The sequence below is a fragment of the Calypte anna genome, chromosome 7 (assembly GCF_003957555.1).
Source record: "Calypte anna isolate BGI_N300 chromosome 7, bCalAnn1_v1.p, whole genome shotgun sequence".
Lineage (NCBI taxonomy): Eukaryota > Metazoa > Chordata > Aves > Apodiformes > Trochilidae > Calypte > Calypte anna.
Window position 1 is genome coordinate 24,530,880 of NC_044253.1, and position 144,179 is coordinate 24,675,058.

The following is a 144,179-nucleotide window of genomic DNA, read 5'->3' on the forward strand; positions in this document are numbered from 1 at the left end:
GAATGTCCATATAAAATAGAGAGGAAATAACAAAGAAACATACACTTTTGAGATGTGTGTCCAGATGAATACTTGCATCTCCTGAAATTTGTCAAATTTTAATGAAATTGTAGAAATGGTGCAAATGTAAGGACTGGACAAAGAAGTGAAAGTGCATACACTACAGTGTTCATTGATTAATCAATAATTAAGGACTAGGGGGTTTTAGCTCCAACCCTAAGAATTTCACAGAAAAATAATGTAGAAGTATTAAAATTTCCCAGTAGAAAGCTAAAAAATAGCATTGCACATAATGAGTAATCTTTGGTTAAAAATTAACTGAAATATTACTTAATTCCATGGAGAAAACAACATAAAAATGATTCATGAAAAAAAAAAATTAAAATACACAAGGCAGCAGAGAACAACTCTGAAAAACTTAGATAAAATGAGAGAAAATTAATTTCACTGCATGCTAAAATAATTTAGGCTCCATAGCCTAAATGATGCCCTTCATAGCAATGAAGATATAACCAGCTTCTGTTACAAAAAAGGCCAGAGATCTAAGTAAGAGATTGCTGAAAAACAACAGAAGAATGACCTAAGAAAATGTAAAAGTGGTTCCCTGAGCACAGGGAACTTTATCTGTACCAAAATCTACTGATAAGCTGAATATATTTGATTTGGAGAAAGCTTATAAGGTTAATCTAAAGAACAAGTGCCAAAACCACCATAAAATATGTTTACTTTTTGCCAGACAGAAATCCTTCCTTCTTTCACCTATCAGACCTCAGTCACAAAGGTTCATCACCTTAATGATCTTAATCATCAACCAACCTTAGTCATCACCTATGAAAAACATAAAAATAAAAGTAAAAAAAATATTCCACATACCAGCACTGCTGAGGCTTTTTTTGTAATGTGTTCATCAGCTTCAGAAACCATGTTCTGGTCAGGAGGGAGAAAAAACAAGCTGAATGAAAAATATATAAATGAAAACATTGAGGAAAGTAGTGGAATGATTTTACTAAAAAATTAAAAGAATGGCAATATTTAAGAGGTCTGATCAGTCAGAGGGACATTCCTGAAAAGGTTTTCATGTTCTAGAGAAGAGATTTAAATATCTTCTGGCTACTGTATAACATCTTGCAAGACAAAATTAAAGACGTTTATCTTATTCACTACCTGTTAACTTTCTTAACTCAATGTGCCTAGTATCAACACTATATTCTGACTGCCTGTGTACATTGCAGAAAGAGAAAAATCTCTGTTTTTAACAGAGAGCTTTATGAACTTGGATAAATCAGTGAGTCATGACATCAACAGTTCTTGCCACTTTTTCCTACTTTTTGTTTTTTGCTTTACTCTGTTACAGATGAAACACCAAGTATGAAACAGTAGAAGTAGTGAAAATCTTGAAAAAGTAGCCTAAATCACAAAATGTTACATTCTAATGTCTGCAACAGCAAAAGTCAAGATTGCAATAGCTCCTATGAATAAAAGCCTTGTGGATGACAGCAGTAACTGTTAAGGGCTCAAGACAACCTGTTTTTCAGGTCACAGTGGCCTTTCTCCTTCCTAAAGGACATGACCTCAAAGCAATGGTAGACAATCAAAAGGTTGTTGTGAAGAGCATAAAAAATGTATTAGGTTCTCATGAAACGTGACATCTTACCTGCTATTCATTACTGCATTCAGCAACAGGAACAGGAAATGCTATGAAAAACAAAACAAACAAAAAACAAGCAACCAAACAAACGAAAAACAGACCAAAACCAACCAAACAACAAACCAAAAGCAAATAGATCCTTCCACTGAGGTTAGTGGAATTCTGTTGTTTTCATGGTTTGGTTCAGTTCAGTTCCAGGGGTTTATATAGCTGCTAACACACTGGAAGGGATAAGAATTAAAAGAAGAATAAAATGACACAAAGCATAGAGGTCACAGATCATTTTGCAAATGACATTCTAACAGAGGGAGGCATAGCCAGGCATCATTGAAAGCAACAAAACTATTTAGGGAACACTGTGCATAGAAGGGGAGGCATGGAGCTGCAAATGTTGCTGGTGCATGTAAATAAGAACTAAAGACAGAACCAGACTTTGCTGTTACCCACAGAACTTAGATAACCATTTTGCTTTGACAAAGCAAAACAGATAACACCAGACTGCTCCATCTTGACTTAAAGCACCCAAAACCAAAGGCGCTGGTGTCTTCATGTTCTTTAGTTGATTACCAGCATTGACATAAAAAAAAATGTTGTTAGAATTTTATTAAAGGCATATTTAGGTAGTTTTCTGTTAATAAAGCACTACTATAACATTGCTATAGCAACCCTAGGGTCATGGTTGAGAAGATATTTTCTAACCATTTTACCCAAGTGCTACTAACTTTTAAACTTTTTGGAAATGCTTTAAAATGCTCACTGGTTCAACTTCAGTATTTCGAGTTCATTGTTCACTTAATAGCAAACACTTCAGAACAGTTTTTTTGAGAAAAAGTTACGCTTGGTGAATACTTACAGCATGTGTAAGTATTATAATATTTGCATTAAAAGCTATGTTGAGAAGATGAGGCAGTATTCAGTGAAAAGGAAAGACAGAAGATGTTGATATGATGAATAGGTCCAAGAGTTTATAGAAAACTAAGTCAGTAAATTAAAAATTCTGGTATCCTCAATACTGTAAGGCTGCCCTGAGCAGAGAGATTACCATACTAAACAGTGTGCACATTAAATAATTAAAGTAAGCAGCATACACAGCAGTGCAAAGCCCTATGTAAGCATAAAATGAGGTTATTCTGGGAAATAATTTATCCACTTGTGTGTGGCAGAAATGCAGTAGGAAAGAGAGGCCATAAGCCCATCACTGGATAGTTTTCCTATTAACAGAATGTTTCCTCACAAAAGTAACAACAGTTCATAGGGCCTAGGAATCAGCTCTGTAGCTCTTCTTAACCCCTATATGAAGCAGCTCTACTTTGACTCTCTGCCACTCAAGACCTAGACTGCTGTTGGGGGAAGCTGAACCTGTGTGGAGATCTATTCCTCTAACTAGGAAAAGGCCCTGCTAGGCAAGGTGGAGTACTCTAGAAAATCCACCATTATCTTTTCTCTAAGTGTAGCCTGAAGACTGTGAAACAACTTGGAGGTTCTTACAGATGCCATGTTTTCATTTCTGGCTCCAAAAGAGAAAAATCAAATTTTCTCAGAGAAGGTAAATGCTTCAGGTTTTTTTGTTTGAATCATGCTGAATGATGATGAGACAATCATGACTGGAATCTCAGGAATATATCTCCCTACCCCAGAACAGGATTAAGTGATTCCTGATGGATATATTCATCTGACAGCTTCTCAAAAATCCTCAATGATTCCACAATCTCAGATGACAACCTGTGCTATTGCTGTACCACACTTAGAGCTAGGAAGTTTTTATTGATGTGTAACACAAATCTGTCTTCCTGCAATTATGTTGAATTTATCTCTTGAAGATAAAGTACTGTGTTCAGCAGGAGATGATGTGTGAGTGATGATGTGGTGACTTGTGAAGCTACATCATCACTCCTCAATGTGCTATTCTCACAGGACAGGCAGTTGAAATTTTCACTAGAGATCATTTAGTTGAAAAAGATGCATTCAACTGGGGAAAATAATGAAGTCCAAATTTTAGTGAAATCTAACTTGCTGTTACTAGTTTTTTCCTGTTTTACACAGGACACAGTAGGCAATTTGGTATATAATACAATACAAATATTATCTTGAGAAGGTTATTTTCATCAAATGTTTTCTGCTTGCATATAATCCAAGCTAGATCTTGAAGAAAAAATGACAACAGTTTTCATTTTTGCGTTTAAAAACATGTTCCCATATATGCTAAACAGTCTACAGAAAAAGTCCTTTTTAAATAGTAGATACATACTGATTGATGTGAAAGACCAGAATATTTTCAAAAGCCTGAAAAATTCTCTTTGCACAAGTTCCTTGATTCCTGCAGAACACACCTGTCAAAGAAGCTGCTTTCATAGCATTTGTTGCCAGAAAATGAAGATTTCCTATTTTAGGTAAGTTAGAGATCTGAAATTTCCTAAGGTTAAAGGCTCCTAGGCACAGTTGTTTCTGGCATAATCAGAGAAGAAATACATATGGAAAAGACACAAACTGAAAGATTATCGCTGGTAAGTGAGTAGATCATCAAACTGACTTTCCTTCTTCAGGAAGAGATAAACTCATTTAATTGGATTATAACAGCATACAACACTGTTGATATAGGTAAGAAAAATATAGAATCTGGAGCATCCCAGAAACAGAGCTACAATTCTGCATCAGGGCAGTTTGGCAATTTAGTGACACCAAAAGCTGACAAAGCAGGGGAGAGAGCTGACACACACTGCTCCAGAAAACCCTTGGCACTACAACAGCTCCTGGTGGGAAACTTGTATCCAGATCCAGACCTGCTGCAGTGTAACTGCAGCTCCATGGAAATCAACCACTTAAGCTGTGTAGAATGTGTCTGAATTGAATCTTATGGGTTTTATACCAGTTTCAAATGACTCTTCTCATTTTTTCCCACAATAACAACAATTGGTCTAAGTGCTGTCAATGGCATGGAAAGATGGAATGGCATGGAAAGTAACTGCTGCTTCGGGATCCTTAACAGTTCTTTTGGGTTGCTCATAGAAGCCCTGAACTGGTGACTGCATTATCATTATTTCCTTTTCCTGGCTAAATGAGAAGTGCTGGGGATTAAGCTCTCACAGTAGTCTACTAGGAGCTCCAGAAAAAAATAACATGCTGTGAGTTCATTTTCCACATGGAATATTTCACATCGCTCTTTCCATTGCAAAGCAATCTATTGACAGAAGATGGGGGCTGACAATATGATGGGTGTGTATAAACTAACTACTTATATTTGTAGACACTTATATTTACCACTCAGAATCAGAATACATTGTGTTTTCCCCTTCCTAGGATCTACTCAGGCCTTTTTTCCAAGAAAACCTGTTCATGAAATCCTCTGATGTTCAAGAACTTTTGCAAAGTCAGACAATAATTACCAATGAAATTTGATAGCTAATCACCTTTTGTAAAGGTCATATAGAATTATATTTGGTGCCAAAAGTGATCATTTATCACTTATCTGACACCAAAGGGATATAAGTATGCTGAAGCAAGAAAACTGGGCCAGAGTTATAACATTTTTGTTTCTTCCTTTTCTTCACATCTTCAAGTAAGATACAAGATGTTGCTACTGAAATCCTCTTCATACTTTAAACCAAGTGAGGTCTGAAGCATGTTTAACATATTCTAGGCATGGGAAAAGGTACTAAGTAAATAAGGAAAACCATTTATTTATCAAATCCCTGCAGCTATTGCATTATTTATCCCAGTGCAAATTAAGAATTGTGACATTCCACACAGGTGTAAATTATTAATTACACACAGGACACAGAGTGGACAGCAGCCTACACAGAACACAAAAATTTTGCCATTTATTACTCAGATTCGTTTGTAACTGTCACTAAATCTATTGAAGTGCAATTTCCAATTTTTTTTCATACATTTGGTTTTGGTTTCTTCTCTTTCATGCATGTGCAGAAATATCTCTATGTACTCATTAGACTTATATAAGTTGGGATAAAACAGGGTGAGTTACACAGGTGCACCAAGATTCCTCTAGGGCTAATTGCATTAACTTATCTTTACAAAAAACAGATTTTTTTTTCATGTTTTCTGATGTCTGATTACATACTTCTGTCTAGGAGTGATTCCCTGCCATTTTTGTAGGATTTGGGCTTGCTTGCTGCTAGATGATTACATTCTACTGTAGACCACAGACAACATTATACATTGCACAGCTACTTTATTGTAATTCATCTCTTTTCAAATGATTTAGCTATTTTCTGATTTGATTTTAACAAGGATGCTATTACTTATCTTCACTCATTATTTCTTACAACATGTTTCACACTTGTAATTTCTCTATTTCTGAGAAATGTCTATATTAAGAATTCCACAGCAGCAGGTGAAAATTGAAATATTACAAACATGTGTTAAGGAAGCTTCAACTTACCTCTGTCAAATGGCAGTGCAACTGAGACTGTGTGTTTTCTTTAATCTTCCTAAAACATACTTAACATAAAAAAATATTTTAAAACTATGGGAGACATTTTTATAACTATAACAATTGCTTGCTGTTCCAGTACCATAGAGTGGTGAAAAAAGCAGAGATGATCTCTTTCCCAAATATTGCTGATCTAAAAAAGACACAGAGAATAGATTAAGAAGCAACTGTCAGAAAATAATAGTTCTTTGAATTCCAGAATCCATGAATCTCCTTTCCATTGGACTTGATCATTGTGATTTATTGGTTTTGTCACTGAATAGTATTAATGATATACAGTGAGTTCATTTGTTGTTGGACAGCAAAAAATACTCTCAGAAAAGATTTACTTTGAAGGCTGCAACTGCTGGAAAAGCTAAAATGAGAGTTTGCATCTGGAAAGCCCACTGAGGTGAGAAACCCAGACTGAAGTTCTAACAATTTTATCTCTAATAATATAACACTTAGTAAAACAAGAGTCCCTCCCACAGTCCCCAGGGGATGGGGGTCAGGGGAAGAGGGGTTCTATTGTCTATTAAGAATGATTTCAAACTGTATTTTTTCTTCTTAGAAGAACACAAAATCATCTCCTTTTCTTCGTGTGGCCATCTTCTTTGATAAAAATTATAGTAAAAATATAAAATTGGTAAAAATATAAAATTATTTTAAATCTCTCTACTCCTCTTCCAAATTTTGCCAAAGGCTTAATACTTTCTTCACACTAAAGGATGAATTATATGCATTCCTATAGTATACTAAAAAAAAAAAAAAGTAATAAAAGAAAAAAAATGTTGTTTCCTCGAGAAATTAAGCCCAAAAGCAGATGAGGGAAGCACCAGGAAGGAGCAATTGTTTTATTATCATGAGAGGTGACAAGGCTGGACAATCAGGCAGTCAAATCAAAGAGGTTATACAGAATGAAAAGTCAAGGGAGGCAATGAGCTGGGTGGCCAACCTGCCAAATGAGAACCTAAGGGGGGGAAAACAGATGAAAACAAGCAGAGAGAAAGATGAGAAGGAAAATCAGAGGAGAGGGATGAATAAATGCATGAGAAAAGGAGAGTGGATGGGAATACACAGAGTAAATAAAAACTGGCTTGTTGAGAAGAAAAGATTGACACTGATTAACAACCAGTCCCTCTGGAGCACATAATCTCAAGTTATTAGCAAGGAAATTCATTTGTCTTTATGCAAATTATGCAGGGAAAAAGAGGAGGGCATCTCAGAGAAAATGTTAACCACTCATTCTTTCTGATTCTCTGAGGAAACAGCATCTGCTCAGTCCTCCCAAGGCAAGGAAGTGAAAACTATAAAACTGTTGCAGATGCAGTCTGCCAAAAAGTCAAAGTAGTTCATTCCTCCTCCAAGAGCCTAAAAACTGACCGCTCCTGCAACTCACTGGAGGCTTGTTGGAGGATGTAACACACAGCCTGAAAACTTCCCTCTGGAGAATATCAGTTGTGGGAGCACAGAGGAATTATGCAAACAATGGAACCTGCAAAAGTAAAAAAATCTATAAATTTCAGGTGACATAAGAAATTACAGTGATCAAAGGCTCTGAACATCATTGATACTCTCCAAGATGGAGCAAGGAGAGCAAAAAATGTGTTGCATACTGCAACTGCAAAAATGGGAAGCTTTTCAGCACAGATATTTGAAATATCTTTGAAAACAGATTTCAGTAAAAGAAGGCTCAAGCTCTAGAACTGACTTTGGAAAGAGATCATGGTAAGAAGAGTTACAGAGTTCTGTGATAGCTAATGGGTAACTGTGTGTCTGTATGTAGCCATTACCACTATAGCTGGTTTGGAAATGTCATAAAAATAGAAATAATTTTGGAAATTAAAATTAACCTGATCTGAGGATGGAAATCTTTTTTTGTTTTATTTATTAAGTTATTGTGAGTATAATGTTAATAGAAAACCTAGAAATTCAACTGGATGATTTTCATCCTTTCCTGCCATTGGCATAATGAGGGCCAGACAGACCACCTCATCACTTCTGATACTCTTCAAGGAGCAACGTGCTGGAGATTATATAGAAGACAATCCATAAGTACTCCTGCCTGGTAATGCTCTTCAGAACCATGACAAAGATGTAAATCACATCCTGTATAACTGTGGAAAGGCAGCAGACATCAAGAGAGGAGCACAAGGGCTACAGTTTTGTTGACATCACCTGCCTTACAGAGGAAAGACCTCTCCACTTTTCTACTGCACCTTCTCCAGAAGAAGAAATGCCACATTTCCTATGACAGCACCTGATGATCAATCAATCCTCTCTTTTGGTGGTAAAGTATGTGGTATGGAGGCAATGTTGGCATCTTTTTTTCAGATCATGTAATGAAATCATGTCTTGCCTTCAAAAGAAAATACCTAATTTATTTCCAGAGAATAGTCCTACAAGGAGCCCAAGCAATGTCTGAGACTTGAGTGTTCTTACTGGGAACAGACGTGTTTCATAACAATGCTTTCTTATTATTATTTTTTATATTTGATTATTTTCCAAGAAACTCTGAACTGACAGTACCTGGTTTTTAAATTAATTTGGCTAGAATAGATAGAGATAGAAAAGACAGCACAGAAGTCACAGGTTGTTCTGTCTTTCCAACAGGTGGTCTCAACAAGGCTTAAGAGCAAACACAAATTAATGTTTCCAAAGACCTTGAAATATAAGTAAGAACAATGGTCATTTTACAAATGAGGAAACTCAGAATAGTCCTGTCACTGCTGGGTCAGAGTGTAGCAACGCTATCTATCTCTCTGTCAATCTCTGCTGCCCTTTCCCACAGGATATGATCTTCTCTCACGAATTAATAACCAATATTAAAACAGGCCACAAGTTTAAATTTGTTCTTTCTTTTCCCCAGGCAGGGTTTATCTAACTTATTTCCTCTTCTCACTCTCCATCCTGACCTTTTCTTCTTTTCTCTTTCTTCATTGCTGCTTTAAGCTATGTACATTGTGGGGACAGAATGGCTAAAACATCTTATACTTTACCGTGAAGGCTGTGGAAGTTGTGATCATTCTTACCTTTTTCAGCAGGGGGTTTAAAAGTATTCCATGTCTTCTACTGTCATAAAACAAAGCTTTTAAAAAAACCTTTTAAAGTTGATAATGATATTCTAAAACTGACCCAAATCCTTTGGAGGGCCAGCATACAGAGGGAAGCATACCTCTTAGCTTCTAGGCAGCAGGGTAACAATTAGTGAATAGGTACCTCTGAAGGCAGAACAGATACCTCCTCTTTCTAGTGGTTGGCAGAAAAAGGGTATTTATTTGTCGACTGTAAGTTCTGTTATACATGGAAATGTCAGGAAAAGTGCTCTAACGAGCACAGTGCTGAGCAAAATACAAATTTGCTTCTTCAGATCCAATCTTGACAATCTCACAGTTCCTTTGCCAGGTGCTGGTGCATTCTGAAGCAATGGTGGACAGACATCACCCATCATCACAAGTAGGCACATTGTGATGCTCTGGGGAGTGCCTTTTCCCAGAGCCCTGCTGTCTTTGCATGACACTAAGTCCTGTGCTGGCTGCATGATTACTGCCCACCACAGAAAGCTGACCTGTTCTACTACACTCGTGTCTCCTTACAGTACAGTCCTTCCACAGCCCACTGCCTTCAGACCAGAAAAGCATTTCAGACTGTATAAACCTCAGTAAAAGCTTATCTCAAGTGTTACACAACCTGTAAATTATGTCACAAATTGGATTTGCTTTATTCCTGCTACATCTGACAACACGATTAAGAAAATGGAGGAAGATACGAAAAGAAAAATATTTTTACAAGTGGTGTTCACCTGCAGGAGGCCCCAGTTTCTCTGGAAAAAAAACTGATTATTTTTCCTTTAGTGGATACTTTCAGGTACCTGAGCCAAAAGACTTTCAGCTTAAGGGCAGACACACCAGGGTTGTGAGTAACTTTACACTTCAGGCCATTACTGTGTGTGTAATTGGGGGTGTGATGTGACCAACATGTGCCAAGGTGGTTACCTGAATGACAACCACATTGGAGACACAGTTTGGGAATGTCTGAGTGCAGTCTGTGTGAATGCCAAAGTACCTTAGAAAATGAACTTCACCAGCATGGAAAAACTACAATCACCAATCTTGGGAATCCTCTCAGTGATTATTTGTAACAGCTGGCTTGAAGGTAGATATTGGCAAATTAAACCACTACCATTTTGGTATTTTTGTCTGAATAGTACAGCATACCTTTTCTCCTTACTGTACAGAGCAGCCAGTGAACTAAATTTGGCTAGCTGGCACCATCTGATCTGGTTTTGTTAATGAAGATCAAGGTAGTTGGACATCAACTCTGAGGTCAAAATTCAACAGTTCTGGATCTTGCACTCAGCAGCATGAGTTCTCTGTCTTAATAAAGTACAAAAAGAAATAGACATAATCAACTCACCTAGAATTTTTCAATAGAATGATGCATTTATTCACCTCTGTATAGATTTTATTTTTGCACCAGGGTGTAAAAAAAGATAGTGCTAATGAAGATCTATACATCTAAATACCATAGAGTGAAAGAGAGATGTTTTCTCTCAATTGTTTCTAATTTTCCTCTTTTGTCTGGGAGCAGAACCACAGCTTGTCATCTATTAGCCTTGAGCCTCAGCACAAAAGCTTTTCCTATTCTGTTGGATGCTACTTGTACATCCTGTGCTTTTTGATAGTTCAGAATGACCACATTAATAGCATATTAACTGCTGGGAAACAATGCAAGGAAAAATAGCTGATTTGCCCTTTTAAATTTCTTTTTTCTTGTATATGTCTACTTAGAGCCATATAATTATTTAGGCTGGAAAACACCTTTAAGATCATTGAATCCAACCATACTTTTATTTGTTGGGTAGGATACTGTGAATGATCAATTTGAGAATGTAAAGAATTAGTTCATTGCTTCCTTGGTACAAGAAATCAAGAAAAAATAATATATCATTAAAAAAGTGGTTTTTTTCTTTACACAACTCAAGTCTTTCTCTATGAAACCAAAGTTTAATAGCCACTATTCTGATAAAATGAACTTAATGTCATTGGATTTCTTCACTGAAAAAGGTGTCACACAAACATTTCAGACAGAATTATATAACCACTTTACTATTTCAAAGTTGGGTTTGAGAAAGGTAATCAAATCAGAAAAATGTACTCTGGAGACTTAGAATCCACATTGCAAAATGTCCCTGATTAAACAGATTCACTTTTAACCAATCCTGACTAACAGAACTGCTTTGGTTCTAAATCTGCTTTATCCTTAGTTTGACATTGAGACAGGAGAATGTGCCACAACAATATGTCAGATATTTGTACTGATTATTATAAAATATGTAAAATATTGATAGGAGTTACTAGTTTTTTTCAAAACCATCTGTCCATCTGTTTAGGTGCTGGCATTTAAACACTTAGCTTTAAAGACCTGTGTCCCAGCTTAACACTAAATTAGATGAATTTGACTCCACGGACCAAGATCCTATCTTAAAAGTCCCTATCTTAAAATTTCCACCAGTAGGATTAATACAGTCTACTAGCAAGAACATTACTATTTAAAATCAAGATGAAGCCTGGCAGCAAAGGCCAAGAGTTCATTCTCAAACACAGTTTAAACAGGGACAAAAATAAGCAGACCTCAGGAATTATGATCTCCATTTAACAAATTAATTAAAATAACGTAAGGTAACTTAGGAATAATAATACCCCTGAGAGATTTTTCATGGCTTTCAAGATCACGGATACAGTACAAAGTAAAGTAATCTTTTGATGTAGAAGAGTGGAAGCAGCTTCACTGGCATATTTTTTCCACTGTTTTGAAGTTAGCACTGTGTTCATATTTGCTCTGGCATAGAACCGTCTCCTCAATTTTTATTTAACCAAAAAAGCACTGTTAAAAACACTGTACATTAATATTCACATTAAATATTAGTGGGAACACAGTGAAGTGTTAGTAAAAGATAACTGTTAGAAATTCAAGTATGAATAGACAATGCCATATCTAGATGGATCCAATAAGAGCTGGCATGAATGAAGCCTGCATTTCACAGTCTTTCTCACCAGTGGTGTGCAGAGCACTGGAGCATCATTTCAGCTTAATTCTTGTTGGAAACACTAAAGCATTTTAAACTTATGCTTTAACTGACACTTTCATTGAGCTAATTATATTTCAAACTTTCACCTCAAACTCCTGCTCCTCCAATACCGTGCCATCTTCATGAACAGCATATTCAGTGATGTACAACTGCAGTCATACAAATATCCTACCTGAAGAGATAGAGCAGGTTAATTTACATATTTATTAAACATTGTAAGTAGAAGCACACGCTGCAGTGCCACGTTGCATTGTGAAGATTGCTGGGATTGCTGCACTTGAAAGCACAACACTCAGTCTGTTGACATACATGTGAATAAAGGTAGGGCAATGACACAGGAGGTATTTTAAGGCAAAAGCAATTTGAGAAATAACAGCACGTGGCAGTGCAGTTGTGCTCTGCAGGGGCACAGAGAGCATCCTTGATCTCTCATTCTCTGCTGGGAGTGCAGTAGAGACAGCACATATGGCTGGCCAGGAAGGACACTCATCCATCAGCTGCCACCCAGCCAGCCCAGCAGTAATGAGGGACTCTAGAGGGAGCCTGATTCAGTTCTAACTTGGAAGGAAGATGTTGCTCAAAAGTGTAAAATGGAAATCTTCATTATAAATATAAGAAAAAAAAAAGGTAAGGTTTTTTTTAAAAAGATGTACAAAATTAAAATCAGACTGGCTTCACACTTGCAAATCATAACTTCTTTCCTGTGCAAAGATTTCTGACTGGTGATACTGAAAGAGTTACTTGAAGACTGTCACACCTTGACATCACACAGACATGGGTGACAAAAATGACTGCAACACTAGAAGCAGCCCATTTTCAAGTCTTCACCACTCAAAAACTTCAGAGAAACCTTTCAACATGCTCAATAACAAACATTAACCCTCCACCTACACTGCAGGATTCAATCCATTCTTGTGCTCAACTTTTTCCAATGGCCTGACAGTCCATTTCATATGGCTTTGGCTACAGTCATTTAAGATAGCACCGCCCAGGCTCCTCCCTTGAATGTGAGTGCTCCACCAAGGGAAGTACCAGAGCAAATATTTAGAAGCTCTTCAGCCAAAGCTGTCCTCTCCTCTGAGCCTACCACCACTGTGGAGGTTCACTCCTGACACACATTTGCTTCTGCTGTGACTGCTGTGGGAACAGCTCCCAGAACACTGACCAGAACACAAGAGAGACTGCTGGGAGTTTAGAGTGAGACCTATTCCCATTGCAGAGACTGCCCAGCAAACTCAGGAGTCCAGGCTGTGGAAGATCAGCCTGCCCAGTTATTTGCAGTGGTGAATTACCATGGTTGGGCCCTGACCTCTCTGTCCTGTCCCTCTGTGGGAGGTGAGGACTCCTACAGCAGGAAGGGAGTGGATAAATGCAGACAATAATATTGGTAGCCAAAAAGCCAGATGCCACAAAGATACTCCACAGGAGCCTTTGGTAATCCTGGTCTATGTATGCTTAAAAAAGGTATTACTGCTTCATTACAGAACCCTCAATAGGCCAAGCTGGCCTTTTATACAGTGCAGACATGATAATAGAATATATGTATGGGTCTTACTCTGTGCAGAGAGTGCATTCAGAAGTGTTACAGGCTCTCAGGGCAGGCAGATGGAAAGCACCGTGACTCATCACCTGAAGGGTGTGACTGCTCTCAGGATGCTGTAAGAATTTCTTTAAATGATGGTCAGTTCCTTCCTCTTCAGTGGGATGTTAGAAACCAGAATTTGAAAAGCCTGTTGTGGACCACTATGTACAACTGCTAATAAGTCAGCTAGGGCTGTTTCTGTCAGTTGTCACCATCCTGAAAGGCAATGAAGGAAAACTTTAACCCACCTAACCCCAGCAAAACAGGTTAGCCAGGCTGAACCAGTAGGGAGCTGCCCAGGATCCTTTCTTTTTAAGAACACCCTCAGGACAGACCAATGCAGTCATGTAAATTTTAAATTTTTTTTCTTTTTTTAAAAAAACATCAATCATATTATGAATAATGCCTGAGTGTTTCTTTCTGACCTCAACTCAGTCAAGTGAGTTTTATTCTGTAATTACCTTGCTTTCTTCTGGATGGCATGAATGAGGATACTACCTCTGGTTTCACTCAAACTTTGGTCTTTTGGGGCCAAAGGTTCTATGGAGCCAAAGGTTTCCTGTCTAAGCAGGCTATTTATAGCACTTAAGATATATGCTTGTGTATATACTCATAGATTATTTCATTTGAGATATTTTAGGGTTGGAGCAAGGAAACAATAAGCTTCCTAGGCCTTCAACATTATTCATAACAACAGCTACTAATTTCATAGCAGAATATCACAGAGAGTGACAGTGGTATTTTATTACACTCCATGTGCAGAAAAGGGTCAGATTCTCACACTGAAATATTTCTGAGAATGCTGAGCTGCCAGGTTTGTATTTATAGAGCCATAGATTTATGCACTATACTGTTAAAATACACAACAAAACATTATTTTAGGGAGTTTATGTAGTTGACTTTAGACCTATTGTTGTCACGCTTTGCAACAGGTAAAAGTCTGCCAGTGTCTGCATTTGCCAAAACTACCCATATATATACATCAAGGATATTTTTTTAATTATTATTTCAGGGAAAAAAAATTCTCTTACTGACAGTGCTTGCAGATGAATATATGAAATAATGTTTATTTATAGAGAGAAACACCCTTATGAAGTACAAATTACTCTTGCCCAGTAGACAGAACAATCCTACCTGAATTTTCTCTAATTAATTTTCCTCACTTTTTTTACAGCTTTCCAAGTAAAATTAAATTACAGAGGTTAAAAGCTAGTTAATACAAGCCGCTTTCAACAAATAAACTATGGATTCTTTTTAAAGCACTGTTACTAATTTGACATGCACAGACACTGGATTCATATGAATGACTACAGGAACTCCAAAGGGGCCATTATGATGTTTCTTGCATCAATAATGCACACACAAGGACAGAATTTACACTATAAAATACAAGGACTTCATGGAAACACTAAGATAAAAATACATACACATAACTTTGTGCTTCAAAAACATAGACTTACCTGCTATGTTTTTAAGTGCTTAACACTTCTCTGCCCATTAAATCTAGTACTCAACCGACCATTTAGTCTTTTAGTGTATAAAAAACAATTGTCACAGACAATGTATACCATAGTGTAGAACTTGCTGTCTACTTCATAGGATTATGATGATTCATACCTGTAGTGCTTTAATATATGTTAAGTAGTTTTCTATGGGCTTAGGTACAGCAGTGCTCGACACTCTAAATAACCCTGATAACTCCCGTGTTAAAATAAAACTGCTAAAACTCCCCTCTCAGATTTATTGAGGCCCATGAGGATCAAGAGAAAGTAAAGATATTCTGAAAACTCCCGTCAGCATCCTGAGTTCCAGGCCTTGTGACAGCCTGCATCAGAGGTGCCTCAGGACTATTGCTGAACTACGACGGCCTCCAAAAAGTCATTCTTCAAACAAGAACAACTGAAGCACAGCAGTGTTCTGGCTCTTGCCTTCATCTCTTCCCCAACCCCCTCCCCATCCTTCCTTCACCATATTCCTGTGCCAGGATTTGCAAAGTGGCAACACAAAACCAACAGATGGGCTAAACACCAGCTGACAAAGGGACTGGGAAGTAGTTTCCTAAGGGCTGGTTCCTACCCACCGCCACGCTTACTTCTTGAGGACAGCTCTGCTGTTCTTGTAAATTCTTCAGGATACGAAGTAATTGAAACACAGTAGGAACATTGTTCTTTAAGGGCTTATTTTTCATATATAAACTCAACTGAACGCATAGCATCACAGTGTAAACCCAATCCTATTTATGGTAGTGATTTTAAGTTTAAGGCACAACAGGATGAGCTGTAATTACTGAATCTGTAGCAGGCTCCCTGCACTCTCTTCTCTAAGTCACTACATCTCTTCCTAGCCCAGTTTTTGCCCAATCTACTTTCCTACCCCTCTCTGTTAGATTTTTAAAATTATATTTGGAAAAATGAAAAGCCAGGCTGGATATTCATACAGAATCTACCTTAACAGGAGCACTAGTTTCTACTATGCCACTAATTAGTAATAAAAACACAATCTGAACTTTACCCCATTTACTTTTTAAAAAACTAATTTGTTCCTTTCCTGACTGTGAATTTTTTCCCATCTGGCTGTGGCATTGTAGCAGAACTCCAACAGGTGTTTTAGCAACACAGCCTGGTATGGAAGCATACCTGGAAGATAAAGGCACATTTCTAGGTGGAGATATATTTACTGTCAGGAAACAATGATTTTGTGATGAAGAAGATGGAGTATATGACTGTAAGCATTAAGTAACATTTTCAATTGAGCTGCTCTTAATCATGAAAAATGTATGCTGACCTTATTTTACCATCTGTACACCCTTAAAATGGTAGGGGCAAGGAGATCAAGCAATGAATTTTTCACTTCTCATGGTTTTCTTGTGAGAAGCAGAAAGTGCCTTTCACCCTAGTTCTGGTGCCAGGCATTGAGTGGTTTGCTATCACAGCTTTTCATGTCAGATGGAGGAGACTGAACTGTGAGTTCCTAAACGTAGACAAATATTTTCAGATCCCTTAAACCTCCACATGCTGACAGTAACTTCATACCTGTGCTCTGACAGAACAGGGATGGAGAAATCCTCAAAAAGACATTGGCCTTCTGAAAAAAACATCAACTCCCTTCAGGAGCAGGGCTTGTAAAAAACCAACCAACCAAACAGACAAAAAACTCACAAACAACAAAGGCAACTGATTGGGAGAAAAAATGAAGGCCTCACCCACACCCCAGTGTACAGGACTGTTCAGGCAAGTCTGGACAGTCCTTAGGAAGGCTCTGCACGTCACAATCCCAGCTGCACTTCCACAGTTCAAAACCCAATGAACTGGCTAAGAAAAAACATCCATGATGGGTACCTCAATTAAAATTACACTGACATCAAGTCCCAAGGGATATGGAAAGACAGAGATTGTGGTGTATAGCTTTGTAACAATGGCTATTAAAATTAGCATTTCTCCCTCTCCTTAAAACTGTAGAGTAACTCTCAGTGCAGTACTTTTTCTACTATTGACAACATAACAAACATACTCAAGGAAAATACAGCCTGAAGAAAGTGTCATCCTTTGAGATCTGATGTCAAATAAATGAATATTCATTCAAATAAAAATATGTTATATCCACATGTTGCTGTTGTAAACTTGTTTTAATAAAGTACAAAAGGGGGGGAGAGGGGAGAAATCAAAAGTAGACTGGCTTTTCAATTACCTTTTGTGAAATGGACTTTCTTTATTTTCACTTTGGCTTGAAAGCCACAGAAGCTACACAACACAGCAGTAGCTGACATGGTGTGCAACCCTTGACCTACCTGCTTAGTTTTATTCTGTAGACGTAAGCTCTAGGTTTTGGGGGTTTTCGGTTTTGGTTTTTTGGTTGTTTTTTGTTTTTTTTTTTAACATCTGTGTTAAATTTTCACCTGAAACAAAGAACAAATTTGAACATCTAATCCTAACTTTCAAAGCCCCAGGAAGCCTCATCTGGAGCATCATCAACCGGATGGAACACAAAAAAAGGAGGAAAATAAAAGGCTCTCAGTGCTGACTGACAGATTTTTTTATATTGCCATGCTTTCCTTTTACTAATTATGCCCAGATTGCTCATCATGCCAGATACTGTTTATGCTAGGAATTTTCTTCAGCATACCTCAGGGGCAAACTGCCTGTAGTGGTGATCTGGGAATTCTCTATAGCCTACTTTAACAAACAAACTTCCAGTATTCCTCCACATCATATCACTCAACTCTCTCGCCCAGTCTTCAGCATAGTTTTCAATGAACTAACTTCAGCTACCCAGAGAAGGGGACTGCTCAACACACCAACAGTTTGTTCCCTCTAGAGCATAATAGATGTTCTCTGCCCCCTTGATCTTGCACAAACTAAGAAAAATACGGCAGTTTTAAGTCATTAGGCTGTTGATAGTGAAAGCCCTTGAGGTAAAAGCCACCAAGGTGAAAGCCCTTGTGATGGACAGCCTGAGATATCATGTAAATTGCAATAACACTTACAGTAATTGTTTATTCCTTCTGTCCTGAAGCCAGTTATCCACAGCCTCACTTACTCTTCACAGGCAGAACCTTCTTTTACAATCAGATTTCATTGGCTGGATGATCAGGTTCTAAGTTTGGAATATTTAGGTTATTTCAGTTGGTGGATTGCTTCTACCGCACAACACACTCCAGGCGCGTGGCATAAGAGCTGCTCAAGTACACATCTGAACAGCACATTTTTAATAGTCCGGAAAATAAATATCCATCCTGTACCATCTTCGTGTCACTACAGGAACTGCTGTTGATTATCCCCCTACCTCTTTAATAAAACCATTCAGGATTTGGCACACTGGCTGCTCGTGGACAACTCCCAACTGTTGTTAACTCCGAGCCACCCTGTTATCTCCCGCTCCCATGTGTGAAGATGTGCCAAGAGCGGGCAGTTTCGGCGGGGAATACATGAGAGAGATAATGGCAGGGTGAGAAATGACCGATGGTCCCGTTTGGAGTCAGCAGCCGGCACCTGTCCCCACCCTGACACTGGGTGCAAAGCATCAGGCAACCCATGAGCTGTGAGGCCGGGACGCCTGAGGGGGCCACACGACCCCCACCAGGGTGCAGCCCTTGTTGGCCACCGGCCTGCTGAAGCCCGCCGCGGGGCCCGGCAGGCGCCGGCGGGCTGGAGGCGGGAGCTTGCGGGGCCAGTGCTCGGACAGCAGAGGCGAAGCCGGGCCAGGCCGAACCGGGTCGGGCCGGGCCAACCCAAACGGCCGTCGAGGGCCACCTCCCCACCCCTGCTTTGGCCGCCGCTTTGTCCTTGCCCGGGCCGGAGCACGCGCGCCCTCGGCCGCGGCGGGAGAGCGCCTGCGCGCGCCCCGGCCCGGAGGGGGGCGCGCTCCGGCGGTCGGCAGGCGGGAGCGAGCGCCCCCTCTCCCCTCCCCTCCCCCCGCTCGCCGGGAGCTCCGCCGCCGCCGGCGGCCGCGGGAGCGGCGGCGGGGGAGTGGCGGGCGGGGGCGGGAGGCCGGAGGCGACCGGCACCCCCCTCCCCCCCAGCGCGCTCCCGCCCGTCGCCCGCCGCCCCCGCCCCGGCCCCCCGGCCCGCCGCGGGAGCCCGCGCCGCAGAGCGGGGCCCGCCAGCGCCACCCGCCGGCCGCGGGGCCGCACCGCGCCTCCCCCCGTCCCCCCCTGCTCCGGCTCTCAATGTTCCACACTGCCCGGCCACAGAGCCGCCGCCGCCGCCGTAGAGCCCCCCGGCCGCCTCCGTCCCCTCCTCGGGTGCCGCGGGCCCGGCCCGGCCCCCCGCCATCCCGCCCCCCCGACCCAGAAGCGGGACAGGACGCCGGCGAAGGTAAGGGAGAGGCGGGCGAGGCGGCTGCCGCGGCGGCTGGGCGAGCGCGGTGGGGGGAGGCGGGGAGGAGGCGGGGGGGCTGGTAGAGGAGCTTTGTTCTTGTTTTCGGCGCTCGCTGCCTGGCGGCGGCCGGGGGCGCGGAGCCGGCCCGAGTTCACGCCTCACTTGGTGCACACGCACGGTGCTGTGCTGTGCGGTGCGGTGCGGGGCCGGGCGAGCCGCCGCCGCCCGCCGCGCCGAGCTCAGCCGCACCGAGCCGCGCCGGGCTCTACCCACAAAGCGCGGCCGGGCGGGCGCCTCCAGCCCTGCCGCAGCTCCCCGCCGCGCTCCTCCTCGGACCCCCCCGGCTGCCGGGGCAGCCCCCTCCTTCCCTTCCCCCCCCCTCCCCTCTCCCCGATCGGCGGAAAAATGTCGGTCTGGCTGGTGGAGCTGCGCGGGGAGCGGCGGCTGGGAGAGCTGTGCAGAAGGTGCAGTTTGAATTATGCTTCTTCCCCCTCCAGCAGCTCTGTGGTGGCCGAATGCAGTTCTCGCTGCTGGGGCCATGTAAATAACTGGGGCTGCTGCCGCCCGAGTTGCTTTAAATGCATCTTGGATATTTTTTTGTTGTTGTTTTGATTTAAAAAAAAAAAAGGCCACCACAACAACAACAAAAAACCTCGCCCTCCCCCAACCCCCCCACCTTTCTAGCCCATCCCTTTAAATGCACAGAGCAAGTGTACATTTCCATCTGAAATCAACCCAAGTGTTATTGGCAATTCATTTTCTCGGAGAGAGGAAGAGAAGGGGAGATCTGGCATTTCGACCCAGTAAAATGCTCTGCTCCAGTGTAAATATTTACAGGGTATTAGAGACTTTGTAAATAACAGACTTCACTGAAAATGTTTTTTAAAATGTGTCATAAGTTATTAATGTTCATTGCCTAAGTACCCTGCTAAATCTGTCTCATGCCTTACAAAAAAGCTGACAATTGGCATATTGTTTAAAGTATGAAAAAAATGCAAGTGGGTTTAAAAATTGGAAATATCTGTATTTTCAGAAGTGTAAATGTTGCTTTGGGGCTGTCAAACTGCAGCCCTTAGGGACCAGACAAAGTAGTATTATTTTAGTTAATTTCTCAGTGAAACAAAATTGCCACCGATTCAGGAACTTCGGGAATGGCAGGACAGCGTCCTTCCTCTTGTATTAACTCTGCCTCCTTTTTTCTCCTTTCCCCCAAAAAGTTCCCCACGATGTCCAGTGATAGGCAGAGGTCAGATGATGAAAGTCCAAGTACCAGCAGTGGAAGTTCAGATGCTGATCAGAGGGATCCACCTGCACCTGAACCTGAAGAGCAAGAGGAAAGAAAACCTTCTGCCACTCAGCAGAAGAAGAACACCAAACTATCTAGCAAAACTACTGCTAAGCTATCTACTAGTGCTAAAAGGTAAAGGAGACACTAAAACATTCTGTAGTATGTTTGCACAGTATTTTGTGTCATGGTATTTGCATTCCACTTCTCAAGCCAGAGGGGTTTCTTATAAAGCTGTGTAGAAAAGAGTGAAGTACCAACTTGTTTAGTAGAGGAACCTGCCAGGAAAAATCTGCATTAATCCAGGTTTTACTAGGATAATAATTACACTGACTTGTTACACATCTTTTGAAAGATTGATCAGGAATTTGGTAACTTACAGGCTGGCTTGTGTGGTGTATCTTTTGTATTGACAAAAATACTGGAGAGGGTGTCAGCTTTGGTTATGTTTTCCAGAGTTATGTCTCTATGCCTCATTGGTATAGGGTGGAGTCCTCTTGGTGTATTTAGTGTGGTCTGTAGACTGATGACAAACTATTCTTTAATTAAACAAGTCGCAAATCCCCGGGGGCTTCTATAGACCTTATGAGCAGCTTTTCATGTCAGTGTATGGGAGAGCCTTATACACCTTGAAGTAATGAGTTCCTTCTGCAGTTTTTGAGGAGAAACTTTAGTTTTCTCCCCTAGGATCTATAGATTAAAACTATGAGGTTCTACAGGTAGCCTACACCTTTAAATATTAAAATCTTCAGAAGCCTTGTTTAGTTATAGCTGTTGCTTTTTTAGTTGCATATAACTGGCAGTCCAGGTCTCAAGAAATGCAGTCTTACAATTTGTGGTAAGTTCACCTGTGTGACATAAGCAATCTTTACATCCCTTTATCCAATTGTCTTCAGAGGGGGAGCATAACTTTCCAGTCCTTGTCCTGGAGTTACTTTTCAAACATTTACAAGTGTCCTGTAGCAACAAAAATTATTAGCTTCAAATTTTGCTTTATCAGCATGAATACTGCAGTTCCAACTTTTAGGAAGACTTTATTAATTTTGTATTGAACCTAAATTCAGTAAGAACTTTTTGAAATGTGTTAATATTGCTGCAGAGTAATACTTGGGTGGCTTTGATGACTTTTGAGCATGCTAAGGAAACCCTTTGAAATAGAACTGGCCAAAGAAAGTTATTCCAAAAAAACTTGGAACTGCTACATAGCAGTAATTTGTTATTATTTTGTAATTTACTATTACTTTGTAATTTGCTACTACTTTTTTGAAAAGCCTGAGGTGCAGGCTTTCCAGACTAAGATTTCCCCTATTGCTTTTATTTCACTTAATTGCTGCAAGTCTTAATTCCATACATGTCAAACAGTACCAGTGCAGAGGCATGCAGAGCAGGGTCTGTTAGCTCTTATTTTAACATTTAACATGTGCTGTTCACATGAAATTCATGGTCTTGCTCATGTAGGTCTTCTTCTCTTGAGAAGTCTTGTTTGATATTTTTAAGAAGAATTTGCCATGCACCTTTTGAAATTACACCTCTTACAAATCTGAGTAAACTATTAAATGGAGAAAAAGTTTTTTGTATTCCTTTTCAGGATCTTACCATCTTGGGCATGGTTGCAATAGAATAAAGCTAAGCACAAATTATTTCAAGTTACTATATTACTCTTTATAGAAATACAGCTACTATAAGGTTGGGGGAGGAAAGGCAGCAGGAGGTGTGGAGAAAAGCAAAGTTGATCCAAAGAGATTATTCCAGTAACAGAGACAGCCTGGAAGGTCTGCAAATCCACTTTTTAAACACACTGCAAAGCAGTAGATAAAATATTATGAAAAGAGGGTATCTGCTTCTAGCACAGTTCACTTCTTCAGCCTCAGTCACAGGTCTGTAGAGCGAGTTTAAAGTCATTGTCAAATTTGCCTGTGCTGCCCGCCCCCCCCCCCTCTTCCCCCCGCTAATTTGCATATTAGCTTGAAAAGAAAATATCTCTGGTAAAAAGTGCTCAGATGTGAAAAAGATTTACTTTTCTGAATACTTGTAGGAAATTTCTACCCAGCTCGGTTGTAAGTGTTCTGTTTACATACAGCATGGAGCAGGAAAAAAGCTGCGAAGTTTCTCAGCTGTGGGATTTGGGTTATGCCTCTGAGAACAAAGAGGAAGCAGCCATGTTAGCATTACTGAAGGCAAAGCCAATCTTGCATTTAACTGCATGGTGGTAGAGGGCAGTGTAATTCCCTGATTTATTCTATAGACTATCTCAAATGCTTTGTGTCTGTTCTCATTTCACCAACAGAATCCAGAAGGAGCTAGCTGAAATAACCCTTGATCCTCCTCCTAACTGCAGGTATGTAATGGCTTCTTAAATTGTGGACGGTGGTAGGAGATTAATGTGCTCAGGCTAACAAATGGGAAACAGTGTTTACCTCTGGTGACTGTTAGACAAATATTGTGTACAGCAGCTTGAAGAAGCACAGGGAAATTTTGATATTGAACTTTGCTGTTTTATCTGGATGTTGGAGGTGTAGTCATTTAGCAACTGATGTACATAGTAAAGTATATTCAGTTTGTTTTCTGTAGGTGGTCACTGTCTTTGAAACATTAATTATATGAACTTCAAAATTTGCTGAAGCTTTCAACTTAATGTCTGCTTGTAGTTTGAACTGGCTTTTTGAGTGTCAGGTTTACAATTAATGACTTCATTCTGAAGTAAAGAATCATATGTGATTTTTATATGCTTTTGCTTAGTATGCTGCTGAACAGTTAGATAAGCAGCCATTAAATTTATGTGTCAAAGTTGTATGTCAAAGTTGTAATCTCTTGGTAGAGGATATTTTTAAGCACATTTCCAACTTGGGAGGCACTTGTGTTAAGTTTTAGAAAATAAATTTGTAAGCTTGGAAGACTGAGTAATTTAGTCTTAGATAAAGTGACAGTAACTGGAGCACTCAATCTGCAGGAAAGTTAAATAGGTGCAGAACTATCTTATTTCTTTAAATCTTTTGCACGTTTTACTCTTGTTTAAAGGAGATACAAAAATGGTTGTTAGCTGTGATTATCCTGTGTTCTTATTTGCAGTAAAGCTCCATTTGAATAAGGTTACTTTGATTAAATGAATCTGAGTTAAATTTCTTACTGCAAGGTGTCTTTAGATTACTAGCTGATTGTGCAACAGTGAGCATGCTTAAAAATTTGCTGGAATTGCTTTCTGATTTTGTGTTGGAATTGTTTGGCTTTTTGAATAGTTGTAAAGGTTTGATGCCAGTTTTGTGATTCAGTAAAATGTGTTTTGTTCTCCATTCTGGGTGGTCCATGGGAGCAAGGACTAATTAGAGCTGTGTTTCATTGAATTTGTGGTAAAGGTGTCTTACTCTGTGGGCTGTGCTGTGATAGTCTGGTGTGTTTGCATGCAGGGTCAGGGGCTTTCCCTCTTCAGTCGAGTCAAGCTCTGCCAAGAGAGCAAATGTCTGCTGGGTTTGGGGTTATTTGTTTTGGGGGGAGAGGTGTTTTTGTTCTCTTTTGTTTTGGAATAACTGTTTTAAATAATGTGTTGTAAATCACTGGGGTCTAGTTCTGTTTTGTTCATGGAGTTTATACTTGGACCTCCACAGGGCCCGTGTAGGAGAGAAAATATTTAAATTAAATAGAACACCAACATTTTGCCTTATAATTGCTAGAAAGATAGTGGTAGCAGTTTTTAGGTGCAGCAAGTTACATCTTGTTTTTTAAAATAAAAACCTTACCCCTTACACTTCAATACTACCTGATATTTAGCTCCTTATTTAGCATGTACCTCTTGTATTAACACAAAAGTATTGCAGAGAGTTTTTCTTGTGAGCTGGTAATACGTGGTACCCAGCTATTCCTGGTGCCCAGGAATGTTGTTGAGAATGATGAAACCCCCCCCCCAGTGTGTTTAAAATTACTCACGTTTCTCTTCTGCAGAGCACAGGGGAAAGTATTTTTTTTGACAGTGCTGACATCAGTGATTAGTTCCCATAAGTGGTTTTGAAGAGGAATTTAACCCTTTTGCTCAAGAGAATCTGTGTGATGAGTGCATTTTTACCTTTTGCAAACAAAAAAATGTTTAAAAGAGACATTGGCTTCTGTAACAGAAACTCTGGGTTTTCTGGATGAACAGTTTGAACAGTGTTTCAGTGCCTGAAGGTTTACTGTTACACTGGAATTTACTGTTAGAAGTAGCCTTTCTGGTATCAGAAGGTAATTACTGTTGTGCTTTATGCCAGAGCAGCTGAAGCTTGTAACACACTTTCTTATAGGGTGGAGTACACAGGTTTGGCAGCAGACTGACACAGCAGCCATATGACACCTCTTCATACAACAAGCAGACAAACCCTACTGTACACATTACTTGTAAAATAAAATGACTTTGTAAAAAAGCCTGTATAGCTTGAGCATACTCGCAATATAAAAATACAAAACCTTGTGTCATAAGTTTTCCCAAAGAGATTTGTTTGCAAAGTTGTTTCTCCTCTAGTGTTGGAGCACACCTTTATCATTTGAAGTCTACCTGTTGTAGGCTTCACAAGAATGAATGAATGTGAATGAAACAAGAATTAAAACAACTGCTAACCCATGTTTTTCGAGGTTGATAGTCCTTTTGGTTGCAATTTAAAAAAAAATTATAATGACCCATGTAAAACACTGATACTTTAACGGGATGCAATATAAATACCAAAGAATGTGTTGAACTGTCCCGCATCGTGTTAAATGCTGATTCTGAGGCTGCTGCCACTTCTCACCTGCTGACATAAGTGTTCCTGGGGTCACTCCCTAGTCTGGTTCCGTCAGGGTGAGCTGAGGCTGGTTTAGCTGCCTGAAAGTGACAGTGACTGGTGGCACCGATTCTCATGCAAAGGAGTGTAGGTTTTCTCAGCAGTTAAAATTTCTCGCAGTCACATCTATTGTTATAACATCTGTTTTATAAAAATGCCACAGCCCCAGGAGAGCCCTGTTCCTGGGTGTGCTGAGCAGGCTTGGGCTGCACATTAACTTCTATTTTAGGCACTGGGATAGCAGAATGACAGGAACAGCAGAAATGTCTAAATAGCAGGTTTTTGCTTGCTTCTCTCAACCGTAGAGGATGATTTCTGATTCTGTTAATTGGACGGTGAACTGTTAGAAAAAATGTGTTGCCATGGATCATGTTGGCATGTTTGTGAGCAGTAAATATAAACAGCATCTTGGGGGCACCAAGTGTAAAGCTCAATGTTTTATGCTGATCATTATACAGATACTGTTTAATATACAGCAGTACTCTGAATTCCCATGATTTTGGTGTGATCTCCAAGGAAGATACAACACTGAAAACAATAAAATTAGACTTGGTCTTAAACCATAAAAGATGATTGGGGGGAAATCAACTACTGCTTTCTCCTCCTGTTTTCCCCTATCCAACAGAAGAGTCAGCTGTTGTCAGACATGTACTGTAATGCTAGGACACATAGGTAAACTGAGGACACAGGTGTCTGATCCTGTATTTTCTTGCTTTTGCTGGCTTAACTCAAAGCTGTGCTACTTGATGCAAGTGTGCAGTATTTAATTTCTTTTGTGCTTTTAATAGCATAAAGCAAAGCTAGAAAGGTCTTGGCCTTATTACTCCTAGTCAGCTCAATTTCAAACTGTGGCCACTGCTTATACATACTTCAAGGTATGGAAGTGTGCCAAACCCCACTTATACATTCTCAGGAAAATGCTGCAAAGATCTTGCACATAATGTGTGGTAAATCTGGGCTGCAGAGATACTCTTAAATAGGTTTGACATATCTAGAATAACTATTTTCAGTTCATAGCATAAAACTGTTTAGATCAGAGGTCACTGCTCTTTAGTTAAGGTTGTATCTGAGGCTGCTGTTCTGACCTGCCCAACTTGGAGGCTGCAGCTGGGGTGGAGCAGGGCACAGCTGGCTCTGATGCTCCTTTTGCTTCCTGGTTTTAGGACTGGCACAAGCAAAGCTGTTCCCAGGGCTACCTTGATTTATAGCAACTTCCCCTACCTATTCCTGGCTGCCCAGCTGATCCACAATAGCAAAATTATGTACTCCCTGTCCTCTTTCTTCATTCCTCCTCGTTTTCATTCCAAATTTAATCAACATTCTTCATGGGAAAATTTTTGTTTTTCAACCTAGTATTAAGTAAGTTTTGTAACACCTGTGCCAGTTTAGTTTATAGTTTACAACCCATTTTACAACAAATCCAGTTTGGTGTAAATTTTGTAGGGAATAAAAGCAAACACTGCAATCAGTGTATCCACTCAGAGCTCAATTCACGTGGTTTAAAAAGAGGTGAGTTAAAATAGTACATCTTCCCTCTGCAAGTGTGAGAATTTAAGCTTTTTATAGTCTGTTCTGTCAGTTGGTTTTACTCTCTTTGTTAAAGATTAGACATCTGAAAACAAGTGGTTTAAAAAAAAAAAAAAAAGAGACATACAAAAACCATACAGAACATTGTAGATCTGTAGCTGCTGGAAAATGAGAATTCTTACAATGGGAGAGGTTCCCTGCTCTCTCTTCCTCTAGCTAGTGGCTGCCTGACCTGCTAAGTCTGTTGAAAAGATTTTCCCGCGTAGGGATTGCTATCTTGATTACTATTTATTCTCAGGCCTTATATGCTAATACATACAATGTGATTTCCTGAGCAGTGCTACAAAAGGTACCAGTTGATGATTTTGCTGTTTGTAGCTTCTCCTAGCCTTGCAAGTATTTTGGTAATTTAGGAGTAGTTAATTTTAAATTTACTTTAAAATTACACTCCAAAGTGTGTGTACTGAGCACAATGGGAGCAAGACGTGTAGGGGTATTGTTTTAGTACAGGATTCTTCTGCTTCCTAAGGACTGCATTTGTCCCTTTCATTGCTGCCACATCTTGGGCTAATTCTACCCTGCAGAGTGTTGCCAACCCAACCCCATGATCGGGAGGCTGACACAAAGAAAAATGCCTGCAAAACCCTGGCAGATGAATACTATTACTGGTTTAGTTATGGACCCATGAATCCAGATGTTTGTAACTGTCTCGCTGTGGTTATTACCCCATCAGTGGGGAAGCATTACAGTATGTGTTTAAAGCAATATTGTGAAGGTATTTTTCAGACCAGCAATTTAAGCTCTTTCAATTGAGCTGTCTGAAACAATGAGAAGCAATGAGCAATTGTGCTGGTGGTGCAGGCACTTCCACGTGCGGAGATAGCGCTGGATTTGGGCTCCCGCAGTCCCGTGTTCGGGAGGAAGGTGCCGCAGCTAAGCCGGTAGAAACCTTTCTTCTATTAACATAAATCTCTCTGCAGTAAGGTTATAGGCAAATGTTTACTCTGCAAACAGTTGTGCCTGTGGAAGATGTTACTGCAGACCTGTGGTTTGCTTCAGTTCTGCCGCGGAGGTGACAACTTCAGTCGGCAAAGTGAAGATGATTGGTGTGATTGCTCCCGAGTGCTCCCCGGATGGGGTCTGGAGGGGGGGAGGTGGGAAATCAGCCCTTTGCTTAAACGCCTTAAATAGGTGATTCAAACTAACTCTGCTGGATTTTTCCTCCCTCCCTTCAGTGTCGGCATTGTTCACACAAAGCGTTTTGTCAGACACACCAGGATATGAATAAGTCAATCCATTCCTTTGTCTCTCAAATATAGCAAGTTACCATCTCTCCTTTGTCAAAGCCAGGCGTTAGTTCTGTTGCTTTTTTGAAATCAGTAGGAAGAAGAATACCCTGGATGCAGTCAAGTAACAGGCCCCTAACACAAACATGTGCCCAAGTCTTCATATGTACTTTATTTTTTTTTTCAGTCAAGCTGTTGACTTTTCAGATCAATGGCCATCCCACAGCTTTGTGCTTATTCTGTTAATTTCTTATCATGAAAATGTCTTCATATTGATAAATATTGTCTCACTGAGAAAAAAAATTTTTAAGTCAGTTTTGCTTGTTTTCACCTCTGTAGTTGAAATCCCAGATGTGAACACCGAGTAGTTCCCTTCTGAAGGAAAACTTGATTAAAACTTGATTAAGATATATAAGAGATACTATGAGCGTGTGCAAAAATGCCTGTGTTCAAGATGGATGAACAAAATTTGAAAAACATCACTTGAACTCTACTTGATAGCGTATTTTCTGATAGTTAGATTGCACTTTCTATTGTTCCTCCCTGCCCAGCACTTTCTCACTTCTGAGTACAATAAATGTGTGCTACAAGAAAACTGAAGTTTGCAGAATGGTTCTGAGAACACAAACCCACAGAATTATTTCTAACACTTCCTTCCCTATAGAGAAGCTTGTAGTTGCAGTTACAAATATACAATGAAGAGGGCTTAACTCCTTTAAGAACATGTTTGAATTAGTTCTCAATATTGAAATATTACTTTTTAGTATTTTCCAGCTCTGAACATACTTCTGCAGCAATTCCTTCTGAAGCAATTCCTTCATTATTAGTTGCTGAACTTCAAGCTGTGACTAGAATTGATTTAAAGATAAGTTTATTTAGTGATAGCTGTGATTTATAGAACTACTTCTACTGAGCTTTCTTCCATTATTTTTAGTTTTTTCCATTCTCTTTCTACCCCCCTTCTTTCTTTCCAAAAGAGTATATAGTCAAGACCAGAGTAGAAAGGAGTGGTAAAATTTAGCACTGCAACCAGATGCCTGTTATTTTTGTGGGTTTTTTCCAATTGTAATAACAGCCTGATTCTGCCATCCTTGTGGTTGTGGAGTGGCTTATAACCTTATTTGCCAGTAGCCAGTGAAGATGCTTGAAGGGTGGGATGAAGCAAATTTTAAAAGGCATTTCAGTAAAAATTTAACACTTAAGTGTTAAGTAGAACTAGAGTACATGTTATTTAACATGTTTTTATAATAAAAATGCAACAGTGGGAGATTGTGTAACTCCTGCATGTATTGAAGTGTGAGAATATTTAAATTACTTTCTTTTCAGCTGAGAGTATATGACAGAGCCAGTAACTCCAAATGCCTCAAGTTTATTTTTTCCCTTTGCTAGTATCAACCTCTTGCAAGATACATGCCAAGTTTTTTTTTCCAACCCTCAAACAGTGATTTTCTCATGCAAGTAATCTCAGTGGCATAATTAAGACGGGGTTATGCAACATAAATCAACAAATCTACTCACTGGAGTAACTTCATGGCTACAAACTTTCAGGTTAGGTACTTATGTAAGCAGTGTCCATACATGCTGTCATACATGCTCTTAAATATGTGTGTTATCAGAAGGTAGTATAAATCTTCCAGCAGCTTTCTTTAACATTTTTGTCATAATGAAAAAAAGGAAAAAAAAAAAATTATGGCTCTCGATCTACTCTAGAGTTGTAGAAATAGTGGCAACAGTATAGTAGAAATAGTTCTAACACTTTTCACTCAGCTACTGGTGTTAGAGAACTGACCCTCATTATGTCTAAGTTTTATCTGGAAACAGTAGAAAAGCCCAAGTCTGACCATTTTTAAATACAATTCCTTAGGCATTGTTGTGCACAAATTTGTAAAGTGAAGTAATGTGCTCTTAGACTTAAGGACAAAGCTACTTTTCAAATATCCATTTGTATAACTCTACAGAAGCCCTTCAGGTTTTGTGATAAAACTGATTAAAGTATGCCATATATATATATATATATATATACACACATATATATATATATATATATATATATATATATAAATATATGCACACCACTTCCAGCCTGTCATATTTTGTGTGTGATGAACCATTGTATGGCAAGGTCCTTGCACACTGAATATTTCCCCATCAGACTGATTTGTCTATGTGTACCGGTTACTCTTTGATTTAATCTTTGCTTTTACAGACTTGGGACAGCTAATTTTAATTCAAATTGACAAAGTGCAAATATAAAAGACTCAGCTAAACTACTTTAAGCACTTTATTTAAAATGAGTTGACTACTTCATGTAAAATTGATGTGTGGAGATCTCCTGGATCTGGATGCACAACGCTTTGAAACAGATAATAAGGACATGAGGAAACATACCTTGGGCTTGGGTTTTGTGTTCAGGGCTAAGGAGGCAGGGCAAGGATATCCAGCTGCCATCTAGGACAGGAGCAATAATACAGTTAATCTAGCCAGGAACTATGCTGTGACTTCAAATTGATGTCTTACTTTCAGCTGGTAACTATCATCGATAAACAAGTCCTAGCCCTCTTCCATTAATTTGGATTAATTTTCCCTGTGTAGAGTGCACTATATTCTTAGCTAGTTCAGAACTGTGGCTGAAGCAGTTGTTAATTTTATAGCACTTACTTTAAAACAGACTGGCCAGATCTTTTAGGAAATCAGATACAGATTCTCTTGACAATGTTGAAACTCCTGTTGTGAGCATCACTTTTAGAAAAAGTGAGGGGAGAGATTGCCTTGATGAAACACTACAGTGGCCTTTAGTTACCAGCAAGTCACTTCCAGGTTGGAAGAATTTGTAGACAGGGTGTGTAGAAGCCATTAATAATTAGAGTTTTGATTATTGACATGAATACTGGACTAGAGCATATAAATATTGCATTTGTGGGTACCAGCAGGAAGGAGGAGGTTGTAGACACATTGGAGGACAGAACTAGAATGGGAACTGATGTGGGCAATACAGGAAGTAACTTAAAAGTAGCATGTGATTTAATAATGAAAACTGCAAGGCACAGCACTTTAGTAGGTATAATGAGCTGCAAAAATCTGTGGGGGAAAAAAAGACTGGATATGAAGAAGTTCTTCAGAAAAGGTGTAGACACTCTAGAGGATGATATGCTTTCTAGGAGTTAACAATACTGGTCTATAGCAAGAGAAATAAATAGAAAGTCACAATAGGGGGATGTATTAAAAAAAAAACAAAACGGTGTGGGAGACATGAAATATTAAACCATTCCATTCAGTTGTGTACTTGTAAAGACCAGCTGGAATACCCTATCTAGTCTTAAGCACAGCACTGCAAAGTGACTAGCTGGGAATGGGCTAGCTGGAAAGAATTATCTTCGGATGTAAGAGAAAGTTGCTGCAAAACAAATAAACCAGTTCTTGCTGATTGTGTCTGGTGGTTGTGAAGAGCAACTGAAATTGCTATGGTGAAGACCTAGTTTAGACACGAGGAGTATCTAAAGACCTAGTTTAGACACGAGGAGTATCTAGCTATAAAGACAGCATGCATACAGAGATTGTATGTCTGCATCACCAAAGGTTTTTGAGAGCAGTTTAGACAAATGACTGGCAGGAGCAGTTTAGTAATTGATTTTACCTTTAACAGAAAATGAACTATGTGACCTGTTGAGTAGTTTGACTAAGGTATCTGTGATACCAGATTTAAATGACAATGTTAAAGCGATTTTTATTGTTAAGGGAAGGTATTTTCCCCTCATTAAAAACTATTTTAATCAGTTTTGTGGTATAATCATCCTGGAAATGTACAGGCTCTGTGATTTCAAGCAAGTGTAGTAACAGCAATTATTTAAATAGTCAGTGGAAGTGCATAGATGTTGTGCTGTTGTCAATTTAAAAAAGCAGAAGTCTAGTGATTTTTCTGCTAAGTTTTATTATTGTTTTGTTAGGGTTGGGGTTTTTTTGCCACTTTGGTTTTGTTTTCATTTGAGGTCCAGTGCTACTTTCCTTGAACTAACTTGTCACTTTCTGCTAACTAGAAAAAAACTAGACAGATGTCAGTTCTCCAGAGGCATATCACCTCTGTGAGAAACTAATAGCATCAGTCCTGCAGTGGATGTTGATTTTTGATTCTTCACGTGCTTTGTGCTTGGATTTTCTGCTTTTATTCCACAGGCACATAAATATCTATAATACTGAGCCAGGGGCATTTTTTTCCCTGCATCACAGAGGCAGTTTACAGTAGGCATGCAAGCCCTAATGTGTCTGTGCAACACTCCAGATGAATCCAAGCACATCAGAAAGCACTTGTATAGCACGCTGCCTTTGACCATGGATCCTGTCTCAGCACCCTCTGGAGTCAGGGCACAGAAGATTGTAACAAAAATGTAAGCAGCCTGGCAGGTTTCCAGCTGATGAGTTAATGCTACTATAAACTTCAGTAGTTCCTCTCCGAGGCATGCAGAAGGGTGCAGGCGCTGGGAAAGGAGCCAACAAAGGCAAAGAGCAGACGGTAAAGCTAAAGGGCAGCCTCAAGGATTCACAACACGATCGCCTCGGAGGCGTATTCCTTCCTTGCCAGAAGCTTTCCTTGTAGCTCCAGCGGCAGGGTAGAAATCGGCAAGCAAATGAAGGTGTGCATTCAGGGAAACGCCAGCCTGACGTGCGGATGCTTGGTTAGCACAGCTTGAGCACAGGTAGCTGTGCCCAGCACCCAGGCCACCTCATGATGGGACTGGCTCGTACAGGGTGCTGCAGAAAGCCAGGGATTTTCAGTCAAGCCAGGTCAGTTCATTGAGCTGGAAGCTGCAGTGAGGTGTGAACTTAGGTCATGAAGGCACTCTGAAGCCTAGACATGGAAGTCACCTCATTATTGAGCACAGAGTAAGTCAGTAGAGCATCGGCAGGTCAGATTCCATGGGACAAATTGAGAACTGAGAGAAACATTGGTGTTTTTCTTTCTGTAAGGAAAGGTTAGCAGCAGAAAGCTGGATTTGTTTGCAGTTTAAGTAGAGCATTTAGACTGTGAATGCTTTGAGCAGAGTGAGTTTGGGGAAATAAAAAACAAGCATTACAATAGATCAGTAGCTGTGCAATACGATACGTGCAGCTGATGGTGATTCTTGCTGTGAAGCAGCAGCTATTGTTGCAGACAATGGACAGCCAGATTCCTCCCTGCTCACAGGCACCTTTTCTAACAAAAGACTTGTCTACTGTGCATTCAATGCCTGGGGTATGCTGGTACTTTAACTAGCTTTTTTCCTTCCCCTTGGTGCCTCAAAATCAGAGACCTCATCCAGGCTGCAGGATCCATGGGACAAGTGAAGTGGTGCAGATGGTTAGCACCGTGACATTCAGCTCTGCATCACCATTGTACACAGATGTTCATCCTCACTTCTTCATAGATGCCTAGGGTGTATCTGCATCTACTGTGTTAATACTGGCAGCAAAACCTGTAGTGCAACATTACAGCTGCAATGGGACACCACAGATCAGTGAAACCTCCATCTAGAGACACCTTAAAGGACATTGAACCAAACCCATTATGTCCAAGTCCAGTTTTGTGTTTAGAGTTTTGAACTTCAACATCTTGGGGACAAAACAAAACAAAAAACAACATCAACAAAACCCCCACATTTGGCTTAATTTCTAGCTTAAAAAGCAAAAGCAAAGAGAAGTCTTAAGAGATGAGAATCCACTTTTAATGAGCACACAGCACAGCACAACATACTACATATCAAGTATGCTCCAAGTGATTAAACAAACTTCTTATGCCAAACGTAGAAAACTGTACAGCCTCAGGTTCTACAAGTAGGACTAAATGGCTAACAAATCAGAGAGGGTGATCTTCACCTAGTAAACTGTTGGCTACAAAAATGTTTGCTTCTCTGGAGTAGATAATTTGTACAATACCCATATGATTTTATGCAGTTAGTACCTAGCTCTACGTTCCTTTTCCTCCACAGGAAAATGTGGGAATTTCTGGGATAGTGTGAAGAGTTGCAAATTTTTTAATTATTTTTGTTTTAAGTAGAAGGAATATCACCAAGCCAGGGCAGTAGAAGAGCAAAGTTGCTTGGTAATATGCAGTACTAGAACTTAAATAGCTCAGTGTGTCGAGAAATCAGTTACTTTCTAGGTTACTTGAGAACACAGAGCATTTTTCTTTCACGTGTTGGCTGGCTATTTATTTTTTGTGGTAATACTTCAGACTAGCATTATTTAAAATCTTTGTTTTTTGTTAGGCCTGCTTGAGTTTTTTGACTTTAAATAGAAGGAACAAAATAATTTCTAATCGTTGAGAAGGCAAACTAACAGTAGCAGTTGTCAATTATAAAACAACTGTTGCAGACATACATGCCTGAGTGTGGTGGTTCTAGATATAAAGGGCATTCTGGGCCAAATTCCTGTACAATGACAAGTGTGCTGGTTGAGAAATTAGTGAAGGTGGGGTCAGGGATGGAGGAAACAGAGAAATGTGAGCTGTACTAATCAGATAAACGTTTTGTTATCACTATTTTCTAAGAATATGCCTTTGTTAGACTTTGATAGCTGATCTGGGGAGAAGGAATGGGAACTGTTGCTTCCTGTGAATTGCACTTGTTTGTCTTTTTCTGTGGTGTTTGTTTTGGGGGTTTTTTGTTGTTTGTTTGGTTGTTTTTTTTAATGCTTGACATAGAATATCTAAATAAAGCTAGAAGTAATTATTTATAAGTAAACTCAATTGGGTGTGGCATTGTTCAGTGGTGATACTTTTCTCTCTAGTGCTTTAATGGAGGTAAAAAAAGAGAAGCTGGTTCTGCAAGTTGCTGGTTCTGCAAGTTGATGCCAAGGGATAGAAGCATCTGAGAGACATTTTCAGCTTTTTCTGTGGAACCATGAATTTATAGCACTGAAGCTGTGGTTGCCAAATATGTAAAGCTGTTTTCAGTAGTAGGTTCTTTTTGGTTTTTTTCCTTTTAAGCATTGAAAAGGGTTGCTACTTCAGGGCTTTTTGTTAGGTAGTTGTTGGCTGGAGAGATGGAAAAGGTTTTTTCTGCTGTAGCTACCCTTCACCTTTAACATTCTGTCCCTTCAGACACAACAGTGTGATTCAGAGATCACATTACTTGTTAATACAGTTAATTACATACATGTTAATACCATGTGTTTCCAGATTCTCCTGAAAGTTTCTTTCCATCCTTTTCCTAGGGCGTGTTGGTGGTCATGAGGAAATGTCTCATTTGCCTTGTGGGGGTTTTCTATCTCAGTGCTTGGTTTCAAAGCAGCCCTGAAGGGTGTGCTGGTGCTCTGCCCTGCACCAGCCATATCCCTGCCTCTGTGGCCAGGTCCTGCACTCCAGTCTAATTTAAATGCTGGAGAAGCTGATGCAAAATCTAAAAAAATATTGTTAAATCTGCATGGTGGCACCTCTTGCTTTGCAGGGAATGAGGTTATTTTTGTACCTTGTGTGCTTGTATCTAGATTGGTGCTTGATGAGGAAAGTTAAAGCACATGAAAGATTGAGTTAGATAGGAGTGATAGTAGAATGGGTCAAGCATGTTTTCTGGCAGCTTCTGTTAGGTGTTCACTAGTGGAACAGTTAACATGCTGACATTTTAATTCTCACACTGAGATTTCATTAGAAAACTTCAAATTCCCTGGGTCATTATCTCATTTAAGCTTGATAGGGAGTTCTGTAGTCTGAGGCAGACAGAGCTTTGCTGGCCTAGAAATCATAAGCCAAAATTAACTTGTCCTCACAAATACCTAGGCTGTATGTAACATTGGAATAATAAATCTTTGAACTTGGAAATCAGCTTTTTTTATTTCTTGGCTGCCCAGTTTTTGTGGCTGTGTGGGCACATGGCACTGTTGAGCTCCCTGGTACAGTGCTGCCAAGTGACCTCGCTGGAGTCCAGCAGGGATTTAGGGCTGTGTGCTGGGAAGTCCTTCACCTCCAATGGGTGCCTGTACCTTCTGAAGGCTGCTTAAGTACAGGACCCTGCAATTCAGTGAATGAATGTGACTCCTCATCCTGCTGGATGCATTGCCTCTGTGTTGTTAGCTGAGGCAGTGCTTGACACTTGTGCTGTAAGTGACTAATGCATGCTTTTCATTTAGGCAGGACTGTAAGAGAGATTCTGGTAACTCCTTTGTTTTGTGACAAATGCACTACCAAGTAAATTTAAATTTCAGCAGCAGTAGTGACAGTTACATACAAATTTGGCGTGCCTAATTTTTCTTAACTCCTGTATTTAGATTCTGACCTTCAAAGAGTAAATGTGAACAAAATCTCTTATGTGGCTTGCAAGATTCAGCTGTGCTTGCACTCTCTTTTTGTTTTTCAGCATAGGGAGACAGGAGTGACAGTGAGTGTACCTCTTCCTACCCCTGATATGCTGGATACCTTCCCTCTGAAATCCTCCATCCAGGCTGAGCAGCTTTATAATAAAAATGACACTTGCCCACTAATGTGATAGCAGCTGGTTTTCAGGAGATGGGGACATTAGAGTGCTGTTTGGAAAATACTTCTGTGCCATTAGAGATACCACTTTGGTTTTCTGCTTCTTGAAAGTGCTTGAAGAAGAACAAGTAGTTATGAAAGATCATATTGCCCCAAGTGCTAGTCCAATTTCATTTATGCCCAGAAGCATTCCAGGTTTGTTAACTTTTTAAATAGCTCTTGACTTTTGAAGCCTAAAAGGGAAAAAGAAAGGCATCAGCAGTGAGCAGTCCGTTAAAAGTTATTTCTGAAAGGAATTCCATGTGTCTTTTCATGTGTCTTTTTCTGAAGTTGGTCACTGATCACAAAACTGAGGGGTTAGTTCTGGTTAATTTTGCAGTAGATGTCATCAGTGATGAATGCTTGAGGAGCAGCATCTACAAGATGCTGTGCTGCAACTGCTTCTGCTTTCCATATGCAACTTGTCTCTTCCATACAAAGGCAGCTGGTGGAGTGCAGAGCACCATGACTCATCCTGGCACTGCTGGAGTGTTTAACTACAGACTCTTAAGACAGGTGCAAGCCAGACCCTGGATTTTATCCTGTCTGTATGCAGAACAGGGTAGAGAAGCACACCTTTGGTCTCCTCTACCCTAGGGGAGGTGTATATACTGTAGTGTATTGGGTGCTCTTTGAAGAGGAACCCGCTGCATGTGCATCCAAGCTTCTGGAACCTCTGTTAGGAATGAACATGTTTCTGGGGTGCCCCTTCTCTGCTCCATAGTCAGGAGCTCAGTGCCAGCCAAGGGCTCCTCATTCTCCAGGGGAGGAACCCTGTTGGCCCAGTGTGCTGATGGGTTTGATGTGCTCTGCTTGTGGTGTGACTCAAAGTGAGTGCACTTATCAGTATTATTCCTCTCCACCTGTTGATAAGTAGTATCTCTGATCTTTTTCTAGCCTCTGAAGTTTTAGTGTTGGAGTCTGAATCACCACTGGAATAGGAATTTGGGAAAAAAAAAATCTTCCTAAGTGAAGTTTGAAAGACAGAAGCTTTACTTTAACACTTTTCTGTTCTCATTTTTGCTGTCTACAATAAGTTGTTCCTGGTATTAGTAATTCTTCTGGCAGGTGGAGTTAATTTATTTGTGTATTGGTCTTCGTGCTGCTGGATGAATTATAGATTTAATTATGGCTCAGGTGCTCAGAGCTTTGCTGTTCTTCTAAAGGTGAAATATAAAGAAAAAGTAAGCCTGAATATTTTTTTTTTGGCTTGCTGAATACATGTAAACATCAGGAAACCTTGCTAGGATATAAATAAAGAGATATTGCAGAGAATGTTATTATCTTCTCCAGGGTATTCTACTTTGTGGGGAGGATTAGTGCTCTGTATTATAATGGCAACCACCTTTTTACAGCTACTACTCTATGCTGCAGAAGAGTGAAAAAATATGCCTATAATTCCTTGTATTTTGAGAAAAAGTATCTTTTGCAATTACAGCTGATTACTAGTGGTCAAAGGTTGAATGGAGTTAACATAGTCATAACAAGAAACACTCCCTGATTCCCTGGTAGGTGTAAATAAACTACCTACTACTTGTAGTATTTCTCTTCATCTGTGTTACTATGTCTTTCCTTTTCTGCCTGGCACAGTTTTATTCACGGTGCTCAAATGTTCTTATGCTGCAAAGGTGCTTATTTATGTTTGTTTGTTTCTTGTCCTGAAGTAGTTCTCCATCATACTTTGCCTTAATGCGTGTAAACATTTACTTTTTGGGTGACATTTAATTCTGTGAGAGCTCTTTTCATAACTGACTGTTCACAAGCTAGAATAAACATCTATGGAAAATTCATTTTTTACTGAGATTGTGTAAGGTATTTGGGCAAGGGACAAGTGTATGAGCTATGTTCATTAATTGGGGCTTCATTCCTGTTTTGTGTCTACCTTTTTAATTACTGCCTTTCTGCTTTGTGACCATGAGTCAGAAAAAGCACAGCCTACCTTTCTCACCCTTTTCAGGAAAACTTGTGTGTGTGTGTGTGTGTGTGTGTGTGTGTGCAAATGGTTTTCTGAAAGGCGTGTGAATTGGCCCTCTTTCAGCTGCCACTAAGCATCACTTGGCAGACCCCATGCAGTAATAAGCCGGTGTCTGCAATACATACCATACTGCTTTAATAGATTTCACTATTATGCCACTTATACATGCAATAGTTGGAAATTTCTAGGTGAAGAGCAAATAATTTATTCCTGCAGTTGCACCCTTATGCTCTTTAAATTTGGGGATCAAAAAAAAATCATATCATTACTTAATTTTTCTTTTGGGGGCTGTTCAACAGCTACCCATAGGGGCCTGCTGTTCCTCAGACAGAAATAACATACTTGATGTATCTCTTGAGGAAGCAGCCAAAAGTGCATGTTCTGACCTCATCTTTAAGCTTTTTCATTTCTTTTACTGACACTTAATGAAGTTACTATCACAGTCATTAACGATAATTTTGTAAAAGTAGATTATGTAATTATTGTGGTTTCTTGTTGTACTGGTTTTAGTGCAAAGTCAAGTACTGAAGCAGATTCTTTGTTTAGTCCCAGTATGGCAATGCCAGCTTGCTCTGGCTGTTAAGTATGAAGTGTGTGTTGGGTGTTTGAGGTTGAGATGGTAAGGAGTTTGTTTTGAGGAAATCTGCATTTGAGGAGATTTGAGGAAATCTTTGACACATTTATTTGAAATAAGAAATCAGGTTAAATTGAAGGAACCACTTCTTAATTTCCCCCTTTCTCTTTGATGCTTGGTGCAAGGGATCATTTCCAAGTGTTTTGTCTTTATCACTGGACTTGGGTCTGGTTCATTGGGATTGGCACGGGGAAGAGCTGTGCAATTGTCTCCTTGCTACCACTGGTACTAGTGGAATTAAAGTAGAGTCTTATAATGTTTTTGAGCCCTCCTGATACACTGCTACTTTTGGTTAGTGAAAGTACATGCACACTTTCTTAACTTGAATACAGCTTTAATGTGGTTAAGTTTAGAGTAAGGTTAGGAAGTGAGGTCTTCATAGGGATTTTCCTATTACAGAGCCTAAATTTAGCTGCTGCTTCTTATATAAGTGTAATTTTAGTTCATGAAATACCTATGCCTTGTGAGAGGTTTGTGAATGAATGGACTGGGTCTGACAATATGTAGACTTTCGAATCCTTTACTCTAGAATGATATGCAGTTGTTGTCAACATGTTTATTAGATGGAGTGCGTTATAGCAAGCTTTATATAAAATCATGTCTTCATCCAGTATGTTTGTTCATCTGTTGTGGCCTTGTGTTATTTAATAAAACGTGCAATGAAACACTAGAGGAGCTCCTGGACTCTATGTTCCAAACAGCTATTGGTGTCAATATTAAGGTTCTTCATGTCTTAAACAAGACAGTCTTTTTTCTTTACAGACAAAGTGTGATTCTGAAGTTATTTGCCCTTCATGTGTTATTCTATATATTTATTTTAAAACTGAATCATACAGATTGAGGCTTTTCCTAGTGGTAGAAGTTAAATCAAGTGCACTGTAATTTATGGAGGTAAGACTGGTAACTGTGCAAAGTCCTCATATGTATAAAATACAAAGATATTAAAAAAAAATATTTTTTTAAATATATAAAATATACAGAGAAACAATTCAAGACAGTACCATATACTTCTTATGTTTCTGTTTTTTCTAATATTGCCAGGCTTTGTGGGCTTCACACATGTATTTTTGTCTGGTTACAACACACACTGTTTGTATACAAACTGCTTTCAGTGGTGCAGTGAATTAGACAAAGTTGGCTTTGCACCACTGAATTGTTACCAATCCAGTGTCATTATTACTCCTAACTCTTGGTTCACTGTAAGCAGACTATAGATGCTCCCTGTTTAGTGCTCAGCAGCTCTGTCTTTGAAAATTGTGTGCTTTTCTAATGTGTCATGACTCAATTATCACATTTGGTTTTGGCTGCCAAAATAGCCATATATATTGTCTGGCAAGTGTCAGGCTGGGCCTTTATCTCTTCTTGGCCGTTTGCCATCTCTTTAATTGAAGCCCTGTGTTTGCTGTGTGTCACATCTTATGGTGGTCTATTATACCCAGCTAAAAAAATATTTTGAAAATGTTTCAAATGTAAACTAATTCTGTGAGACTTTGTCCTGTTATTTGCATGATCTGCTGAGGATTTAATGTAGGACATTTTTTTCCCTTACTGGTGTGAGCATTTGTACCTCTGATTATCTCATGAATTTCCAGGGCAAAGTGAAGATAAGACAGGGATGGAAAAATGCAGTCTTGGCCCCTTGAGAGATGTAATTAAGACTGTACACTTTCTACGTAATTTTTCATTTTTAGTTTCTGAGGCATTTCTAAAGCCAAATATTATCTTTGTTCTACCCTTTAGAAAAGAACAGACATACAGAAACTGATCTGAGGTTGCAAGGGGAGCAGCAGAGCCTATGGGCCGTATTTCTGCTCAAATAGCTACTGTGGGTGAGGATGATGTTGGATTTTGAGTGAATGGTGTCTTGCAGAAGCAGAGTTTTATGCAGGTGCTGCACACAGACGTTTGGTTTGGCTTGGCAGCTGCCTCCTTTCCACCAGGAAAGGCTTAAAGCTCAAGTTACTGATGGCAGCAGAACTGAACTACTGAATTGTGTCCTGTATTGTGTCCTGGGGGATGGAGCCAGGCTTCCAGAACCAGAGGGCAAAGCTCTCCACAGCACTTAAATGAGCAAGGAATCCTTGGACTATGTATGAAACCATATTTCCCTGCTCCTATTTGTACAACTATTACTCTCATGTTCACTCTCTGAAAAGTATTGGAGAGTTTCAGCTCCCGGATAAGATTTCTGTCAGGTGCAAACTGCTTTAACCTTGACAGCAATGAATGTACATCAGCTAATATTCCTGGCTATGTAGATTGTTTGGCAAAAACTTTGCTTTTCCACTTCTTCAAGAAGAAATCAGGATCTGTTCTATTGCTTGTTCAATAAGAAGAATAACTGTTTAACAAGAAAGACATCATAAAAGTCTTGGGAAACAGCTCTGCAATTTTAGCTCACAAGAGCTCAAAGCTCAAGAGAGCTTAAGAAAAATCCCATTTTTGTATAAAACACCAGGTTTATAATTAAGTAGTAAGTGCTGGCTTTTTAAAAAGAAAAGAGAAAGCCTGTAGGCAGGATTAGATCTACAGAATTTTTTATTCTTAATTGTTGGGGAAAAGATCTCATCCAGCTAAAGTCAGCTAGCATGTTAGAAGAGATTTGGTATTAAAATGGTTATTTTTTGTAAACACAAGTAAAATTGTTAGAGTGCTCTTAAACTAGACTATAGTCAGGTGTGTGCACACATTTTTTTTCTGGTTAATCTGCTAGAAAAGTTTTGATGAATCATTCCCTCATGCACCCTTTCCAGAAGCTGATCTCTTTAAGTAAAGCTACAAAGTGCTTATTAAAAGATATTTAGGAGGGAGCTGTAAATATATGGGGCATCTGGAATGTGAATGGTTGTGGCAGTTCTGCTGTGCTGTCGCTGTCTGGAAATGCATTGAAACACTTGCTAGAGTCACTTTGTTGTAGCAGGATCTACATAATTCCAGGAGTTTACAATGTCATGAGTCTGTGTAGTGTTAAAAAAGGCCACTTTGCCATGCTTGAACTTCTGCTTGACTAAGCTCTTCCCTGTTCCATTAAGCTTTAGTGTAAGTGCTGTATTTGGTATATTTTTCATGAGAGTGTCTTATATATGTCAAATCATACTACTTTCTGGTGAGTCTGAAGACATAATTGACTTAAGTTTTTTAGTATATGGACAGAGTGGGTACTGGGAGGTAGCCTGACAAAAATCTTTACTGTGTACTGCCCATCTGGTTTGATAAGGCAGGTGTGCGTGTGTGCCGGTGACAGGGAAAATTAGTGGTGGCCTTGGGGAAATAAAGTATTTCTTTCCCATTCGAGATCTTCAGGTAGCAACAGGAGTTAGATGAAAGGAAGGTAAATTCCAGCAAGACTGACATAAAGCCCACTGCTGCTAAAGCAGTAATTCTGCTGTCATGAGCCCACGGTGTTTGGTGCAAGTGTGAAGCAGCTGCAGTACTGGTGCTTCTGGGTTTTCCATAGGCTCTGCTTCCTCATGCAGGTCCTATTCCATGTGCTATCCTTATTCTCAGCTTTTCACTTTTTCCATCTTGTTCATCCCTCTCCCATCTTTACCGCTGTAAAGTGAAGATGGCTGGGGCTGAACAGCAGCTTTTTAGAGGAACAGTTGTTGTGTGTATGTAGTTAATTTATTTGGGAATTCAAAAAAGTCAAAAAATGAGACATCCTCTCCAGGAAACATGCAGTGTGGTCAGGGTTAAAGCAGGCCATGAAAAGGGACACTTCCCTTTCTTGTCAAATTGGCTTTGGTTTCTTAGATCCATCACGCTGGAATGCAGCCCTGAAATGCCAATTTTCTTGTAAGGAGGAAGCAGAGCCAATTGATTTAAACTTCTAGTTGTGTCTGCTGGCAATTTCCACAAGAAGCTAATTACAGCTAGCAGCTATTGCCAGCAGATGACTGAGTGAATGGCTCCACCTCTTAAAAAATGACATTTTAAACCTGCATGGGGTTTCTTTTCCCTTGGGATTGTAAAGCTGGGGTATAATTTTTTTCAAGCAAGTACTTTACACACACCAACAGAAATCTTAAAAAAATAGGTAAATTAGTTTACTACACGAATAATATCTGTATTAAAAGTTATTCCTAAAGCTGGGAAGTAATTTATAGAGCTTTGCACTGTATCTCTGTATTATTTCAAGTCTACATGGGGTGCATGCTTAAATTCTGATGTGCTTAACCTAGCTGACTTTCTGTGTTGTCAGTTCTGTAAATTCATTCAGGGTAAATAGAATGGTTCAGATTTTGTTTTTTTCCTTAATTAACACTGTAGGCTTGAAAATGTCATAGATACTGAAAATTTTGCACAAATTTTTGCACAAAATCAGCTAATGAGAATTTTGCAAGACTGAACCTTTTTAATAAAGGTTTTAGCATTATTTTTTCCAACTAACATCACTAGGTGGCGTTGCCTGGTAGTCTAACAGTTGAGTGTTGGTTTGAAAATAGCAGGAATGAGTGTAAATAAATAGAGAAAGTTAAATATGTTTAGATTTTTCAGTGTGTATGACTCAGGGGTTTTTTCCCCTTTTGAATTATTCCTCTAATTTTTCAAGAGAGGGCGTCTCTTTAAGTGTTATTTCTGCACGTATACTTCTTAGGCAAGCAGTCTGCTGTACTTGCTGTTGTGGTTCTGCTATCTTCCTTGGCTTGCTTAAAAACTTCCTGAAGTCACTCACTGAGGGATTGAGGCTCTGCCAGACTCCATGCTGATGTTTTGTGCATGGTTCCCTCTATACACAATTAGCCTCTTTAATCGTGTGCTGATGTATTAGCAGGACAGCTTGGAGAATGCTGGGTCAGACACTCAACAAAAGTCATGCCTGTCTTACGCTATGGAAAGCTCCTGGGCTAGCAGTTTTTCTTCTCTTTTTATTTTTCATTGTACATACCATGCTTTTTTTTTTTTTTTTTTTTTTTTTTTTTTTTTTTTTTTTTTTCCTGGTTGTTTTTCCTCTTTTTTATTAATGGTCATGCTCCCAGCTGCAGCATTGGCATGACACCACTGTACCTGTATGTGGGGCATGACCATACCTGAACACTGTTCTCTGGCTTGCTTTTTCCCAGGCAAGTCAAGAGGAAACCTGCCCTTCTTGTCTGCAGTGTTTTTAGCTGAAAGCAGATAGACATTATGTAGGTGGGTTTATTCAGGGAGGAGAATGGTAAGGGGAAATTATGAAACCAAGCAGCTTTTGTCCAGTGATTTCAGTTTAACTCCATCATCTGCCTCTTCTAAAGTGTGTGAATTTGGCATAGCTTACTTCATTTTCTTGGTTCATCAGCACTTCTAATTTAAAAGACCTCCTGCTGGAATTTTTTGTTACTTTAAAATTCTTTATTAACCTATTGCAGATGTCTTTGTCATTCTACTAAAAACTAAACAATTATTGTTGGCAGGAATTGGTATAACTTGCTTGTTTGGTTTCCTTGTTTAAATAATGGTTCTTGTTAATGTCAATCTATTTGCCTGGGATTCTATGTTAGATATAGAGACTGTGCACACCTCTGGTTGCTCTAACACTTCTGTTTACTAAGCAGTGTTTTTAAAGTTTTTATAGTAGAGTTTTAGTTGTAGAATAACGTTGCTGGTTTACATTAACAGCTCAAACACCTATGAAACAGTATCAGATTTTGCAAAAGAATTAGAAATAAAAACAGCCAAATTAAATTAACAAACAGTAAGCAGGTACTAGAATGTATTTTGATGACAGTTGGTCACCAAATTTACTATTTACTTGAGAGGTTTGAAACTGAGTATTATATATTTTTAGAACAACTTCCTGAGCACCACTGCAGTCTATCTCTGTAGGCTAATATAATTTTTTGTGAAGCCTCACTTCAAAGATATGGCAAATAAAAATCTGGGAAGAGCAAAATCATTTGAGAACTGCAAGATGTTGGTTAACAGCCTTCTCTTGTATGCCAGGAGAGCAGTACAAGAATACCATGAGAGAAAGATCCTTCATCTTCTTTTACATGGCCATATGTTTTTAAATCAGATTGAATGGGAGTAGCTATGAGGTAATCAAATAACTTATGGGCTAATTTTTTTATCACTTTGTACAACTTAATTGATAATAAATGTACAAAATTTAATTCAAAAGAGCACTGCTGTGAGAGGTCTGCATTCACATAAACACCTCAGTCAGTAAACTGAAGCATGTGCCTGCCTCATGTTGAAGTTGGTGGGTTTAAAACATATTCAGAAACACTTTCTTGAGCTGGGTCTGAAGGAGGGGTGTCAGTGAAGCCAAGCACAAAAGGAAAAGGGGAAAGCAGCATGGTGACTGCAAGTTGGGAATAGCTATTGTGTTTAATACTTGGCAGGAGAAAGCTCTACCTGTAGCTGTGCAGTTCCCTGCTAATATTTTTAACAGACCTCAAAGTCTCATATCAAAAATGTCAGATCCACCAGCGGTTCCATGTGGGGTTTAGCCCAGTGTCAGGTCAATGCATTTGGAAAGCAGAGACTTTGGTGCCTGAGCAGGGTGCTAAAAGAGAAAGCAGGACAAGTGGGATCTACCAGCTGTCCCCTCGCCTTTGCCAGCCTTCTTGTGGTGGTCTCAGGAATATACCATTCAAAGGAATATTTCTGCCACACCTCCACCCCAGTATGCTGTCTGTGAGCATCAGGAGGCACAAATGTGGAGCCCGGAGTTGTCAGGAGCCACTGATTACATTCCTGTTAAGAAGGACTCTGTTTCATGAGCATAAAATTGAAGTACACATGCAGTGCCTTTTTTTTTTTTTTTTTTTTTTTTTTTTTTTTTTTTTTTTTTTTCCTAATTTTTACATGAGGGCTGAATGCTCATCTAATCCTGTTTATTTGGGGGTATTCAGCACATAATACTAAATGTGCTTGATTTTTTTTTTTGTTTGCAGGTCACCTTTTAATGGAGCTGTAAAAGTAAGTGTAAGTTGCACCTTCTTTTGTCATCAGTAAGTCCTGAAGGGTGTAATGCTCAGGGCAGGAGTGTCTCTGGGCTCACACGTGGGAGAAGGGTGGGCAACCCCTAGCACTACCCAGTAAATAAGAGGGTTGAAAGATAACATGGGTTCTTGTTCCTTTGCACTGCTGGTTTGTACAGACCTCCTCAACACTGCAAATACGTCTTTTTTTTTTTTTTTTTTTATGCTTATCAAGGGACCCTGTTGTACCCTACTGACACAAACTATTCAGAATAACTGTTTTTGCTCAGAGGAGTTTACCCACTATTGGTAATGGTTCTCCTGCTTGATTGAAAAAGAGGGCTAGGTGGCTTGTCTTGATGACCTCCAGGTCAGACATAATTAGGAAATAGAGCTCAGACTCTTACCCCTCGCAGGGAGGTAACACTTACCCTTTAACATTCTCTTAAAGGGAATCTTGGATTTGGTAGAGGCTGATTAAATATGTTTTCCACTTGATAGCAGTTCCTGTGTTCACTATCTACAGTGAAGAAAGTGTGATCTGGATACATTTTGTGTGTGCCAGAAACGCAGGTGGAAGCCAGATAAAGCAGTCATAAATGTCAAAACCCCTTTTCCTCTGCCTGATTTGCAGCAGTTAAATTCATTAGCAGCATATGTAAATGGACTATGCCCCAAAAGGAGGAGCAGTACCCCACAAAACTTACGGCTGTATTCTGCAGGGGTACGGGAATAAAAAGTCAGATCTGGAGTCAGCATGGCTTTCTGAGCTGTCCTCTTCTGTTGCAAGAGCAGTTTATAACTCCTAGCAGCAGCATCCTCATTGACTCCCCTCTGTGGCAGCTCCTGTTTGAACAGGCCATGTCTTCATATCCATGTTGATGGCAGGAGATGAGCCTTAGGATGCTTCACCCCAGATCAGTCTCTTTCAGGCACCAGGCAGGAATGAGTTCAATCCCTGCACCAGGCAGGGATTGTTTATTTTAAGTCACAGCTTTCTGGGAAAAAAAGTGAATCCTTTAGTATTCTAAGGAGAGTAAGAAGAATGTCAAATTGGAAGCAAGTGTCATTTTTAGTGGTTGTGAGAAGCAGGTTTGGGGATCTATGTTACAAGTGGTGGCCGTCATAGCAAAAGTTGTCATCCTCTGTGGAGAGCTGAGTGGCTCAGTGTAATGTCAGCATTGCGGGAGCACATCTAAAGCAGATCTGATGTCTTCCCTCAGTGCCAGGCATGTGAATTTCTCTTAATGGCTTTGAATCAATTGGCATAAAAAACAACAAAACATCTTCGGCTTGCCCTCAGCACCTGAAACACACCTTTATGAGATTGCAAGTGATTTCATCCAATTTCAGTCATTTCAGAGCCAAGCAGCTTAGATGGCAATTGTTGAGGCTGTATTTTGAACACAGAAGAAAATCATGTGAAGTGCTGGGAGCTCAGAGGGCCTCAGCACTTTTGTGGGCAGGGCTGTTGTGAAGGGCACCACGGCATCAGCAAACTCTTACCTGGAGATGTGTGGATATTTAAAAAGTGTAGACCAGGCTTGCAGGCAGGTGGGCAGCTGCAGAGGGTCTGTCTCAATTTGTTGTCTCCTCTGGAAGCTGCTGTCCATCTGAAGTGGGGTGTGTGGCTGCCAGCATTGGGAAAGGCAGAGTGTGGCTGGGGTGGCAGCGTGCATCCCACCCCTGCTTCTGGGAGGGTAGTGTGGTGAGCTGCCAGGCCTGATGATACACACTGCAGAGGCTACAAAAAAGCAGAGCTTCACAGGGGGATGAATACTCTAAGGAAAAATCAGCTGGCCTAACTTCATCTTGAAGGCTGCCTTCTCAGTACGGAAACATCTCTGGATCCTGTGAGGAGCTGTATTGAATACAACTGAGGCAAGGCTGTTGGTGCCCCTGAGAGAGTCGCCTTCCACATCTTCCACTTGTGTGGAGAAGACAACAGGAGCGGCCCGGGGTGGGAGGACTGGCAGAGCATTTCTCAGGGCAAGGTCTTCCCTTGCCTTGTATCTTCTAGTGCTCCAGAAAATGTGGATATTGGAGTAAAAAATGCTTGTTTGTTTTTTAGTTGTTTTGGGGGTTTTTTTGCATAAAAATGAAGCATTAGTAAAACCAGAAAGTTCTACTGGAGCTTGCTGAGTGGAAGCATTCATGATTTATGCCGGAACAGAGTGGTTGGTGTAGGGCATTTCTGTGTGTAGGGCTGTGTAATGAGGCTCTCCCAGTACTCAGAGGTACTGTGGCATAGTGGGGTTTTTTTGCAGGCACTGTGAATCAACTCAGGAGCAGGAGGCTGAAGCAGCAAGACAGCTGTTATCCTCTCCTTGGAGACTGGGAAGTATCAGCATTCCACCAGACCTACTTCTATTACATGTACTAAACACACTCAGTTCCTTTCTTCTGCCTGTTTCTTATCAAAAGGTTAGAGCACAGGCTGAAAGAAGGACTTTGAAGGGCAGCCCCCCCTGCCTGATTATGCATTAGGCACCTTATAATAAACAAATGAGCTGGAGGCTGACTTCTGAGTGGTCTGATTCCCAATGTGGTTGTACAAAGCCACGGAGTAGTGGTGTTCAGTTCCTGCTTTCTCTTGATGTTCACGGGTTCTCCTCTCCTGAGTGCCTTCTCTGCCTGGGAGCCAGCTCTGGTCAGGGAGACATGCTCTCACCCTGTTGGATGTGAGACAAGGAGTGGGAGGATTGCTGTTTCCAGGGAAAGTACATCTCTTTGGCACTGAGTGTTTACCTGGGAGAGCCAGGAACAAGGTTGGGTGCCTGCCAGTACATTCCAAAGCTGTAATTTGGCAAACAGGGGGCAGTAGAAGGGAGGACACCCAGCAAGAGTGTGGAAGAGCACACCTAAAAGACTGACTTGTCCAGCTGTGTCCCCTCAGAGCACCTTGGGCTGTCTGGCACTTCTTTTCACCTTCTGACCATGCTATGAGAGCAGCAGCCTGCTGCAGGAGGGAAGAGCAGATTTGCAGCCTTCTTCCCTGTTTTGTTCCTGGCAAGATGTGCACTTTCAGGAGTGAGCTTGGAGAAATGCTTAGCAGTAGACTTGACAACAATTTCAACTGCCAGTCAGGACACAACGAACACACTTTGAATGGTGAAAGATGACCCACTTCTCCAACAGTCTCATCTTTGCATGTCCTTTCTGGCAGCTTCCACTCTGGTGCTACTTTGCCTTGAAATGCATCTTGTGATCCTGCTCTTGGCCAGGCAGTGGTAAAAGCAGGCTGGTGCAGGGGGCTCTGCTCTGCTGTTAGCTGCAATGGATGGGTTCAGCCTGTTCCCTGACCCATTCTCCTGACATCTCTCTTTTCTGTATCACGTCAGGGTTTCTGGGATCTCTCTTACAACCACTGGCTTTTATCTGGAAGCTTCAGGGTTATTCTTTTATAGTTTTTCAAATTGTCCAGAGGTACTGTTGACTTTCTTGGCTGGCTTCCAGATCAGGCATGAAAGTGAGCAGAAATCTCTACTTCCTCCCTTTTGCTGTTGGACAGTCAGGTTGTTTCCCTCCTGAAACTCACTTCCTCAGAGAGACTCCAAGGGGTGGAGGGAAGAGGCTGAGTAAGGACCTCTGTGAAAGTGAAAGAGGAGTGGGAAATATCCACCCAGATAATAACACTGACAATAATATGGGAGAAGCACCACAGGCAGCTGCATTAGAAGGACAAGGAGGCATTCACAGAGAGAAAAAGGCAAGTACTGCTTAAGCATATTTAATATGTATTTGTGTTTAAAAACAGATTTTTAAAAAATCAAATAGATAGTATACCTTCAACAAGGAAATGTAATCTTTTGTGACTACTTTGTTGACAATGCAGGATGGACTTTGGTGAGTCTGATAGGGTATTGACTTGAAGAGGATGCATTTGCTAACAGGGCAGGTGATGTTGTCTGGCCTCAGCCAAGGCAAAAAAGAAATGAGGGAAGTCCAGGCACTACTGCCAGCTTGTGGCATTGGATTAGTAATCTCAGAAAGCCATATCAATATTGCAGCTTTAAAGATATATAAATATATGAGGGTGAAAAGGAAGATTTCATTCATTCATGAGACAGGATAGTGACAGCCAAGAAAATTAGTTTACATTTTTGTTAGACATTCTCATTAAGAGAATAGGAGAACAAGATATATTCTTCCCTTCTGATAGGGCTTATATGGGATGTTTCGGTACTGAGACGCTTAAGCATCTCAAACTAATGAAAGTATCATTTCAGGGTTCTTGAACTTCTGTATAGTTTTGATAACAGAAAGATGTGTTAATTTCAGGAAAGATTGTTTACCTGGTGGAGAAATGTGTTTGTGAGCAGTCCTAGAGCAATATGCCAGTGGCTGTCACATGCATATGTAACACAGTAGCTGCATCTGTGGATCTACTCTGTTTACCAAGAAACTCAAATAATAAGATACCGGGTTTTGCCTTTGTGCAAAAGAACAGTGAATTAACCTGAAGAGACTTTGGTTTTTTTGCTAAGAGATTGTATCTTATTCTAACAGATTCTGTATTCTATTCAGAGATTGTAGAGGTTCTAAGAGATAAATTTTTCTGTAAAACTAATACTAAATCTAAAGAAATTATAAATCAATTTTTATATAAAGCACTAGAGGTCATTTTCATTTTCAATTTTATTGCCTTTTCTCATGCTGTTTATTAACTCATTAGCCATACTAATTCATTAGCTATACATTGTTTATGTTAATTATTGATAATTGTTAAACATTATTAATGTTAATTCATTAGCTGTACAGTATTCTTTATACTTTTACTGAGTGTTTATAAAGGCACAAGTAACTGTCTTTATTTTGAATTAAGGAAATTAATTCTTACTATCATTTCCTGGTGTATAAAATATAATATTGAGCTGGTATAAAACAACTACATTAATGTCAGTGACATTAATCAAGCCTCAGATGAGACTACAAACAGAATTTAGTGAAAGAGACTGAGTACACTTTGCTGATATTAATATTGCTCTGCATAGCTAACACCAGCAAAATATTTTCTGTACCAACTAAATACCCTAGCCAGTATATGCTCTGCATACATCCTGTGAAATTGCTCTGCTGAAATCTTTTCTACCACCTCCATTTAATGTGGGGGGAGCATCTATCCAGAAAGTATTTAAATAGAAAAATATCCTGGGTTTTGGGTCTTCATATTTATTGGATTTACAACTAAAAGCCATTAACAGCTCAAGAGCTAAACTTGCTCACCAGCCTGACTAAGGCAGTGGCTGCTTGTAGGAAACCAACTCTCTATCAGATCCCCCCTAGTTCCCTTAGAGCTTGTTGAGGTCTTTGGTAAATCTCCAGGAAAGGGAAGAATTGAAAATAGTCCTGTAATATGTTCTGCATGGGATATTTCTAGAGTTGTTCCAGCCAACATGAACTCTGTCTCTTTGGGAGCAGAAGGTAATATTGTGAACTACACTGATCTCATTTATCATTTTAAGGCTCCTTTTAGTTAACCCCTCAGTGCTGTTCTTTGGAACATTTCCCAGCTAATAAAACCAAGCCACTGTCTGCCTTTCTGTAACCACCAACAAAGTGGTCCCCTCCGCCAGTTCCCACGGACCCACCACTGACAGCTCCTCAGCAATCAAGTGAATTTCCCCTCTGTGCCCAGACCTGAGCACACAGCTTTTGGTTCATTTTTAGACATGCTGTTCTCCTAAGTGAGACTCAAGATTGCATCCAGCTGCTCCAGATTATTTGAATTTTTCTGAATGTGTGTTTATTCTGGAACAGCCCCACTGAAATGAACAGAGAAGTAGGATGTGCCAAGTGTATCATTGGCGGCTCTGAGCAAATCCCTGCCTGATAACATGCTTTGGTTTGTTGTTCAACAGTGGAGTGAGTTTATTGAAATTTCAATGATCATAATTAGACTTCAAAAGTTAGCTTTGCGTCAGCAAGCAGAAAAGAAGTTGAATGTTGTATTGGAGTCAAATTTCAGACTTGGTATTGCTTGTTGCTGTGGATGCAGTACTTCTCCCAGGGCGAAGACATCTGTGACCTCTTCTCCAACAGGTATTCCCACCTGGGACCAGCAGTGAGTCTTGTGTAGGGCACCTTGTCTGTCCTCTGGGGGCAGCTTTGTTCTTGACAAGTGTATAAAATGTAATGGTCAGGGGACCAGCAACAAGCAAACTTTCAGATTTTGATCAAGAATTTACTTTGAAAAATCAGAGGTTCTTTAATGCCTTACCATTTTTTGGCTCTTACACACACACACACACACACAAAGAGAACTGAGCTCTGAATAGATAGATAGATAGATAGATAGATAAATGTTTGTCTTATTTCAAGTCAATGTCTCTAAAGCTGTGAAAAATTACCTAAGACAGAGTATATGGTCAGATAGTTAAAGGGAACTTCAGGAACTTGTAGGAGAGTTTTAGAATTATGATTGCCATGTGTAACTTCAAATTTAGCATTTCCTATTTAAATATTCCTATATAAATATTCATTAAAATATTCCTAATTAATATTTAATCAATCTCCTCTAAATTGTCTGTGGAGGTTTTTTTTCCTATTTCTGTCTTCACTACTGACATTTTTCTAGTTTAAAAAGATAATAAAGGAGAAGTAAGTGTTGAGTGTAGAAATATAAGCACTGTTAACAGAGCAAAGTTTTGCAGGTAACTACAGTAGTTTTGCATGAGATTTAACATGCAGACAGATAGGTGGAGTCTGTCATCCTCTTTGGACTTAGTTTATAGCAAAACCATGATAGATTATTTCTATATTATTATGCAACAGGCACAAACCAATTAAGAAGTATTTTCCCATTTGCATTGAGGATTATTGAGGTCTTTTGACTAGCAATTCACAGAGGAACAGTACTTTAGTTTTCAGTAAGTTCTGGTTGTTAAGTGGTTATCTCAGACATGATGGAAAGTTTTGTAAACAAAATTTCTCCAGTTTGAATATGACTATAAGGTGAAAAATACCATTTGTGTTGGAATTAGTGACGGTGAAACACAGTATTGGTTTATCTGATTAATATTTTTAATAGATATAAAGCATAAAATGAAGTAATTTGTAATTAACCTTTCTTCCTTGAGTCTGTTAGATTGTCAAGGAAAAGGAATGTTGTCTTCATGAGATGATGGAGATGTTCTCATTGTAAGATGAGTAGCAGTTTGAAGTAGTAGTGGTGTATTCAAGGGAAGAGGAAGGAAATCTCTTTGTGACTGGATAGGAGGCATCCAGCTGAGCCAGATGGACGGAGAGAGATAGACCAAATGTAGGTACACTGTGGGAGAACCAGTGTTGGTCTCTGCTGGCTGAGATTTTAGCTGAAGACATATATTTCCCTTGCATTTCTGAACAGAGGTTGAGAAAGCTATGGATGGAGTGGGAAGGTGTAGAAGAGCTTGAAAATTTGAAGAGGAGTCTGCAGAAGTAGTGCATTATCTAACTTGTCAATCATACAGCAAGTAGATAAAGGTGGGGTGAAGGAAGTGTTTGAAAGCTGGGATTTATATTTTTCTTGGATGTTTTCTGATGCCAGTTAGTCATCTATGTTTAGTTTATTTGCTTTTGGCATATTGAGTGTACTGTGTTGTTCTGAGTGTAGCCCCTATCCGTACCTGCTTCACCTTATGCCTTGACTCAACGATACCCTGCTTGGAGCTGTGCCTAGAGACTCTAAAATCCAGCCTTTCCATGTTTGTTAGCCTGCACTTTGTTTGGAGTGCCAACAAAATTGCCTCCTGGCTTTTAGATGGATTTGAGGTGGAGTTTGACCTTTGGAGCATCAGAGATTTTCAAGGCCCAAGTATTTGAGAGATGGCTCCTTTCTGCTCCATGCCTGCTGTCTGGGGAGGATGCTTGAATTTCCAAGGTGCATCCAGTGACACCTGTTCTCCAGAGCCTGACGAGTTCACCCTTTTCTATGCTCATTTACCCCCCACTGGACTGCAGGTCAGGTCAGGATTTGTAACTACACCATAATTGAACTGAGTGGATTAGTTTATGACTGTAGACAGCTGATATTGCAGTGACTAATGTAATTCTTGTTTGTAGGAAGGCTCGGCATAGCCATTTAGTTGATCTGAGAAGCAGAGAAATGCCAATCTGCAGAGTATATATAAATCTTTAAAAATGGAAAGAAGAAAGCTAAGAAACATCATTAAGAATAGAGCAATATGATCTACTCCACTTCATATTGCTAATAGCTGCCTTCATACCTTCAGTGGTTTAGGTGGCTGCTCCTTCTTTCATTGCTCTGATGAGTCAGTGGCTAATGAGGTTATGCTGGGTGCTGAAGGTCTCTCCAGCACAGATATTTAAAGGGATGTGCCTGCTCTGAAGTGTTTGAGAGGAGCGTGGAAGTACTGTAGATTGTCCGTTTCATGCATTCTAGGAGCTTTATCTTTTCCCAAAGCCACACTCCTAAAATTGTTGTAATAATGACTGAAATCTGTTAACATTTAAAGAGGAGAAGCACTCCTAAGTGTTTAAGGCACCAGGAGCCAAGTGTCCTGGGGAGAAACAATGTTAATCCTTATCTTTAATACACAGAAACTTAGGGTGGGCTTCTCAGAGCTGACAAGTGACTTTTCACTGAATGCAAGACAAGAATATGGAAAAAGTCAGATAGAAATTACTGGTGTCATCACTTCAGCATGGACTCAGCAGGAGAATAGTACCAGATTTTGCAGTACTTACTTTCCTATAAGTTATTCCTGACTGAAAAATATTCTGATTGGAAAAAATATTGCAGAATACTCTGAATGGAAAAAAGCCTTGCTGTCTTAGAATTGTGCTTTGGATTCCTGTCTGGCATAGCCATGTGGGCCTCAAGTTCACCAATGTCATTTCATTCAGTAGGGACACTGTTTTCCAGGTGCTGCAGCTACACTACTCTAAGTGGGGGCAACTCTTCCACCCTTCTATCCAGAATTTTTTTGAATGAATGAGGCCTCTTGCTTCCATTCCTCCAAAGGCATGAGGAATGTAATGTCCAGTCTTCTCTCACTAAATTTTGTTGCTTGGGAGCTGTGGCAGTACCAGTGTTGAAAGGATCATATCATTCTGTGCCTGCCAAAATGGGAGGTTCTGTCACCACAATCCTCCTGGATAGCTTTTCACATGCAAACATAGCCTCTAATTCTGTGTTCACCACTTTTCCTATTGGCAACAGAGGTTTTGTAGTTAATGCTAGAGTTTGCTTGCAACAGAAGCTCAATTGAAGATTGTGATTTAAGAGTCACTGGGGTTAGATCACAGCTGCTCCTACAGTGGCAGCTCTTCTAAACTTCATTTCAATACAACCTGCTGAGAGAAAGATTTTAGGTACCCACTTTAGTATTTCAGAGGGGTGAAAGATGCTACTTGTAGTAGATGATCTTCAGCTACCAAGAAATACAGTGTATTTTAGGTGTATTTTCCAAAATGGTTGCATCTAGATACATTTAATACTGAGTGCTGAAAAAGGTTTTTTATTTTTACACCACATAGTCTGTAACATCCACAGGGTAGAATCTCTACAAAATAAAAGTGCTTCCAGTTTTAGTCATGACAGACTTCATATAGCAGGCAGCATCCAAAAGCTTAGGTGTTTTCCCTGAGATAGAATTTCTTGCTTAGGTTTTTTTGGCCAAAGAAGTTTAAATAAAGCAACTTTATGTTAAATAGGGCATTCCTGCCTACAGCTAGCAAAAACTGTATGTTGCCTATTCCTCTTGGCCCTGGGCATAGAATACATTTCCTAGGTAGTTCAGAGTCATCTTTACCTCCATAGCACAGTCAGAACATGGTCAGGCATTTGCTTGGCAATCAGCTGCACCTCCAGAGGTGTTACCAGACTTCTCCTGTCATGGTTCTAACACCTCCTAACTCTGCCAGTTGGAGGTTTCATGTGAGGGGGGGGTCTATCTTCCTGCTTCATACTAAATCCATACCATTAGTTGGCATGGATCCCACGGAAATAGGTTAAGGAGAACTGACAGTCTCCTCTGTCAGCAGTACTACAGGAGCAGAAATACTTGGCTAACTCGTCACTCTTCATCTTTTTCACTATATCCCCCAAGAGGAGGCAACTGAAAATAATTTCCATTCATGTAAATTGTAGACTTGAATGCTCAGTGTTCTGCAGAAGATCTCTGCATTGCCACTAGCAGTTATTTGAAGTAACATTTTGTGGACAGAACATTTGCATATAAACAAACATCTGACTTGGTCCACTTCTCTTTTCCCTTTAAGATTTTCATGTTAATTGTCCTCAATAACGTGAGTGGCCATGGATTTGGCAAGACACATAAATAATTTACAGCCATCATTTGTATTCATTTTTGTAGTTATTTTGAAGGAACAGCCTAAAGCACTTTCTCCAAAATTAATAGATTTTCACATAAATCTGGAAATGCCTGTACTTCTGCTCAGATCTCCAGAAAAATGCATTTAGTTCATTAGTTTCATGCTGAACCATTAACATTTTAGGTTGTTTTATTAGGAGAGAACAAAGAACTCCTGGCTCGTTGAAAATTTGTTACACAAAAATAAGAATGACAAGGTTCTAAAAGAGCTGATGTTAAACATTGCAAACTGGATGAAGTTGTGCAGACTGGAAAGATTTACAAGACATCTGGTAATTAGCTTCCAGCTCCTAGGGAGTCCTGTCCTGTGAAAGCAGCTGCTGCTGAAGAGGGAGCAAGGGGGAGATGAAGTATAACCCTGGAAAGATAGATCTTTGTGTTTACAAATTACCAGTGAGATGCTGAAGACTCTCTAAGTACCTGTTTGGAAAACTACCTCCTATAAAAAAAAAATCCCGGCATCCTTCCCTTTGCAGGATTGTCTCCTCTGCTGGCATTTGCTTGGTATGATGGGGGGACAAGCTATCAAAGGGTATTTATTACTTTTCCTTTCCTGAGCCAATATCCCAGTGAACCCCATGCCATGCTGCTGTGTTCCCTGGAAATCGCATGGCAGCTGGAAATTGCTGGGGTGCAACTGGTTGAAGTTACCTCCTTCTGTCCAGGCCAAAATACCAGTGACTCCTGGGACTGCCCTTAGAGCTGGGCATCTCCTGAGTAACTTTCTCTGGGGAGGCACAGCAGCTCCCTTGGGTGCAAGAGACTCACAGCCAGGCCATAGAGCTCATTTCTTTCATTGTTGTTATAATTATCGTCTTTGTTATTACTCCTATTACTATCACTACTGCTACTTTGCAGCACTATTTTTTTTAATTCATTATGAAAGATTTAAACAAGACAGAGAATTTTTCACTTCAGTTTGTTCTGTAAGTTTTTCTTAAGAGTACCTTCCCACACCCTGGTTATATGATAAGTTGTGCTTGTGGGGTTTCTGGAGTTCAGGTGTGTGACCCTCCAAACACTGAATGGGAATTTCTGAGACCTGGTGCTTTGGTTCTTTGTCAGACACTTGGGAGGCTTTGCATCTGTACTCTGTTCAGTCCCTTTCCTATACAGTCACCTTTAGCATCTCATTGCCCTGATCTGTTTGTTATTCTGTCTGTAAGACAGAATATTGATCTTGTCCTAGACACATGCAGTAAAAGTGGTTAAGATCAAAATGATAAATTAACTACTTTTTTTTTTAGTTACAAATATTTGATCATCTAAACATCAGTAATCAAGCCCAGCAGGGGACTAGTAAAAATGTCTGTTCTTTCAGCTCTGAATTTGTAGTCTTTTGAAAGTTACTTTTTTCTAGCAGTGCTGTACCTTAAAAATAGGCATTTGCAGCAAAGATCAAGCATTGTTGAGATTAGTTATTGTGAAAAATATTATTTTTCCTGGATTGCAAATGTGAGCAAATTTGTAGTTATTGGTGTTCAACACATTATGACTGACTGAGAATATGAGGAAAGTAGAGTTTTACATCAGTATACAATATTCGGACATGTTGGAAGAGATTATGCCTAATTTGTATACAACCAAGCGAATTTTGCAACAGTAGTAATTAAATTTATTCTTTCTGCTGATAAATCATGTCTGCAGTCTCCAATAGAAACCATACAGTCTGAGCCTTTTCTTCTTGACATTACAGCCCTTCTGTGTCTCTCTTGGAGCGGTTTCTAATTCCTGAGTGCAGTGCAACTGGTGCTGCAAGCTGATCTCTTGAAAAGGGGCATTTAGCTCTCAGGACACCTATGGTGTCCATGTGCTTTTGCTTTATCCGAGGTCTGAGCTGCTGTATCCTACTGCCTGAAGTAAACCCCTGCTTTCCTCTTAGCTGCCTCTGGGCTGTGGTGGAAAACTACTGCAACAGATGCGTCAAAAGGTGGAAAGAAGTTGCAGCATTTCTGCCACAGCTGGCAGATCCCACTGTGCAGATCACAAATTTCTTAGCTCTTCTCCAGTGTTGGCAGCTGTCTTAGAGGAGGAGTAGAAAGCCCTGCACCCAGGGCCAGCCCAAGCACCTTCTGCTCCATACACTCCAGATATCTTCACTGAGAATGTTCATTTAGAAGAGTTACTCATGAAATTGACACTGTTAGAGGGCACAGTAGTTGGGCTGGAGCTGTTTTTTTAATAAACAGATTTTATTGAGTGAAACTTGTTTCAATTGGATGTTTATAGGCTTTTTTTCCTGGAGTGATTATTATTTTCACATTTTTCTTCAATGTAGTATGTTTTTGTAGAGTAAAATGAACTCGTATCAGATGTGGATTTCTGTGTATTTGCATGCATGATGCTTTCTCCGTTCCTTTGAATTTCTGTGCTTTTGAAACTAAAGCTGGTATTCACGACATTCTTTAATACTTTTAATATACAAAGTTGCATTTATATCTGCTCGGTACCAAGTGTTGCTTTCAGCTGACTCCACTGCTGCATTATTCAAAACAGATTCCCGTTCTCATCTGCTGTTGCTTTGAAATTCTCCAAATCATTATATTCAACTAGTGAAATGTACATTGTTGGGCTGATGTTGTAGCATCTGACTCAAGACTGCTTTATGCTCAGCACAGCACAGTTACTGCTCACAATGTTGGGTCACACTACAGCTTATGTAGTAAATGGACAGAGTGGAATGGAGAAGAGACAGAAAGGATCCTAAGCCCCTACTTGGATAGGTAGGACACTGCACATTCAGAATTGCACTTAATATAATTTCAGCATATTTTGAGCCAATTCAGGTTGAACTGCTGCAGCCCCTGGCTCCTGACCTGCTACCCACTGCAGCTTCCCATGCCTGGTGTTGTGCTGATGCTGCCATCTGTGCCAGCCTGCAGCCAGCCACTGCTTCCAGGCTACCTGATGGCAATTCTTGGGTACTTCTTAACCCACTGTGCACCATCGAGCAATTTAGTATGTGATTTCAGAAACACCACTGCATGTGTCAAGGGGAAGGGGAAGAAATAAGAAGCAGCACGGTACTGTTGTTGCAGTGGTTAATTGGTTATGGGGTAGCAGTGGTTACCTTGCACTCAGGTCTCCTTAAATGTGTTATACCCCAGGGGTTTGATTTGTATATTCAGATTGGCAAAATCTTATTTGCAGAGAACAAAGGTAAAAATATCTAATATCAAGTACTAGATTCAATATATTAAACTTGCCAACTATGATAAAACTGAATGTGAAAGTTATTGTCAGCATTTGGCTTTGAGCAAAGTTTAAACCTTGTAGCCAGAGCTCTGATGATTATTTCAGATCATGAATCTTGTGAAAATGTTAAGATCTCATTTAATTAATCTTCAAGGTGGGAAATTTTGTTAGCCAGTGTGGGAACAGGACTGAAGACAGGCCTTCTGAACACTGAACTGTTGTATTGAATAGTATTCTTGGGTTTTGGCTGGCCAGATTCATGCCCTTTCTAAATGGCTGACTTCTTTCAATTCAGCTGAAGTAGCTAGTGACAAAAGCCATGTAGGGACCCCAGCAGTGTTTGGAAAAGAGCCATACTTGAAAAGTCATCGTTATTGTGCTGGAGGTGGGGAAGGTCTTTGGGTATGAACTGTGAAAGGTCAGTTTTATTATTGAAAAACACAGTCTTTTAGTAGTTACAGAGACTTCCGTCAGACTTCTGTGGCTTCAAGTTAGGCATCCAACACAGAGATCTCTGGCACACTGCTTTCTGTTGTAGTTTAGCAAACTTCATTCTGGAGTTCATTATATATAAAAAAATTCAAATAGTACAGGATTTCTGCCTCTGTATTGTCTACAGTTCTGGAAGATGGAGAGAACATGAGCAGATTTCTGACAGCAGCAAGAAAAGTTCTAGGAACTAGCAGGAATACAAAGAGGAAAGTCAAGTTGAGCTATTGTAGCAATCAACTAATTTAATGGGGCCTTTGGCAGTGAAAAAACTAGAATCTTTCCAAAATACATTACTTGGGTTAGCTACATCTTGCAGTTTTGATGGAATGATCAAATGATTTGTTACTCAGCTTCCTTTAGCAGTAAGAGTGTGTATTCTTCTACTAATGGCAAGTTTAGTGCGGGAGGTTTTAATGGTCTGAAACTCTACAGCCTGGCACCTTTCTCTTTAGGGTGATTAATAGCAGATCTGCACTTGGTTAGATTCCCCTCATGGTACATTTCAATGTGAAGCAAATACAGCCACATGGTTATACTTCTAAGCCAGACCACGCAATCTAAAGTTTACGCTGTCTTTATGTTGACTGCAAGAGGGCAAATGATATCTGATTAAGCATAAAGCCTGGTGCTACAAAGCTTATGCATTGACAGGTTTGGAACATACACAGTTTGGCCAAGCACAGTTTGGATCAGCACTTTATTCTGAGTGGTCACGCTGTTCTTGATCTGGTAGGAGGAGCTCTCAAGTTGGATTTACTGTTGCGTCGCACAATGGCCTCAAGCACAAGTCCTGCACTGCTTCACAACCAGCTGAATTAGCAGGGGATCCATGAGGTAAAAATAGGATGATTTTTTTTCAGCAGTAATTTCTAGATTTTAGTCTTAAGGGCACAATAGATTGTGATGTGATAAGAATGTGATGGAAACAAGGGTTTGTGCAGTGGACTATACTTCACGTGTGCTCAGTTGCACAGAGCCTCTGTGGGTCTGTGAGAAAACAGTAAATATAATAACTTGCAATATATATAATATAATATATGCAATAACTTTATGTTACCTGAGCTTGGGGTTTCTCCTCTCCTTCCACTGGAGATGAGTTCATCAAGCTCAGAAGCTTAGATGATGAGGCAAGCTGACCTGCTGCAGATGGGATCTCTGTATTTCCCTGAATTGTATGAGCTGATGGGATCTGTTACAGGCCTGTTAGCCTCTTGTGGCATGGTCTGAGCCTTTTGTACTGGGAACACGCTGAGTGCCTTTCTTCTGGCAGGATTTATAAACTCCATTTCTGAAGCTGTGTTGTGGATTTTGCGAAACTCACTGTGTAGCTTTATGAGGTGGATTTTTCAAACTCAAGGTTTTGGAACATACTTACGGGTATGCATTCTTCCTTTCCTTAGTACCTTCAGCTGAATTGTGTCTTATTCTTTTCTTAAAACACTGTCTTCACTTACATTGCTGTAAAAGTTACAGTTACGTTGTTGTGACAGAGCTGTGGTGTTTGAGCAGTCTGTGAAGAGCTTTGGAAGGTTTACTGAATATCATCTTGAGATAAAAGCCTGAGGGGTGCAGGAGGGTCTCTCCTTATGTAACTCTCCAGGTACCATATTTGGCTTGTTAGCTGCTGCTTTTGTGATACCTGCCTGGCTATCAGACTTAGGGGTGAGGCCTTCAAAAGGAGAATGTAGGAAGATACTCTGCCACTGTGCATCTGGACCCCCCTGATGGATATCTTGGGATATAGACCAGGACCTTTAGTTTTATGGTACCAATAATGCTTCTTATAGAACAGTTTTAAAGTCTGACAGATTTCACTTTCAGGAAGCTTCCTAAAATAAAGATAATTTTTTCCCCTCAGCTGTATCCTCTTCCAGACCCCAAAGTGTTTCTCATAATAAAGCACAACACAGAGTTAACATCAAATCTAACTAAATTACATTTTTGTTCACCCTTTTTTTCTTAATTATCAAGTCTCAGTACTATGAAATTGCATTCTGTCACCAAATTTAGAGCCTCATGTTTCAGAGGAGTGCTGTTGACAGGAGAAGCACATTTAACAAATGCAGAAAGCAGCATGCTCCTAGCATCATGTAGACTGGAAATTTCTTGTCCTAGTTTCCCATCCTGCAGATAGTTCTGTATGGGCAGCTTTAATGCATTTTGATTTAGTGAATTGTAACAAATGCTGAATTCTCGTTTCTGTGCTGGGAAAGATGTTCTTGATCTTTGTGGAACGAGAGAGCCAGGGTTCAACAGAGTTTGGTGTAAAGGACCTGCTGTGATCTCATAGTTTTGTAGAGTTTAACTTCATGTCTTCTCAAATTCACCATTTTCATTTCACTTCATTCGCTTTGTTATTTTGTCTGAGAGTTTTTTTGCCTTTTTTTTTTAAAAATAAATCAAGTGGTTCCTTTATTGAGAAGATACTGGTGGTGCTTTTACTGAATTTTTATGTCCTGTAAGCTAATTTAGGAGAAAGCAGGCTGGTAGCGATGAGCTGCACATGTAAGCTGTGCAGTTAAAACACTTTACATCAGATCGATTGCTTCATTAAGATTTTTTGCTTTAAATAGAGGAGAATATTGTGACTTCCATGGAGGAAGTCAGAAGGAGCTGAGTCTTTCAGTGAGGAAAAAAGGAAATGGAAGAAAACCATGGCAATTCCCCATTGTAGCACTCTGCCTGAAGTAGTCTGTCCAGTGTGACAGACAGCAAGCAATTCCTAGGCTGTCACCACAACTCTAGAGGTTTAGGGAGAGATGCTTGAAGCCCATGCTTTGCAATAGGAGAATCAGTCTCTTGAATATCAGGAGAACTTCTGGGAATAAAGGCTCAAGTAAAGCTACTAGAAGCACCTCTCATGCTTTAGTACCCAACAGAAAGAAGAAAGTATTTCTCCTTGGTGTGCAAATGAAACAGAAAATGTGGACAGAGTAAAGCTTCCTTGTGCCCAGTTTTCAGCCCAGGGTTTTTGCTGTCCTCTGTGGGAATGGAGAAGTTTAGATTTGCTTTGCAGCAGGGAGCAGCAGTTCCCTTCTCATGGCTCTGCAGCACCAGCACGATGCTCATACTGATGGAGAGGTGAATGTAGTGACCACAGCCTGGCTGCAGCCCCCCTGCACCCAGCACACACCTGAGGGGCTGCCTGAGGCAGGGCCGTGCTTTCTGCTCTTCCTTGCAGTCAAGTGGTTACAGCAAGTGGGTGTCATTGTGCAGATCACTGCATGGGCCAAGACTACCATGAATGGATCTGGTATGTTTTTCTGAGTCTTGGAGACTGTGGGTTGTTTACAAAAAGTTTACGTATACAAAAGAAAAAGTAGGGTATGGCTGGCTGAGGGTGATCCCCAGTGAAAATCTGCAGGTGACAGAAGCCACGTGTGATGTGTTGTCACTGCTTTTTAATCTGGTGTCTCCTCACACCAGTAACGCAGCAATGGCAGGGACTGTCAGGTTGCTAATAAGGCAACCCTGTCTTATACATCCCTATAAGTGATACACCACTTCAGCTGTTAAATAGAAATTTCACAAAGCTCAATAAGGCGTAATGAAATTGTTTGATTAAACAATTTTCTCCTTTATCTGAGTGCGATAATCGTTACAGCTTTGTATTACTTTGGACATTGCAGCAATCTTTTTTCAGCTCTGAGAGGAGTTTCAGACAAAGTGCTTTCTTCCTTTTACAAGGTTAGGAATTCCCCTTCCCGTGTTATAGCTCAATCCTTTTATCTGTTGCTAGTGGTAGTATAGAAGAGGACAGCAGACAGTAATAGGCAGAAAGTTATTGCTCCTGGCTGCTAACTGATAGATGCCCTTGCTCTGACTTGGTGAGTGATTACCAAATAGTTTGGCACTGGACTGGTGCCTCACTTAATTGTGACTGATTCATTGGGCTGAAATATGTCACTAATTTAATTCGGGTATTTCATTAATCTGATTGAATTGCATCCAGCTGTTAAAGGTGCATGAAAGAAAGGTACCTGACACGTGAGGCAAGAGCACTAACCTCTGTATTAAACTATAAAACAGTCATTAGGACATCTAATGCTGAAATTTAATTGTTCCATAGAAATTTCATTTCCAAGCACAATATCAGTTAGCTATAAGCTTGATGAATGTCAAGAATTAGTTAAAACCTGAAGTGGCCTGTGTGGGTTTTAAATACTGTCATTGTTGCTCTAGTATTTTCAGTTCTTATAGTAACTGCTTTTTAGAGAGCATGAATGGAGTTAACTTCTGGAGTGACAGAAGGTACAAACATCATAAAAATGGACCTCTTTGCCTCTGGATTTCCCTTTTTTTTTTTCTTTTTCTTTTTTTTCCCCCTAAAATTCATCTACTGTTTTTCTTGCACTTCTGTGTATCTATGGCAAATAGAAAAGTAATATCAGTGATTTTTAGACCTAACTTTATTTTGACAGCACTTCTAGTTTTCCTTTCTTATCTGTGCTCTGGAGGTCAGCACACCATTGTTAACTACTGTTATTTTGGCAACATGAAAAGAGCTACAACTCCATCAGATTTTTTTTTTTAAATTAAAGAGGATGTCAGCCAAAATCCATTGTCCTGTTACAAAAGGCCTTCAACAATTTAAGCATCTGGTACGTGAAATGTCTGCAAGATGAAAAACACATTGGGAAATTACAAGTTGAAAGGGAATTCAAAATCAGCTTTTGATTGCTTCTTGAATATGATCTTAATGTAAAAATAGCTATATTTGTGGTGCAGGAATTGCAGAATCATAGTGCAGACTGCTTGTGTTTCCTTGTCCCTGCTGATGTCTCTACACGTTTGGCTACATAGTAAAGGTGAATGTCCAGTATGCCATGTATAGACTGCAGACAAATGTCTGACAAATACATGATGTGACACGGCATGGGAAGAGCCTTACCACCTGGAGGGCTCTAAGGGAGGCTCTTCTGAGTGTTAATTCCAGAAACCACAAACTCCCAGGCTGCAGCTTTGTGCCATGTCCTGTCCCTTGCTCCCTCTGCAGTCATATGACAGTCCTCAGTGCCTGTTCTGGGACCACAGAAGGAGAAGGATGGGACTCTTCAGCATGTGAGATGTAGGGGATGCCTGGGAGACTGCTGAGGTGGGTGGGGACAATTGACAGAATCTTTTACAGTGCCATGTTACTGACTTGTCTGCTTAGTGGGATAAGTCCACTGTGCCTGCATGAGCTCAGTGGTGTTTTCCATAGCAGCCAGTTTGGATCTCAGTGGTTCAGAATTGGGACCTTTTGTGCAAGATTAGGTTAGTTTTTACCCAGAGACTTGCTTAGAGAAATAAGATTATGCTTTGATTTTTTAAAAATTTTTTTATGAGGTCAGATGGTTATTTTGTGATAATAGCATTGAGTATGGTGTCTCAGAAATCTAGAAGATGCTCGTTCGTTATCCTTTCTTTCAAAGCTTTACTTTAATAATTAATTATGCAATAACCTTTCTCCTAGTGAGAAATGCATTCATTATTGTACTTCTTAAAATAAACTGGTTTTGGCTGATAGTCTCAGTGCTGATTGCCTGGAGGCATAACACAAATATATCCTGAAGATAAATTATTTGGATTAACAGTGCAGTACAAAGCTCAGTTCCAGGTTACTTGATTCTGTCTATCTCTCCTGCCCAGGGGTGTTCTATTTCACTGTCGCCCATGAAACAAGTGGCAATAAATGTATATCAATATATGTGTAAATCACATTTTTTATGAAGGTATGTATGATCCTTTTAAAGAATGGAAAAGATAAACATAGTTAAGATATACAACTCCTTTTGTGTATAGATATGATGTCATTGAAAGAATATGATGTAGAAGTCCAGAGCAACCATATACTTGAGAAAGCAGAACTGAGGGTGGGAGTTTCAGACAGTGGCAGTCCAGTACTTCATGGTCAACCTATTCCATTGGTCTTATTTCCAAAGGGACAGTAGATTGTCCAGCTTTTATGCCTGTGTAAAACACTGAGCCTACTGAAATCAGCTGGAAATCAGGCAGATGTTAAAGATAGGCAGGTGGTTTCTATTAAGCAAAATTAAGGTAGAAGGAAATCCATGAAGTGACTCTCTCAAAGGTACACATAACTCCTTTCTCCTCTTTTGTTACACAGTGCTGGTCCTAAAGGGGATAACATTTATGAGTGGAGATCTACTATACTTGGACCTCCAGGTTCTGTATATGAAGGAGGCGTTTTTTTCTTGGATATCACATTTTCATCTGACTATCCATTCAAGCCACCAAAGGTAAGGGTAAGGTTTTTATTGTGCTTATCATTTTTTTCATGTCTGAGAAGACTCTAGTGTGCAGTGAGTGAATACTCATCACTTTATGGATAACAAATTTGTTTATGGTCTCTTGAAAACTAGAAAATCTGCGGTCTTGGCTTGTGGTTTCAGAAAAATGCTGTGTCTAATTTATTTCCTGATTACCACAGTCAATATGGATTGTCAAGCTTTACCAAGTGATAGATAAGATCTTTCTTATTAAGAGTTAAGATTCAATGCAGAAAACAGCACAAGACCTTCTTGTGCTTCCTTCTTCTAATTTCAGATACTAAAATATATATATAGTAAACTTTTTTCTGTTATGAATAAGAATCTGTATTGTGTATTTTCATGTAAAAAAATGCAGCCAAATTCTGTCACTTTTTCTCCTTCAGAAACCAGACTGAAGGTATATTTGTGATAAGAACATTCTTGACATGCATTGTGTTCATTAAATACTCTACAGTACCACAGAGTAGGTCCTCATTTTTGTGGGCACCATACAGAGGGCCTTGAGAAACCAATTTGTGCACCAAAGATCTCCATGGTAGATTTCTTAAAGGTAGCCATGACTACAGTAATTGCTCACTTTCCTGTTACAGAATTGTGTTTTAGAAAATGAGTAACAAGGAGCTGCCTCCAGAGAAGCTCTGCAGGACTGGGAGCTCCCCAGGCACTGCTGCTGCTCAGAGGCAAGGGGCAGCATCCCCAGGCAGCACTGAGTGACTCTCTGTGTCTCTTGCACTGTGATTTTAGGTTACTTTCCGTACCAGAATTTATCACTGCAACATCAACAGTCAGGGAGTCATCTGTCTGGATATTCTGAAAGACAACTGGAGCCCTGCTCTGACTATTTCAAAAGTTCTGCTGTCCATTTGTTCTCTTCTGACAGACTGCAACCCAGGTAAGGAACTGATAATTTACTGAGCATCCAACCTAGTTGTCTGACTTATTTGCCATGGAATGTAATTGGCATGTTTGATTGTATGCAGATTAAATAAAAATTAATATTTTTAAAGTTGGGGATGAAATATTCCTGCTTGGATGCAGTCCTAAGTGCCTTAGTGACACTTTTCACTCATATGTCACAAGAGAAAGTAAATAGAATAAAGTGCTATTTCCCAAAATGTGCTGAAGAACATAAAGCTGATGTCATTGAAGGTCTGTATTGCAGGAGGTGCAGTGAGCAAGTGGTTCATCCAGGAAAGCAACAAAGTTCACTTGAGTTGTAAACTTGTAAATCCTGCAGGTTGAAAGGGACACACAAATTCCCTTTCCTTAAGATAGCAGTTGAAAGGCTTAGTCTTGCAAAAATGAGGGGTTGACGTTCAGAGAGATTTTTCCCTTTTTAAAAGAGAGTTCTTTGTTCCTGTTGGGGGGAGAGGAACTCCACTGGAAGCAGGACAGTGTCTCAGCAACAACCTGTGACCAGTGTCATTAGGCAATGACTGCTAATTGCCAGCAGTTAGGGCAAGAACTGAGCAGTAGCATTAAGATGAGAGTTGAGTTAGAGTAGACTGGTAATGATCAGGGAGATGAGCCTCTTTGATACAAAAGTCTGATGACTCCTGAAGCAAACTGGATCCTCTCTCTCTGTGTCAGTTTTCTTGATACCCTGTCTTGCACTGGTCTTGTCCCAGCACTGTGACAGGAGTGCACCTTGCTGGGGGATTAACCACAGACAATCACAACAGATTTTTGTTTTTTCTTTTTCTGCTCATTGGGTCTTTTGTGTTTTCTCTTGGAAATGTCCTGTATAGTAGGAGTCCCACTATATCTCACAGCATTTTCTGGCCTAACAAAGGCTATATTTTGGAATAGATCCTGTATTTTAAATCATGTGGGGTTTTTTGTAATTGTGGAATGGTTTATAATGCATCTTCTCCTGCCTTTTGCAGCTGACCCTCTGGTTGGAAGCATAGCCACTCAGTACCTGACCAACAGAGCAGAACATGACAGGATAGCCAGACAGTGGACCAAGAGATATGCAACATAAATGACAAACTACTTGTGCAGTGTGAAGGTGCAGAAGGCAACTTTGCAGTGTGCAACAAATCTTTATAGCCTTTACAATACGGACTTCTGTGTATATGTTATACTGATTCTACTCTGCTTTTATCCTTTTGAAGACTGGGATACTGCCCCCAAAAAAGGTAAATGCTACCAAGAGTAGAAATTTGTAGCTGTAGATTAGTTATGTTTAAAATGCCTACTTGCAAGTCTTGCTTCTTTGGGATATCAAAATGTATTTTGTGATGTACTAAGGATACTGTTCCTGAAGTCAACCAAATATTATAGTGCATTTTAGCCTAATTCATTATCTGTATGAAGTTATTAAAGGTAGCTGTAGATTACTAGGAATTATGTCATTTGTATTAAACCCAGATCTATTTCCAATATGTGGTACATGCTGTTGTGAAAACTGTTTTAACTTTTACCTTTGTCAGTTTGTAATGAAAGGATTTCCTTTTTCCCTTTGTAGCTCAGAGAGCACCCAGTGTATCATCTCAAACACAATAAACATGTTCCCCAAGGAGTAGTTGCTTTGTTTTCCTATTTTAAATTAATATTTGAATAAATTTAATTATAGTAACAAGGCAGGGCCAATGTATCACAGATCTCTGTAGATAATCTTTAAATTAATATACATAAGCAAAGGCTTGCTATTAAATGTTTAATGCACACCTGTGGATTGTTTAATTTTTCCCTGTTTTGTTTTTTACAGAACAAATGTCATTTCTTCCATTTCCCTAAATTTAATACTATTCAGATCTTTATGAAGTTGCAATGAGAGCATTGCACATGTTTATTCCAGAAGTTAGTGTAGCTGGTTGCTTTAGGGCCAGTCCTGCTCTCAAAACAGGCTGCCTGAGTCTTGCTACAAGTTTTTTCTTGCAGGACAAGGGCCAAGTTAGAGATAGTCTGGTGCTTTTTTTTCCAAGTAAAGCAAGTTGGACTTGCTCATCTGGAGAGCTACAGTGACAGTTATCCACTGAAAATGGTCTTCCAAAGCATGATTGAACACTGTATCATCAGTCCAGAAGAGAAAGGAGTAGAATAAATTTAATCAGATTTTTGCGATATGAAAACAGTTGTGGGGGAAACAAACCTTTGTTAGTGAAAACTCAATCTGTAAAACTTTCAGACTGGTTTCCCCCTCTCACTTTCTGGCTTGGAAATTTTGTAACATCTGTAAGTAACAAAGATATACAGCTTTATAGTACATACAGTTTAAAAAGTAGAGTCACTAATAGTTTTATAATTTAAGCTTTTATAGGTTGCCAGTCACAATGTTGATAATAAAAAAGAGACTTGATTCCTTTAAATGATTTTTTAAAATTACCCTTAATTTTAAACTTTACAGTCTCCCTTACTTACTACCTGGTGTTTTTGGAGACAACTTAGCACTTCCATCAATAAGATGCTTTGCTCATTAAATAAATGAAAACTGAATGTTAAGTTTAAATATTAAAGCAATAGAAAAAATGTTAAAAGATTCAAATCTAAAGTTACTATAAAGTCATTACTATATAGGTCCCTGGTTTTTGTATCACATAACCTTTGACCATGAATTGTCCACCCTACTTTAAATATTTCTACAGATTCCTGAAGGTGGCTTGAAGAATTGTGTATCCCAAATATCTCAACCTTGAAGCCAGTCTCTCTTGGTAGCTACAAGATAGCTTTAGAGTTCAGGTTATAAAGTGCAAAAGGGAATGAGAAACAGGGGATCTGGCAGGTGAATATGCCTAAGTCAGGTAACAGACTAATGCCAGGAGATGAAGTGCTGGAAATCACTGCTGAAGGTGACCAGAGCTTCTCATTATGTCGTTGGACATATGAGAAATAGCACAGATTGGCAAAGAAACAAGGGGCTATCACATCTGGGCTGGACATCTGAAGTCTGCTCACTGCTGGCCATTAGCACACGGGCAGCAGACACAGTGCTTGTACACCACTCCAGTGACTTTGCAGTGAAGAAAGAGCAAATGATGTATTTCACACATGAACTATGTTGCCTACAGAATTAACAGATATTTGTATCATAAAATATTATGGTATGAAAGTACAGGTTTTAATCCTAATTTTAATGTATTTTGGTTTTGTATTATATCTACAACTTCAGATACCTAGGTGTACAAGTGGGATGCCTTGTTTGTGTTGCCCCACCTTGCCTTCCTTGCAATTGGATCCTTTACACTGAATTCCCATCCTTTTTTTTTTTTTATGTTTCTTTTTTCTTTTTTTTTTCTGTTGGTTTGTCATTATTCTGTTCTTTTTTAATGTAGGTTTTTTGTGTGTAAATTTTATATTTACTGAAGTAAAGGTTGTTTTTGTGTAAACATTTAAACTTTAAAAAGAAAAGAAGCTAATTTTGTTTCTCAAGTTCTCTCTGCTAAACCATGCAGTAGAAAAAAATTTGTATTGTTAAATAAATCAATTAGTTGTTAAATGAGAATGTGTGTCTGTTTTCATGGGTAGGGGAGAAATCCCTGCTGGAAATATGTACAAAATACCACTTGCGAAGAGCATCTGATGCTTTTAATCTATTTCATTCCTGGCTATACTGGGGTAAATAGTGGACACTACCAAAGGGCAGCACTGATCCTGTTTTATGGTTTAATTATCAGTTCTATCTTTTTATTTGGGACAAAATGAATTGAAATGACTTTTTTGTGAAAAGACTAGCTAAAGATATTGCACATACTCTCTTCCTCTCCATTTTGGGTGTGATTTTCTTCTTCTGGTCTCTGGAATTTAAGTGGGGAATACAGGCGCTAGCTGGGAAAGTGCCCAAACCTGGCCCTCTATAATCTCCTTATACAAGGACCATTCACAAGGGAACTTCTTATCCCAGCCTTTGAGCTGTGACACTGATGAGCAACAGAAGAGGAAAGCACAGTCACATCTCTGCTTTTCAGCTGAGGTGGGGGAAATATTCAGAGCAAATATTGCATCATATCAAATGAGAAAGTATGGGTAAATATAAACAAATATAAATAGAATTAATACAATGAAAAGGTAAATATGTATCAACCTTGATATTTATGTACTAACATGTTCATGGTGAGCTGTTGACCATGCAGTGTTGTATTGGGCACCCAATGTGGAGACAGGCTTCCTGATTGGTCAGTGTTGACAAGCTATCATTCTGGGTCTATAATCAGGAAGGAAAGGGAGATATATGGAGCCAGAAAGCAAGACTGCCAGGTAGACTAAGCTGTAGTGAAATGAGGCAACCAGGTGCCACTAATTACCAGGTAGTGGGCATGAGCTTGTGTTAAGCCCACCTGTGCCTGACTAGGGCCGGCCCCAACTGCACATGAGCAGGATTAGGGGGCCAATAAAGGCACAGGTGGGCTTAACACAAGCTCATGCCCACTACCTGGTAATTAGTGGCACCTCGTTGCCTCATTTCACTACACTAAGCCATGGCCAGGCTTGCACAGCCTTGTAAGGAAAGCAGGAACTGAACCAGATCTGGTGTGTTCTCTGCTCCCTCCCTGCCTCCTGCAGGGGGGAAAGGAAACTCTCACACGTTGCTGCACACCAGTTCTTACTCTGTACCAGTTTATTTGTGGCCATGGGTATTGCACCAACTGAGACCAAACTTCTCCCTTTCTTCACCTTCAGTGCAGGAACCAGATGTGGTCTCGCAGTAGCACCCATCCATGCCTGCACCATGATGGGAGAGTTGCAGAGCTTGGGCTGAGGGGCTCGGGTGCAGCTCTGAGCTGCAGGACAGACCCAGCTTCCCTTCTGCTTCTGCAGCTTCCCCCCCCCATGGCCCTGCCCAGATCACCACAGCACAGGGGAGTGAGCTGGAGACCACAGCAGCTTCTGCATTGATCTCACAGTCTTCTGAGTCTGGGCTTTTGTCTGCATGGGTGCTGGGGGGAAAGGCAGGACTCCTGACTCCATCCTGAGGAGTTAGTTTCATCTTTCCTTCATTTTCTTTAGCAAAACTCAGTACCGGATATATATGTGAAAGAAGGAAGGTGTATGAGGGCCTTCTGAATTAAAACAACATCAAAGGACAGGCAGTAACAACTCTAAAATTATATTTGATTCAGCCCTAAACCAGCATGGTATTTCTGCAGCCACAGAAATAGATGCCTGAGAACTCAGCTCTGTTTTGTATGCAGTATCCTCCAACCTCTGTGTAGTGGCACCACTTGCATTTTGTGCTGTGTGGTGACTTCTCAGGCTGAACTACCACTCCCTTTCTGTAGTGAAATGAGGCAACCAGGTGCCACTAATTGCCAGGCAGTGGGCATGAGCTTGTATTAAGCCCACCTGTGCCTGATTAGGGTGGGCCCCAGCTGCGCATGAGCAGGGTTAGGGGGCCAATAAAAGGTGAGGCCTGAGACACAGGCTCAGCTCAGTCCTCAGCAAGCCAGCAGAGAGGTCAGTCAAATCCAGAGCAGTAGCACCGAGCTAGGCTGGCCAGTCCTGAGGGCAATAGACTCAGGGCAGTGTCTGTGCACTTCTGCTGGGACACCTGTTGGACCTGGGAGCGCCATGCCCTAAGAGAGGTTGGTCTTGCAACACCTTTCTCTCACTAACCACCCCAAATAAAGGGGCTGGAGAGGATCCTAAGACAAGAGGAGAGATGGTATAATAGGACAGGTGTTTTAAAGGGAGAAGTAATGAAACAGTGAGCAGCTTGTGCTGCTGCCTGACTTTGCTGTTGATGATAATTAGACAACTGTAGCTTAGGTGGGAGAGCAGATAATGCACTTTGAGGGTAATTGCTGGAAGGTTTGCAGCACATGGGGGCTTCCAGTTTTTTATCCTCAAAAAGAGAAACCTGCTTCATCTTGCCTTCTTCCACCTCTCTTTGTGCATGTGTCTCTGGAGTGCAGTTATGACTGCCTCTGTTGTAGGGTAGAACAGAAACCATTCAACATCCTAGCAGGAAATAAAACCTGCCAGAAATAGAATAAGAGGCATTGTATGAAAAATGTATGTATTTCATGGTGACTAGGTCTGAGCACATGCCCTGCATATGTAGGGACGTGAGATGTGATGGAGCCACGTGCAAGAATATCAAATGGATAAAGTCTTTTATTGTTGCTGCTACTGCTTTTCTGCAGCTAATGTGTGGACACCCCTACCTATGTAGTGTTTCCAGGTACTGGGATGTATTTTATGACTTTATTGCCCAAGATAAACATTTCTTTGAACCTAAATTGTTTTCGTTCAGGTCATCCTTTAAAAGCGAATGCTACAGTTTAATTATGGACTATATGAAAAAATGCTCCATTATGTGGTTATTTAATGTAACCTATGTGAACACTTCATTTTACATATCTTAGTTTTATACTGTAAGAAATAAAACTGAATTGCATCTGTTCTCCTCCTTGATCCCATTTATGATTTTACCATAATCAGCCCTTAGTAACCTCTTTTTCAAGGGTAGAAAGTCCTCATTTATTTAGTCTCTACGTGTATGGAAGATGCTCTGCTTATTCTGGTCACCTTTGTCTGCACAATTTGTAATTCTGCTCCACTTCATTCAAAGAAATCAGAGCTGTGTGCTGCACGCAAAAGGTAGGCTCATGGTTCATCTGGAATAATTTTTTTCCCTGGTTTAGTCTTCCTGCCTAGGAATTCATACTTCTCTGAATTTCTGACCATTGCTTATTGCTTAGCTAATGTCTTCATTAAGCTGTGTTTAGGGGGGCTGGAATCTCTATCCTGAGCAATACCTAATGTAACCATTTTTTGTGTAGGCCTAACAAATTTGTCTCTCCCAACATCTGCTGCTTGGTATTTAACATCACCAAAGTAATCTGTGATCTTATCTCCCAGTTCTTAGTGTCATGGAATACTTTTTGACTCTTGGCAGACAGTTTTAGTTTAGCCTGCCTTGAATATTGACTCTGTGTGTGCTGCATACGTGAGGGGTGGAAGGGGACAGCAAAAGTAAGAGCAAAGTGCTCTGGACAGGTCTATCTGCCAAGAAATGATGGGTCCCCCAGGACAAATTATCAGCTGGCTTCTGAATGGCACAAATGAAAGCAGCTGCCAACTCTTTTCATCAGTCTGGGCTTTGTCTCCCTCTACAGAACAAATGTCAGGTCATTATTTAAAGAGGAGCTCAGCGTGAGTGAATTTTCCAGAGTGCTGAATGAGCTGTCATCCTGTAGATTAGTTTCTGGGATCATATAGGTAGACAGGGGTGAATTGCAAATCCTCTGGGAGACCATTCTTCTGAATGCAGTAATTGGATGTATCTCTGAAGGATGTAGTTGGGTTAGAAATCTGCAGCTTAGTGTTAGTTCTGCAAGGCAGGCAGCAACAGTAGGAATGGAAATGCGAAGGTGATAAATGGATGTGGAATGAAGCTGTTGAAGTACAGCAGTGTGTGATGCCATTTCTTACACTAAGGAAGGCAGCCTCTTGCAAATCTAGGACTCTATGGTTGTGTTTATGTATTCCAGCATTTTAAATACTTATACATTTGTTAAAATTTGAACCATGCTGAGACTCTTTTGACTCCATGCAAAGTAAAAGGGCTACCAGTACTTCTGGTTCCTCTCTGATAGGCAGTGAAATTAATGGACAAATTATTTTAAAGCTTTTGTCAGTTTCTGATGTGAAATATGAATATGGTCTTTTCTGCTATTTCATGGGTTTCCATTAGCTGTGAAGCTGATGTACTATGTCTTTTTACTCCTAGAATGATTAGTTATTATGTACAGGTAACATTTTTCATTCAGCTGCTTTTTTTATAAGTGTGGATTTAATGAAGAACTTAAAACATGAAGGTATCACTTAAGTCTCATTTGTTGATATATTTCATGTTTTACTGTACAATCACCTGAATTATCTTTATTAAACTAAAGCAGTGAGAATGAAGTTACATGATGGTTCTTCTGGAAGATTATGCTGTTTGTTAGCAGGTCTGTTGCCTGCATATGTCAGTACATTAAGTAGGTAAATCATGGACTTCACTACAATTTTCCTTTGCCTGCTATATAATACTGATCCAAGCATTTATAAACAAAATAAGTTAAAAAGTACTGTGAAGTTTTCTTAGTGGGGGAGAAGGAAAACAGAAACTGTCATGTATATTAAAAATACTAAATTTCTGAACTTTGTATTAAAGAAAAACTTAAGTCAGGACAAATCAAGCCAAACGCTGGTCCTGGCGTTTCTGAAAAAACGCAGGAAACAAAACAAGGTGCATAGCTCAGTAAGTACCAGCCCAAGGAAATAGCCAAATAAAACATTTTGTGAAGTTTTACCCTGCGCGGGTTTTTCTGCCCCGCGCTGAGGCGGCAGCGGCTCCGGCCGCGCAGTGCCGCGCTCCCTTCCGCTGTCGGCACCGCCCTCGCTGGTTCTGCCGCTCCTCTGAACCCCCCAGCCGGGCACTGCGGACCCTCAGCTGCCACCGCGATCAGGTGATGGCTGGCCCGGCCCGTTTCTCACCGTTTTCCTCCACTCAGCGTGTCCCGGCTCGTAATCCCGGGAGGCGGGGGCACACCAGGTGCGGGGCGGGGCGGGGAACCCCCGGTACCGCTGGTGCGGGGCGCGCTGCCCACCGCCAGGTGACGCTGCAGCACCGGGTACGGCCGCCGCGCTGCCGCTGAGGGGCCGGGCGGGCAGGAGAGGAGCCTCTCACAAGCCGTGTTAAGTCCCTCTGTGAACATTGGCTTCCCAGGCTGCTGGTCTGCTTCCAGTAGCAAAGGATTCCGAGGTGCTGCTTCCTTTCCTCCTCCTCTCGTTCTGCTCTGATGCTTGGGGCCCGGAGGAGTTAGTCCAGACCCGAGGTGGTGTGGAGCACTACTGCTCTGTAACTCAGCACAACTTTTCCTGGCCCATGACCTGTGTTTTATCACAGGGTAACCTCAGCTCAACACTGTGAGTCGGGTGGAGCTGACAGGGACTTTCTCAGCCTTTCAGCTTCACTGGCAACTCGTCCACAGAGCACTAATGCTGCTCCTTTTACCCATCCCGTGACACTTCCTTGGTGTAGCAAATGGAATTGGCCCTGTCTGGAATTCTGCTTTAAAATTACATGTGGATAAATATTTTAAATTTACCAGATTGCTAATGATTTTCGAAGGCTCTAATTAAGTGATTAAAGCAGCCATTGCTTTTCCAGGCCTCGACCTATGCTGTAATTCAGGCATTCTGCAAAGGAAGTCACACAGCCAGTGTTCAAAGTGAGGCCCATGCAAGGATCATCACAAATGCCAGGTACTGTGTTTGCCTTATTAACTTACCTCAGGAACTTGTAGCGAAGCTGTGAACACTCACCTTGAGATGTTTCTCATGACAGGGTTTTTATTACAGACATTTAGAGAGCCATGCAGTACAAAGGGATGGTTAATGTAAATTGCTGTGATTCATGCTTAGAACATGCTGTAAGTCTGTAAATAGACTGGAAATCCTTACAAACCCACTGCCAGCCCCCATAGACTGCTTTGGGGGGAACCAATACTTCCTCACTGTGGACTTTTAAAACATTTAACAATTAAAGTAGTCAGCAGTGGTGCTTGGAAAGCTGGTAAAAGTGACAGGCCAGGGTTCTGTTTGGGAGTTTGGTGCAGGGCAATACTGTGGAGATTCCCGTGGCACTGAGCCCTTACCTTAAGAACCTCATGACCCATCTGCCCCATCCGTCTTAGGGATGCTTCCTATAGGAGGGGTGTTGAACCTTCTAGCTTCTGCCTCAGGATGGTGAACCTTCTAGCTGCTGCTCTGTCCAGTTGGCCTTTGGGAACCTCCAAAATTCCATTCAGAGGGTGAGCTACAAAGAGAGGAGGTACACCTTGTGAAGGAACATTAGGCACGCAGAAAAATAAAAACTCTCACAAAAGAATAAACCAAGAAACTTAACAGAGAGGAATTTGATAGTGGAGCAGCAAGATAGTCTCTAATATTCAACCCCCAGCTCTTCAGAAGGGTGTGGGTGAGGTCTTTTAGCTGTCCTGAAACTCAAGCACTTGGGAAATGTGAAGATTTGGGGAAGTGGAGGTTTAAAAGCTCCCACAGACACTACCTCCTCCGACCTGCTAGAGCTTTTACTGTGAGGATCTGTCTGTCTCTTTGAATTTAAGTTGGGGTTTTTTGTTTGTTCTCATTGCAGATAACTGAGGGAGCTGACTTAGCTCTTTTCAGATCTTCTCCATTTCATTTTTCTGCCTCAATTTAATGGTAGTTCTCGCTTTGTTGCTGTATATCTGACTCTGATATTCCTGGCCTTTGTTAGGGACACGCTGGGAAAGTAGATCTGGGAGCTGCTTTGGCTGGTTTAAGAACAACAAAGTTACTTTAGCAAGCACCAAGCAGGGATGAGTACTTTCCTTGTGGTCTCTAGACTATAAAACAGTACAAAAGATTTTTCTCCAAAGACCATCCTTCCAAACCTTGCTGTTGCTTTCTTTCCCTTGCACTTTGAAGGTTTGAAAGAAGAAGTAATTTCCTTCGATTTGTTATTATGAAGAACTGACTAATGTGAATCTAGGGGTTAACACTCATGGCAGCTGAATGGTGGGGAAGCAGAAGCAGCTCTGACTTACACTGGTTTGCACAAGGTCCCTGGAGGCCATCACACTGGCAAGAATTATTGCCTGAAGGGCAATTACATTGGCAAGCATCATCTGGAGCACCATGCACCCTACTTTCTCACCTCATCATGCCAATTCATGCCAGCCAGCTTTGTTCTGACACCCATCCCCTACCACAGGGGCAGGTGGCAAGAAGCCAGCTACACCCAGCATGGGCTCAGTGCTCCTAGGAGAGCCAGTAAGTGAGGGCAGCTCACCCTGCCATTGTGCCTTAAAAATTCAACACAGAGCAAAGAATAAAAATAAAGCCTGACTGAACAAAGCTTAGACGGGTGTAGAGGACTTATTTGGTAAAAAAGAGGAGCAAGAGAGGGGGAGCAAAGAAAACAAAACTGACATGCTGGACCTAGGCCTGACTGGTGATAAATGAACAGATGGAGGGCTATTCTCATCCTACTCCTAGGGAGAGGGACAATACTGTGTTACTGTGAGACAAAAGATGTGGATGGAGTGGTGCAGATTTCCCCATCCTGCCTGCTGCCTTCTGAGATGGCCATGATCCCTCTGGGCCTTCACTGCTCTTATCTCATTAGGGTTAGGGATAGGGTTGGGAGCAAATAAAGCTTGGCACTGGGTTAGTATGCTGCTGGATGGAGGCCACCAAAGGAGAGGCTGCTCTGCTCAAAGACTGGTCCCCAGGTGAGTTTATCCTCTGGGCTGTGGCTGGGGAACCCAGGCTCAGCCTAAGCCTCTGTCAAGGTCTAGGTTAGGGATGAGGCTGATTCTGGCACTATGGAACTATTGTACTTTTTACTTAATAAAATCATGTAAGATGAGATGACTGGAAGACCAAGATTGAGCAGCTGCAGAAAGCACTCATAAATGAAAAAGAGAAGCATTACAGTCCTACTTGTTGCAGAGAAAATCCTACTTTTACATAGCTACATAGGCCCCAAAATATATTTCTGCTTATCATCCATACTGGAGGTACAGAAACCAAGACATATTTGTGAAAAGAAAATTTAAAAAGAAGAGCTATATGAAAATATAGAAGCCTATTAGCAGCACAGTAGGAGTGCATTCAAAGAAGTAAAATCATTAAAAGCAAACTGGAGGGTATCTAAAGATACAAGTTTCTGTTGAGAAAGCATATTGGGTCTCACAGCAAAACTCTTAGAAAAATTTTCTTTAAAATATGAAAAAAATAAGCTAGCTGTAGGATAAGGAGTGCTATTAAAAGCAAGCTAGCAATAGATGGCTGAACGCTGAGGGGACAAAGTAGACTGCTGATTTATATTTATTTAAAGTGGTTAAGAGAAAAGCTGACTGTGAAGAGCTACCAAAATAACTTAATAGTTACCAGGATTTAATACAACCATTATAACTCAATTCATTTATATGTAAAGTGATAAGCAGGAGAAAAAGAGTCTGACTTGACGTTCGTGATGGGATCTGAGCTGCTCTTTGCCATCCACAAGTGGTGCCTGGGACTGATTGCTCTCTGTCTCACCCAATGTCTGGATGAAGCAAGGACAGGTCAGTTTCAAAGAAAACTTAAGACAATAAATATTCCTGAAAGCACTGAGGAATAATATTAGGAAATCCTTTTCCTCAAGGATGTTTCAGGAATGCTTGGAGTCTATGTTGGATTTGGAAAGGTCAAAGAACAACAACAAAACATTACCTGATATCTATCTCTGGTTATAGCAAGTTTGAACCACAGGTTGGTTTTTTTCAGCAAAGGTATTAATGTGAGCTGTGACTATGTGCCTGACTTTTCTTTGTAGTTAAGACAGTGCAGCTGCCATCAACAGCTGCCATACAACCCCCAGTTCAACTCAGCAAAACTTAGAGGTGGAGCAGTGCCAGGACCTGAGGTTCATGTCACTTGGGCTTTTATTGCAAACCTGGAAATTATAATTCTTTGTTTATCTCTCTGACTTCCTTAAAAATTACAATAGAGAGAGAATTTTTAATCTTATTCATTTTCTCCTGTATTTCGAAGGTAGATGTAGGTCTTAGCCTATATGTTAGCATCAACAAGAGGGCTTTGAAATGGTCATATGCTGATAATAGATTTATACCATAAACTGTGGAATATAAGTTTGGAAATTTCATCTTAAATACTCTCTTTTGGATTCTTCCAAGAATTCTGCAGGTTGATTAGTATTAGTATCATTTCATTATGCTGACCTCAATGTGTACTCCAGTCAGTCCCTTATCTTAATCTTCTACAAAGTCATTATTACACTTCATAAACTTACAAATCTGTGCCAAGATCTAGGATGCCTCAGCCTATAGTGAGACCTGTAGCCTGGGGTACTTATTGGTATATCCTCCACTTCAATATTTCTCATCACTTTCAGAAAAAAAGACACAGTGAAGAACAAGAAATAGATTACATACTGGGCTGATTTAAATGGTGGCTCAGGTGTTTTGGGACAGGAGCTTTTGCATAGGTGGGAATGACAATAACAAAGAAATAAAGTTAATATATGGTGTTCCTCATCATCAGAGACTCTCAGTGTACATGTAAAGAGCACTCTGGGCTCCATACAAAACTAGGGACAGCTGTGGCTCACTTCTACATCTTATGGTGAAACCCAGCTCAAAACCACACAAAACCAAGGCATCACATGGCTCATAATTTGTCATCTTTGTGCTAATTTGAGCTGCTGGTACTTCCAGGATTGACTTATGTACAGTACTACCTATCCTTTCCTGTTCTGCTCTTCTGAGTGCAATAGCTTACAATGACCAACAAGAAAAGCAGAGAAAAGAGTGTTTCCTGGGAGGAGCACTGCCAGTGGAGAAAAAAGTCTCCTAAAATCTGTGGATTTCCTGAATATGCCTTAAAACTCTTTCTAGTAGCTGAAATCTGGCGGTTGCAATAGCAATTAAAAATTAGCACCCAGTAAAACAATTAGCCAAATCCATGGAGTCTCAAACTGGCAAAGAAACACTCCATTTAATGAACACACAATGCACAGTTTCATAGCAAACCTGATGAGTATGGTAATATCATTTGGAATGGAAGAGATGTGTATTTCTGAAGCTGTATGAGGTAGGGCTGTAAATCAGAAACATCTGTCACCAGGCAAGAAAAATACAGACAACATCCTCAATAAAAAACATCTTCCCAAACACTGAGTTAGCATGATAGCTTCAGGCAGGACTGTTTTGCCCCGACTCTGAAAAGGGAAAAGAAAACAACAAAAAACCCCAGGCTCTTTCAATGGAGGAAGTTGCCAGCAGCTGCAGGTTGATGCAAAGAATGATACAGAGGCAGCAGTTGCAGCAAGCCGGTTCTAGTTCCCAAAACCTCGAGGATCCAAGGGACTGGGAGCTGAGAAGCCTCTCCGTGCTTCAATCACCCTGTGGGAAAAGAGCAGAAAAGCAAGCTGCCTAAATGTTTCTGCTCTCTGCAGAAAAGGGACAGCTCAGACCTCACTGTGCCAGGCCTCAGGACTGGCTGAAGCTCAGCAGCCCCAGCAAGGGTACCACAGAGCAGGGTGGGCTCTCTCAGAGATGTGGGGGAAGAATCAAGCCTTGCCAAGGGACTGACTGCATAAAGATGCTCTGTGGCCCTGGACAGTTTCTCATTGCACTGTGCTTCTTGACAGGAAAGTCTATGCCACAGTTTTACTCATATTTGGAATCCTTTATCCGGGCAAGAATTTTGTCAACATCAGGAAGACCTCTGCTCACATTATACCCCCCAAACAAGGCTCTTTTTGACGATACTGTTTAGTCTGCATCCTTAAATGCTGACAATCCACTTAATGGCAATCTGCTTGCTCTCTCTTAATGCCTTCAGCATTAAGAAATGAATGCTCTTTATTTTTTGAAGGAACTCTGTCTTTGCTGGAATCCTAAAGATTAAAAAAATGGAGCAAGAACAGAAAAATATGTTCTTTTTTAATTTTACACATTTGTAAAGCCCAGGTGTTTTTCACAAACAATTTAAACATCATCAGACTTGGTTTCTTCTGTTGGTCCTACACCAGCTGCTCTGAAACGAACAGATACTGCACTGGTACAGATGTGGGGAATTGGACCCTATATTAAAGAAAAAGCCCAATCATTCAAAACATGTAATGAATCTCACTGTTAAATCACCATAAGAAGCTCTGCCAGCGCTACTCTGCCCCATACCATGCACTGAGGACTGTACCTACCAGGAGCGGTAATTTCCAGCCCTCTAACCACTGAGAAAGGAACTACAGCTCAGCCCAGCTCATTAGACCAGCAGACAAGAAATACAGGGGATAAAAGGTCCAGTTTCGTGCAGCTGCACTGTGATACAGCAGCTCAGTTTGGGGTCAGACAGGTGGCAGAGCAGGAAAGGAGATGCAGAGACCAGGAGGATGGGGAGATGTCTGCCTTTCTCAGTGGCAGCAAAATTAGCTCCCCCCTCCCTGCAAAGTGCTTGGCTCAATAGGTCCTAAACTGAGGCCTGTAATTTGGGATGGAGACTTTGTCTTCAGGCTTGAAGGTGCTCTGCACCACTTTATAATAAATTGCAGGAGACTTCTTTCCCTTTTCCTTCTAGTGATATTCAGTTGCATTCAATTACAAATAACCTTGCACGTCTGGCACAGGTGGATATTCCTGACTAGTTATCAGGAACATCATATTAAATATTACATTATTTCCTGTCAGTGGCTGGTCAATTTTCATCTGTGTTGAATGCTTCTGTTTTGTATAAACATCCACCCGACCAGGCATTTCTAGGGCTTTATTTATTACCTGTCTGTGATGCTTGAACTGTCTCATCACTTAGATTACATGACTCATAAATGCACTCAAGATACATACTGAAATAAGCCATTCTTCTCTCCAAATACAAATCCTATTATATTTCATTACTTCCATATTCATGTGATTTAGCATTTATTGTTCTTCAGACACAGAGTGATGCCAGCAGTGCTTACTACTGACTACTGACTGTATGTATTTTTCTTTCTGGTGTTTAGTGGATTTATATGACAGAACAGATACATTTTTTCTGTAGGCTGTGAACTGCCTAATCTTTGACAGCATCAAGCATTACCCTGTGTTAAACCTGTAGCCTTGAGAATGACTAGCAGCACTGCCTCCCATCTATTTTAACTTCATTTATGTTTGTAGTACTTAAAGTGTATTTGGACATGAAACTGCAGGACATGCACAGGCAGAAGTTCTCACTATTTTTCACCACTTCTGGGTGGAAACCATTTTCAGTGCTCATTTACCTCCTCTCTTCCAAGTAGTAGGTAGCAGGCTCCAGTGGGCTGAGATCAGCAGTACATGCTTTGATTCACAAGTTCACTTTTCTTTTTTTTTTGTTTGCCTGGAGACCACAGTGCAGGGCACTCCAGCCCCCATAAAGCTTCCCAGGACTGTAGTGACATACACAGAGATGCTCCACACTGGGATATGAGCAAGTAGTTTTCACTGAAAAGATTAGTATGCTTTAGTTAGCCTTTTCACAAAAAATCACACTCAGATCCTGTGTGTTCAGTTTGAGAAGGGAGGTGCCGTAGGAGCAGAAATTAGCAGTTGCAAAGGATTACACAAACAGACGTCTGTGCAGTTTCAGATTTTGGGAGGACTTGAAGACTAAGTCATGTGGATGAGAAACATCAAATAATGAAGTACCATCTGGGCCCTTGCCTAGGATTATGAGTAGAGGCTTTCCTAAAGTTCACATTAACATGTATTTTTTTCTCAGTTCTGCATAATCTAGCTCCAAACAACTGACCTTGTGTGACATTGTGCTCCAGCATATTTTTTCAGGTCCATTCACACCAGCTAATTTGAGGAATGGTTTGTTCAGTTTGGTTTTTTGAAATTAAACCTCTGAAAATCCTCCTGAGCATGCCTTCCACCCCAGAGCCAACTCATTGCTAATTAGCACGAATCACACAGACATAACCTTTGGAAAATACTGCTGATGCACCATGCATTTCAAAACACCATTCAACATTACAAAGTGATTTGTTGAGAACATTGTAATAAATATATTTTGCACAAGAGAAGTATGGCTAGGCAGAAAACCTTATCTAATCCCATTTTATGCCACATGACATATTAAATGTATCAACTGCTTTCGTACAGGATCCAGATGTAAGCATGCTGTTGGCTTTAGCTCTATACTAAGTTTATATATAAATATAAATCCTATGGCTTTTCTAGTTTTCCCTTTCCCATGCTGGATTAACACATCAATAGCTGGGAAAGAATGTTTTCAACCATGCCACAGAATTTTATTTTTAAAAAAACGTCCAGACATAATGCCCAACAGAAGAGAATTTTAAGCCTCAATTTCTCTCTGCCTCTGCTGCACAGACAAGAAAAAACAGCAGGCTTGACAGTTCAGAATTTTCTTTCATCCCAATACACAACAAGGATTTGAAAGTCATGAAAGGAAGAAAAACCCACACACTTTGGGAATACCAAAGGGAATTTATTCAATCATTATGCTGAGATAAGATCAGAGCACCTTGTTCTGATGTTACCATTTGCATGTGTGCCTTCCAGAGCACCACCATAGGCATCCCAATGAGCAGCCAGAACAATGCAGGTTGCACCTGGCCAAAACCACAGAGGATATTTCCCAAGAATTTCAATGAAAGATAATATTGATGAACATGATGTGTTATTGCAAAATCCTGATTACATCGAATTTATATTTTCTTGATGAGGAAACAGAATTGAGTTGTCTTCAGAAAGTAAAAAGGATTGGTTCATTTTGCAGGGATGGTTATATGCAAAAAAGTTTTGTTGATCTTGCAGACAGGGAAAATTTAGACCCACAAACCCCATATCTCTGCTAATTTTTTCAGTAAATGTGTATATCACCTTGCAGGGCGCTTCCTTTCATTACTGTTTTGTTCTCACCCACACCTGTGAAACTAGAATCACTTCCCCCAAGTTGTTCTGCTTTAGATACTTTCATTTTTCTGTGTGTGAATTTCTGATTTCCTTTCTTTATGTCTTGCATTTATCTACTTCTTTAATCCCATTTGCAGAGTGCTACTTTCAGTCCTGCTTCAAATGTAACTGAGGTTTTCACATCCTGCTATTTCAATAAAAAAGAAATACCCTTCTCTTATTCAATTGCACTATTAATGTCGAATTTACAGCTATGCTTTGGAGTAAGATGTTTTTCATGATTCTTTTTAGCTAGAAGGGAGAATATAATTTCTAACAGTAAGCAGTAGCAGGCCCTTGTCTGCTGCTCCTTTGAGAGAGCATTAAACTTTGCTGTGGGAAAAAGACCCTCCCCATCTCTACAAAATCAAACATATAAAAGAGTTTTGGTTTTTTTAGGGGCTTTTATGTTCAACCTATGTCTTTGCTCATCACATGATGAGTGGTCTCTGCTTTGCTGGTCTCCTGTCACAGTGCATCTCTGATTTTCAGCCTAAGAAAACAAAGCCATTCTTGGCTTTGTGAATAGGCATACGTATTACCATTCATTTTAGTAAGTGGAGATATTTCTTCTTACCTACCAAATAAATATTCAGGGCTGAAGCACAGTAACATTTAAGACAGTCATTAGTGTACCCACCAAGAGATTTTAACCAGTATGGACATACAGACTTCGGAAAACAAATATCCTAGTGTACATGAAGTGAGAACTGTGTGGTTTGAAGAACAGACTCTAGACAGAAATGACTTTTCTCTGAACTTATTTGGACTAGGCTGAAGAAAAAAAGAAAAAAAACAAAAAAAAACCCCACATAAAAATGTCCTTCCTTCCTGATCTCTGTAGCCCTCCAAGCTCTTTCCTCTTGTCATCCTTTGGCTTACAACTAGTCCCCCAAAAGGAAAAAGATAACTCCACTTAGTCATGGTTTCTCCCCACCTCACACAGCTTTAGTACTGACACACATCCTGGTAATCAGACAGAGAATGTGACTTTCCTTTAAAATTGTTTTTTACTTTGTTTTTAAATTGATTTGGCAACATTATAATTTTTACTAGATGATAATTTGACTATACTCATAGAATCCCAGAAGGGTTGGGACTGGGGGGGCCTCCTCCATTCCCACCCCTGGCAGGAACTGGGGTATCTGGAGCCAGTGGCTCACTGCCCAGCCTGGCTGGGCTTCCAGTATTTGCAGGGATGGTCACTCCACAACCTTGGTGGGCAATCTGTGCCAGTGTTTGACAAGCCTCACAGGATGAAGGTTTTTCTGTTATTCTTATAGAAAAGTTCTTGTGTTGAAGTATTTCAAATAATGGTCCTAAGACTTGTTGCTTTCAGACATCAGAAGAGTGTCAAGTGGAAGAGAACACTCACACCCTGGAAAGCGCAGTCATGACCCATTCAGTGATACAGAGTGACAGATAAAAACTATACTACTGATAGCTTTTAAAATTGGAAGTGGCACATTCAGTCAACAGCTCTTTACATACACAAGTCAAATGGAGAATAATTCCCTTACCATATTTTCTATCCAATTCCCAATGCTTCCCAGAAGCTCAAAACTTTTAAGTGAGATGCTGTTTCTGCTGGTTATCAGGCCGTTACCCTATCATTCTGTCACTGTAGTGACTGAATAACTTCAACATGCCTGGGGCAGCTCTATAAATATGAAGATAATATTTCATAATATCAGTGTAAAATCCTGTAAGCACACTACTCTGTTTCTTTTTTCAAAGGGAAAAAAAAATTGTGAAAGCATGTAGCAAACTGTAGAAGTTACCTGCTCTACTAGTACATAAAAGTTAGCAGCTTGCAAATAATTCAAAGGGCCTTAATTTTCCTTTTTCTTCCATATTACACCATTTTACTACAGGGGCATCTATTCTGATTTGGCCCGATGGGAGGATCAGACCCACTAACTCCATAGAAGTGGCTGTGGCACGACTGTCCTAACCCACAGAGTCAAATGCATTTGATTTCTTTGCTTTACTGGGCAGGATAATAAAGCTTTCCTGAACAGCAGCATTTAAAGCAAGTGAACTATGTGAAATGTCTCCCCTCAACTGCTATTACACAGCTTGCAACATTTCGTTCAGGAGATTAAGTCTGCATATCTTCACATTATCTCTTTGTAATTGGAAAAGTTGTGTTTTGACAGAGAGAATGTGGCAGCCTCCCTGAGCCTCGCTGCAAGCCAGTGCTGAGTGCCATCTGGAGAACCTATGCCGAAGTCAAGCAACAGCATCCTGTCATATTTTATCTGGAACTTTGCAACAGGACAACTAATAACATCTTAAGCTTCATTTCTCTGGCTCTTATGCTCCTGGCAGAGGTCATAACCAGTAGTGGCTTTGCTGATTTGCTGCATCAAAACTAATTAGGTTGCCTTGCTCACTGACAGAGCCTCCTTATAATTGTGTAAAAGCCTCCAGCATTACTTTTACTCATTATGTCAAGATTTAAAATTCATAAGTCTTGCAATTCTAACAGCTTCCCAGTCCTAAACTTTTATGTTTATTATGGTGCTTATTCAACTTGATGGAGCTACCAGTCCCATAAGTTCGTGTCTCCCTTCCTTCTTTAAAAGTGCTGCTGGTGAGAAGCAGTGTTCATGGCATGAAAACTTGTGCCTTCTCTTGCAGATGCAGACTTCAATTCAGACTCGTTATTTTTTACATTCTTTACATCAATGGGAATGTCCCAGGCTGACTAATTGTGGCTTGTAAGTCAGTGCAGTGAAGCTTCTTCCCATCTGCATCTGAAGAAAAGTTGATGCAGGTGACCTTTTAACCATGCTTATTGGAAATCTATTCTTTTATTAGACATTCTCACAGTGTATCTTACTGAATGAGTCAGTTTTAAAAATATGAGTAAAATTAAGATAACCGTTGTGTAAGGTTAAAACTAGGGCAATGCTTTGGGTAAAAGTCAGGGCACATCTTAACGGCTCTTATTTCAAGTGAGAAACCAGCAGGAAAGAATATTTCTGTCTGCACAGAGGGGAAAAAAAAAAAAAAAGAGAAGTAAGGTTTAACAGTTTCCTGCTCAAATGTTGTAAAACTTGTCAGCAGGGGGCTGTGGCAGTAAGAGAAATAGTGCTTTCTCACAGCAGGAAAGTGGCACTTCACTCGGCTTCCTACACTGATTATCAAGATGAGGCAGTCTTAAAGAGCAAGCACAGCGCTTAAATGTATTATAATGTGTGGAAGAATCATGGTACAAAAAGGACAGCACTATTTGCTCTAAAACTTTCCACCTGCTCCTGCTTGCAGGGGCTACAGTAGTGGTGAGAACTCATCCAACTTTCTTGCTTTTGTCCAATGAAAATATCAGCTTTATCCTAGGGAAGGCTGAGTCAGTTTTGCACTATGCTTAGTACAAATCCTGGATTTTGTTGGACATTAATGTCAGACCATGTGATAGAGAAAGATGTTAGAATGAGACGTGTGAGAATGAGAGTTAAATAAGTATTTATTTATTTATTTGTTCCTGTGCTCAGAGTGATTGTCCTGCTCTTATATAATATTCTTGCACTTCCTATTTCTTTATTCTTTACACATTTTAGCATAAGGAAAACATCATAAAATTATGGTACTTCTTCTTGATAGATAATCATCTGCTCTACCAAATCTTCTCACTCTTTCTGTCTTATTAAATGTATCTTGTATGTTCTAAAATGTATGAAAGATTTTTGAGCAATGAACACCCATTCCAGGGTCATAAAATGGAACATATGCTGTTCATCCCATGAGCATTTCCAGGTGGGAGTTGGATCTTTCTGAACATGGATGTACATCTATGGTTGTAACTAAAAGTTTGAATGAACCTTATATGATAACAGACAGATGTAAATTAAATGAGACCTGGAATATCATGTTCATAATGGAATCCATAATTAACTGAGGAGACTGGATATTTAACAGGGGAAAGTTCCTACATGATTAATGATCTGGATGGATTGCTTTCAGAAAGGATACTAACCTAGGCAAGCATGTAGGCTGACAATGATGTGTTTCAGGAGATTATAGCTGTTTGAGTCAACAGATATTTTAGAATGCTCAGATCCTCAAGGCACTATGCATATATACTCATTTTTTGCTCTGACACCTCCATTCCATATTCCTTGTGATAACAAAGTTAATCATGTGTATAAATATGTGCAGGACTATTGCTTAATGATGGAGACAAATTACTTAGCATGTAATACACTACTCCAATTAAGAAGTAGAAATAAAAGGAAAGAAAATTAAAACTGAAAATCAAGAGATCCCTTGTCACAGATGTCGGAGTATGAATTGTTTTGCATGGCTGATGTTTGAAGTTTCATTGTTTGGATCTTAAAACCAAACCAAAGCATTCAAATCCTTAATCAAAACAGAATAGTAATCAGCATGCTCTAAATGGGTTAAGTTTTCTCTGACTGTAACCTATGCATCCAAATGTGTGTCTCCAGACTGAGCTTTGGAATTGATGAGATCAAAAAGCAATATCTTGTTTATGTGCTTGATAGGGGTTAGAGGTACAGACAATTTAGTTCCTTGGGAATACACATGTGCTGTTATGTGACCACGGGGCAGTAGAGGAGCTCACACTTCTGATCTGGGAACTTAGCATGAGTTAGTAATCCTCACTGTCCCAAGGCTGAAGTATTTCTGTATTATTATTTGATTTAGGAAGCTTAAAAATCTGAGACTGGTCTCTTTGAAGAGAAAATGGGATAGAAAAAAGAGCACCATGAACAACTCAATATAACCTTATTGGCATAGAAGCAGTCATACGACTGAGGAGTCATCAAAAAAAACCCCCAAACCAAACGTTGCTGTCATTCTTATTTTGTGAATCTTTTAAAATAGATTTTTAAACAAGAATGATGCAGCACAAACCAAAACTGTGCATACAGCTCCAACTTTGAAAATATTCTTTCAGAAGAGATGTGTTATTTCATCTCCTGTTTTTCTTAGTTACTCCTATCTTTCTGTTTGGCTGAAATACAAGCTTTAGAACTGCGTTCTTCTGGGAAAAGGGTGTTGCCTAAATTTTCTTACCACATTAGAGGAGTCTGTTTTGATAAAACATAATGGAGGCTGGGTTAGACTACTGCCCATCACTCATGGCTGCTTCCAGTGTGGGAGTGCTGTGAGGACCATGTGTTACAGCTGCTTTGTCCAATGAGGTAGCTTAAAGAGGGACATAATACAGCCATAAATTCACAACAAAGAATCCCCTGCTGTAAAAGAACACTGCTGGATATAAATGTGCCACAGTTAGTTTGTGTGGAGACATAAAATCTTGCTGGAAAAGGGGTTGGAGTGGGGCACAGTGGGATTATGCTGCACCTTGTGTCTGCCTGTGTGCTCCTGCTGCTGGCACATCTGGGACTGCACCCTAACACATCCCATCCAGAGCTGCCCTCTGCTCTCCAGTGAGGACAAAAGTGACCATGTGGGGGAACAGCCTTCTGAAAGACTAAAGGTGTGGGAACTGAGAGGTTCCTATACCACCTGCCTTTTCCCTTCAGTTCTCATGTTACAGGAAAAGCTCTTCCCATACGCAGTATATGTCAATCGTGTGTGCCAAAACTCACTTCTGTAAGTAAATCCTAGGTTTTCAGTAGCATGAACAGGGAAGCTGATTTAAGTCCTGTAAATCTGTATTGAAGTCAAATTCTTCAGATCATTGTCCTTTATGGTGGAGGGTTAGTTATTTACTTAGTTCTAATGTACATCTTTAGATATATTAAAAAAACAAACAAAACCCAAACAAAAACAAACAAACAAAAAAAAACCCAAAAAAACCCCCCAAAAAACTACACCCAAGCATTAAGAAGCTGACAGTGGTTACAGTCTGGATACCCCAAAGCAGTTCCAGCAAGTAGTAGCTGTTATTGATGGGATAGCACCAGCCAATCAAAATGGAACCAAGAAGTAGAACTGTGATTGAGATTTCAGTGTCTGAGGATGGAGATCATCAGGTTTCCTCCAAGAGAGCTGAACCCACCTTCTGTTTCTCATTTTGCTAGGTTGCTTCTCCACAGTTGGAGAGGGGTGCTAAAGAGACATCGCTAGTACCCAGCCTTCTGTCAGAATTGGAACTGTCATTAGTGCTGTGCAAAGCTGATTTGGCCTCTGAGCATGCTAAATAATGTTTGTTCTATGCTGATAAATTTCAGTGTATTTATCTGCCTTTTAAAGTCTGTGTGGATAGCATTTTGTTGAGGGTTATCTCTGGAAGTGGACATGACAAGGAATTACTAGACAATACAGGGTTCAGAGCTGGAGCAAGAGAGGCCCTTATGGTTCCCTCTGAGTTCATGGTGTGCTGTTGGACAAGCTGGATTAACACTGGAATTTCATGCTTCTTACAGGACTTGGTTCTGACTGCAGGGAGTTTTCTAGGCCCACTCAGCTGACACCGTTGTACACTGAGGAACGTATTCAGAGTCTATTTAAATGTGACACATCTTGTTTGTAAATTTATTTGTTCCATAGTCAGTTGACATGGTTTAGCATCTTGTCATCAGTGTTCAGAGCTCAGTATTTTCCCACATCCAGTGAGCACAAGCTTTACCTTTAGCCGGTGTATTTCAGAGTTATGCTCTGTTAAAAAAAAAAAGACAATGCTCCCACAGCCTGAATGAGGAGAGGCAGTTCAGATTGCTGCTAACAGTGCCAGGAATATTCTATCTTTTTACTGCATATCTTTTCCTGTAGGATTTTAAAGCAATCTGAAATAAGCATCAGCTGCTGCTGTGAGGCAACACAATGTCTCCCTCTGCTTCCATATTCCAGAGAGTGCTTCAGCTTGCAAGACTTGCTGGGCTCAGGTCCTGTGGCTCAAATAGGAGAGAAAGATGTTGGGTGAATGGAGGCAGTTTTTAGCTCCTGGCATTTCTAATAAAGACATGATTGTTACGAAACCTCTTGCAGAGGTTTTTGTCTTTGGAGGACCTATCTGTCCTCTTTTGGAGGACCTTTGTCTTTGTTTACCTATCTGCCAGCCAGACTCTAGACCTGTGGAGTTCATAATACAGAAAGTCAGGGGCAAGGCTGTGACTCTGAGGAGTCTGTTGGGAGCCGGTGCCCAGAACTCTTCTCTGCCCATGTAACCAACCGTCTCTCTTATCAGGTGCAAGCATTAGTTCCTATATTTTGCAGTGCAATATGCCACATGTGCAAAAAAATTCCTCTGAGCAACTAGACGCTGACGAAAAGGGCTTTTTCTCTTGTTTCTGTCTCCTGATTAATTTAAAAATTAACTTGCATCGGTTTTTAATCTTCAGTTCTTTTTAGCCATTCTCCCTCTCTGGAATCAGTTGACAAGTCCTGGAAGTAAAAGCCACTGTGAATTTTGCTGGTGGTCTTTTTGCCTGCATAACAAAGCTGGAAAGAGAGAGGCAGGCCTGAGTTTATCACTGTTTCTCCTATAATTTTCCCTTGCACTGAGGAAGAAGATTCAGAAGACAACACCATTTAATCTGTTTTAGTAGACTGAGGATTATCATAGGTAATTCCATGTTCTTAATTTATACTTTATACTGAGAAGCCTGAGCCTGGTCTGCTTCACAGAACTATGAGAATGCCACAGGAAACTTCTCCATTTTAGGCTCTCATTTAAAAATATCTTCCATCTGAGGACGATTCATTCCCAGTTCTGTGAAGGGAATATTTTTTATGTATCTGCAGTTTGCTTTAGCATGACAGAGTGAGAAGAATATCTTAATTACCTGGCTTCCCCCCATTCCTGTAGCCTGTACTAGAGATACATTTAATACTATTCAAGAGGGAACAGAAGGTTGCATTTTCATTTGGAGTTGGCAAGTGGCACATCATTTCCAGATTTCTGAAAGTGAAAAGCTGTGTAAAAATAGAAAATTTCTATCTGCTATATTTACATGAAAAAAATGCTGTTGCTAAATTCCATGAAAACAAAAAGAAATGTCTGTGTAAAGAGATCCTTCAGGCAGATTTTGCATCTGCCTTTCTGATGAATTTCTGGAGGTCATAGATCGTTTTCAAACAACTATTGTCAAAGTATCCGAGAGACCCGCAAGAATCTCTGTAGACCCTTTTTGTCCTCTAAAGGCTTTTTGCCCCCTAATTAACAGGTAATCATGAAAGGAGGGAAACAAAGTTGCCAGCAGCCAGGGCAGCTCCGGTGTTTCGGGAACAACTTCCCATTTCCTCTCTCTCTATGCAAGTAGCGGCTTAATGGGGTGATGGCTGGAGATCAAAAAAGTAATTCAGAAGCAGAGTTTAACGCAGTGACAGCCAAGTGCAAAAAGTAATAGCACCGCAGTCTTCTCAGTCCCTTTCATAAACATGATGATGACTGTAAAATGACCAAGTGTGTAACAAGCCAGGGGTTCTCTTACCTGAGTCGGATAGAACCATCACCAGCTTCCCTTCAGAGTCAAGAATTTACTCCCCTTTTGTTTTTCCTATATAAGCAAATACATTTTCCAGTAGCAGTAAAATATATTGAGGGAGTGAATTTCAACTTAATTATTGTCTAGAGTGTCCAGATGTGTGTTTGTAATCCTGTCCTGGAACAGAACCACAAAATAGACATTAGCATCACAGCAGAGCCACAGCACCCTTCAAAGTGCCCTGTTTGCCACATTCAGTGCGAATGGATGGAAACAAGCAGTTGTTTCCCGGGGAGCCTTCAGACCGAGGGATGGGACATCTGCTGCAGATCTAAGGCAGTTTTTATAGCAGAAAGTAGCCCTGGAAAGCCTTTCTCTCCTAAGTCACCATATCACAACAATATTGGTGGGTGTCCAGGTTGATCTTAATTGAATTCCTGTACACACAAATAAGCTGTTATCAGTGCTCCCTCTCTTACTTGGTCTGAACTCCTCATTTTTATTTCTTTTTAACAAGAAACCTTGCTTGCATTTTAAACATTGCCCAGCCCCTTTGGGTAAGTACAATTCTGGAGCATTTTATGTTGGTCCCTTATCAGGGAAATTAGAAATCATGCCTCATGGCCTCGAGGGGAGAATTTCTGACACTCCCACAGGTAGCAAAAGAATCAATCAAAAAAAGCAAAACAAAGAAGAGGGCTCAGAAATCAAAGCTCTGTGTGTGTGTATGTTTGCAACTATGGAAATACAATCATGTCAAGAAATGTGTCTTTTCAAGAACGTCGGTTTTAAAATGTTTCTAAAATGCTAAAATAAATAAATAAGTAAGTAAATAATCTTAGAACCAAAATTGCGAGGTTTAAGCAGAGAAAGAAAAATAAGATTGCTATACTCAGCCCCCTGTGGAGGGGGAAATTCCTAGGAAATGTAAAGCTTGCTTTTTGTGTCGAATGAGTGCTCTGGCTGTGCTCCTGGTGCCACAGGGTCCCAGAGCCCACCCCGAGTGCAGTGCAGCAGAGAGTGGCACAAAAGCATTGGGACCCTCGTGTGAAGCAGGGGCACAGAGCACTGGAGGAACCTCAGTAGTGTTTGCAGATGAGCAGCTCCTGCCCACAGCCAGCCTTGGTGGGCAGAACAAGCAAGAGAAAACCCACTCCCCCCTCATTAGCTACATGAGTCTTAATTGCTTTCCCTTGTAGAGATCCCACGCAGCTTTGTAAACAGTGTGCTCAGATCGTGACACGCAAACATACATGTGATACCTTTATGAAATATGCAAAAAACGATGCACTGGGCTATGATCTGATCTGTGTGTGTATTTTAAAGCTTTTTGCGTGCTTTGGTTCATGTACTGAACATTTCTGACAGTTTGTTTGATGTAAACAGAACCAATCTGTCAGCGTGATTCACTCCCGGCACATCTGATAAGTATGACTTAACTTGCAGCAGGCTTGGATGTTTTTAAAGCACTTGCCTCCTTTGCAGTTAGCAAATTACTGTGGGGCAAAGCAAGCACAAAAGGCAATAACAAAAGGAATGATGGATTTGATCACATTACAGAAGAAGCAGGATGATTAAGAGATTGCTCTACCTAGCTCAGACACCTGGAAAGCAGAGCATGTGCCTCAGCTGCTTCACAAGAAGTGTGATCCAGAAGCCCCATGCTGTGCACAGACACTGTAACAAGGGGCTGTCATCACTTACTGTCCCACATTCCCTTTTATATGGATTTCCTTGATTAAGTTTCTGTTTTGACAGCTTTTGAACAGTAACACCTTTCTCTTTTTGCCTGTGAATTTCCTCCCTTGGAAGGTGCAAATTATGGTTTTACAGGGGCCTGTTAAAGGTGCAAATAAGCACAACACAGCCAAACCGGGACAGTATTGAAGCAGTAAAATATTGCAGCCTAATCCTGTTGAAAGACAATACGTATATATCGATGAGGTAGAGCTAAATGGTGGGAAATATATATGTGATTTTTTTCAGGTAGTGTGAAGTTCTGCATTTGCACAACCTGGGAACTTAGTAATGCTGAGAAGGTGGAAAGCACATGCACCCTAAGGATGGTTAAATTCTGGAAAAGAAACAGCTTTTGGTGGCAGTTCTTAAAAGCAATGTTAAAAGCAATGTTGAAAGCAACTGTTAAAAGCAATGAACACAAATCTTCACTTGGCTTGGACCAAGTAAGTGCCTCACAGTGTGAAAGGTGTAACTGGTGTTACTTGCTTCTGAACTTACTTTGACTTCTCATTCTCAGTATTACAGATATTCTGTGTCTGATTCAAGCACCAGCCCCAGTACGTGTTGTTACACAGAACAGAAACCACTTCCTTGACCACAGCTTATCACTAGCTCTTTATCACAGCCTCACATAAAATTTTCATTACTCTATTGCAATTTCTCGGTGTTAAAAGCAGAAAAAGAGAAGCAGAACCACATTTTCTCTGCAGATTATAATGGAAATAGGCTAAAAGAAATTTATGAGTTTGTGCACCTTTTTTCCTGTATCTTCACGTTTTCAAAACTAAATCAATACCAGTTAGAACTCAAGAAGACCTTGTATTTTCATCGGCACTAATTAGAAACAAAAAATCCAACCAAAGACATTTGTTTCCACACTATACATGTTATTTTCAGTTGTAGAGAAACAGAAAAAAAAATCACCTTTCTCTGTAAATGTCTGGATGTTTAGACGAAAGTAAAGGGAACACTTGTTTTGTACTGAAAGGAACACCTTCCCTTCCATTTCCACAGCAAGAGTTTCTTTTGTTACAGAGTTAAAAAAGGCTTTTTCACTGGCACTATGAAAAGTAGAGCCTTTCTGTAACATGCCTCTTGACAGAGCTGAAGGGAGCCAGATTGAAAAGTTAATCAAAAGTTAATCATGTTTTTCAAATATTTGGAGTATGTATTTCACCTTGATTTTTGTTGTAAAGCTCAATATCTTACTGGAACACATGAAAGAATTGTAAAAAACTACATGAAAGTAGACAAAATGCCAGGCACACAAACCCCTTCTCTTGGTTCAGTTCAACCTCCTGCTTGTGTGCTTGAACACAAATCTGTTTTCACTTCCTGTTTTTGGTTGGCCTAACAAAAGATGTCTCCCTGCAAAGAAACCCTGCTCTAGATTTAGCAGAGTATCACAACTGGTTGTAACACCATTACTACTACAGGAGTTTTATTACAGCACTATGGAGTCCTTTCTGTGGCATCAGAGTGTCCTTTTTCCCTGCTCAGAGTGAGAAGCCCACAGGGTGGAGGCTGAGCTAATTTTATGCAGAAGCCTCTTCAGCTTTCAATGTAACCACAACAGGAAAGGTTTTGCAAGCAAAGCTGCCACTTGAAGCTTAGCAAAATAAAGCTGTGAGTGGAGAAAAAAAAAACCAACCTACATTGTGTATTTTAAGAGTTCCTTCCCATTTCTGGTATACATATGATACACAAGATATATTGTATTTCTCTTAAAAGAAGGATGTGTTTTTATAATTTACAATCACAAATATAACTCAACCACAATATATTGCTTTTTACTTCCGTCATTTTGTGAAAGTTCTGGATACTCCCATATCCAGTTATTTTAGCAAAATATGAGCTTCAGTTATTAATGGGGATCAGCAAGATATTTTTAAGATTATACTTCTTTTGTCTTTAAGATGCTGAATTGAAAGTCAAGCACAAGGCTATACTTAAAAATCAATGCTTTAAAATAAAAAATTGTAAAATAAATTAAATTTACTTAGAAGTTTAACACTGTATATTTAATGTATCGATTTAATACTACTTTAGCAGAAGTATGAAAGAATGACTCCCTCTGCAGAAACATGCTTTCATGCATGTGCAATGCTGCCTAATTAACAGTTTGCAGTAGAAAGCTTCAAATATCCCAAATCTTTTGAATTAACAAAGGATTACTTCTGTATGATTGTTTTTCTTTTCCCTCTCTTGCTTAATAATCTTCAGCTACTCACTTTGCAGAGATTAAATACAAGTGGGGTGAAATAGTTGGTGGTTTGGCTAAGGAGGCATTTCTGTGAGCAGAGATGTCCCAGCTGACAAGCTTTCATAGACAAGAGAACAAATTCTGCTGGGTCTCCCAGACTGGAAACTTATTTAATTTTTCTCTTTCGTGCGTTTAAATCTGTCTTTAATAAGCTACTTCTGCAGCCTTTCAGTGCCACCAGGTTACAGGGCATCACGTGACATAATACATTTTGACATATCCAGATGTAGCACGATGCACATGTCACAAGAAATAAAGCAAAGCAGAGGCATTTAATTTTTCTTCTCAATGAGCCCTTAAATATCCACAAGTGGCTGAGTGTTTCCTCACTGTGCCCCCTTCCCACAAAAGGAGTAGAGTAGCTGGGGGCAGCTGCGGGACATCCTGTGTGACTGCTGTGCTTTTGCAGTAATAACATTTGTACAGCCCAGCAAGCCCTGTCACACACCCTTAGCTGGTGCCACACAGCTGCACACAGGGTGTTAGACCGAGGCTGTTTCTCTCTGTGGCAGATACAGCCTGATTTTAAGCTCCCTTCTGTAGACAGCTGTGGTTGCAGTCAGGCCAAAGGGGCAGAGCCAGCACCCAGCAGAGAAGCTGCCATTGCCCTTTCTGGGTGCAGCAACACCTTTGGGCATGACTGTGGCTCCTTAGGAGGTGCCCTGGGAGTTGCTGGGATGGAGAGGGTGAGGCATGAGGCAGGCACAGTTTTGTTGCTCTCTGCTCTGTGCTGCATCAAGCAATGAAGATGTAGTCTCAGCATTACTCTGTGTTGTGTCCTGCTGTGATGCAAAGTCAACGGGAGAGCTGTAAGATGGAAAAACCTCTAAGCATTTCTTCCTTCAGGGACCAAGCATTAGTCAAAGCTGAGAGATGAGAACTGCCAGATAGGTACTCTGCAGTATTATTCTTTTTAATAGAAAAAGTGAAGCAAAATAAGCCTTTGTCAGCATTTTAAACTGGTTACTGACTTTAAAAGTGCTGGAGATGCAAAAGAAATTATAGAGTACAGGGTGAATTTGCTAGATTTCTTTCTTACTGAACACACCAATATTCTGTGGGGAGGAAGGAATTTTTTCTTCAGCTTTGAAGGCAGATAGCAAAACAAACAGCATGACTGGTAACCAAACGATTTACTCCACTTTCCCTTCCCTGTCTGCATACTGAGGCACAAAGTTGAATTTATCATCAAGTAAAGCTGAAAATATTTGTTCTTAGACAGAATACAGTGGGAATGCAGCCCCTGCTGCAGCTCCCTGTGCCTTCTAGTCCTCTCCAGACTTTCAACCTAAATATCTATAGGTGCAACAATAAGACACTTTTTCATGACTGAAGGTTTGCAGGCTAATGGTGCCTTTGTAATGCCATCCTCCAGCTTCCTGCTGCCACTGCAAGCAGGCAGTGCTGCATGGCCAGACAGTTTTACTTGCGAGATTAATACTACACATGAATCATATGAAAATAATTTTTTGAGGTGGTGGTTTTGCTGTTTGCTTTGTTTTAAAGGCAGAAAAAGGCAAACAAATTAAGTGCTATACAACAAATGACATTTGCTTAACTGTGCAGATGTAAGGGGGATAATTTATTGCACCAAGTCATACATCAGCATTGTGCCCTGAATCCATTTGTTATTAAATTCTACTGTTTCTCATTCAGCAAAAAGTCAGTCACTTAAACTGGAGAGGAAAGTTTAGATTTTCATTGGGTTTTGGATTTTGAGATATTATGATTCCCAGCTGAGAGCTGAGGGTTGTAAATTACGTCATGTCAAATAGCTTTGGAAAAGAGTCTTTTCTCTTTAATGCCATATAGAAAACCTTGTTATTTGTTTGAATGATTGTTTTTAAAGCTCTGTTTTACTAGGCACTGCCAAGACTGATGATTTTCGGATAAATTTTGCTTATAAATCATGTTGTTAATCAACTACCGTATGTAGAGATGTTAAACCGTGGTGGTGGACTAGAACAGAAGATAGTTATCCTGACCACTTCTCTCAAACAGATTTTGATATTTTTATTGGAAATAAAAAACACTGGGTCTGGTTGGTCTTTCTACATCTGGGGAAAAAAAAGAGTTCATATGCATGGATACATGTATCTTTGTAAGCAAACACTCTCACATCTGTCTGATCACCAACAAGGGACAAGGGCCTAAGGTTACTGGGCTCTGAGACCTTTCCTCGAATGTTATCAGCTCCACTTTCAGTATCTGAGCTGCAGGGAAAAGATGTGATGCTCTTCTCTGGAGAGCTCAGACAGCAGCTCAGCACTCCTCTTGGTGTGTGGTGCCAAGCTGATCTGTCCATGGCAATTCAGCTGCATGGGCACAGGGAGGTGCAGATCCATCGCTTCTGAACTTGTGGGTGGGAGCAGGTTTGCACTCACACATATGGATGTGCTCCCAAAATCAGCACTATTGTGGTTAGGATAACCTTTAAGGAGAGGCATAGGGAACGTTTGACAATCGTTTCCATATCCTCTTGCCTCTAGTAGGATGCTGATTTGAGCTTGGTAAACAGTTTATTCTGCATTATGAAACGTTCAAAAGGTACTGCAGGGGGAGGAAGAAAAATCTATATGCTTTGAAGATAATTTTCTCAAGAAATGCAAACTAGCCCAACTAATTCCTCTGAAGAAAGAAAACAGGTCAATAGACATGCTATCATCAATATGAGAGCCTGATGAACAACCAGCAGGCACAGGAAAAAGAAAGTACCCAACTAAATACAAAAAAATTTGGAAACAAAGTTTTGACAACTCCTGGGTCAAGGACAATTTCTGTAGAAAAGATTTTCTTTTTATGCAGGAAGTAACATCAGCCTTCAAATCTTTGCTCTGCTCTCAGAGATGTTTCCCATATGGATCTGAAGACATTCAAATTTCCATATGTGCTGAGATAATTTCTCAGCCTCTGATCCTTCAGCAATCCAGGATATCAGATATAACAGAGCCAAATGTTGCATGGGATGTTTATATGTTACTGTCCTGTGAAATACTTCAAGGGAACTTTTATCTAACAATTCAAATGTATTCCTTTGTTCCCAATGTATTTCCATTTAATTTAGCATATCAACTTCTTCCTGGATTAAAGTCTTTTCTGCATTACTCAAGGAAATATTTCAAAGCTCATAAATAAAATTATGTTATGAAATCTGTGCTTTCAGACGTGAATCATATTTAGGGATTTTGGCAGGAAATTTATAGCTTAAAGAATCTTCAAACATTTTTGTAGAAAACAAAATTTTCAATGAAGAAGCAAGAACAAAAATCTTCAGTCAAAAGGAAAATGATCTTCATAGGGTTTTAGGCAAAATTAATGCCTGTCAAATTGTAAATGAAACAACTAAATCACTGTGCTTGTCTGTACATCTAATATGAATTGGTAAATTATTTTGAAAAAAACCTGCAAAAGTGCTCATGAAAAAATGTAAAAGTAGTGCAGCCACAATTCCTAAAATGAAAAAAAAACAAACCCAAAACCAAATCCACAAAGAAAACAAACCACCAAAAAAACAAAACAAAAAAGCAACCAACCAACCAACAAAACCAACAAAAAAAATATTATCTTCTTTCAAAAAGGAGTTCTGGGCTGATATTAAACTTGCTAATTTATTAACAGATCTGAGCTATTCCTGGGACTCTGCTCTAGGAAAAGGGTTTTCTGGTTTTGGCAGTCAGTCTTATGGTAATCAGAAAGATGGTATGGAGGTCAAACAATCTTAGAATCCCTGACATCATCAGAGATCTCTTGATAGTCATACAAGAAAGAAAGTTAGCAGAGGATACAGGGGAAATTTAAACAAATGGAGATGAATGCCTGCTGTGGTGATAGTTTCCCAGTAGATTGTCTGTGGACGTCCAGTGGCTAGCATGTAGTGTAAGAAGATGAATTTGGATTTTGAACATCCAAAATCAAAGCAAACTCAAAGACAAGAATTGTCATGACAGCTATACAGCATTAGTGGTTTTCAACACTGAAATCTGGAGCAAGAAGCTCTTGTTTTCACCAGACCTCCTCTCAAGAATTCAGGAATTAACCTCAGGCAGAGAGACACAGTCATAAAGAAACCAGCACAAAACCTAATAATTAAGTGGACACAATTCATATATGGAAAACAAAAGGTGGTAAAATTCTCCACTAACCAAGGAGTGACTTTCTCTCCAATCTGTGCTCTTTTAGAAGGAATCAGAGCATATCCAAATGTTTCCTGGAACCTTTGCCTACTTCATATGCTGCTTTGTATTTTGAGTGGAGTCTCTCATCTCCATTGCTAGCCATTGAAAAAATGAGAGCAGTAAATCCAAAACCAGTAATTTAATTTTTCAGTCATTGATGCATTTATTAATTTATTTTCTGCACTTGAGCTTGAGTTATCTTTTAATATTTTTTTTTAAAGGGGGGATACTGCAGAGATATTGGCCCCAGTACAGATTCCTCCCCAGTCACAGGGAAGCCTCAGGGGCATAAATGGCAAAGACTCCTGCATGTAGAGGCATCTGGTTTCTCCACAGATTCTGGAGGCAGTTCTGTTGGTGGCCCCCGAGCTGCCCTTGGGCCTGTTGTGTGATGAAGCTGCAGATTGTCTGGCTTCCTTTAGCCTCCCAGTTAGTGTAACCTGGATTCTGAGGAACTGAAGCTTAAAATTCGCTTTCAAAGATAGCTAGTTTGTTAAAATAAATACATAAATAAATGAATGAATAAATAAATAATCTGAAGGCTGTGGTTAGATTCTTCTCATCAGGATTTCAGCAGCTGACCCACTACAGCCACAGGCAGCACATGGAAGAACAGACATCAAAAGGGAAAGCTAAACCACATTTGTGTTAAAGTTTTATGTGTTTTCCTTTGGTCAGATATGTGATGTGATATGCCCTATCCAAACTGTGCTGTGTGGGAGAGTTTGAGTACTTGGGGCTGATGCACAGGAGCTAGTGGCACCTCTGCAATTCCAAGCCTTTAGTCCTTTGTCAAGGCTGCGGTAAAGGCTGCAGAAAAGGAGGAGTTTAACTTGATAAAAGACAGCTGGACTTTTCCAAAACTTCAGGAAATATTTGTTTGAGTTTTCTGTCGAGCTTCAAGTTGAAACACTAGAGTGACTGCTCCAAAAGAAGCTCAAGACATTCATGATACCACTGTGCACTTGGCTGATAAATATGCAGGGAAATGCAATCTGTATAATCTGTGTGGCCATTCAAACCTTGTGTAATACTTGGTAGAAATAACTGAGCCGACTAAAGATTAATTATTTGTACTGCAGAAAAATTCTCACAGCAGCTGTTGTAATCTTGGTAGTAAAAGCAGGAGAGTTTGTGCAGATGCTCCAGTCTTGGAAGCCATGGAAACAGATTTATCAGAGGAAATACCAATACATGCTTTTGCATATTTTCTTCTCACTAACCACAGCTGCAGTAGCACCTAATTTTCTGTCCATCACCCTTTCTTTCACCACTGTTTCCTGTAGTGCATCAACACCACTCATCTTCTCCCTTCTGTTATCTGGCAGTACTGCACAGAACTGTAGCAGTAATGACATACATCCAAATCTTTTCAAAAACCAAATTTTGGAAATGCATATTTCTTCCTGTGAATATGACACCAGTATCTGGGTTGATATCTCAGCTAAAGAAATAGGTTAGGGGTGCCTGTGCTGGTTTGCCAGAGCAAGCAGGACAAAACCAGATTGTTCTTGATGAAACAGAAAAAAAAAAGTCTCTGAATTACATAGATTATGTTTGTTTCACATGTCTGGGCAGAGGTATCACTATCAAGAATCTAAATGTTGGCTCATATTTGTATGTATGTAAGAATTACTATTAATTTATTTAACACAGGAAGTTACTAGGTGTATTATTATCTTCCTGTATGCAGACAGGGGACAATGAAATTATCAGCAGAATATAATTCCCTATTGAAGCAAGATTCAATTAATTGAATTTTTCTTACTTACATTAACTGGTGACTCATGAAAATAATCTCTCATCAGACATACTCTGCCCTTTTATGTCAATACAGCTTCTCATGATTTCCTATTTGAAAGTTAGCAAAAGTGTATTTCAAGAGATGGTGTTGGAAAATGATCATCTAAATTAACTCAGATCTCCAGCAAAGGGAGAATCTGTAAAAACAAGAAGCATATGGAAGAACTGACAACAAGAGAACAGTAGGAGAGTAGGAAGTGGGGTAGGAAGAGGAGGAAGGAGGACAGCTGATCCTTGCCAGTGGGCAGAAATGATTGCCACGATCTTATGTTGGGCCAAGTTCCCATTTCACTCTTGTGATGCCTTCTCATGCACCCCGTGCTTTATTTGCACATTTTGTAAACAGAAACAGCATTTAGCTCACTTACTGGAAACCATGAAAGAAAAAATGCCTGATCCTCACTTTCTTTTTTGAGATGAATTTTCAAAACAGATTATAAAAGTTTTAACACAATACTTGCCACCACAGTGTATAGGAAAGTTAGAGTGTGTAAGTGTAGCAACATGACTAATATCTACCACATGCTGTTCATTTATTTTCATTCTCTCACTAATGGAAAAAAATAAATGCTTGGGAGGTTTTTTTCTCTTCTTAAATAAAGCTGGTCTGTCCTGCATCTGTGTGAGAGGAGACAAGTCACAGTGCTGCAGTTTCCACTCGAGAGGAGAGTTTAATGCAGTTTAATGCAGATTTGTTCTCTAGTCTGTGATTACTCCAGAGAATCTCTGCCTTCTGCAGAGGTGAACTTTTGCCCTATGGAAGGAATTTGTGTTGTCAGCTTCAGACCTCATCCTCCTAAATTTTACAGAGAGAAAGGGAAGGTACAGAGGTGGGAACAGGGTCACTGAGAGATCAGTGGTTAGGTGGCCATACTCCTCTATTCTTTATCAGTGTGTTCTAAAGACTCAGTTTCATGGTCAGATGTGTTGCTATTTTCCTTGCACTTAGAGAAGAGACATATCCAAGACAAAAACCCCACTTGTCAGGGTGGGACACATTTCCCTATGAGATAAAGACAGCAGAAAGTTTTATTTGACTCCTATGATGATGGATTTAACCATTTATTATTACATGTGTACCATTAAAAGAATTGTACTGCCCAGTGCTAAATCTACAGGTGGAAGCCTGTAAATCTACAGGCCACACCTGAACTGCTCCATCATTACATGAAATGACTTCCAGAAATCAGTGTTTCCAGGAAACAGAGTGACCAATGTGCCAGTTTTTCAGTTGGTTGAGTCCATGTGTGTTGTCTGTGATGTGTTGGCTAGTTAATCACTGAAGAGTAGTACTACAAAACCAATATGCCTTTGGATATTTTAATTTATCAGAAAACATTGTGCATCATCTTCTGAATTTTTCAACTGCCCCCTGTATAACAATCCTGTAATTAAGTAAGTTAATATAATGCAATGTAGTGGAATAAAAAGCCTTAAATTATGATCTCAGGCTCATAGCCAAATTCTAAAGTCATACACTAGATCTATTTTTATTTCAGAAATTACTAACAGCTCACTTCATGTCTTTCCCAGCTGTAATTGTGCTGCTGAATGGGGAAAAAAACAGATGTTCACAATACAAAAACTTCCTCTCACAGTTCATGAACTCACAAATGTGAATTGTAGGAGAGTTGTCTGTTTCTGTCACAAATGGGAAATACTGCTGTTGAACAGAGCTTGAGAAGGCCAAGAAATTGTTTTACTGCAGAATGGTTCTAGGGGCACTTCCCATGACATGGGCAAATCCCAAGGTATATATCCCAAGACCATATATTTCATTGACATTGAAGATGATTTTCATTTAAAATAAATGTATGTGTAAAAGCCAGTTTCTCATACACACATCACTAGAACATCTGTGACAGTTTTTTTTAAAAACTCAGTTAGATTATACAGTCATAATTGTTGTTGTTATTATTAGGTTCAGGCATAGAAAAGGAAATTTGAATTAGAGTGACTTCCCTGCCAAATCTTTATATACACTGCTTTCACTGCTTTTTGTATACTGTGGTTACGTTTGGGTAATACTCACTTTACCAGAGTGAGCTGGTAACAGTGACACAGTGTCTAGGTAAAATCAGCTCAGATACAGATATGTGATTTGTAAGCACTGGATGATTACTCTTCCCACAGATGTTGCTTTCTCTTTTAATGTGAAAGTAAAAAAAAAAAAATAATTAATTAATTAAAAGAAAGGACAGAGATGAGCAAGTGAAATGTGTTAGAAACATTTGCAACAGTAAAATTTGGGTAATTCCACCACAGCTATATCAGAGATTTTTGCTACCCAGGCCCACCCACCTTTTCCCTCTCACTTCCATCACCAACAGCGTTAGGCCTGAAGGCTTCAGTGTGCATTACAATTCTGTGATGCTGGTGACTGCATGTCCAACAAATCCTGAACTGAAGAGACTGAAGAATAGTTAAGCTCACACTGGACACAAAGCATGATTGAAGTTCTTTCTACACTACTGTGAGTTTACTTTTTTCAGGAAAGTTGATTGAAATTTGTTGGCTTTTTAAATTTCTTTTTTTTTTTTTACAGTAATGCTTTTTCAACTCAAAGGTTTTTATGTGAAGGAGGATGTCCATGTGTTTAAGGCACTGAGTTGGGGTCTATCTAGTTCTCCAGTTTCCCCTCACTTGTCTACTTATCCTTGCCAAGGGAAAGGCAGGGCAGAAGTGCTCAATGTCCAAGCTACTGGATGTTTTTCAATCTAGAGTATGAAACTTCCTGCTCATCTGTGGGTTTTTTTATTATTACTCACTAGTTTCATCATTATCAGCACTTTAATGGTCTCTCAAAGTCTGGATACATTTCCATCCCTCCAAATTACTTGGGTTAAAAGTGGCATTTCACAATGGCATCGGCTGATAAAAAACATATTTACATTGGTGTAAAACTAGCATGACCTTAAAAATTAATGCACAAAATAAGATAACAATTTTCAACCCAAACTAACATCTGTTATCATTTAATATTATTAAAGGAAGCTGAGATGCTGTGACAGCCAGGTTTTAAACTTTCTTTTTCAGATGCACAAATCAGTGCTTTGAGGTAAGTTTTTATCAGCAACAGTATGAGTTCTGGCTCCCTTATTGCACGGCTGACCAGGCTCCTGGTCTATTGTATATTTAACATTGGTCTCCAAAATTTTTCTAATCAGGTAATTGCTGGTTTATCATGTAGACAATGCAGCCTTAAAAGGACTGTAATTACATCATTACCATCCACAGCGGGCTATAAAAGAGCTATTACGGAATGAATAGTAAGTGCTTCAACTCAAGTATCTGTGGATGCTCCTTTATTTACACAGAACAAAAGGAACAAAACAGACATTTTAATGTTTATTTGCTTTCTGGCAGCCTAAGGAAAAATTAAGTGGGTGTCAACTTACAAGAACCCCTAGAGATGGGACATTGGTTTCCCGGCAAGGATGTCTTTTAATCCCTGTAGTTTTACTGTGGGAACTGGAGAAACAGGGTCCTGTTCTCTACCCACATGGGATTAGTAATTGTTGTAATAAGAAATTTTGCAAATCAAAGCAACGAGAGGCACAGATTTTCTGTTCACTGGTAAAATCCCTCCCTCTCTAATTTCACAATGAACGCCCTGTCATCTCCTCCTTAAATAACCAAAGGTTGGAACTTTAATATAGAGAATAACCTCAAGAAATCCCTAAAGACAGTAATACTGACTCAGTGCACAACTATGTGGATTTACCTGATTTGTAGGTGGCAAACATGGTTTCTAATACAGAGTAAAACCCTACCTACACTGACTATTTAGCTGTTGCGGATTATATAGCAGGTAATAATACTTGATTTCTATTAAATAAATACTCTGAAAGGTTTTATAATTTGATCAGCTCAGGATGTCATTGTATCTTCATTCAAAAAGGAATATTTATGAGGTATGCCTGTTTATTTTAAAAGATATTTTAAATAACTCTTTTTACTCTTTGTGCCCAGAAAGGATATTTTCAGAAGAATGAGTGAATGTTGTCAGAAGAATGAGGTCATGTTGTGTTTCCTGCATATCCAGATCCAAGGTACATTGAGATCTAAGTACACGTGTATTTACTGTCTTACATCCGAGGAAAACTAGAATAAGGACATATAATTATTTCAAGAAGAAGAAATTACAATAACAAAAAAAATTATGGGGTATGAAAACGTGATACGAGAAGCTAGAAAATCACCTAGCTGGAAAATGTTAAAAGTAACAGAAACAAGAATAATCTCAAAAATTTACTCAAAACAGGCAGGAAAGCCTAGTAACAATGATTCAGGAAATATAGATCTTGACAAATTTTAGGAATCAAGTAGTTGTGTCCCTTCTATAGCTAAAGGAAATCTTAGATATCAAGATTTTGAAAGCAGCTGGTCTAAATAACCTCTGGGAAAGAGGTTTTTCCAAACAAGTATTTAGCTGCCCACATCTCTGAGTGGAGATGCAGCCAGGGAACTTGGGGTACCTCTGATTCCTGGTGGCCACTGGGGGAGGTACCACTCTTTCTTCTCCTACTCTCCTGCCTTCTCCTTCTCCTCTGCTTCTGCTCCTGCCTCTCAGCACTGCACAGATCCCAACACTCAAAACACCCCTGTACAAGTCACTTCCAACTAAGCAAGAGAAAGCTGCCTGCTTCATCTTTTTGCGGGTTAGTTTTGTGCTAGATTATTGAGCTGCAGCATCTCATGACAGTTCAAAATAATATCATAGCTGGCACCATAAAAATAGTGAATGTAAACAGATGGGATATGCAGGATAATAATTTGGAATGGGGAGATTGAGACTACCATCTTTCAGCAGCAGTGGCCAGTTGGAATACAGTGAAATTTTTTATCCTTCTTCATATGCTGTTTCTTCCCTTCATATGCTGTTTCTTCCCTGCTGAGAAGCACCTCAAGCATGTGCTGTGCTACCCAGGAGACACTGCTGCAGGTAGCAGACTATGGTACATGGGCTGTATGTTTCACATGGTTTGCAGACACTGATTTCCAAAAACTGCTCAGCCAGCATCACTAGATGAATAAACTAAGCAATTAGTCAAAATTAATCTCCAGAGAAAAGTATCCCAGGCACAACTTGGTCACAGACTGTGCTCTTCAGGTATTGCTTTCACTGAAAGGAAATCAGACACTGTAGAGACAGTGGTGAAACTGTTGTGTGAGTGAAACTGTTTGCAGACCCCTTCTGGACTTCCCATTCTTTTTTTTTTTTTTTTTCCTCATTATATTTAAACAAGGCTTATTGTTTAAATCCACTCAAACAGCCATGTAGCACTGCTGATTAAACTGAGTGTTAGCAAACATGAGTCAGTCCCACTGTCTCCTACTGAAAGATGCTCAATCCTTACTCTTCTCCCCCACCTTCTCTAATCTGATAGCTAACCTCTGCAGAGGCCTTTTTCTCATCATTTACACAGGGAGTTTTTTGAGTTACAAACACCCACTAATTTCCTACCAGCTTTAAGAGTGAAATACCGGTAGAAGAAAGAAACATCACAATATTCATAGCCAGAGGCTTAAGGCTAAAATGGGGCTCTCTTCAGCCTTCCAGAAATTTTTCTACATTGTTCCATTACATCAAGACCCTAATTTCAGTTCTGAACAAAGTTTTAAATGGGGTAGCTAAAACTAATAAATTAATTACAAATTACATTTGTAATAAGATTCAGTCAGAAGTTTGTCATATTGATCTATTGACAGCTATATGTTTGGGTTTATCTAATAAAACCATCTAATATGTGGTTTACAGATACAATGTACCATTAACTGTTCAGCAGGGACTTCAGCAGGAGATTTTACACATGGTTTACAAGGATTTGCAACCATTCTTGCCAGTACTGAATATTCACATCAGAAAACTGGGAAGTACACATGAAATCATAGTGAATAAAATTTACAGAGAATCCAAAGGTGGGCAGTGGTGAATCTCACCAAAGACATGCTGGGCTAGCTGGAGAAAAGTGTATTTAGACACAGCTAAATGCAAAATATGTCAAGGCACAATGAGTGCAAACCACATGCCATGCTCAGCATAAGGGACTCCATGGAAGAAAGCAAGCAGTGACTTTCAAGAAGAATCAGGGTCAAAATGGTCAACTAAACAAAACCTTATGATCTGACTAAGCAAAACCTTATGCTGTCACTTAATACATACATGTAAAGCCTGAGTTAAAGTTATTTGTCTCTCATTTTTGTCAGCTGACAATGATGATGTGGAAAGGATTTGTTGCAGAATCCACATTTAAAAGGGCTGTTGGAATACAAGAATCCACACCAGTGGATGGAAAACAAAAATTGTATAAGAGAGGCAAATAATTCATTCAGACTGTTTGCTGATGGAAAGAGGTGATTTAACTACTGTGTGCAAATAACCACCACAGGAAAAGAAAAAATACATACTGCAGATTTTTTAACGCAAATCAGTGTCTGGAAGCTGAAGCCAGACAAATGTAAATAAGCCAGGTAGAATGAACCTTAGATGAATATTAGATGCTATTAGATGAACTGCTACAATGAGTTGCTCTAGGAGGTCATGCCAGTCATCTTCAGTAGGGTAGGCTCTAAGTAAATACAACTAATGGATTAGTAATTCCCAAAACATCAGGCTAACAGGTGTTTAGCAAGTCATGAGAAAACAGTATCTGATGGTCCTTTCTCCTTTAAACTCCATGTGAATACATGCACAAAGTTCACCCCGAGGCTTGATTTTCAAAGTCTACTTTCTAAAAAATTTTAAACACTTCATTTTAAAGTATTCTCCCCAGAGTGAACTGAACTGGCCAAATATCTTTGAAAGTAATACAATAGTGTGTAGAAACTTGAATATATAGCAAGTGTGTAAATGCAGGGAAAAAATCTTTAATGTTTCAAGATCCAGACTTTGTTACAAGATCTTTACAGAAGGAATGATACTGGAAGTAATTTTTAGTCATTAATTCTGCATTTTTCTACCTTAGCACACATACACATCTGGGAGGTAAAGAACTCTTGATGATTCATTTTAGACTCTCAAATTTAATCTCTTATCTTTAAATTGCTTTCCTTCTGAAAGGAAAAAAAATGGAGTTGTGAATTTTAGTAAATTTTAAATTTTTAGTAAATTTTAGTAAATTTTCATTGAGCAGTTCAGGTGCTGTTATAGTGGTTCTTAGAAACTGGCAAGATCCATGTCTGTTCTTCCTTGTGAGAAATAGCAGGAGTAGGAGAGAGGCAATGCTGCAGCTTCTCATCAGCACCAGAAAAATTGACTGTTTCCTTCCATCTCACCTGTTCCCACTATGCCCAAAATATCCACAAGCATTCACAGGCTCCCCTTCCATGTAAGTTTTGGATTCCTGATGAAGGAAGGGGTCACTGTTCTTTTCTAGTGTATCCTGTCTGAATTTCTCTACAGGCTGACTCAGTCTTCTATTTGAAATCAATGTTCTGCCATGACCATCTGCTTCAGTATTATTTTCTTTTGCTTCATAAATATGATAAAAGAAAAAATAACTTCAAAAATAACCAAATGAAAAAGGAGAGATTGCCCTAAAATTATTCTATAGTATTGTCAACATATTTACTCAAAGCACAACTTTAGAGCCACTCTGATGTACTATATGCAACCAACAATTTTCAGGACAGTGTCTTGACATCGAATTTGAACTGACCTGTATTTATTTACTATCCTATCTATACTTTATCTATACTGTCTTACTAAATACAGGCTTTCTGTTTCCTAGATTTAAACTAACATGCTCAGCAGCATACTTGCATTAGAAACCCGTGTCATGGTCTGTGACCATTAATATTTTATATTTTGTTTGTGAGAAAATATTAGCCACTGCACATATACACCGCACAAATTGCAAAAGCAACCAGCTTTATGGTTTAAACAAATTACAGAGGATTATTTAGGGGAAAAAGGAACACCACGCTGAAAGGAGTTGTAGGAAGGAGTTAATAGCGGGGAAAAAACACAGGGAAAATAGGTCTTTAAACTAATGAATCACCCTCGGGAGAAAGCTTTTTAAGAAAAGAAAGGGAACAGATTAGCGTTTTTTTCACTCTCCAGAGTCCCAGGAGAATTCCGCCTCGATGCCGGGGTCGCTGATTCTTTGAAGTCAGCGGTGATGCTGCTCGCTGCTGCTCCTTGGTGCAGCTCCCTGGTGCTGCTTCCTTCGCTGCTACTCGATGCTATTTTCCCTTCTTTTCTCTTCTATTTTTCTCCCTTCTGCTCTGAATTTTTATAGTAAATATTCCTTCTTCTCATCAATCATTGCCAGATGTTGCAAATTGGTAACTGCGGGCCTACCTTTGCTATTCAGGTTTTCCCGGAATTCTTTAGTTCTTGTATTTGATACCGGTTTGCACTACCTGTCTGGCAGCTTTGGCAGGAGCCATTCTGATCATCATTTTACCTTTTTAGTCCTGGCAAAGGAGGGGGGATCTGTTGTTGAGGTTAACCCTATATTTACACAGAGATAGATATCCAGCCATGAAAATAGTGATGGAGAGTAAGAGTCATGGCTCCCAATGAAGCAAACAGCCTCTCTTAGCAGAATCTGTCTCCATCCCTTTGGGGAGATTTTAGACTGTCCTGAACCAGAAAGAATGACAGAGTTCTAGTGTTAGGTCTGCTTAGACTGTGTGAAACTCCACTGGCTGAACTGCCCTCTCTTCCTATGGTTTTATTTATAGATATTCAATTTTATCCACTGAGTATACAAACATGCAGGCATCAACAGGTGATCAGCCTCAAATTCATGCCAAGAATTGCTACAAAATCTTAATCATTGGCTTTCTTTTGGGGCCTGAAGCTGCATTTGCTGCTTAAAGGACATCTGGATCTTGTTTGCCATTAACTTGCTTGTTGGCACCACCTGGGTGAGTGGGACCTTACCAAGGTTTCTTCTTGTAGGGATGAATGCTGAGCAGCTGTGGAGCTGAGAAGGGGGGCAGAGGCTGACTGTGGTCAAGAAGCAGCAGCACAGTTACACTGAAATGATCTTTCAGATGGCTGTGCTTTGCTTGGAAGAGCCATCTCACCATGGATGGAGGTATGGATTAATCCCACTCAGCATCTGGCTTTCACAGGAAGTGCTTAAATTAGGATTTGCATTGCTTTAGGCTCTCTGGATAGCTATAGATGAGAGAGGCATGTCCAGAGTGTGAATTGGCTAATCCAAATCCAAGAAACTCATGCTCAGCCAAGTTAGATTCATGGCCATGAAGAAGCAAGCATTTAAGAAACATATATATATAACATCAGGTTTCTGGTTGTATTTTCAAGTGTTTCTCCTATTCTGTTGTTGTAGTCTCATTGAAGTCGGTGTTTTATGAGTGATGTCTTTGATAAGGATAATAGCTTTGACAACACTGAAAATTTGCCAAAAGAGGGCTCAGTTGTTTATTAATAATTTGAGAAACATTTTAAATGGACTATTCAACAGATGATTATTCCATTATTATATACTCTGTCAGTCATTCTTTCACTCTACTTCACAGCAAACCTTATGTTGTTAGCTAATGTTCATTACACAAAATTGCTAGATTCTTGGTCCACAAATTAGAGGGTAGTAGTAAGAATAATAATGAGATACACCTAGAAGAAATAATAGAATTTTTGTTTAGATATTATTTAGACTGCCTCATGATTGCACAAGAGTGGTACTGTGCAAATGTTGTTTAATGTTTAGATTATCACCCCTAATGACATCTCGGTTGTGGATTTTAAAACACAGTGTTTTAGAGTATCTTCTAAAATACCATTTTATAATCTGCAATTTTATTCCAAAATTGGTTACGTGTCAGTAATTTTTTCCAGTGAAAAAAAGAGCTTTGTTCAAAGTGCTGATAGGCAGCACGATATCAGAAATGTTGTCAGACTTAAAATATTCAACTTTATCAAACAGAAGTCAAACCATGTTGTTACTGCTCTGTACAAGAATGTCACAGTAGGAACCTGTGCTTAGAGAAAGGCATCTCAAGGGAACCAAAAGCACTTTATTCACAAGCATTAAACTGAAGCTGCACTTAAATTAGAGTCCTGTTTGGTTTTTTAGAACAACTGCTAGTTGGTTTCTGTGTGATTCATTACTGATACACTACAGAGTGATTTCTGCCTACACTAACATTAGCTAGGGTTGCAAGGAATGGATTAGAAAGTCTTGGGTTTTGCAGGCAAACAATGAATTCTTGAATGCATATAGACAATGAGTTCTTGAATGCATATAGATAGCTGGACATTGATATCCATTTTTTGGATAAAATTTTCAGCTTCTCTGCAGTTCCTGAGGAGTGCTGTTTTAACTGAGTGTTAACAGGAGCCTGTCTGTAACAGGAGCCAATGTGATGTTCTGGCCCAATAATCCCTATCATGCCATGAAGGGAGTCAACAGCTCAGATCCCCCATGGCACTGGTTTGTGATGTAGATGGTTTGTACATGTTGCTGCATGCTTGAGCTACAGACCTCACTGTTGGAATCTTCTTTGGCTTTTTAGTTAAAATGCACTGGCTGCAAAATAAGCATAATTTACCATAGATACTCTAGTGTGTCCCTGTGAGTTAAATCAACAGTGCAAATATTTTTAATATTTAAGGTGTGCTTTTTTTTTCAGGGCACAGTTCTTCTTGTGATAAACAAGAATGTAATCTTTTAGCTAGTGTGATTAGTTTTCAGTGAAAGTGCACAGAAATAATGGGGACACTGCTGTTTCCTGAAAATAATCAATCATAGAATCATAGAATGTTTAGGGTTGGAAGGGATCTTAAAGATCATCTTGTTCCAACCTCCTTGCAGGAAGTTTCATTTCAACAGGGAGTTAAAGAAGGTAATAAACAACACATTAAAAAATATCTATAAATTATGTAGGTTGGAAAGTATGTACATGAAATTTTTCTAATAGGTAGTCATAATTTTACATAAAATCTGTGTACAATATATCACAGTGTTCATTGGGAATAGGGGTTACTGAGGGAACAGGGCACAAGCAACCAAAAATCTTATTACTCCTATTGTTTTCCATGTAGTGTAAGTGCAAAATTACAGGATGATGCCAAATCTAGTCCATTTCAACAACAACCACAAGAAGACAGAAATACAGAGAGCACTGGATTCCTAATGAGTTTAAATATAAGTACTACCATATTTATAGTATTAGACTTTTGTAATTATATTAAGAACTACTGACTACTAATTATATAGAGAGCTATTTTAGCTGTTGCCTTCATGAAAACAAGAGGACTGTGTCCCAATAAGTAGCCATTATGATAAGAAGAAAGAGAACACCATAGTTCTTATTTTAGTGTCCCTGCAATTAAGTTATAAGCACCTGACTATATGTATTCTTAACTGGTAAGTGTGTCTTTAGTGCTTTCAGATGATAGATTATGGATTTTCTAGGAACTTTTACTTGAGTAAATTCCCATATTTAGCAGACTTATCAAGTAGATCTGCTGAGCAAATAACTGTCATTATAATAATGTAGATTTTCCTCTGCTCCACTGTAGTGGAAATTAGGTTGATAACTGACCAATTTATTACGGTGTTTATCCAGTGTCTTGATTTAATGCAAACCCTATTCAGGTGTTCTGTTTGTTGCCTACAGATACCAAAAAAGGTGACTAAGTACCTATTAGTAAGAAATTGTGGTTAAACAGGAACAAACCACATGGGCTGTGACTTAATAAGCAGCATGAAGCAACTGTCCTCCAAAGGAGAGTCTCATTCTTACTCTCAGCATTTGAATTTGTCAGACACATCTTAATTTCTTTTACATATTCTTGCATTGTTGATTACCCCATGAATTTAACAAAGGGTTTTCATTAGAATCATATAATTACCTGTAAGTGAATCCCACTGTTTTTGTACTATATGAGTGATTTTTTCCATGCACCTGAATTTTCCTTGCTTGTCTTTAAGTCATGAAGTAATCTTTACTTCTTGGAGTACAAGCTAGATAGACTGTAACTGTCCTTTCTCACCTCAATATCCAGGCACTCCAGAAAAAGAGAAGGAAATCCAGCTTATTCTGAATATAGTGGAATAGACACTGTGGTGTTTCACTGCAGTGCAGATTAAAATTCCCTGTCAGCATTCCTCACCTAAGAGTAAGCTCTGTAAGAGATCTTGCTACCACAGAAATTGTTTCCCTATATAAATTCAGCTGCTGGGAAGGATTAACATTTTTAACAGCAGCATTTGCACCATCTTTTCAATCTGAGGCCATGGGTATCAATCCCTTTCCTGAAGAGCTGGCAAACTCCTGCAGTGATCATCTTTCACAGGCTCATCTTTATTCACATAGCATGCTGTAAAAAGGAGAAGGCTGCTCTCCTTGTGACAGGTTCTTTAGAAATTCCCAGATCATCAGCATGGCAGAAGAGGCACGAACTTTGGAGGACAAGAGAAAGTTTAAAAATAAAAAAAAGATTCCTTGACATTATTTAAATCCTCATGAATGTTATGAAAGGCTTTGGGTTTAGATACCCAGAGCATAATGTTTTGGTTTTATATCTGAAATCATAGGAGAGCAACAAAAAAGGCAGAACTGTAAGAAGTCAACATTAAGAAATTTCAGACAAAAAAAACCCCACAGAAATTCAAGGGATATTATTTTCTTACTCTATACACATAGGACATATTGCTGAGCCACTTGGGACCAGTTGGGATCCACCCCAGGGTGATGAGGGAGCTGGTGGAAGAGCTCTGCAAGCTGGGCACAGAGTGGCTGAGAGCAGCCAGACAGAAAGGGACCTGGGAGTCTGGATTGACAGGAAGCTGAACATGAGCCAGCAGTGTGCCCAGGTGGCCAAGAAGGCCAATGGCATCCTGGCCTGTATCAGGAACAGTGTGGCCAGCAGGTCCAAGGAAGTGATTCTGCCCCTGTACTCAGCACTGGTGAGGCCACAGCTTGAGTACTGTGTCCAGTTCTGGGCCCCTCAGTTTAGGAAGGAGATTGAGGTCCTGGAGCAGGTCCAGAGAAGAGCAAGGAGGCTGTGAAGGGATCCAGCACAAGTCCTGTGAGGTGAGGCTGAGGGATCTGGGGGTGTTCAGCCTGGAGAAGAGGAGGCTCAGGGGAGACCTCATCATTCTCTACAATTACCTGAAAGGAGGTTGGAGCCAGGGGGGGGGTTGGGCTCTTTTCCCAGGCAGCTCTCAGTAGGACAAGAGGGCATGGACTTAAGCTCTGCCAGGGGAGGTTTAGGTTGGATATTAGGAAAAAATTCTTTACAGAGAGGGTGATCAGGCATTGGAATGGGCTGCCCAGGGAAGTAGTGGACTCTCCATCCCTGGAGGTTTTTAAGAAGAGACTGGATGTGGCACTCAGTGCCATGGGCTGGTAACCGCAGTGGCAGTGGATTAAGGGTTGGACTTGATGACCTCAGAGACCCTTTCCAGCCTGGATGATTCTGTGACATGAAAAAATCTTTCTGGAGGCCAATTTAATGATCTCTTCTTAAAAGAATCCAACATTTCAGTTTTCACATCACAACTTCACTCAATCTGAGAACAGACTGAGCTCATTTAGCTGCTGTATTTAAGAAACTGACAGAGGCTGGAAATCTGGTTTTTGTTTTCACCTCCCTTGAGTTGTTTCACCTTGCTGTAGCTATTTTTTGATCAGGGGTGTCACGGTTTAACACTGGCCCATTTTCCTGTTAAGACAAGCATAAAAGACCCACAGAGACTCTATAAGTTGAAAAACTTGGACTCTTGATGAAAAAGTTCTATTACTTTTCTATTAAGCAGTATTAAAGTAATGAGTCTATGTTCATGGAATAAGTAAAAAAAAATACTCAGAGAAAAAGAAATACGTTATGGTATTCATGAGAGCAATTTAGTTTTCTCTTTTGAACATCTTGGCTCTGATCTTTGCTCACTGATCAAGGTAACACCACTAAATAGCACCGAGTGTATCAAGATGTAAAGTCCCTTTTCATTTCCTGGTTGTGAGTTATTCTTTTCTTATTTTTCTTTATTTTTCTTAAGTGCTTCAGTTTGCTTACTATTTATAGTTGCCATATTCAGATACAGAAAGAAACTGAATCCACATCTTCTTGCTACTCTATGAGGACTTCAAGGTCTTTCTCAAAACAGAGAGGAGCTTGTATTCTTCTAGTTAATATTTGCCTTTTCTAACATGGACTTCATGTTATGAAAGCATGACTTGTATAAGGAAACACAAAAGTAAATGCTCAGCTCATTAAGAGTTTAATTTGTAGTCCTGTTGATTTTGCTGTGGTTTACCATACTTTGGGAGATTATTGACAAGTCTATAAGAAATTAAAAATAAAAATAGCCATAAATGTATAAGGTAAAGAGTAAGTTGCATATGGAAATAAAGGTAATTTTTACATCCCTTCTCACTTCCCGGCCTTACATGTAATCCTAACACAATAAATAGCTAAGAACTGTGATGCATTTGTAACCTCTTCAGTTCTCTCCCCTTGGCAGTGAGCATGGCTGCACATACTGCTGTATTAATGGACCTGTGTTACCAGTTGGTGCTGTAAATAGCATGAATATAGATAACGTGTAAACCTAGATTCTAGAGGAAAAATTGAATCCAGAAATCTGGCCCAGACACAATGCTGATGCCTCTGGGCTTTTAGAGTGCTTTTTTTTCTTTGGTTGTTTGGGATTATTTTTTTTCCTTCACCACCAGAAAAATGCTGTGGAAGATTTTTGATCATCAGATGTTGCAAAGTCCATGTGTTCCTTACAATGATAGAAGGCAGCCATAAAAGTTGGATGGAGAACTATGAAAAACTTCAGTGCTCATGTTTGGTGGATACAGTTTTACTTGACCTTCAGTATTACAGGAAATACAATGTGCATGACATTGGGGAATGAATGAGCTGAAAAGGCTGAGAGCAGGAGCAGGGTCTGTGCCAAAGTGCAGAGTTGTGCTGCAGTGGATGCCTGAGCCTCTGCACTGCCCTAGGCTGAGAATCAAAGATTTACAAGTGGTTTCACCTGCTTCACCTACACATTGGGTTGTGGTTGGAAAGTCAGGCTCCAAACTTGTGATACAATATTGAACAGTGTAAAACAGGAAGATCACATCAGTACGTTTGACAAGGTCAGAGGTTCTCATACTGTGAACTGTGACTCCCAAGGTGATGAGAGAAGACTTCACAGAGGGTCACACAGGATTTTACACTAAAATGATGTAGCAGCAGACTGGTTTTTCTGAGGTAGGAGAGTGAAAGCAGGTCCTGACTAGTGACTGCAAGTCACTCCAGTACCCCTAGACAAGCCAACACCATAAATGCTGAAGGGACTAAAAGAAAACACTCAGAATCAAGAAAAAGTTTTCCTTCCTTCTTCCATGAGAGTTCAGATGATGGTAACCCAAAAAACCACCATCACTTTCTAAAATTTGAAAAATCCTGGTCTAGTGCAATCTTGTCTGTCTGCCTCAGAAACCTCATCCAGTGCTTTTCTATCTTTAATCTTGTTGATAGTTCCATTTGGGAATATTTGCATTAGGCAAGGGATCTGAGATCAGTCAATGTTTTTAATGTGTCAAACTCAGAGACAGGCAGAAGAGATTTGTGAACTCTATGAAACATCACAAGAGACAAAGGCAGAAAAAACTTCTTGTAAATGTTCTGTTGAAAAACTAATATTTAAAGATTTTCAAATCCATTTGTTACAAGAAGTTTACACAGCTTGTGGGAAATCAGGGTTTTTTTGCACAATAAATGCCTATTTATGTAGTTCTTTTATCTCACTTATCCCTCTTCCCAAGCAACCAGCAAAACCGAGAATCCTATAAAAATAGCTGTTAGGAACAGTAAAATAATTTATTTACATATGTAAAATGCTTCATCTGAGATTTTTTTTCTGTAACGTACTGTGTGTCATACCCTGTCATATCTTCTTCCCTTCAGTGGCAGGAAGATGTCTGATGTAATTAAAAAATGTTATCAGTTAACTATTTTAAAGAGTGGCATTGTTTTCACAAGGACTGGAGTGAAACCATATAGACTTCCTTTTCCTTGTCTTGTGCTTTCATCCAAGATCTTTATGTTTGAAAGTACTGTAAGGCATTTAGCTTTAGCCTCTATACCTGCCTTCCAACACCCCACTTCATTTCCAAGTTTTCACATCAATGAGAGCAGTATTTCAGCTTGCAAGTCTTTTTCTTTTTTTTGTAGAAACATTCCAAGTCAAAGATTGAGTGCTATTGAGGAAGCTGAGGACTTGTTGAAAAGGGGCAATTTTATCTAAAATCTTTAAACCCTTTTATTTGAACCAAGCATAGAAACAAATATTAAAAAACATGCATTATTTTAATAGGAATTATGCAGTAAAATCCAGCTAAAATTTTTATGTTGGATGATAAAGAATAAAAAAGATTTATCTGGAGTCATTCTGCACTTGCAATAATTGAAAATATCTTTTATGAATAAGCACATACTGGAGTCTCTCATTCAGCAGGGTACTTCTGTATGAGCATGCACTTACATACAGTTCATCTGAAGAATGAGTGTTACACTGATCTTTTTTACTTGCAAATCTGATTATTAATCAGTGTTTTCTGAGGCTGCTATGTGGCTGATGGCAGACCTCTGAGCCAGGAGGTCCTTGTGTGTTATGTCCCAGGAGACATCATGATTTGCATTTCAGGTCACACGTGGATGAAGAAAATCACTGTGCCCAGGACAGGACTTAATCTCACCACCAGCCTGTTTGTCAGTGTGCAGGTCAAAATAAGTTCAAGGCATGGGCAGTGAACGAGCAAATTTAGGGAAGCATGAGTTGAACCATGATCCTCTTTGTGCAGATGAATGCTTAGCTGTACGTTCTTCCATCTGCCCCCGATAATCATAGTTATGCATCATTAGGGAGCTATCAAGGGTCAATCATGCAAGAATAAGCTGGTCCCTGCCTTCTTGTTTTGTTCATTACACTTGCCTTGTCGAAATGTACACAATAACCTGTATTCATGCCCTGCAGGATCAAGCTCCTTCTCGAGCAGTTATTTACTTGTCTTCAGAAACTTTTATTTTTGCAAGTTCCTGCACATGGATCACAGACACTTGGAATCTCAGTGAGTGTCAGTGCCTAAATTTCGGTCTTAAATCCAGGGAGTCCAGGATGCACTGATGCATCCCCAATTTGCAGAGGATGCAGGCCATGCAGCAGCAAGGCAGGTAAAACAAACAGTCCAAGAAGACCTAGAAATGCATTGATTCAGTGTCTTAGCTGACTGCTGCATAGCAGTGATGCTGGTTAATGAGAAAGTAGCACAGGAGGAGCCCTCCAGTGTTTGGAGGCAGTGGCTTTCTATTATTTCCAGTTTCAAAGGGGTTCAGGAAGTTACATTTGTGCATTTTTTGTCTGCACAGTTCTGACTGCTGACCTTTTAAGATGTTTATCCATCACCATTTATTTACTTTATTTACCTTTTAAATTGTAGCCACTTTTCCTGACACTTTTCCAGTTTTCCTGAAAACTGGCTTCTTTCCTATGACAGAGCAGCAGAAGTAACTTCCATCCATGCAGTGTCCTTGTTACTGTCACCATCATGCCAAGCAGCCAGCATTTATGGTTGGACTCCATTGACCTTAAAGGTCTTTTCTAAACTAAATGATTCTATGATTCCTCTGCCAGCATTCAGGGGATTTTGAATTGCTCCCTGGTGCTGTTGGTGTGAAAAAGAACCACTGAACTGGAGTTGCCACTTCTTCAGCAAGAGACTTCTGCCTTAGACTATCTGGTATTGAAGATTACTGTTTTAATGCAAATGCAAAATGAGAGTATTTAAATGGAGTGAAGAAATTAAAAAAATAATTAACGTATTTGGATCCACATTACATGTGGATCCTCAGAGGAAGAGATGAATGTCAAAGAATCAAGCTCTAGAGAAACAAGTTTTTTCAAAGACCTGGCTTCAAAGGAACTTTACAAAACATCTTGATGGTAGAATACAAAATGAATTAAAATAACATGCTACTAATCTGGAAGATATGCATAGATACCTATGATGCTGAGAAAAAGAAAAAGGGCCATCCTCTTGTAAATATACCTTAGCCACACCCCAGAATTTAAATTGATAAGACCAAGAGTGTCTTTTTACATCTCCAAGGAGAGAGCTCAGCGAGGGCAGGTCAGTGTCAGAAAGCACAAGCATATTAAGCTCCCTGTCTTTACAGAGACTAGAGCTAAGATACAGCCTGATTTTTTAACTACTTGAATCACTGGGGTCTTGTTCCCTGTGGTTAATTTTAACCATCTAATTAACTATTACAAAAGTAAACTGTGCATATACCAATTTCTTTGATCCCTCTTCCTTCAAAGTCTCCCTTTTGAGACACTGAGGATAAAAGCTCTCACATTCTCTTACATAAGTCTAGAAAGTGCTACTACATTCCCTTGGATTGTCTTTATATATGGTACCTATCTGTTAATAGACTTTTGGTTTGTTTTCACAGCATCTTTCACAAAGGGTGTTCAAGCCACACAATGTCTTACCTCATTTTTTGTTTCAAGAAGTAAACCAGTTAATATTCTTTTTTCTTGCTTTGGTCTGGGTCCAAGGCAGGAGTTGTGCATCCCCCAGCTATATATTGCTGTCAAGTTAAGCAACTTATGGAGCTCCCTGGAGGGGAGGAACTTTCCTACCTTGCTCCCCCCCTCCACAGCCCTCAGCTTTGCTCAGTGCCAGTGCTCAGTCAGGTGCCGTGGGAACAAATCCAGAAAAAAACAAAACAAAACAAAATTGCTACGTGGCAGACAGGGCAGGAATGGGCTTTGGTTCACAGACAGCACACAAAATGGCTGAGTTTCTTGGGACTGGTGATGATTACACAGTATGGATATAGATTGCACAGAAGTCTCTAAATCTTGATGCTACTCAAAAAACAATGGGGATGTGAATGTTCAAGGAGGCCTTTCTGGAGCTTGCTTAGAAGGATGCTAGAGCCAAATGGCCTGAAACTGGCTAAATTATTCCAGTTAAAGATGCTACCTTGTAATACAGAGCCAAAACATTTCCACAGGATGGAGAAAAATAAAAAAAATCCCAATACTTTGGGAAGCTTTTTGAAGCTCTTTCCTTATAAAGGTTTTTTTTCAGTCTGTCATCAATCTGTAGTAACTTACTGAAGAAAAATAGAGCTATGGTATCCCTTTGGATGTTGGATCCAGTTGTAAAAATCTGCTTAAAACATGTCAAACCATATTTGGAAGATCTTGATTTCATATTCCTGGAAAAGAATCCATTGGCAGAGACATGAGCAGAAGTTTTAAGTTTATACAAAGAGGCTTGCTTAAAACATGTTTATGCTCCTTATTTGACAAGTCTTGGAGCTTGAATTATCATGTCTTTTTTGCCTGAGCAGCAAGGTTTGCTTTCACAGTAAGAGAGCTCTTAATCTGCTGCTGGCATCGTTATGTTCAGTAGCACTGCTTCATCTTGGTTTTAATATATCCTGACCAATCCTCTCTTACAGCTATAAGGAAGAATTTAATAAAGTAAATACTGGGAAAGTCTTATGAATAGTTATTTTAAAAAAACTTCAGAAGGCTTAAAAGCCCATCAAGTAGCCTCCTGTAAGAGACATTTTCCCTGGTTACCATAAAAGTTCATAGACTATTTCTACAGTCATTTCATGTTCCTTTTGTCTGCCTGCAGTTTTGTTCTATCAAATTAAATTTATTTCTCATTTTTACTCATCACATTTCCTTCTTCTTCCAGGCTTCCCAGATAGGCTCTTCTTTTTAGTCTTTTCTTCTTCTTCTTTTTTTACCCCTGGAGTTTATAGAGCTCAAAGGAAAAACTCCTCTTTGTCACATGAAATAGCTTGTTAGAAATACAATTAATTTTCTAGCCAGCTCCAGTGATTGTACTGGCAGAAGAGGGCAGGGATTTCCCTCTCTTTTTTCTGATTTCTCTTTTTCCCAGAGATTCCCTGGTTTTCTGGGTAGTACCTCTGAACCAACTAATGACTCAGCCCAGTCACAAACACAAATCAGCAGCAAAGAGTTGGAGAATGCCCCCAAAATGCTACATAGGATCTTGGTGAACATTTGGCTTCTGTCTGGAACCCATTTAATAGTAGTAATTTAATAGTAATAATTTTGATCTGTGCTGGAAGCTACCTATCTGCTCAGCTCGGGATCTTATACTAGTTTCTTGTAAGTATGAATGTAAATTCCTGGATTCTGCTTCTACTGTAATGATGGAGTATTAAAAAGCTTTTGCTTGTAGGAACTTCTGTGTTTCCTTGCTGAGAATGTATGTAGGAAGTAGATTAAGACTATTTTGCTTTATTTTCAAAGCATTTCACAATGTTTCCAGGAAAACTAAAAGTCAGACAGTAATGTTCTAATATGATCCTACTTATGCTAGAAATTGCTGTCTTCCAATGTCACTGGTGCAATAGTGTCTCATCAAAGAGACAGCTAATTTTGGCTGAAAGCTGGAAAGCAATTCACAGATCTCCTGCATATTCTGCCTAGTTTGTTTTGGTTTTTTTTCCTGAAGATATGGGTGATCCTAGGGAAACTGTAGAAGAAAGTCTACAAGGACTTTCAGAATATGATAACAAATCCTTTAGAATAGTGGTCTGGTATTAAAAAAGGAATAAATCAAAACATAAGATACCTGGGGGGACTTTATGATGTCTTTCAATTTAGTTAATGTAGAGACAAACTAAAAATAGCAGAATTATTGCTCTGAAGAGAAATATAGACTTCTGCATGTATGTGCAAGGGACAAACACTGGTGCACTCTGGGTGCTCTGGGCTGCTGAACCTGTTCAAAGGCAGCATCCCTCTCATCTGTACCTTGTAGGCTGCCTCTGAGGGTGTGCAACAGATGGACAAGATTTGGGATAAGCTACTTCTATGGGTATTTAAAATTGTAGTGTAAAGAAAATAATATTTAAAAATTCTGACAGGATTATAAATTCTCTGTGCTTGCACTTTGTAGTCAAAAGAAATGCTGAGCAGCAATAGGAAAAATGTTTCTTGACAGCTCAATAAGAACTGCAAATTTGCCTATACATTTTTGTAAAGCAGGTTTTATTGTAATATTAAATTGAATATTTTTAATTATTCATATTGTATCACAATTGTAACATGTATGTAAGAACTAGACATAATAATAATATAGAGCCAGAATATAAGGTAGTTTCAGTGGAGTGCTAGGCTCCTCAGTCTTCAGAGTGACACTGTCAGCTCTGGCTCTTTGTAAATGGAAACTGACATAAGTGAAGAAGCATAATTCATATACATTGGATTTCTTCCCAGTTCCTAATTTTCTATTTCTATTGAGTCTGTGAGAACTAGTCTCAACCTTGTTCCCATGGTAGTTCAAGAACTGGCTTAAATACAGATATACTTGTAACTACATATTCAGATGACCATGCACACATTAAAAAAGAAATATCCTATAGGGGATCAAAACAGTTCAAGCTTGGTTTTATGCAGCTGCTCTCTCCATATTGAATCCTTGGAAGTTTTATGTTGGACGTTACCAGAGCTCCATATAAACCCTGAGAAACTCCCTACCTATACCTAGAGAATAAGCAAAACTAATGAGCCAAGGAGCTCTCCGTAATCCAGCCAGAGGACAGAGAAATGGACACAGTGTACGTTTTGCCCTTCAAAACATGTTCTTGTTACAGTCTAAGGCTGTGGTATATTTCTGTCATCCAGTGATGTTTGTCTGGAAACAGAAGCAGGAAGAAAACTGTCATGAGCACACTGCAACTTCAGTGCTGCTCACCCAGCTGCTCTTAGATCCTTCTTTGCCTTTATTTGGATGGAATCACAGTGGTAAAAGTGCTTTCAGCATTAAAAATCTTTAGATGTCTGATATGAGCTAGGGCACAAATATTCCTGCTGTCACAGAGAGAAACATGCTAGAATTGTACAAATTGAGCTCCACTCAAATACCACAAAAGAAAATATTCAGTTTTTAGAAAAATGCAAATGTAAAAATGGTAAAACTTCTTTTTGTTCAGCTGAACAGAAATCAGAAAGTTGGATCAGATGTTTCTGAATTAACTTTGTGAATTTACTCTGTATACAGCTGGCCAAAGGAAGCACCACAAAGTTGAGCACTCCACAGATGCCGAAGAAATTAATGATTAAATCAATATTCCAGCTTTATAGCTTGTGCTGCATCTGACAGTGCATGTATAAAAAATGCTAGGGATATTACCAAAACCCCAGAAATAGTGTCATGCTTACAATCCTATGCTGATTGTATCATTGCTATTTTTTTTGCTTTTTTTTCATAAGCAAAAGGAAATGGGATATGAGGTGAGGACCCCAAAGGCACAATTGCTGTCTGGGACCGAGTGTGATGAGGTTAAAAGCAGTTTATTCAGTGTGACCAAAATGGGGAGGCAGATTCTCTGAGCTGTGCTCTTCTTTACCAGTGGTATTTATGAGAATCAGAGAGCAAAGTGAACATATGATAACTAATGAGCTGCAAAATACAGCATGCCAAGTAGAAAGAAAGGAGGAAAGAAGCTGTGTGAAGATCAGACTGCTTTTCTGGAACACTTCCTGCTGTCTCAGTATCTCTTATTTTTGTACTGGTATATTAGGTCTGACTGCATGAACCAAAGTGTCTGGCAGCTCTCATGCCAAGAGAATTACAATTGCTTATCTGGAAAGGAAAGAAATACTGATTCTGTTCCTTTCCCATTGATACCTTTTATTTTTAATAGTAAAAGCAGCAGCAAGAGTTCTGTAAAATATTTCCTTTATACAAGAAATTTCCTTGGTAACAGTGAAACAGAGAGGGCCTGAACCTACAGTCCCTGTGGTGGCAAAATCTCCAGTTCAAATCAGTGACTTTTACCCTGCTCTGAAGAGACAGCAGAAGGTGCTGGGAGAATTCCTTACAATGTAACCTTAGCCCTGAGAACCAGCAACTGGAAAGAAAATGGTTTTTATCACTACCTGGAGTGAGAGACCTTACATTTGGTTTGTCAGTAATCTACTTGATTTACAGTCTGTGCTTTAATGACACCTGTCCATGGCAGTGGAGGAATACCTGGGTTTCCAAGCAATTTATTGTAATAGAAATAACCTGTTTCTTGTGACTACTCACCACCCTTCCATCTGCTGAACATTTGGAACAGACACTTTCCATCCAAATTGGATTGGATACTAACTACACTGGCACAAATGAAATGCTAAAGCCAGCTATCCCTGCTTGGCAAAATTTGTCCTAGACAAAGCTTAAAACCTTCCTCCACTTAATGACATTTGACATGCTCTGTTTGTTCTAGCAAAATAGGTCCTGTGCAATGAGACAGAGGATTTTGTAAAGGCTGTTTTCCTACCATTCAAAACTCATGGCTCTCTGATTTCTTGAAGCTAAGAAAATTGTGAACACTTTCAGTAAGACAACAGTAGAAATATTAATGATAATAGCAAGGAAGTATTTACAGGATTGAAGAAGATGCATTTTAATAAATGCATTTAATAAATAATAATAATTTAATAAAGCATTAATAATTAATAATGCATTTAATAAATGCTTTAATAAATTTTACTGTGCCCTGCAGAAATTTTCAGCTGTCCCACTATACATTTTGCCTCTGAGACTCAGTTGTTGCAGTCCAGGCTTTACCCACTAATTTTAAATGCAAGTTTTGCAGGATGGAAGTTGTGCCAAGATGCTTCCCTGCACACTCGGTTTTTCTTGCATATGCCACATAAGTAAACATTAGTTCATCAACTTCTAGATTTCTGTCTACATTACTTAACAACTTCTTAAGCCACTTCTGACAATGCAGAGACTGGCACATAAAACCAGCGAGCTGCTTTTCTGAAAGAGCAGAGCTTTTCTGCACCATATAACGTAGCCCTGAGATCTGTCTGTAGGGTGCAGCTTGTCACACTCTGGTATTCGTCAGGGTGAGAATCCCAGTTTTTAAAACACTTGGAGAGTTTCCTTTTCTTTTACAAGTAAGGATAAAATATTGGCAGCTGTTGTGATTATGTTCTACAATGAAGGAGGATGAAAGCCTCTTTTTCCTAACAAGGATGCCCATTTACTTCTTTTTTTTTCTTCCTTTCCTGACAGACTTTTATTTTCCAGCTGAAACTCTTCCTATTCATCAAAACTTTATAGAAAATGTGATCATTATGTACCACCCATACACACTTTGGTGTTTGTCCAAATGTGGCCACAGATAATCTCTCATAGTTAATCAACTTGATGCTGAAGCTTGAAAAAACAACTGTGCCTTTTGATTCAGTGTAGATCTGATATATTTTTGTTTGTTTGTTTCACTATGTTTTGATGCAAAGTATAAGACTTTGAATGTTGTTTGTGATGCTGTTTGTGTCCCAGCTGGGATACATCTCACTGAAAATATCTATTGTCTAGTAATGACTAACATGTATAAATATTTATATATTTTCTCATTACTTAGTACCACAAGCTATCAAAATATGATACATGTTTTTGCTCTGCACAATAGAATTGGAAACTCTTTGTACACTGAAAACAAAAACATACCTTTTCTTTTCTATACATCTTAATTATAGAACAGAATGATGAACTTTGGAATCAGCTTTGGAGGCTTTATTGTTTTCATAAATAATTGGCACTGAATGTTTTCTGTAGCAAGCAGTTTTCTTTTCACTTCACTTTTATTTCTTCATTGCTGTTTTGGAGCAGATGCCCTTACCAAGGTCTAGCTCCAGAGGCTTTCTTAATACATTTTAAAGCACTGAACAAGAAGAATGTGTTTTGCTGCTAAACATTCACATGATCACAGAATTAAAGTCCCATATTTTCACTTTTTCAACCCTGAAGGACCCGCACTCTTCTTACGTGAAATTTTAGAATTCACTAACTTACTTTGTGCCTATTATGCTGCTGAACACAGAGCTTTCTGGTGAAAGGAGCTTTTCAAGGATATTAAATATTTATTGTAATTTAGCACACCTTCATTGCTTTTAGCTGAAGTTGGTCTTTTAACAGTGTAATTCCAGAACTGTTCAAGCTATTTGGTTGCTTATTGTTTGGATTTTTTTCCCTGAGATAATGAATATTTATATTTTTAATTATTCATGAGAGTCTTCAATTTTTAAAAAGTTAATAAGTTTTATCTGCTTTATTCTTATTTTATTTTAAGAGATTCCACAAACCAAATAATTATATGCAAGGATTCTTGTTTGTTAATATCAAGGTACTGCAAGAGAATTGAGATATTAACTTAACTTTTCAACAGGACACAGATAAGAGACAGAACTCTTGGTAGCATATGACACCCACAAAGCAGCAGTGAAATTTAATTGCTTTGTAACAAGAAGCTTTCCCTATCAATGTCAGATCTTCTTTAAGAATTTTGTTATAAGAAATGACCCTAAGGAGAGCTCTTTGGTTCATTCCAAGGATCTTTCTAGTAGCCCACAACTGTCTGAAGGGCAATGGGGGTGAAAATTGCTGGGAGCTGTGCTGAAGGAGCTCAAATTCCATTTCAACTGCTTCCCATGGTTTCTTTGAGGTACCCATTTTAGCCCTGGTAGTTTGTTCCTGGTTTCTTCTTAGTTTTTGACTGTATTTTTCTCCTGCTTGCATGGGAGAAACTCTTCATGTGAAAAAAAGAGGCAGGTTCATTGTTTCAAAACTGTATCAAAATGCTCTGAAAATATAAGCTTTGTTAAATCCAGTAGTTATTGGTCTCCTTGTCAGGGCCACTTCTGAGATGGAACAGCTGTTTGACAGGTTATTGCACGTGCCTCTTAACTTACTGAATATAGAAAGATTAGAGTAAGGGTCACTAGTATAATTCTTAAATCAAATGAAGTATTTACCTGGAGCATTTAATACCAAAAATTAAGCATAAATTCTAAGGTTGACTCATATTCCATTGCATAGTGTTAAGTTTTTAACATAATAGTTAATTTCTTTGGTCTCTTTTCAAACTGGCATTAAAAATCAAAGCTCTAAAGAGGCTACAGCCTCTCAGTCTTCAGATAACACTTGTATGATTTCCTTTCAAGCTCTTTTAATCTGGAGATGAAACAGCTATATGTAAGCAGTTAGTCTGATGCAGGGCCAGGAGAAAGCATATGGGATATTTAGAGAGGTTTTTATGAGGACCAGCAGCATCTCCAGCCCCTGGGCAAACAGTAGTCAGGAAAGACACCATCAAGAGGTGAGGAGTAGCACCTCCTTCTTTCCTTCTCCCAGTCCTGCTGGGTTCCCACAAAGACATTTAGCCCAGGTAGCAAAAGCCATTACCATCCAGATGGTCCAAGAACAAAATATAGCAAACACATCAGCCTGCCAAGTTGTCATCATTGTCCCCAGTCAGAGCAGGCTTTACCATCTCCATAGAGCCTTTGGCCCATTTGAGATTGGTGTGACTCCAGCTACAGTCCACTGTGATTCTCCCCACCCTGAAATACCCTTCCCCAGGGAAAACCAGAGACTGGGGCCACGCAGCACGAGATCCCCCTTTAGAAAGAGATGACTGGAGTGGGGCCAGGGCATAGCAACTCCTGCAGTTACACCACTAAGGTGGTGTAAGCATTTATATTTTCCTTGAATCATGACATAAGGAAAAGTCCTTTAATAGCTTATTCAGCTGTGAAAAAGAAAAAAAAAAGGAAAAAAAAGAAAAGAAACAATAACATGACATTTTCTAATCAGATATTTTTCCCACTTTTGCAAAAGACAGTGTCCATCTGTTTTAGCATCTGCTCAGTGTAGTTCAAAATCCTCCTTTAAACAACAAATAAGCGAAATGGCTTCACTGCCTTCAAAATGTCTAGGAACTTCCTGGGGGAGAAAAGTTGCCCGTGTTGTCATTATTGCTTCAAAACATGTCCCCAACCCCTGATCTGTCTGCCTGTTCAAGTACAGTATGCAATCTCTTTGTTTCAGCAGGTTTGGGAAAGGTACTTGACTCAAAATGTTGATATTTCCCAACACAGATGATTTTTTAAAAGTGAAAAAAAATGGCCTGTTCTAGACCAAAGATGCTGCCTTTTAATTGCCTTTTCATTCCATTTACTTCCTTCAGAGCCCTTACAGCAATGATGAAAGAGAAAACTCTGTCCTCAAAATGAAGTATCAATTATAACATGAAACATTTGATGTAAACCATACTTTGAAGGAATAAACCACTGTGCATACATCTTGTGTCCTCATGATCTCACTATCCAGTGGGAGGACATGGGAAGGAGTTGTTCATGAAAGACTGCTCCTAGCTTTTTTCTTTCTCTCTAGGAGTGCTCACTGGGAATTCTTCATTCTATTGTGTTCTAGATTGTCCAGACATTCAAAACAAATGCTTTTGCTCCTGCTTAAAATCTTGAAAACATAAAATTTTCCTATCGTGTCTATTAAGAGTCTCTGGAGGCTACTCTTTGGATCACACTTTTGCCCTCTGGTTCACTGTTTTTGCAGATCCAGTCAGTAGAACAATTCACAAACATAATTTGATATCAATATTCAGTGGGACTATAATTGCTTTTTGAAATGTATAAGAGCTAGACTATAAGTAGATAGTGCTGGGAAACACAACTCATGCAGCTAGAAATTTTAGTGAAGATTCAGTTGCAATTATATGAAATACTTATTTACTGTGATTCCCTTTTTGTTTGATAAATTCTGCTGGTCTCCAATCCAGATTGCTTTGGAATTAACTTTTTAACTGAAAAACAAGTATGAAAGAACAGTCTCTAGAAAAACATATATTCTGAAGAGTATTTAAGTGATGATATCAAATGAGGAAACTGGGTAGCAGTTGAATTTGTGAATGTAAAATATGTTTCTGATACAAGTGGCAAAAAGGATGAATAAATATGTCAGATACACATATATCATATGTACAGATTACAAAAGGTCTCATTTCTGAATACTACTGAATATAAAGATACCTTCTTTCATTTTAGTACACATTTCTGGTAGTAGAAATATGAATATCCTTTTGATAGGTCAGATTCCACAGTCACAGGAGCAGTTATATTTATTTCCCATACACTTTCACTAGCTTTTACCTAGTTTTTACCATTTTTAATGGCACTCCCAAAACCATTCTTGTGAGTTTCTGAACTTAGCAAAGTTTTGCATTTGGAGGGAACTTGCAGCAGTGCATGTGCTGGGGTCCATTGAAGGACACAGAGCTCTATAAGTGCAGTAAGGACAGTTTATTGCACAGGCAACTGAGATGCTGAAGGGTCTCAAAGCTTTCCTTGTCTCAAAGCTTTTCCTAAAGCTACAAGACTGTTTGTTTTTTTTAAATTAAACCATTGGTCTCCAACATGTTTAATTGATCTTGTAACAAGAAGGAAGGAAAAAACCAGAAAATGTATTTGAATTTTTCTTTTACATTCCAAATAGTAATAAAAATAAATGAAGGAAACTAAATCAGGGTGCCAGTTTTGTTTGTCCTGTAGCACTGTGTACTGTTCTTTATAGCATTTGCAAACTGCTGCTTCTGTATCCCAATTATGCAATTCTGAATATTCTGTACAAGTAACTTAAGACCCTATATACAGGTAAAGTATCTGTTAATTGTATTTAAGCCTAAGCATAGATGAAGTATAATGAACAATCTGTTAAATGTTAATGCAATTTATCCTTTCTTAATTTACAAACATGACATATTGCATGTATTTAGTGTTAATCTGTTTTAGACACTCATTTGTTTTGACCTATGTCCATAATAAATTATGTACCTTGAGATATTTATCTTGTCACTTTGAAACAAGATTACAATTAATATGACACACATGAGTTTAAATTAGTACTCCAACTAGAGATGTGTGAGTAATGAATTAGCCACAGCCTTAAACTGTTGGCAGACAATTTAAATTGCCTGCCTCTTTCCAATGCATGATCTGAAATCACTAACTATGTATACAGTCTTAAGTCTACATGTTTTTTAGATCAGTGACTGAGCAAACACTTCTTTCCCAAGTGAAAATAAGAAAAAACCTCACAAAAAAAAAACCCTCAAAAAACCCCAAGCAGTTTGGGACTGTATAGTCAGATGCCTGACTGCAAGCAATTCTTCCACAGATTTATTTTGTGACACCACATTTGGTTTGCTATTGTAAGGTCAAACCTAAAAAGTTAAGTGGCTGCCTCCAGGAAGCAGGACTGTAATTGTGATAGCATTAGAAATACTGAATTGTGGATAATACTTTCTATTTGTACTTGTCACTTGTCTATTTTTTTGACAAGAGGAGGCAGTTTTGATGGGCTTCCTGTGGTCCTTGTGTTTTTTATCCTGTTATCCAATTTTCTGCTGCACTGCTTTCCTTCTGTCACACTGACTGCTAGCCAGCCTTGCCTCCTTTAGTGGAAGGGCATACAAAGCTTTTTACTATACTGGACAGAAATAAAAGGAGAGGCAATAATACGACTGAATTTTGATAAGTACCTTATGTCCCCTGTCTAGAGTAGGTCATATATGATCTATATATCACCTGAGAGTCTTTCAAATATTATAGAAAAAGCAACATTTATAGAATGTGTAAATTACCTAGAATATACTTTTAAATATCAAATCCTGAACAGAGAGAAAACAACCCATTCTTTTAAGGGCTATTTGTAGGTGACAGGGAAACACTGAAGTTAAATGACTCTGTATTCTTTGAAAATGAAAGATGAAAAAACCCCCAACACATCCATAAATCACAACGTAAGACCTACTATGTAAGTAGGTGAATGGTACCTAATAAATGTCTACCCTGTATTCCCCGGGTTAAAACATCCAATGGTCTTTGCATATGAATTTCCACTAACTTTCTCCTTTTATGGAACTGGAGTTTTGCATGAAGATGACTGAATGTATACAAGGTTTATACCCTGTACATCTTCACATGCTGATTTAATCTGCTTCATGCAAAACTGGCTTAATCTTTGCTAATAGTCACATTTGCTGTAAATTTTGTACAGTGCAACACGTGTAACTGTAGCAACTGTACACTCCTAAACAAGTTAAACTGTTGTGTAGGGTTTGGCTTATTGTATGAACCCCTGACATTTGTGTTACACTCGATGCCCAAAATTACTTGAGTGTTTTAAAACCCACCCCCCATAACATTCATGACATAAGCATAACCATATAGGCAAAACATCAAGGTTATATGTTCGAGCGATCAAAACCAAGAGAGCTTCAAGTTCCTACACCCAGGTTCAGGCTTCATTTGGGCTCCATCATGAGCTTATGAGGAATTTGTAACAGCCAGACCACTTCTCACCATACCCTGTCCTCCTTGGCAGGGACATGGAAAGCAAAAAAGAGGGAAGGGGAATCTCACAGCCATCAGGTTCCCAGTCTGGACAGTCAGAAGCCAATGAGCCCAGGAGAGCTGGTATCCTTGGTGCTGTGTGCCATCTAGACGTGGTTCAGGAGACCTGTATGTCATTCCAGCTGTGCCTAGTAGCTTGCTCTAGGTCTTCAAATATCTCCCTGCTACTTTGTTCCCCTGCCTCCTTTTTTGCATAGCTGTGGTAAAAATGCTTTTGCTAACAGCTATTTTGTCATAGACTGCCTATAGCATTACTCCAGGCATTGCTGAGGAAGAAGACAGTAAATAGAAAAGAACTGTTCTGTAAGCTATCAGACATAGCTGCATTACTGAAAGAAAATACATCTAATGTGTTCCCATCATCATTGATAAGCATTAAGAGAACACCTTTCTTCTTATTCATTAAATTAATATTTCTAGCAGATGGAATTTCTGACTTATGTAGGACATTTTCTGTGTATCTTGTCTATTATTCTTCTTGCTAGACTCGATATGAACTTCCATGATAAAGGAAGAAAATTTGCCTGGAATATCTGGGAAGATTTTCTAATGCTTTTCTTGGGACTTAGGCAATCTCCCAATGAAGCATCTTAAGAAGCGTCTGAATCCTTGTTAGTCACTGTTAAAGCCATTTTGAATAATGTAATAAATCATAAGATTATAGATAAACCCCATACTTTAGTAATGGGGTGGTCTATAATTTATCAGATCTCTTTTTATAACTATTTTAGGAGAGGTGTTTTATATGCCATATGGGTTGTAGGATGTAGTTGGAACAGACTGTTGTTCATTAATCAGTAATTCGTACTTCATACAAAGCAGAATTAGTGTTAAAACTAATGAATTCTTACAAGAATTATGATAGCTGTCCTTACAGAGTTACTGCCACAGTCACCTCCTTCATTCTCATAGTACACTGAGAGAATGTATTTTTATGTTTAGAAATGAGTGGCTGCAAAAATCAACATTCACATGGGTTCATTAAGAGGCAAATGTGGTATAGCCACAAACAGAATTGTTAGGCTTACCCTGAGAACATCTGGGATGAAACCACAAAGGTTAAGTGATATCATAAGATACCTGACCACATAAAGAAACTTAAATGTATTACCAAGCTTATTAGCAAAAGTCAAAATAAAAAAAATAAAAAAAAAAAAAGAAAAGAGATCATTCCAATCATTCCAATGGTCAAAGGTTTGGTAGTTCAGAGAGGAAGAAATATGTCTGCGAAGAAATGTTTAGTGGGATTTTTTTTTATATGCTGAAACTAGCTCTAAAAAGCACTACCCAATAGATTAGCAGACTATTTTTGTCTTACTTTATTTTATACTACCAATGATCTTAAGAAATCTCACTTTTCATTAAAGCACTTTCCTTAATGAATGGATGACACCCAGTAGCTACCATGCCTAGGATCACAGTTAGCAGAGCATGCAGTAAAGAGTCCTCTGTAAGGTGTGAAATGTTTCCAGGAAGTGACTTCAGGCAAAAAAAAAATCTTAATTACTTATGCAACTTTCTCCTTTACTGGTTTTATCTTCATATATGATGGTGCATATGATATGGCACCATTTTACCAATCTGTTTGTGGTGGTAGATGTCTCTTCTACGTTTCCTCTTTTCTCTCATGAATACTTATATGTTTGGCTTTTTTTCTCATGAGAAACTAGGTAGGCTGATATAAATCCTAATCATAGAAAGGAGCTGAACTTAAGTTTGTATAGCTTGCTTTTATCCTTAAGGTGCTGCAGAATAGATACGTATCCATGCGCCTCAAAGAAATCTCTTAAATTTTTTAGATTCAAATATGAGCTAGATGGATGTAAATCAAAATGCAGGCAAAACAAAGACTTGGTCTGTTTAAAAGCTTGCCTACATTAAGATTGAGTTTTTCTGTTGTAATATTTCTTGGTTTAAGGCAGCTATAAAATAGGATCCTGTGGTTTCATGCTGGTAAGTCAAACGTGACTGATGCATATCTGAACTTCTGGATTCTCATTCATACTGAAAATCCAGATGCTTTGTGGGTTTTGTGTCACAGCAGAATGATACAAACACTTAAAAATGCCTCAGCTCACCTGTAAGGTAAAAATTTTATGTCTGGATTTGACCAACCTATTTCAGAAAGAAAAAGGGCTTTATTTTGTTTTATTTTATTTGACCCAGTGATTCTAGTCTGGTAATGTCAGTGAATTTATAGCTGAGCGCTCTCTGGACTCAAACACAGAAATAAGGTTTCCAGTTTCCTTAGGAATAAATGACTGCAAGAGACAATTCTTGTTCTAAGCAACAATTAGAGCATTAGCTGAAGAGCTTCATCTGGCAATTAGTATTCCTGTGGTGAACAGGGAGAGAATTAGTCAGAGATACAAGAGGCTCAGGCTGCATGAGCTGAGGCACAAGGCTCGGTGTGCAAGCTTTCTGATGCTCCAGTGCTTTTTCTCCTCCCAGAGAATCTCTTGAATTTATTTTTCACAATAGGTTAATGCTCTCGTGTCAAAAGAATATATTATAACTCACATATTCATCTATGCTTCAAAAGATAGGCAACAGCTACTGGAAACAGCAGGGCTCTCTGCTGTGTTTTAGTCCTGAGGCTGATCAACTCGAGTGACACAAGGGAGGAAGGGAGTAATGCACTCACACTGCTCACCCCCAGGAATGCAGAAAGGATGAATAGAAAGCTAAATGTTTCTTTAAGGAATGAGACCCAAGGACAGATGGCACTCTGTATTCATGGAAGGTTCCCACATGGTGCAAAGAATTAGAGCCTGCAGGGCCTCATAAAAATAATGGAATCACCTATAAACAAAATCTTCAGCTTTATTCACTCTCAGCTACATGGCTGTAAGATAGTAGAAGTAAAGGTATTAAAGACACTGGATTAATGCTGTATAACACTGTCCTTAGAGCTGAACCTAACCCCAACAGTGGGAAGTGCTTATCCAAAGGGCTTGTAGTGACTGCATCATTAATATGCCAGGCAAGAAAACTAAAACATCTTTAACCATCATGAACCCTATCACAGATATTATTGGAGGCCTTTGATACTCCTGTTGAGGTAGAAACAACCCAGAAATCCATCTTAATGGAGAATCTGGAGATTTCACAGGAATGGGAGTTAGGTCTTAGCCATTTCTAAAGCACCATCTTTATAGTTCTTTTCATTAGCCCAGAAATAGTGTGAAGCTGGAAGAAATAAAACCTGTTTTTTCTGTCTAGTAATCATCAGATGCCTAAAGCTCCCTTAAGGGAAAAATAAATTAATATCATGCTGAGCTTTCCAAATTGCAAATCAGAAGAATAAATTTCCAGGTATTCAGAACTGCAGATGTCCATATTAAAACATTGCTGCTGAAGGAATTTGACTAATTCCATGAATCTGCACCTTAAATGGAAACAAGCAAAACTCCTCTGCTGGATATTTGTTGTAGATATAAACAATGCATCCCACTTAGAGAAAAATATTTGTATTAGTTTCTTCTAATTAAATCTTTCCACAGTTTCTATATCATTAAATTCACTTGAGCTACTTAGATTAGTGCTAAAACAACTGTAACAAGAAGATAAAATGATTTCTTGATTTCCTGCATTATTAAGGCTCTTAGTTCAGTTTTCTTTGATACTCTGTAGAAGATAACTCAGGAAGTAGTGTAGTTTCTTTAAAATTTAAGTGCTGTGGGTGAGTTCTGAATTATCACTAGCAATGGGAGACAAAAAGCAGTCATGTCAGTCTCATGCTTGTGGATTGCTTTAAATTGAATGTGTATTTGAACTGCTGATCCAACAGAACTTCTGTTAAAAGGACAGAACACTAAAGTTAAAGCAATCTGGGGAGACAAAATCTCTTCATCTAACTGCTGCATGCCCAGCTCTGCCAGACTGCACCGGAGGCAGCAGCCTGGGGAGAAGGGAGATGTGACAGTGCCTCTAGCCCACGCAGGAGCTGCATATGTTCCTGCCTGAGGAATCTTCCTGAGTTTTTACCAAAGAAAAGTCAGATGGAAGAGGGTTGTATCCATCCCACATCCTTCATGTCTTCCCAGTCTCAGTCTTTTCAGCCTCGGGTGAATTCATAGAATCATAGAATCATAGAATTGGCTGGGTTGGAAGGGACCTCAGAGATCATCGAGTCCAACCCTTGAACCACCGTTGCGGTTGCTAGACCATGGCACTGAGTGCCACATCCAGTCTTTTTTTAAATATCTCCAGGGATGGAGAATCCACCACTTCAGTGGGCAGCCCATTCCAATGACGGATCACTCTTTCCGTAAAGAAATTCTTTCTAATATCCAACCTAAACTTCCCCTGGCACAACTTAAGTCCATGCCCTCTTGTCTTGTTGAAAGTCGTTTGGTAAAAGAGCCCAACCCCCACCCGGTTACACCCTCCTTTCAGGTAGTTGTAGAGAGCGATGAGGTCTCCCCTGAGCCGCCTCTTCTTTAGGCTGAACAACCCCAGTTCTCTCAGCCTCTCCTCGTAGGGTCTATGCTCGAGTCCCTTCACCAGCCTGGTTGCCCTCCTTTGGACCTGCTCCAGGACCTCGATATCCTTCCTGAACTGGGGGGCCCAGAACTGGACACAGTACTCCAGGTGTGGCCTCACGAGGGCTGAGTACAGGGGCAGAATCACTTCCTTGGACCTGCTGGCAATGCTGTTCCGGATACAGGCCAGGATGCCATTGGCTTTCTTGGCCACCTGGGCACACTGCTGGCTCATGTTCAGCTTCTTGTCGATCCAGACTCCCAGGTCCTTTTCTGCCTGGCTGCTCTCCAGCCACTCTGTCCCCAGCCTGTAGCGCTGCATGGGGTTGTTGTGGCCAAAGTGGCCAACCCGGCACTTGGCCGTGTTAAACCTCATCCCGTTGGAATCAGCCCAACTCTCCAGTCTGTCCAGGTCCCTCTGCAGAGCCCTCCTGCCTTCTAGTTGATCAACACTCCCCCCCAGCTTAGTGTCGTCTGCGAATTTGCTGATGATGGACTCAATCCCCTCATCTAAATCATCAATGAAGATGTTGAACAGAACTGGGCCCAACACTGATCCCTGGGGGACACCACTAGTGACCGGCTGCCAACTGGATGCAGCCCCGTTCAGCACCACTCTCTGGGCCCGGCCCTCCAGCCAGTTCCTAACCCAGCACAGGGTGCTCCTGTAATTGTTGTTGTGGTTTTCTACTAGAGAGAGACCTCCACTCTGGGGTCCCCCCTGAGCTGTCCTCCATCAAGCTCTGGAACAGGGGAGATTTTCAAGAGTCATGACTTGGTCTAAATCCATCAAGACTGGGACTTAAATTCCTGATGGGAGTTGTTGTTTGTGAGGTATTAACTGTGAGAAATGTTTGGTTTTGAAACACATCTGGCTTGGGAGAAAAAGGAACGTCATCAAAGGAGAGTAAGGGCCCAGAGAAATCTTGTCCAGGTTTTTAAATGTTTGAAGTGAGGATAAAATTAGAGACTGAGGAAGAAAAGGGGATTATTATGGAAATAGCAATGGGGTTGTTGCAATTTATTAATAACTTCAAGTGTTTTAATCATCATGTCAAATGTAGGCACTGTTATCCCTATAGTGCTCCAGACCATCATAACTGCAAACTTTCTTCCTGCATAGCCAGGGATCAGCCCTTAGGAAACTGCCCTCCCACACCACAGAGAACCCCACTGAGGCAGCCTGCAGGGTCCCTCTGGGACACCACCAGCAGCTGCTGCTGCTTGGAAGCACCCTGAAGTGTAGCACACTACTTGTCAGGCAGATTTTCCACAGATGTTGCAGTTTCCTAGATGGATGCTGGGTTGTTCATTTGATGGAAACACATCCAAGAACAAGATAAAGGGTAAGAGGTAGGGCTGGTCTTAGGCATATAGCTTGAATGCCTCTAAGAGCCTTGAGTGAGGGTAGATTAACATTGCTGAATTTGCAGATCATAGAAGCAACAATCTTACCAATATACATGCTTATTACCCTTTATAGAGCCAGCACATAAACTAAGTTGGAGTAATTAAATAAGAGGAAGGCAAAGGGGTGAAAGAAAACACCATCTGCTAACTCTCAATCAGTCACTTATAAGCAAACTGGAATGTAATGAAGGCCATTGCATTCTGATCATGAATAGATCCTTCTGCTTGGCTTGTGTTATTTTTCCTCAGAAATAGTGCATATGTTTTATAACAGTTTGGTAAACACATGAAATGGAAGAAAAAGAAAGCTAAAATCTCTGTTGAACTACAAGAAAGGTAGCTATTTGGATGCTTCATAACATTTTTTACATTGATTTTTATTTATTTCATGGATACTCTCAATAACATTTACAATATCAATAGTTTGATTTTGCAAGCTTGCTTATGCTCTGTTAGCAGTTTTGTAATGTCATAAAGTCATTATATCTGACAGAGTGAATCCAGATCAACGACAACTCATAACCTTCCATTTTCAGTTATTTATAGCCATTAACTGATCCACTTATTTTATTAGCTGACTGTTATCTGTAGGGTATTTAAGGAATCTCCACTAGGGTTGAAATAGCAATTGTTTTTTAAGTCTCTGCATTTCCCAAGATGAATGAGGACTTTCTAAGCTATAAATATAGCACACTGACATAAAATGGCATACTCACCTGTTGTGTCAACTACCAGCAGTCAATAACATATATTAACACATGGCCAGTGTCCTTCTAACTAATCCTTATAAAGTGGAAACAAAACAATTTAATACTGTGATTAGATGCAAGTAATTCAGTTATTGCAAAAGGTAAAATTCATTGAACCAGTCATGGGCATTCAAATCTTAGTCATTAAAAAACTTAAGCAACTTTGAAATATTCGATTTTAAGAAAAATGTATATGATAACTCTTCTGCTTTGCTGCTTTCAAGAGCTTTTCTTTTGGTCTAATTTCAGTTAATGACCTTTGACTGTGAAAAGCAGACTTAGAAGATACAGATGCAATTGTTCCTGAGATGTGCTATTCATCTTCTCTACAGAGTCAGCATGTTTGCATTTTTGCCTGCTCTTTGCATGCTTATAAAATTATATTCTCCTAGATTACAAAGTCATTTTAGTACATTTCCAATTTGTTTTAAGGTTGTTCAGGATGGAAGATGAGTACAAAGCTTGAGTTGGTGATATTTCAGCCCAACAAACCAGGACAGTTCAAGCTCACAGATGAATCAGATTTATCCATGTCTCCCTGAGTACTCAAGCAAGCTTTGAAGACTCTAAAACAGGGAATAGAAAAGGTCCATGCAGATTTCTTAAAGGAACTGTTTTCTTTAGCAGGTAATTCTTTTTACTGAGGCAAGGTGAATTTTTTCCCTCTACATTTATGGTAATCAAGCTATCACCACATAAAATCTTTTCACGAATCGAGCTCCCTGAGGTCTCTTTCCATAGCACCACGCTTATTTGCCTTGCAACTTGCAGAAAAAGAAATAAAAAACTCTGTGGAGCTCTTTAAATGTGAGGAGTCTTGGGGATCTGCTTTCTAATCTGCACATCACGGCAGGGGAATGTCAGAGGTACAGAATGATGAATGTGCAGGGGCTGAGTTGTCTGTTTTAAAATAAAAGCTGCTTTCCCTTCCCATATTTAACTTGTATAACACAGTCATCAGGGAGAAGTGGGTGCTAGGAAGAACTACGTGGGAACAACTTCCACAGCTAAACTTTTGCTTATCTTAGAATTTTATCAAGTAAATGCATCTCCCATTGACTTCATTGTCTCACCAGAGTTATTTTGGCTTACCTGAATACTACAGTGAACTCCCTATTGTAAAACAACCTCTGTGCTTGCCTACTTGACATCCAGAAACTTAAAGAGGTTGGTTGCTGGCTAATGTCATAGTCAATTACTTTTTAAAAGACAATTTAGCACTTGGCACCCAGCTAACTAATCGTAGCTGCCCTCTCCTTGGAGGCAGCTTCTCTGGGTCAGCTCTGAAGTGCATGGGGAGATCATATGTGCCAGATCTGATAGAAATAAAGAGATGACATCTCCACGTAAGAAATAACCTGATTCACCCTCTATTTTGCTTATGCTGCTTTATATAAAGGCAGTGACAGGAGGTTTGTAGATTCCCCTTATTTAATCTCTAAACTCCTGTTGTGATTCCATTCCTGTTAAAAATTGGAAAGTGGAGGAAAAGTGTATTTTAGCATCATGAAATACAACATTCCTTGCCTGTCATTTCAAAGCAGAGTGGTCATGATCCCTGTCACACATCCTTCACTGGGAGAAAAGGAGAGGAGTGTTTCAGCATTGGTTGGTCAGGCTACTGTGGTGACAATATTGCCTGCTCTGACTAAAGAAGAATGAAAGTGGTACTGAGATTTCAAAATAAAGGGGAATTTTTGCTATCTCTTGGAAGTTTATTTTTTTTGTGTACTGTACCTGACTGTCAGACAGAAAGAATGTACTCTCTTTCTTGCCAAAAATAGCCTATGCTATCACAAATAGCTAGTATCTTTGGCTTTGACTGTGCTCCCTCCCACCTTACCAATTAATAGTTTCCATAAACCGAGGCAGTGAATCCCTGCCATGGGCCAGACACAAATGAAAGATTAAGAACAATAATTAACATAATGGCACAAGCATTTCTTAAAAAGCACTGTATGCAGAGAAGTAAAAAGGAAACAAACTGTAGTACATTGTGGGGAAGATACTGTGGTTATGACAAGAGGCATTAGTAAGAAGATTAAAGTTATATCTACTTAATTTTCATGATCTCTATTTCATTTTTGTCAGAAATATCATGTGCTGTGACCTTCACAGATTCCCAGGGCAGACTTTTATATACAGCATTTGCCCCATCGTGCTTGTAAGGAACTTCTCACGAGCATGGATTAAGCTTGTTTAGCATAGCCAAAGATTATACTAAAAAGTTATATCCCTGAGGAACAGTGTGGTTCCATACAGTGAAAAATCAGAGCATCTCCTTCACACAAAACCTCCCCCAACATCATGAACCATCCTGTGCAAGCAGGAGCTATGAGACTGACAGTTCTGGTTTGGGTTGGTTTACTTGTTTTTTTGTGTTTTTCCTATCTATGGGATCATAGGTCTCTAACTCCTGGAAGGCTCCCTTGAAGTGCATCTCAGAAATGTGATAAATAAACATAATTTTAGGTAAGTATAAATGCCTTTGTTGACTTGCATGCTGAGTTAATTTCGGTGGAAGCTGATAACAGTATGCAATAAATAGGATAAAACAAAATTTAGGGGTGCAAGCTGTCATAAAAAACAGTGGAAATCACATGGGTCCTGCAAGGCTATTCAAGACAGGTGCAAAATTTCAAGCTATTCCCACCTCTCCAAACACGGGAATTTTGAGTTCTGTGCCAATGTTAATATAGCCCCTGTGTAGTCCAAGACCAAATCCTGAACCCTCTTTCTAACATATAAAAATGGGTAGACAGGAACATTTGGAAAGATAAACAATGAATAAGTAAACCACTTCAGTCCCTTTCTGCTAATTTTAAAATCACTCGTTCTGACTGAAAATATTCACACCTTGGGATTATGGCAACTCATTTCAAATGATACCTTCAACTGCTTCAGAGGAATCTTTCTGTGTGAAAACAAGTCTTGAATTATATGTAATTATATTTGGCTGTTTGCCTGAAAGCTTGAGGGCAGATGAAAATGTGTTTAAGTAAATGAGTTTAAAATAATACCTGCCTATTATTAGAAATGTGTTGAATTTAGTCCTCATGGTATTACAGGTGCAAGTTTACCACCTCTGTAATGATGTTCTAATGCTCTGTATCACTTATTTTATTTTTTAATTACAATTTGCCTTTTAAAATTATTTTGGCCATCTGTCTAAAAGTAAGGTACTTAAATGTCAGATGAGAACATTTCCAGAAAGCATGCACTGCTATTTAATTATTATTTCATATATCTAATGTGATCATTTTACAAGCCAACTTCATCTCCAATAAGATTACTGTGAAATGGGAAATTTCCCTGAAAATAGCAACACTTTCGAGTGTTTCATGACAGATTGTGACTGAACCAGGTGACCTGCTGTGGTCTCTAAACTCAGGGGAATGGGAGCTCTTGAGAGGATATGTAATGAAAGCATGAGATGTATTAACAGTTCATAAAGTCTGGTAACATTTTGAAATACATTATGATTTACTCAATGCTTTGTATGGTAAGGATGTACATTTTAATGAAAAAGAATCATAATAAAGTGTTCAGTTTAAAACACAATGAACCAGCTGAATAGAGGTTACATTGCTTTACTTGTAGCCTGTACACATCATTAGAAGTGGCCGCATTGACTTCAGCTTTAGTATCTGCAACATTTTGAGAGATAGTGAAGTGCCTCATGCCCTAAGAAATCAGTATACTGATTTTAAGAATTTGTCCCAATAGCATTAAAAATTTTAATAAGCCCTAACACACTGTAGGGTTCC

At 39.7% G+C, this 144,179-nt stretch overlaps 1 protein-coding gene across 1 annotated transcript; it reads left to right on the plus strand.

The window, feature by feature from the left end:
* Window positions 1-19,379: 19,379 nt before the first annotated feature.
* On the plus strand, window positions 19,380-71,187 carry UBE2E3 (ubiquitin conjugating enzyme E2 E3). The gene is made up of 6 exons (XM_030454482.1): window positions 19,380-19,563; window positions 20,784-20,986; window positions 23,139-23,189; window positions 66,578-66,710; window positions 67,488-67,635; window positions 68,630-71,187. The coding sequence occupies exons 2-6, from the start codon at window positions 20,793-20,795 to the stop codon at window positions 68,725-68,727; spliced, it is 624 nt and encodes a 207-aa protein (XP_030310342.1). The 5' UTR covers window positions 19,380-19,563; window positions 20,784-20,792; the 3' UTR covers window positions 68,728-71,187.
* Window positions 71,188-144,179: the final 72,992 nt, after the last annotated feature.

Coding starts and splice junctions, on each gene's coding strand:
- UBE2E3 (XM_030454482.1), top strand. CDS start 20,793: ATGTCCAGTGATAGGCAGAGGTCAGATGATGAAAGTCCAAGTACCAGC. Junction 66,711..67,487: donor ATCCATTCAAGCCACCAAAG/GTAAGGGTAAGG, acceptor CTGTGATTTTAG/GTTACTTTCCGTACCAGAAT. Junction 67,636..68,629: donor TCTGACAGACTGCAACCCAG/GTAAGGAACTGA, acceptor TGCCTTTTGCAG/CTGACCCTCTGGTTGGAAGC.